Here is a 142,467-nt window from a genome sequence, read left to right on the forward strand (position 1 = left end):
ACACACATACAGATTCATTTAAAACTTTTTCCTGTTCTAAATTCCAGTGCTATCATGATCATTGATTTAATTTACGTTTTCATAATTATTTAGTACACTCAGTTTGGTACATTTTTGAATATATTAAATGACAGAGTTTTTACTTTCCCTTTTAAGGTTATTCCATAACTAAACACCATTTACAGATATATTCCACTCCTTAATTTTAGTTCTAAATCTAGGTTTTGTAAACACATCTGTTTCTTTCAGCATGCAATTACTAGTTCTCTTTTCAAATATCCCCTGAATGTTTGTTGGCAGAGTACCTAAATTGGCTGTATGATTTTCCAGTCTTTTAAATCATGAAATTTCAGTAATTTATATGTAATAAACAATGGGTTTGATGGATTTCTACAGCCACTATAATTGATCATTTTCAGAGCTCTTTTCTGTAAAATAAATAAGGGTTGTGTAAAGTTTTTGTATGTTGCTCCCCAGATTTCTACACAATAAGTCAAGTATGGAACAATCAGTGAATTGCACAATGCCAACAAACCAGAATTAGTCAGTAAAAACTTGACTCTATGTAATACTCCTAAGGATTTGGCAATTTTACCTTTTATGTAACTAATACGGGATTTCCATAAGTCTTCATCAATGAGAAGTCCAAGAAATTTAGTTTCTTTTACTCTTTGAATTGCAATCCCATCTATTTCCAATGACACATCACTGTTCTTTTTATCATTAAACAGTATCAAATTTGTTTTATTAAGATTCAGTATCAATTTATTTATATGAAACCAGTTTTTAATTTTAATCAGTTCATCATTTATCACTTTTACCACCTCCTCAATATTTGATCCTGAGTAAAACAGTGTTGTATCATCTGCAAATAGAATGGTGCCGAGTGTCTTAGATACATTTACCAAGTCGTTAATAAACAAAATGAACAGTTTTGGTCCGATGACTGACCCTTGTGGCACTCCACAATTAATTTCACATAGTTTCCAATTTATGGTCCTTTATCCAAACAAATTTAGAAATGACTTTGTCGGTTCTGAAAAAAAAGACAAATTTTCTTTGAACAATATTTCTAAATGAATCACGTCGCTGAATGAAACGGGGGTTTGATCGAAAAGCCTGGTTTGATTGTGGTTATTTTTTGCAACATCCATTAGCTGTGCGTCTGTGGCGGCCTGGTTTAACAGGCCGACGACGCTGAGAGCAAAGCACAAGGCCTGATCGCTCTCCGGGGCTGAAATGAGATGAATGTGTGCGGAGCAGAGTCTTCGTCAATAGTCATCAGCGGTTGACGAGCCTGCGTGATAACCGCCCCCTCATCACAGCCTTGTGGAGGTGTAGGCGGAATAAAGTCCTGGCTTTCCTGAACGTCTCTGCTTGCTTCCTGTCCTTCTGGTGAAATAAGATATTTCTCAGCTGAAAGAGATATATCACGTTATTAAATTGCGTATAAAAATCACTTGCTGAGTTCGTTCAAAGCTCTGTTGAGCTGGCTGAATGCATCTTGCGGGGTTGGTGGTGGTGGTGTCTCGCATTTTAATTGAGAAAGAGGAATCTCACCATCCCATTCACCCTCGGACGATAAAACAACTGTGGCAAAAAAATAGACTAGATGTTGGTAGATTGATAAAACAATGAAAAGTGAAGTTTGAGTAAGTTTTCCACCTACTTACCTGACATCACGGTGTGTTTCTGATATGAGGGCCGAGATAATTCCTTTACATTTTATACCGTCTTTTAAAAAAAAAACTTGAATAGGAATGACGCGATTGGACGGTGAGACTGAATACAATTCCTACCCTTTCCAAAACAATACAATGAATTCTATTACCATTGTTAGCCCTTCTCCCGTGTGTGTGTGCGGCGTTGTATTTTTTAAGTTGTGTCCATCGGCTCTTCAAAATCCGTGCGCAACAATGGTTTTACCACAGGAATAAAATTGCCGTTACTATTCAACATATAGGATGAATGGCCTTGTCCCTGTAACTTGCTCGTTGAAACGTTTATGAAAAATCTGATGAGAGGTTAAGCCATTCTCATTGTTACGTAATTCAAATGTTGATTTCAGCAAAAGTACGTTTGTCAGATCAAAACTGATTTCTCCTCTCCTGTCTTTGAAAAGGATCTCTAAATAGCACAATGAAGGAATGGATGAGAGGAAATGGGGTAACTGAATAAAAGGGGACCTGCGTGAGGGGAGTGTCTGAATGTAAGGGGGTTGGCACCCCGTGGCTCTTCCACCCGTCTGATGCGGCTCTCTGTGCTTGTACAACAATGAATGAATGTTTAAATAAAATGTTTCATATTTTACTGCATTAATTTTATGTCTGTACGCCAAATCTAAATGTAAAGATTTGGCATACAGCAACACGTCGGACCAAAAAATATGCTAAAAATAGCAGTTTTTACACAACACGTTAGACTTTTTTGTCTTGTCTTGCCTGTTGTCCTTCAGGAGTGCTGCAGGAGGACACACGGGGATTTATGGGGGTTGGATGAGGAAAACGAAATAAAGAAAGTAAATCTGTATTTTGTGATCAGTTTAATTTGACATGAACACGACAAACACGCTTTCTTGACAATCTTTGTGAGTAAAAAAACGTGTAGAAATTAAAACGAACAACGTGTGTTATTAGGGAAATAGCGGGTGAGCGGTGTTGATGCAGGATTGCGAATGCGCCGTGAGCGGTTCTGATACATTTTGGGTCGCAGATGCTTGCAGCGCCGCTTCAACAGTGCGATGCCCTCACGAGGGACGAGCGTAATATCAAACACGCCAGAAGTCCGTGCGACCTCACGATTGCTGATCGGTAGCTGGTCACGTGGTGTTAATTGCCTCTCGTAACCTCCTGTACACTACACGACGCTCAGCGCAAAACTCGCCCCGATGTCGTGGATTCTCGCACGACTGGAAAATCGGCTCAAAAAAGTGAAAAAGTCGCACAGTGTACGCCCGGCTTTATAGAGAGTCAGGAATTTTCTGAAAGGGGGAAGTGCTTTAAATGTGTGTGTGTGTGTGTGTGTGTGTGTGTGTGTGTGTGTGTGTGTGTGTGTGTGTGTGTGTGTGTGTGTGTGTGTGTGTGTGTAATGACAGCTTCACTGTGAACTGACACTGCGTTCTGAAACTGATTAATACCTTTTAAAGAGCTGACCATGGTTGGAGGGAGGGATGAGTGGGTGTTACGTCATGTGGGAACGGACTGAGTTGACGCAAAAGCTCTACGGGGGTGACACATCAATTTCGACATAAGGTGGTTTGTATAAAACCAGTTCATACATTCAAGGCAGTTCATACATTCAAGGTACCTCATCAATCTATCTTGACATAAAGGGGGGTGCGGGGGGGGGGGGGGGGGGTGTCATAAAACAATAAAACTGTCATGTTTGATATAAGGGGATATGTGGGAGAGGTCACTAAAGGTCATAAAAGAACAGAGGTCTCAAGTCTGACGTCAGGGGGTGTGGGGGGTGAGGTCATAAAGGTCAAAGTACAATGGAGCTGTCAAAAGCTTGACGAAGGGTGGTTCATTACACTCTCTGCTGAGCTTCCTTATATTGGTGAATATTAAGCATGTTTTTGGGACAACTTTCTTGCTGGAAGTGCTCGTGGACCTGGTACCAGTCCGTTGGGTTCTAGTTGTGTGATGCATAAGAATAGTAATCTGGCATCCCCTGGTGGTGATATCTGGTCAGTGCATCTGAAAACAGATGGCAAAAACACACCCCACCCAAAAAATAAATAAAAACACCAGCTGCCACTGTTTAGATCTGGGCAATTCTATTCTGGGCCTCGAGGGCCGGTATCCAGCACATTTTAGTGGTTTCTCTGGTCCAACACATTAGATTAAGTGGTTGAATCACCTGCACAGCAGCTCATCAGGCTCTGTAGAAGCCTGCTAATCACCTGCTGATTCAGGTGTGTTGAATCAGGGTAAAAACTAAAACATGCGGGACACCGATCATCCAGACCCGGACTTGAACAGCCCTGGTTTAGATGGTCTCCCAGTCTAAGGCCTAGTCCACACGTAGCCGGGTTTTTTTTTTAAACGAATATCCGCCCTTCCAAAAACTTGCATCCACACCACCTCGTTTTACAAAACAAACTCTGTCCACACGTACCCGGATAAATACGTTGTTATGGACACGCCAGACCTGTAGGCGGCAGTACTTCCCCCGTTCTTAACCTTGTCCTTCGTCTGTGGTCTTCCGCAAGGAGAAGTAATTCCGCTTGCAAAAACAAACAAGCAAAAAGCGCTTGGACAATTGATAAAGCGAGCGCAGCTCTGAGGGCATCCATGATGTCGGCTAGTGTAAACACAGGTCGCACACGTGATGTCAGCATTTTTTTGTCGCGGAAAGTGACGTTGCGGACCTTAAAACTCCGGTTTTGTCTGTCCACACGCAGACACCCAAAACGGAGAAAACACAGATCTTCACTTTGGCCGGAGTTTTTTTAAAAAGATCCGTTTTCGTGTGAAAAAACTCCGTTTTCGTGTGGATGACAGGCCAAAACGTAGAAAAATATCTACGTTTTGGCAGATCCCCGGCTACGTGTGGACAGGGCCTAAGTTGAATTACTGAAATAAATGGACTTTGGCATCACACTGTATATTTTTTCAGTTTCACCTGCACCAGGGCGTTTAATTCTCCTTCTGGTTGTAAACACAAACATAAGTTTAACCGAAAGTTATACAATTCTTAATGTGACTTTTAAAAAACTCTTTTGATCACAAAGAATGCTCAAACAGCATTAGGTTTTAGAAAAAGACGTCTTAAAGGCTCTTCGAGCACTGAGAACAAATTTAATGAAAGTTAAACAGAATTTATTACAGTTTGTGGGTCAAACGCTGCAAAGGTGATGGTTAACAGTTCAGGTGTGAGTGAAAGACGAAGGTAGAAATAACGACGGTGAAGAATTCATTTGTCTCTGGGGATCCAGTAAGATATGTCCATCTTGATTTAAACCCTGTCTTTCTATAGAGATTGAGGTATTTTTGGAGGATTTATTTTATTATTTTTTTGCAGGGTTGTTGAACCATTTGCTCGCCACAAGGCTTTGCACAGATTCAGAGCTTTCAGGAGTTGTGTCAGAGGTTTGTTTCATCTCATTTTTCTGCCGTGGTAAAGAAGAAAATACCAGCACCGGTGCTCAAGAGCTGTAAAAAAAGTTTTTTGTGTGCAACAGAATTACTCCAACCGTTCTGCACCTCTTTATTATTATTTAAATGCATTCTGCATATAAACCGGTAGCTCTTGTTTTGTTATTTTTGACCTTGTAAAAAGAAGAGCTCTCCTGTAGAAACGCGGTTCTTTAAATGGAACATTTTGCTATCGTCTCCATGATTCCTGACAAAGAAAAGATGAAGCTGAAGGCTTCAGCGTTGCTGTGAGGATCCAAACCTCATGTCTAAATAATCTGACCTTTTCTTGTGCAACTGTCTGTGAGAGGGAGTTCGAACAGGCAATTCGGTGTATTTTCTACAGAACACACACACATTTGTTCACTGAAGGACAAACACTTCTGATGCTAAAGAACTACAGCTCCCTCTATGGGCGACAGAACCACCACGTTCTGATGTCAGCTGCTTTCCCAGTCATGTTTTTGGGTTTTGTTGGCAGGAAGAATATAAATGAATGTTTTTAATTGATACCTGGCTTCAAATCAGCAAGTGTTTGGAACAAATTAAGAGCCGAATCTTCACAAAATCTCAATAAGGACTCCATGTTGTGGAGGAAAGTGTTTTTATTCCTCAAAACGAACCCAGAATCAAAGGGAAATTGTCCGAGGAGCGATGCAGCTGCTTACTGCGGCTGTCCTTTTGGATGTGAACGGTGTGGGTGGAGGGATAACACATTTCAGAGAGTGTGGAGAGGCTCAGGAGGGAGGCTTAAAGGAGGCTCACAGGTGGGCGAGAAACTAACTGGGTTTTATTTTACAGAAGTGAGAAAGAGGAGCAGAAAAAAAAGAGTGTTTATGAGGTGAGAAGGTTTGATGTTGTGTAACAAGTCTGCACAGCGTCGGGAAAATAACACAACATTTTATTTATGTTGACCTTAAACATTTTGGTAACACAGCTTTTAATATCAGGCATCTTCTCATGAATATAATAAACTTCAATTTCAATTAATTTCAGCAACTAACTTGAAGCTTCTTCAGTCAAGCCATTACTTCTTTACTCCCCTCGTGCTGATCTCAGACCTGCGGGTCACCTTAGACCGAGACTTCCTGTAACAGAGCAGCATAGAGTCGCAGATGAGACCGACAAAGAAGACGTTAAAGATGACAAATGCCCCTTTTCCAACAGCACTAAGTGTGACTTGGAGGGGTTCGGTAGGTTTGCACAGCCTTTTCCTGAAGCACCTGCTTTGTTGTGGTTCCGAGCATAACGAGGTTTCATCATGCACATCATGATGTTGAGTAAGCATTCATGGCTCATGACGAGGACGGCTGTGTTGATTTAACATCCAGGAGAGAGCAGAGCACTTCTTGGCTAGTAGAAGCTAACTGTTAGCATTAGCAACTCCTCAACATTACAGAACTCTTTCAGACTGGAGTCAGGGCTGCTAACTCTCACGCATCAGAATGCCTTCACAGACTCAAGTCAAAGGCAGCGTTAATACATCATCATAAAAGAAACATAACTTGACGGAACTAAAAATAAATAAATAAATAAAATGCTATGGTCAAACCCAAACATATAGACAACTCTGAGTTCAAACAGATTGTACAATGACAAAGGATTTCTTAAAACAACACTAAAGAATTTTTAAGACTTTAAGCTGTTGCTTTCAAACTATCTTCAGTGGTTCTTGAGCCACAAACTCAAAAACTTCACATTGGACAGCCCTCTGCTGACCAGAAACAGCGCTTACCTTTTGTGGTTTAGGTAGGAATACTAGTGGGAGGTCTCCTAGTCGTTGCTTAATAGCAATAGCTGTTTACTGTGCCAGTAGCTAAAATAAATGCTAGCATTTAGCTTTTCCGGTTCCCTGACCATCAATAAAAAGACTATCATGACAGAGACTGGACGTAGAAGTAATGTACGTAGAAGTAATGCCTTTAGAGGCAAAGCAAAGAGCTAAAACCAGAGTGAACATCAACATGGCCTACACTCATTTGAGGGAGCTGAAGGAGGCTATTAAATCATGGACTGATGGTGACCTGCCTTTGTTGCTTCTGGATTTGTAAGTAATATTTTTTCATCCAAAAATGTGGATCTTTATACTTTGTTGCTTAGTTAGCATCAGTCGGCTTGTGTTAGCTTTAGCTTGTTGTTAGTGCTAGCTGTAGCGTGTTGTTTACAATAGTTGAAATTCTGCTGTCAAGCAGTAGGAGGACGTAGGGAACTTATTTAGTGTTGCTTCGAGCCAGTATCTCAACTCTTGGTGACAATATGTCCAAAATGTCTTCAAATAGTCAGGCCATTGCAGGCCTCTGTAACTTTAATCAGCCTAGTTCGAGCCAGACACAGACAGGAAACAGAATGTTGAGGTTCTAAATAGTCGCTAAAAGCAGGAGCATCAGTTTTAAAACATACTTAAAAGCTGTGATGGTGAATAATAAGGTTTAGTGACACATCTTCACTAAAAAGAGAAGATTTGATTTAAGGTCATTCTCTGATCCCAGGTCAAGATGTACTTCCGTCCGATAGAGTCCCAGTTCTGACTGGTATAAACACTCTCTCTATCTGAGGTCAGACATCTCTGCTGCTGCTGCTTTCTTCTTATTAAATTTGATTTATGAAACACAAGCTGGCTCTTGATGCCTGTCTTGTTATGGCCGCAGGGCACGTGCAATATTTCTATGAACTTTACGCCTTAAATTCAGTCTTTATCAACTGACAGTCTTCAGTTAAGATCATTAAAACAAGACTGAGTTGAATTAGAATTAAGGACACTATTTAAGTAAATACAGAAGAGCTTTTATCACATAAAAGTGAAAGTCCTTTTTGGCCATTGTGATAAAAATGTAAAGAAAGGGTCAAAGGTTTATCTGTTATGACAGCAGTCATAAATCAAGTGTGTTCCAGCTCTTAGGAAGGAACTGCTGCCACATGGAAGGCTCATTCATTAACTTTATGTTTGGTTTATCCTGCATACTTCCTCTTTTAAAACTAAACATGTTTTTTTTTCTTTGCTCATCCAAAAATAAAATGTATTTATGTGTCTAAACCTGAACATTTATCCCATTTGTTGCCTGGAAAGTGCTTCCTTCACGTAAATATGCATTCATCAAACACCTAAAGCTGCTTCATTTCACCTCTGCTGCACTGAAAATGTGAGTAATTTGTTTCTTGGTAACACACAAACCACGCTGATTGCAAACTGACCTGTCTGTTGTTCCCTTGGTGAGGTTGCTATTGGAGACTGGAATTTTTCCAGGGGGTAACGTGGCTCTTAACATCCCTGCCGTGAGCTGGGTTCCTTCACACCTGCAGAGCAGTTTAACACAAATCACCTGGAAAGTCGAGGCAAAGAGATTCCATTTGGTCGTGTAAGCGGCGAGCTTACGGGTTCTCTGCAACTGGTGGGAGGTTATCGGGGAGTGCAGCAAGAGGAGGAGGCACCGTAGATGGAATAATTTCTGTGTTGTAGTCCACGGACCTACAGAAAACCACACATTACTGTATTTAACAGGCTAAGCAGAGAGGCCCAGGCTGCCCTCTCCTCGGCCACTTGGGCCAAATCTTTCGGGGGAATCCCAAGGCGTTCCCTGGCTAGCCGAGAAACATAGTCCCTCCAGCGTGTCCTGGGTCTTCCTTTAGATCTCCTCCTGGTTGGACATGCTTGGAACTCCTCACCAGGAAGTCCAGAAGGCATCCTTGGGGGCAGAAGTAGCTCAGGTGGTAGAGCGGGTTGCCCCATGATCACAGGGTCATGGGTTCGATTCCAGCTCCTGCCATGGGTATTCTGCTGTTGTGTCCTTGGGCAAGACACTTCACCCAACTTGCCAGTGTTGGTGGTGGTCAGAGGGACCGTTGGCGCCAAATGGCAGCCTCACCTCTCTCAGACCGCCCCAGGGCAGCTGTGTCTACAAAAGTAGCTTACCATCACTGGCAGTGTGAGAGTGTGTGAAAGCGTCTTTGAGTGTCCTAAAAAGCGCTAAACAAGTTCCATGCATTTTTGTTATCCTAAGCAGATGCCCGAGCCACCTCAACAGACTCCTCTGATAAAATGGTTCAAATCTGATGTTAGCCCAGATCTGGACAAGTGGGGGAGTAGAGGGAGGTGGAGGATAGTCGGTAAAGACGGCTCTCCCTTGCCCTGCCTCCATCTAAAAGGCTAGGTTATCCAGTTTTCTCTGTAGTTATGCTGCTATAGGCTTAGACTGCTAAAGGACACACTGACCACTTTCCACACTCGACTGCTTTCTTCTACAATTTGCTGTTTAACTGTATTATTTCCTGCTATTTCAGCTGTTAACTTTATTTTTTCTCTAAGTGTTTTTCTCCCCAGAAGAAGCTACAACGATGTTCTGCCGAGCTGTGGTGGCCTCATGGAGGGGGCCATCGGCTAGCACACTGCTGCTAACCACTTAAACATTCTCCTTCTCCTGATAACACTTTCCTTTCCTTGACATTGAATGTGCTACTACTAGTTTATCCTTTAATTATAGATTCACAAAGATAAATACAATAATTTTTATCGCTCACCAAATAGAATATTTACCAAGAAATCACAACGTAACCATAGAAACATTACTTGGTGTGTGTGTGTGTGTATGTGTGTGTGTGTGTGTGTGTGTGTGTGTGTGTGTGTGTGTGTGTGTGTGTGTGTGTGTGTGTGTGTGTGTGTGTGTGTCTGCTCTGTCTTCTCGATCCCCAGTGAGTCGTGGTGGATGGCTGCTTCTACTGAGCCAGGATCCTCTGGAGGTTTCTTCCTTTTAAAAGGGAGTTTTCCTCTCCACTGTCGCTAAATGCTTGCTTAGTATGAGGACTGTTGTAAAGACTCTGACACTAGTCAGTGACTCGATACAATTTGCTGGGTTCCTTATATAGGAAACTTTTTACTGATTGGCTTAATGAACTGTATTGGAATGTTTACTGTGTGAAATTACTTGGGACGACTCTTGTAATTTGATGTTATATAAATACATTTGAACTGAATAGAATTACGCATGAAGTTGTCCGAGAAATTTGTGATGGGAAAGAGCCAGGGGCATGATGCAAATGTGGTAGAATTATCACGGGGGCATTGTGAGAGCACAATTTCAAAGACACAAAAACAGAATGGAGGGAAAAGCATATTTGGTGAGTGTTTGGAAGACTGGTAATAAAATGTAATCCAGCTGCATTCCAATAGGTCATAGGGTCATAGGCTAAGGCAGCCTCAGGGTTGTTTAAAATCTAACGTTGTACAAGAAAAGTGAAGACAGATACCAGTTACAGGTACAATAAAAAAAAAAACCTCAGTCAAGGTTTGTTTATGGAAGCAATTATGGCATCGTGGGTAAAACATCCACCTCTCCTGGATGGTACGATTCAGATGTGGGGGTCTATGCAACTTTCTGTACTCACATTTCAAAAGCCTTACAAGATGTTCACAGGAATAAAAGAATAAAAATTCCAAGGCCTTGCAGCAGATCAGTGCTGACAGGCAGAAAGCAAATTTACCTCGCCAGGCGTCTCATTATGCAACACGGGGATGGAGAGAAAACAGGCGACAGGAGGGAAAGAAGATGCTCACGAACGCATTAGGAAAAATTACTCGAGCAATGTCTTAAACAAGGACTTGAAATAGCTCCACATCTTAAGGAATGTTGCCTCATTAGCTGTGAGATGCTTACTTTGGTACCTAAACAGCCATCGAGGAGGAAGTTCTGTGATGTGGGATAAATTGTAAAGTACATGCCTGGAGGCAAGTCAGCGGAGAAAGGTGTTTGCACAGGAAGTTGTGACAGAGCAGCCAACATGCTACTTCTTCACTGTCCTTTCAGACTAAAGACTGAATAAATCATTATTTTTCTGAGTGAAGGAGGAATGACCTACATTCTTTGGCTTAAATCAATGAAATCTAAACAAAAATACAAGTATTTCATGAGTCAGTGCCTTTTCCGGCCATTTAGGATAAATTTACAGATTAAATACAACCATTTTTGACAGGATATGTATAACAGGAATGTATTTTATAACAAATCTGGTTTAATACTTGAAATTTTAAATGGTGAACCACTCTAAGTGCAGAATGCTGTAAAAATGTATTTCCTCCAACCTCCATGAATGTGAAATGAGCTCCGGTGGATGAATTACAAGTTAGACAATCTGGCGACCTGGCAGGTGACGCAGGATGTGTAGATGTCACTTTTCCATATTTCATATGAGATGGCTGCGAGGAGTCATGTTGGCTGTACCTCTGTTTGCCAGGGGGTGCAATGGATACAGAAGCTGGTAATGATGGGTTTGTGTTTTGGCAATCGGACTGAAAACATGTTGGGGTTGAAATCCTCTTCAAAGAACATCGAGAAGCTACAAATATTAGTGCAGAAATTAGCATTAAATCTCTTACTGGATTATTTAGTTTCGTCTTAAGATTTGGCTAAAACAGGATCGTCCATCTGAGTCCGGGTACTTTATCATTTTATCTTTTAAGAACCCGTCACTTAGCGTCTTAGGAGCCTCACTGGGGTCTCAATCCCAACTTTTGGAATCAGCAAATTAATTTAAACATGTTCTAGGAGTCGTTAGATGGGTGTGAGGCTACAAAATATGGTAAATGTGTCAAAACTGTCATTTTAAAGTGGACAAAAGGATGAGTTCCAATGTGGAGCCATCATCAGGAAACACTGGATCACTCTATGTACTTTGAGAGCTCACTATTTGTTTAAAACTTTGCAAAAAAATCAACAATTTCCCATAGGAGGGAACCCAGTGGATCTTTTAGCTAAATACCCGATGAACAACTGGAGAGAGTTTAACAAAACTCCTAGAAGGTAATCAATGGATGTCCATCTTCATCTGATTACCTTTTGGGGCCAAATAAAGTAAAGGCCACCTAATCCAACTCCTAAGAAAACACAACAATGGTTAACTTTTGTCGGTTTAACAGACAGTTTTAAAGAGTTGGTGTAGTAGTTGTTGAGATTCAGTAATTACTTACTAATCACACAAGGTCTTTAACCTTTTGTTCTACTACTCAAAACAAAAACTGACAAATGGCAATGCTTTACCACAGTTAGATTGTCCAACATCGTTTTTAAAATAGACCTAAAGTAATTTTTCTTTAATATTTTAGATTATTAAATATTTCATAATTATGATATTGTGACTACATGCCTGACAAATTACAGCCTGATAATCACAGTAATTCAATTCTTAAGTCTTTAGACATTTGATCTTGTTGCAAATTATAGGTTTCACACAGACGGTTGGTTGGAATACATCTCTTGTTTTTGCAGCAGCTTAAACCGAGAAGGAAAATTATTTATGTTACTGATTAAACTGTAAAATCTAGTTATTAAACTGTAAAATCTAGTTGTATTAATGTAGCCTCCTATGGTGGCTTGGCTTTATTTGTAAATACAGGTGCTGGCCAGTAAATTAGAATATCATCAAAAGGTTGAAAATATTTCAGTAATTCCATTCAAAACGTGAAACTTGTACATTATATTCATGCAATGCACACAGACCAATGTATTTCCGATGTTTATTACGTTTAATTTTGATATTTATAGGTGACAACCAATGAAAACATCAAATCTGGTATCTCAGAAGATTAGAATATTCTAAAGGCCAATGAAAAAATGTTTGTTTCTCTAATGTTGGCCAACTGAAAAGAATGAACATGAAAAGAATGTGCATGTATAGCACTCAATACTTAGTCGGGGCTCCTTTTGCCTCAATAACTGCAGTAATGCGGCGTGGCATGGACTCGATCAGTCTGTGGCACTGCTCAGGTGTTATGAGAGCCCAGGTTGCTCTGATAGTCGTCTTCAGCTCCTCTGCATTGTTGGGTCTAGCGTATTGCATCCTCCGCTTCACAATACCCCATAGATTTTCTATGGGGTTAAGGTCAGGCGAGTTTGCTGGCCAATCAAGGACAGGGATACCATGGTCCTTGAACCAGGTGCTGGTGGTTTTGGCACTGTGTGCAGGTGCCAAGTCCTGTTGAAAGGTGAAGTCTGCATCCCCATAAAGTTGGTCAGCAGCAGGAAGCATGAAGTGCTCTAAAACTTCCTGGTAGACGGCTGCATTGACCCTGGACCTCAGGAAACAGAGTGGGCCAACACCGGCAGATGACATGGCACCCCACACCATCACTGACGGTGGAAACTTTACACTGGACCTCATGCAACGTGGATTCTGTGCTTCTCCGCTCTTCCTCCAGACTCTGGGTCCTTGATTTCCAAAGGAAATGCAGAACTTGCTTTCATCAGAAAACATAACTTTGGACCACTCAGCATCAGTCCAGTCCTTTTTGTCCTTGGCCCAGGCGAGACGCTTCTTGCGCTGTTTCTTGTTCAAGAGTGGCTTGACACACGGAATGCGACACCTGAATCCCATGTCTTTCATGAGTCTCCTCGTGGTGGTTCTTGAAGCGCTGACTCCAGCTGCAGTCCACTCTTTGTGGATCTCCCCCACATTTTTGAATGGGTTTGTCGTCACAATTCTCTGCAGGGTGCGGTTATCCCTAGAGCTTGTACACTTTTTTCTACCACATTTTTTCCGTCCCTTCGCCTGTCTGTTAATGTGCTTGGACACAGAGCTCTGCGAACAGCCAGCTTCTTTAGCAATCACCTTTTGTGTCTTGCCCTCCTTGTGCAAGGTGTCAATGATTGTCTTTTGGACAGCTGTTAAGTCAGAAGTCTTCCCCATGATTGTGGTGCCTTCAAAACAAGACTGAGGGACCTTTTAAAGGCCTTTGCAGGTGTTTTGAGTAAATCAGCTGATTAGAGTGGCAGCAGGTGTCTTCTATATTCAGCCTTTTCAGAATATTCTAATTTTTTGAGATACCAAATTTGGAGTTTTCATTAGTTGTCACTTATGAATATCAAATTTAAATGTAATGAACATTGGAAATACATTGGTCTGTGTGCATTGCATGAATATAATGTACAAGTTTCACGTTTTGAATGGAATTACTGAAATATTTTCAACCTTTTGATGATATTCTAATTTACTGGCCAGCACCTGTATCTTACAGGTATAAACAGCTAACTTTAAAGGGATATTCCACCCCTAAGTGAAATTTTGTCTATTCTTGTATTTCCCAGAGTTAGATGTCCGGGGATGTCCGGGAGAGGGAGGACCCAACTTTACCTGGGTGTCTATGTCCTACGTAGTCTGGAAGTTGAAATGCGGGGATGGGAGTAGATACTCTACTGGGGTGGGGCTGGGTAAGTGTCCTCGGACTCTGTGGGGCTCTGCGATGCTGCTGCTTTGGGCCATGGCTAGATAGACTGGGGTCTCCATGCCCCGGATGGATTTTAAGAATGGGGGGTGCCTATTGGGGCCAGTGGGGGAGCTGGCTCCCTGGAGGGTCTAGGCTCCCCAGCCATCCCTACCCATCCTCAGACATTTTCCTCCTTCTGCTCCTTCACATCACCACACAAACTGGGCCTTGGTTGTGGGTAAAGCCTGATTTATGCTTCTCCGTCTGCGTCAGTGCGGAGACACGCAACGCCATTATCCGTCCTTGCGTAGGGCTCCGGCAGGCACGCAAGTACGTACGGAGTCGAGCCCACTTTTTTAAACATCCGTCGAACGAAACGGATTACGCAAGCTTGTGATTGGTCAGGACGCCGCTGTTGTTTACAGCGCCACCATTGCAAAGAGAGCCGAGTTTAACTAGAGGCAGACACGGAGAAGCTTGAAGAATACCTTGCAAAAAAACTCTAAAAATATGAACGTTTCATCCTCCCGTGACTGGAGGAGTGAAAAGATGCACAGCAAGCATTTTATTTGTGGACGGAAATGACAGGAAACATGGGTTTAGAGGTGGGGAGCGCATGAAGCGGTGGGAAAATGAGACAAATATGTCCGTGTTAAAAGTCTCTTATATACACAAAAAACAACATAAACACACTATCTTGGACCGATACATGACAGGATACCACAGAACAGCGCTACGCCCTCTGTGGTCCTGCCGCGCAATTGCTTTGCAACACTCTCCAGGAGACGGAGAAGTATGAGGGCAAAAGGCTTCCGTCAATCCGTGCGTGTCTGTTCCTTGCGGAGCTGACGGAGAAGCATAAACCAGGCTTAAGTCAGGGGGTGTGGGAATGGTTCCCATTTCCATAATCCCATGGCAGCTTGCACCCCAATTTTAATTTGCACATTAAACACTTCCACCACTGAAATTCCATGCAAGTTAACACTTAGGACCTTGGAAGTGAGCACATTCAACGGCACCTGGCGGGGGGGGGGGGGGGGGGGGGGGGGGTTGGGGTCACAGCCTCACCCTGAGTGCCGGTGCCCTCTTCCAATGTTAAGCTGCACCTCGACACTGAGGGATTTGGGGGTAGGTGGGGCTGTGTGGTGGCATCAGCTGGTGTAGGCCAGATGATGCCTGTGCTGCCCCCCAACCACAGACTGCACTTTAACAACATGAATCAACACCACATTGGTGCAGGCAGAGGCAGGTCTATGGACCCTCCCAATCACTACTGGACACTCCTATAGAGAAACCTTGCATATACAAGCTCATGTAAGCACACAGGTGCTCACATGGTGCTCTCACAAGTATGGACTTGGGCATTTCCATCACATCACCTGTGTGGTGGCTGTGGTTGGCACTAAATGCACTATGACTTCTTACCGAAGCAGATTCTTGTTCATCATTTATTGTTTATTTTTGTGAACCCCCCTCCCCCACCTCTTACTTCTATCTCCTCCCCTTTCTCTTACACTTCTGTCTCCATGTTCGTTGGTATTTAAAACAACTGCAAATATTTCTAATAAAGTTTTGGAATCAGGTGTGGCATTATAGCAGAAGCTAACGCGCCACCTGTGAGAGTAAAACTTTCAAAAAAATAAAAATAAAGAAAGAAATGTTCAGGCTTCAGACAACCCTATAGACTATAATGGATTCTAGTCTAGAAGAGACTTTCTGCTGCTGTTCCATTCCACTGATGGAGCAGTGTGGACTCGGCTTGAGCATCAGTAGGCTGGTGTTAGCGCTAGCTAAAGTAGGACGTTGCAGGGTTGTCTGTGACAGTTTATGTTTATGTATTTAGCAGACCCTTTTGTCCAAAGCGACTTACAAGTGATAATCGGCATATTGCCCTTGAGGCTAACAACAACAATAACAACAACAACATTGACATCAGTCATGGAGAGTAGGGAACAAGGAGTGGACAGTAGAGAGGGGGACGGGTGCAGGCAAGGTGCTAGTTAAGAAGATGCTCTCTGAAGAGCAGGGTCTTCAGGAGTTTCTTGAAAATTGAAAAGGAAGCCGCAGTTCTGGTAGTGCTTGGAAGGTCATTCCACATTTGTGCACCTTATGTAGTACACGCTGACAGTGAGCTGCGCTGAGCAGTGTCCAGCTCAGATGTTCAGATGGGAATCTTTTTTGAGTGATTTAGCTACATCTGCGATGTGCGTAACGAATAAAATGTCAGTTCGTCTGCATGCGTCGGGGTAATTCTTTCTATTTTTTCTCCGTCAAAATAAACAATCAAATACGGGAACTGTCCGGTCAACACAACACAAGCCCTGCTTTTAACTGTTCTGTTTTCTTGTGAAAATTGTTGCACAGAGACTAAAACTTGATTAACACCAGAGCCAGGCGCACTGCGCCGTTATCTCCGTCACTGTAAATGAGGGAAAAACAAAATGATCGGATCCTTTTCTGACCTTCCCCACCTACAAAGTTTAATTACAACAATCAAACGTGACAGAGCCTGGATTTGTATTCTGAACAGTCTAAACATGTTTTAAAAAGAAACGTTTGACAAAAGTGGCACCTGCTCAGTAAAACCATCAACAGGGTGAAAAATATCAAAATATTGTAGGCAGAGACGGGCTACAACTTCTGGATCCACTTTATATAAATCGTTTTATTGATTATCGTCTTATGAAATATAACTTTGACGTACACGAGCGACCGGTATTGGCTGCTGTCACCTGTTGTGATTGGTTAAAGCAGCTCTCTGCTGTCTGAGGGTAGGCCCCGCCCACAACGCCGCGGCTGCTGTGGCTCCCAGTGTTTTCTTTACTGTGGGAAACGGGTAATAATGGCTCTTTGATGGGAACAGGTTGCTGACCCCTGGCTTAAGGCATGCTCAATTCATTATCATTCATTATCATGCTGATTACCTAGAAGCTGAAAATGTCTCTGACTGCATTCCTTGCATACTTAAGCAAGGATGTGTGGTATCAACCTGGCCAGGCTGGGGCCTACTGGCGCTATCCGGGCAGGACCGACCAGGTACAGATGGGAATGGCCCATAAGTGCATGCGCTAAGGCTGTAACTTTTCCAGTGACACACATAATAACAATAATAATAATACATTTTATTTAAAAGCGCCTTTCAGAACACCCAAGGTCACTTGACAGAAAACACTTAATAAAATACAATAAAACAATAATAAAACCCAAACAAGAAAAAACAAACAAAGAGAGAAACAGTTCAATAAAATCAGAGGTTGTAGGCAGATTTAAACATATGTGTTTTGAGTTTAGTTTTGAAAAGGGTAAAACTGTCGATGTTCCTGATGTCTGGGGGAAGTGAGTTCCAGAGACGAGGAGCAGAGCGGCTGAAAGTTCTGCTCCCCATGGTAGCGAGACGGGCAGAAGGAACTGCAAGATGGATGGAAGAAGAAGATCTGAGAGAACGGGATGGGGTGTGAAAACTTATAAGGTCTGAGATATATGGAGGAGAGAGGTTGTGGATTGCTTTGAAGGTATGGAGGAGAATTTTGAAGATGGACCTGAATTTAACTGGGAGCCAGTGAAGCTGTTGGAGAACCGGGGTGATGTGGTGAAAGGAAGGGGTTCTGGTGATAATATGGGCTGCTGAATTCTGGACCAGTTGCAGTTTATGAAGGAGTTTGTTGGGGAGACCATAAAGAAGTGAATTGCAATAGTCGATACGGGAGGTGACGAGGCTGTGGACGAGAATGGCGGCAGTGTGAGGGGTAAGGGAGGGGCGAAGGCGGTTTGTGGAACGTAGATGGAAGTATGCTGACCAAATTATGTTATTAATGTGAGCTTGAAAAGAAAGTGAGCTGTCGAGGATGACACCCAGACCCTTGACGTGAGGGGAGGGGGAGACTATGGCGCTGTCAGTAGTTAAAGAAAAGCTGTCAGATTTTGAGATGGTGGATTTAGTGCCAACTAGAAGTTCAGTTTTATTGCTGTTGAGTTTGAGGAAATGACATACAGTGAATTTTAAAAAGTAATGACTATGGCTCTACGTTTTGGAAATACCTTTGGCAGGTTTTAATTTGGTGAGCAAACAGTGATTGTTCCATTCACACTTGTTTTCTATGCTATTTACATTTAGAATTATTTCCTGGGGGTGTGTGTGTCACTGACAAGGTTGTGTTTATTCAGTTTTCATTTGAGAAAAAGTAAAATGCAGTTCTTTTGATATTGTTACATTTGAACGTTTCAACAGGACCATATAATAGAAAAAAGAGAGCTAATCGAATTCTCTTCACTAAAAATGAACATTTGCAAATAACACCCAAAACATGTTAGAAAATAATGAGACAATAAAAACAGAAAGCCATCAAAAGTTGCTTTAAAGAATCCTAAAAGTTTGTCAGTAGTAGTATATTATATCTTACAGCTGTTTGACTGTATACAAAGATACCATGTAATTGTAGCGAAGATGTTCTTACATTTAATTAGAAACCATAAAATGTGAAATATCACAAAGTATGAAATATCACTTTGATGGATCTTATTGTAAATTTAACCAGAAGATCGGATCTTTTTATTGCAGGGATTGAGCAACACTTCGTATCAACTCCAAGAAAGAGAGAGAGTCAGGTTTAAAAAGTTAAAAGATTTATTACTAAACAAATTAAACAAGACTAACTTTAAAATCTATGTGCATGATGTAACTAAGGTGGAGTAAGACTGAGGATGGTGTATGTGTGAAATGTTCAGAACCAGCAAATCCGGAGAAACGATTAGCTCTGATGGGAGTGAAGATGGTGTTTCGCTCTAAGCTTTGGTTTGGAGATTATAACACACATTGAGACGCCATTCTGTTGGTCTACGTACCCTTGGTGGAAGTCCCCGTTAGATCAGGAACGCTGAGGTCCAGCTTGACCTTCTCTGGAACCGAAGCCAGTAGAAAAGCAGCGGTTGCCGACCAGACCAGTCTTGAGATACTTCCAGGTCACAACAGTTTTGTTGGCATCTAGCAGGACCCTCAAAGGGGTCGTGATGGTTCAGCTTTTATTCTGAAGGAACCGTTGCAGCAGGCGGAACATGCAACAGATTAGTTAGTAAACAGTTAATTATAAAACAACGTATTTATTATATATATGTAACTTTTTCTTTACACTGTTTAAAACAAAAAATTATCACCCAAATTTATCATAATTCTTTCTGTAATGTATTTTCTAAGCTAGAAATTCCACATATATGCTATATATTATTACACAGTTCAAATGAAGGCAATTTTTATCATGATAGAGATTTTTTAACCACTATTTTCATTATAAACTATACACTATAAGAATATAAAAATTTGTTTTAACTTAACTGTTCTTATTGAGAATAGTTTATTAGCTTTTGAATTATCTTTTTTTAATTCACAAAGGTCATGATTTATCTGCTAATATTTAGCCTATTTTTATTTAATTCAACATTATTATCCTTCGTTATATTTTGTTAAATTTACAAGCATGCTAGAATACATTCCTCTGGAGTCAGAGTACAAGTATCAAATCAATTTTAAATAAACAATTTATACTTAAGTTATTTATTTTAAATTCATAAAAGAACAATATTTTTAAAATTTACCTTATCTTGAAAAACTGAAGTGTTTCAGACATCCATCACAACGGTGTCACCCGTTCTTACAGTAATTGGGTGTAACGCAGCGTTGGTGCAGGGTGCAAATCGAAGACAGATCGGTTGATCGTCTGGTCGAGTCTGGAGAATTGACGTCACTTCCTGGTAAACGTCGAAGCGAGAGAGCGCAGCGTTCAGAAGCGAGAGTGTATGTTGAACAAGTAAACGTAGGAATAAAAAAACCGAGCGAGTGTTGGGCTAACGTGAGAATACATTTTGGAAAGGTGAGACAAAAGTGTAACTTTATGTGTCCTGTTAAGCCTGATTCATGCTTCTCCGTCTGCGTCAGTGCGGAGACACGCAACGCCATTATCCGTCCTTGCGGACCTGCCGGAGAGCTCCGCAAGGACGGACGGAGTCGAGCTCTCTTTTCTAAACATCTGTCAGTCGAGACGGACAACGCAAGCTTGTGATTGGTCAGGACGCCACTGTTGTTTACAGCGCCGCCATTGCAAAGAGAGCCGAGGATAACAAGCGGCAGACACGGAGAAACTTGAAGAATACCTCGCAAAAAACTCTAAAAATATGAACGTTTAATTCTCCCGTGACTGGAGGAGTGAAAAGATGCGCAGCAAGCGTTTTATTTGTGGACGGAAATGACAGGAAACGTGGGTTTAGAGGTGGGGAGCGCATGAAGCGGCGGGAGAATGAGAGATAAATTTGTCCGTGTTAAAAAGTCTCTTATATACACAAAAAACATAATATAAAAACACCATCTTGGACCGATACATGACAGGATACCACAGAACAGCGCTACGCCCTCTGCTGTCCTGCCGGGGAATTGCTTTGCAACACTCTCCAGAAGACGGAGAAGTAAAAGAGCAAAACGCTTCCGTCAATCCATGCGTGTCTGTCCCATGCGTGTCCGGAGCTGACGGAGAAGCATAAACCAGGCTTTACTAAAACATTTCATCCATGATAACAGTTTTACTCTCTCCCCAACCCGTTTTTACGCCTGTTTTGTTATGAATTGCGCCGTCTCATTAAAAAAAGTGATCTGACGCCATAGTAGAAGCTGGAAATTGTTTAGCATCGCTTCAAACTGCAACTTGTATTTACTCGGGTTATCTTTGTCTGATATGATACTCTGTTTGCAGATCAGAAACAGAAGGAAGAAAATACTTTTTCACAGTACTATAAATAGTCCTTGGACTCTGATTCTCAGTGTTGAGCTAGTCCTGTGTATTTTCACATGTCTGCTGTGTACTTGGCTGTAAGCTTGGGTCCTGCTCACACCAAACAGTACAAACCTCATCATGAGCTTTCAAACTAGGGTCACGAGTTTGAATTCCTCTACAAGCTGAAAGAAAACAGCCACTTTCTTTTATGTAAACAAAAGTCTTCCAAGTAGAGAATTGTGACATTTTTCATCACAGAAGCGCACCAACATGTGGGAATCGTACTCTTATTTCCTAACATTTGCCGTCGCTCTTCTCAGGACTAAACCAGAGGACCAACAGGAAGCAGCAGAATTGCTGTGATCATCTCCAGCTGCCGACCGTGATTCATTTGTGTCTGCAGGAAGGTAGCAGGCTTTTAAAGTAGTCCTGTTGACGTTCGGCTATTACAGCACTCAAAGCAAACAAAACCTGACCCACCTGCGTTGAGCGGTGTCACAGGTGAGCTGGTCGGACAAAGAAGGTACCGAGACGAGATCAGTCTTCCATTCTGTGACCCCTGTAATCACTTCCTGTTCTGTCTGTGGAAAAGAAATGATGCATCTAAACATTTCAGAGACAAAATAGGAGATAACTTCTATTGACATGGCTACATTAACTAAAAACTATATATTTTTCAAACACCAAACAATGTAGTGTTGCAGAGAAATATGCGGCTGAATCTCTTAACAAACAACCACGGTCAAGTACTTTGATGGGAAGACTAAAAGCATTTCAAAGAAACCTTGAAAGAAGAAATTACCTTGTGATCAGTAAACTTCTGAGTGTCTGGTGTTTGTGTCCTTATGCCACCAACTTTGCTTTCAGGGACTGAATATCTACACCGAGATAAAAGAAAGAATGCTTTCATGTTCAACTTCTAAAACAAAAGTGATAAATGGGAGCGGTGCTACCTGGGCGGAGGGCAGACGCAAGAGTCCGGCTCAAACTCCAGATTTTTAGGTTTTGGTTCGTAGGTCCGAAGGCCCGGGGCTGGGTTCTAAAGTAGAACATCAGGGCAAAGACACGCTGGCACTGTGACAAATACACATTAGCATGTAGCATTCAGTGGTAGATTTGATAAAAAGATGGCAGCTTTACAAAGATCCTTAAAGGGTTTGCAGGGAAAGGTTCGAGAAGAGCTTCGGGAGGTTGGAAGGAGAATCGAGAAATGTCCTCAAGTTCCTTTTCCTCCTCAGATGTGTGCTTCAGAACTTTATGAGGTCCGGCTTCCTCCTGCAACAGTTCCTTAGAATGATTTAAAAACCAAAAGAAAGCTGTTTTACAATCATTGTACACCAGGCTATATGTTTCAGTCCAAGTGGTGATTTTTACCTGAGGCACAGGGCAAAGGGAGGTTGAAGTTGGAGGAGCATTTTTGTCATCAAGCATAATTGACATGAGCTTATAGTGCCGTGTGACCTAAACAACAGTCAGAACAATAGAAAATCATCCTAAATTGTTGCAATATCTTTAAAGTGATGCGTTTTAGTTAAGAGGTTTTATGTAAAATGAACAAAGATTGATAAAAGAAATCCATTTATGGTTGTTCAAATGTGAAGCCAAGGAAATGCCGTGATGTGTTTTGGAACCGGGGCCATTTGTCATTATGCGTACTTCTCTGAACTTGTGTAATGTCATCAATGCTGGCCCAAGTACCATTCCAATCCAAAGGACGTGTAGTGGCAAATACACTCAAAATTCCAAGATTGGATGTCTTTTTGCTCCGCCCATTGTATTAAGGATGCATTAATGCATCCTTCTGTGGACTTGGGACAGCATAATGCAGGGGTATTCAATTCTGGGCCTGGATAGCCGGTATCCAGCAGGTTTTAGTTTGAACCCTGCTTCAACACACCTGATTTCAATCAGCCGGTGATTAACAGGCTTCTGCAGAGCCTGATGAGCTGCTGCACAGGTGACTCAACCACTGAATCAAGTGTGTTTGTCATGGTCTGCGTCTCCCTCATGTGTCTCCTTGTGTTCCTCATGTGTCCCCTGGTCTGCAGCCCCTCCAGATTATCCCTCCCAGGTCCTGTGCTCCTTTGGTCTCCCCTAGTCACCTCTCTGCAGTTTTTCCTATAAGGTTCAGCTTTTCATTTGATTAGTCTCTTTAGTGTGTTTCTTTCCCCACCGGTTTTTGTAGTTTTCCTTCCCCCTTAGAATATTATTTATTTAGCTTGCTCTTCTTGTCTTTAGGTTTTTGCTCTTAGGTCATGTTAGTTTCCTCTCCCTGATTAGTTAATTGCTTTCACTAGGTTTCTCTCCCCACGCACCTGCAGCTTATCTTCCTCTCATCATGCCCCAGTGTATTTAACCCCGTCTGCGTCTCAGTTTGTTGTTGGGTCATTGTTTGTGTCACCTTGTCTCGTTCCCCTCTCTAGATTTTGGTTTTGTTATTGGGACTGTTTGATTTTTGTTTTTGGCACCCTGCGTTTTTGGATTTATTCTTTAATAAAGGATTTTAGGTTATTTCTCCACCCTGTTGTCATCTGGAATCTCTGCATCTTTGGGTCCTAACCTCCTCTTGGCTCAGATATATGCTGTGACCCATCTCATAAAAAAGAAACGAAAACATTTTAGGGTACTAACATCACATATGCGTGCTTAAACTTACAACACACTTTATTAGCTAGCATGGTAAACTGTTTCACAGGTTAGCAATTACGGCAGAAATCATTTATGTTGACATTTTTATTTTATTTAGAAGATTCTGTTTCCAAGTATCTAGGAAAAATTAGAAACGCCTAAAAAATAAAAACTGGGGACCCCTGATATGTTTGTAAGTGAAGTAAAAATGAGAAGAGGAAGTAAAGATGGTGTTTTTTTTTTTGCATGAGCGGTTAAAGGCCAGTTGAGGGATTTCTTTTCATGTTGGGTTTTCTCTCTTGTCCAAACATGACACCAAACCAGAGTGAGTGTGAAACATACGGCTGTCTGTCTCAGTGAAGGACTTGATGTGAGCAAATGGGGGAGCCTAAGTCTCCTCCCTTTCCGGTCGGCTCACGGGTCCCCGGAAAAAGGAAAAAATTAATGCAAGTCAACCGGGCTAAAAATGCTATTTTCTAATCCGCTTTGCCTTACGCCCTGGATCACAAATGTACTGCAATTTAAATGAAAAGTATTGATGGGTGTTTCGACCACGCCAGTCACGTACTTTGAGACGTATCCGCTTGTAAAAGTTTGTAATTAGCAGGACTACAAACCAGAAATCGCCATGTCGCATATGTGACGTCACCACATAATCTCCTCTCCCCTAACGTAGCTGCTACTTACCACATGGCCAGATTTATGGTGGTTCTTTCCTTCTGTGGAAAGTTTGCTGAATTTAAAAGCCATTTTCCCTCAGTTTTCTCCGTGCCCGGTTCGACGATGTAACAGAATCAAATGACTATTTTCCACCAAAAGTCATTTTCCCCCTCTCCTCTGACACAGAACTAGCCTGCATGAGATATGGCCTCAAGGTCTCATGCATTTGTTTTAAAATTGCTTCTTTCCAGCTCAAGAGAAGAATAAAGAAAGGACTCTCTCCTTTTAATAAATCAAAGAACTCTATTTTAATAAGCTCATCAAACAAAGCAGCATAAATGTTTAATAAAGACCAGTTACTTTAAACAAACAAGGACCTGGAAGAAAAAAAAAAGGATCATGGTGTATGGGTTATGCAGCACTGGGTCGCTGTTCCTGGAAGCCTGGAAATATCAAGAAGACCATTTTATAGGGATGGGTACCGAATTCGGTACTTTTTAAGGCACCGACTGAATTCCATAGTACTGACTGAGCACCGATTCACAGATGTCATTTCAAACGGTGCCTCGTTTCGGTACCCGTCCTTCATAACGAGAACTTGCGCAAGAGCGTTATGTCGTTGGTCGCTGAGAGCCAGTTGTAAACAGAGCAGCATGGTAGAAAGAAAGCACGCTAAAGCCTGGGTCCACTTCACTAAATGCGATGGGTAACTGGGTGATGATGAAACCAGCGACAACGATCTAAGTGAGACATCCTCATCTTAATCTGCTCCGGTAGGTAAATAAAATGTTTAAGGTAACGTTAGCTTGATATGTTAGCTTTCGTTATGCTAATGGTGCGTTTGCTTTCTCCTCGGAATTCCGAATTTCCGACTAGAAGAACATGAACGCGCTCTAAAGTTTGGCTTCACTTTACTAAATGCGATGGGTAACTGGGTGATGATGAAACCAGCGACAACGATCTAAGTGAGACATCCTCATCTTAATCTGCTCCGGTAGGTAAATAAAATGTTTAAGGTAACGTTAGCTTGATATGTTAGCTTTCGTTACGCTAATGGTGCGTTTGCTTTCTCCTCGGAATTCCGAATTTCCGACTAGAAGAACATGAACGCGCTCTAAAGTTTGGCTTCACTTTACTAAATGCGACGGGTGATTGGGTGAAGATGAAACCAGCGACAACAATCTAAGTGTGAGGCATCATCATTTTAATCTGCTCCAGCAGTTAAATAAACTGTTTAAGATGGCGTTAGCTTGATATGTTAGCTTCCATTGCCACCATTGTTATCAGCTAATGGTGCGTTCGCCTTCTCCTCGGAAATTCTAGCTTCCCAGTAGGAAAAATCAAATGAAAAAGGACGGCAAAAGGAATGAAGATACACAGTAAATTTAGTTCACAGTAAAGATGTTTGCTTCAGTTTAATTATCAGCTTATAAAACTACAAGGACGATGTTAAAATACAAACAGTTGTATGTTATTTATCGTGATATGTATCAAATATTGTTATATATTGAGAAAAATATATATTTAATTATAAAAGAGAATTAAAATACTAAACACTCAAAAGTATCGAAAATTGGTACCGTTAATACTGGTATCGATTCCTAGGTACCGGGAATTAGTACCGAATCGATTCAAATGACAAAGGTACCCATCCCTAGTGACCAATCTGTGAAATCAAAATATGAATTACTTTATTATAATCCTATAGAATATAATAAGTATTATAACTTTAAATGTTTCCACTAGGACTGATCTCACGTAGCGTTAAGACATGACACATTGCTTTCACTGATCCAATCAAAATCTGCCAGATCTTTTCATTCGACCATAAACCAAAATATCCGAAGTATAAAACTATGCCCACACCATCTCTAACGCCAGTTCAAAGCGTTCTAGAGAAGTTGTCGGAGTGGCCAATCCGCAACTTTCCTCTTCAGCCAAAAGAACCAACGACAAGCTGGATAAAATCCATTGCTGTTCCATCTGCTGCAACGGTTCCTTTCAGAATAAAAGCTGAACCATCAAGACCCAGGTTTGGGTCTGACTAGATGCCAACAAAACCGTCGTGACCCGGAAGTATCTTAAAGGCTGGTCTGGTCGGCAACCGCTGCTTTTCCTACCGGCTTCGGTTCCAGAGAAGGTCAAGCTGGACCTCTACATTCCTGATCCAACGGGGACTTCCGCTAAGGGTATGTAGGCCGACGAAATGGCGTCACTTTCGTGAAGCTCATTTGTAGTCCTGGACTTATTTTCACACAAAACCTAAAACATCATTCCCCCTGTTTGAAAATAAGCGCGTTCTTGGTATCAAAATCTAATTAAAATGTCTTTAAACTTCACGAATATCATATGTGAAATCCATGGCACAAATCCATCTGGTGATTCATGGCTGTTTAAATAAAACATCAGCTGCAGTAAATACCTACTTGAAGCCCGAAGAAATGCATTCTCGTTGAGGTCACTTTAATCGAATCCATGGGCACTGGGTCGCTGTTCCTGGAAGCCTGGAAATATCAAGAAGACAAATGGCTGTATTTGTTCAGCTCAACGTTAAGGTCCTTCACTCTGCAGGGCATCTGAACGATGAAAGATTTCATCCAAGAACGAGAGAAAGGGAGCTTTTCTCTCTGATCCCACAGTTTGATCAGGTGTGGATCTCAGAAATTATTCAATAAAAAATGAAGCGTTGTGTTTCACTCACAAACCTCCACATCCGAAACTATGGGCAAAGATGACGGGAATGGTTTATCTGGAGGGATTTTGAAGTCCCGTGTCTCCTTTTCTTCAGCTAAAACAAACATAAAACAGGCTAATTGGAAAGGTCTGTTTACAGCATTTCTGCAGAGATGTTTGTCTTCTCTAATGCTAGCAGCACCCAGGTTCTTACACGTTTGGTTAAATCAAAATCAAGTATGTCAATACGTTTCAGCATCAGTGATGAATTACACAGGTCATACACAGATGTAGAAAGAACGGCAGGTTCCTCTAAACCTACAATGAATATCTCAGATGTTTAACCGAATCTATCAGACTCAGTGTTTGGTTCTGATCCATTCTTGGTTCTAACCGTGTGTTTTGGGTCTTTTTCCTGTTGTTATTGGACTGAATGGGCAGGTGAAGGAGCAGGGGCAGGCTGGTCAACTTAAAAATGTTTAATAAAGACCAGTTACTTTAAACAAACAAGGACCTGGAAGAAAACCAAAGGATCATTGGTGTATGGGTTATGCAGCAGGGGGATCTGGCATTTAGATGAAGCAGAGGCTTTATGCTGTAGGATGGGGATTACAAAGTGAGAACAGGTGAGCAGCTTAAAGAGCAAGTCACCCCCAAATCAACTTTTTTTTTTTGCTGATAAACTGTATAAATGCGTGTCTAATCATGCTGCAGAAATGTGTAGTCAATAGTTTTGCACTATAGTGCATTTTAGTTAAATGGTAAATGGCCTGTATTTGATATAGCACCTTCTAGAGTTCTTGAAACCCCCCAAGGTGCTTTACAACACAACCAGTCATTCACCCATTCACACCATAGACTGTACATATACTGGACAAACGGATTCCATTGGCTTCAATAACACGTTTGTTGTCTATAATGGGAGGTGGCCACCACCGCCATTTTGACCGTGTCACAGGTTCCGTCCAGCCCAGACAATTCCATAAAAGGGAAGAGAGGAGGCGCTGAGGGTGTGGCTGTAAGGCTGGGCTCGAGTGACGACACCCAGGCGAACTAGCTACGAGCTAACCTGAAGCTAACCCTGGCTAACCCAAAGCTAAAGCGGAGGTGGGAGCCGAGCTAACGGATGTAGCCACCTAGCTTCAACCCAACCGGAGCTAACTGGAACACCCATCGACCTGAACCTTACACGGAGTTTAGGTGGAGGTTTTCTGCGCCTGTTCGTGAGAAGTACCTGTATTAAAAAAGTTTTAAATCGGTAAGTTTATAATTTATTTCCGTAATGAAAACATTTTGCTTTGAGCAAGTTTTCAGTACAGTTTTTTTCGGCGCTATCACTCCTGAGTCGCACCAGCCATTAAATGTATCATGAATAAGAGAAAATATATTTAAGTCGTATTTTGGGGGGACATTTTATTATCTTTCTTACAAAATCTGAGACCAAGCGTTTCACATTGCAACACAAGCACCGGTAACCATAACAGAATGAACAACAGCCAGCAGAGGAGAGGATGGCGGTGTTTCAAACCCTCCCGGCCGGCGAGGACAGCTCATTCCTGGGCTGGAGCCGGCCCTCAGCACCCCGCCACAGGCTCTAACAGATGCTGGCGGTGTTTGAAACCCTCCCAGCGGGACAGGGGGACTCATTCTTGTGTGGGTCGGAGTCGGCCCGCAGCAGCGCGGTGTAGCCTACATATTTTGTTATATAAGTCGCTCCGGAGTATAAGTAGCAGGACCAGCCAGAATATGTAAAAAAGTGCGAGTTATAGTCCGGAAAATATTGCAGTTATTAGTATTCGAGCTAAATTAGCAGCGTAAATATATTTCATATATTTCCAAAATATTATACTTGTTTGTATCTTGTACAGCCAACTAGTCTTTATTCTGGACTCAGTACAATTTACCAAAAGTAAAGAGACATTCTACAGATGAAGTAAGCACAAGATAACTTACTGGAAGACACGGAATTATCATCAGAACCAGAACAAGAGAGCCTGATAACAGTCGTGAAAATAACAGTTAAAAAGTATGTATGTATAATAGAAATAAAAATATATTAGAATTAGTGTAACTCACTGTGATCCAAACAAATCAGCCATAGATGATTAGTAAATATGACATGAGGTCTGGGAGTTTTTAATTTTAATTTTAATTTTTTTGTTAGATCTGTTTAAATGTCACCATGGCAGCCTGTGTGTCTCCAACATCAGCTACACAAAGCAGCAAGTGTAAGTTCCACATACCTGTCTCACCACTTCATGTATGGTTTTGTACTTTAAACAATTATGACAAACCTGTTATTTTTTCTCCATAGCCATTTGGATCATTGGAGACAGCTGAGTGAGGCGTGGTGCCCAGAGAGCTGCAGAGACAACCTTGGCCTCCCTGACGTCTGTGTCTCCTGGTTTGGTTGGGGCGGACCATCGACATACATACATACATGTGCCGACACTTTGCGCCCTGTTTTATAAACTGTAGTGTTAAAAATAAATGTTTTTGCTCAATTACTGGAATTTCTTTGGTTAAGACAAAAGTGAGGAATAATCATTTACAAGTTATTTGTACAACAGGCCCATTTTAAATCCCAACAGTTTCTTAGCAGACAATAGAAATGTGTTCTTTACTAACTTTACTTGGTTTAAAAATCTTACTAAAATAGTGCCGTATTGCAAAACCCAATCATACTTGTTATGTATACATTAGCTTTGTAGATATTTTTTACAGATATATATTTGTGTGCAACAAATCCAAACTTAAATATTTTGTCATTCTTTATTGAAAAACAACAAAATACAGTTATACAGAAGTGTGGGAAAATGATAATGTGAAAGTATTGCTATTTAAATGTAATCCTATTTATCTTTAAAAAGAAAAACTCTAAAAATGTCCTGTACAGCATCATGACAGAAGAATGGTGGTCTGTCTGTCAGAATGTGCTGAACAGATTTGCTCTTTGAGGAGGAGTGTCATGTTTGGAGGAAGGTACTTAACCCAAGACATGCAGAATACAACACTGACCAAAAACTGATGGAAAAAATGATTTATTTATAAGGAGGAACTTAAGGTGCACAGATAAGTCTGTGGTTGGAACTGCAACAACAGCTCAGCATCTGGAGGAGGGAGAACACAGGTGAGCTTAGGTTCTGGTTTCAAAATCCATTGTAGGCAGGCAGAGGTGTTCAGCAGACTTACTGTGGTGGGTGTATGTGTTGGCTGGAGGAGAGAGAGGTAGAGAGCCGGGGGAAGCGCAGGAGAGGGAGCAGAGGTGGAGAGAAGCGGGGCGTCCTGGTGGATGGGGCACTGGGTGAGATGAGAGGTGGGTTATGGAGGCTGGTGATAAGGTCCGTGTGCTGAATATCCAAATCCTGGAGTAGAGGTCAGTATCCAATGAGGTCGACAGGAATCCTGAAGAATGGTAAATCCAATATAAGAGCAAAAACACTACGAAATAACATTAATCCTAGGAACACTAGAGGTAACACGAGTGGCTGGTTACTACCAAAACTGAGGCAATCTTCTGGCGTCAAATTGTGTCCTCCATCCACCATAAATAGGAAAGCACCCCGCTGATCGCTGATCAGGAACGGCTGGGGTGGAGTCACCAGAACCATGAAGAACGTGTCTCCAGAGACAACCCGGGTCCTGGTACCGATCAGGAAAGCGGACCTTATCACCCAGAGCTGCCAGGTCACGCTCAAAGCCTTCATGTTCACGCTGCAGAGCCTGAACACTGGCCAGGTGGTGGCCGTAGTTGTCTGTGTTCAGGGCCTGGTTCTTCTCCTCGATCCACTCTTTGGTCTCATCAGCATCTCTGAGAAGACATCAGAACTCCGTCTGAGTGTGGGTCCAAACTCTACTGACCCGTAAGCGGCGCATAAGTGTGCGGGGTACCTGTGGAAGCGCTACACCTCATGGGCGCTGCCCAGCATGTTGCTCCGGTCTTCAGCCAGCTGTTGCAGCGAGCGCCAGCGGTTGTTCAGCTCCTGGAGAGAAACCAAACCCAGTGAGATGAAGGTGGACGCCAGCGGGCTGGACGCCGGACGAGGAAACCTGGAGACGGATCGCTCAGACAGGAAGGGAAGAGCTTCCTCTTACCTTGATGGAATTAAAGTTAGCCGTCGTCTGAACGCCCAACCGTACGGTCTGAGGTCAAAGGTCACAGGAAACACACACCAGTCAGCAGTCATACAGATGCATAAAGATAACTGTAGCCATGGCAACCAGCTGACATGTCCCCACTTTCACCAGCACCTGGTGCCTGCCGGGTCACCTGAATTCCTGTGTGATTTCAGCACGGTCGGCCGTGACTGCGGCCATCAGAGGTGACCTCTGATCAGCTGAATGAACTCACCTTCTAGGGTGACGCCGTGTTACCCCGGGTTTCCACGGGAGCCGTCAGCAGCACGTTACTGCAGCAGCACGTCTTGCTCGCGTAAGCTGCTGCTTGGCCCTTCCCACGAGACGCGAAGCAGCAGGGGAGCAGCTGTCACCGACAGGGCACGAAGTCACACGAGTGACTTCGTCAGTAAACACAACAACAAGCAGGAGAAAACTACAACATGGTTTGTGTTTTATGTTCTGTCCGTTTTATAATCGCCAATACGGACCTGAAAAACAAAGGAGACCGCTAGCTAGGTGATAACTTCTCACGGGGACGCACAGTTAGTAACCTTTTTTAAAAGTAAAGCAACCGGAAGGCAGTACGTTCTTTATTCTGAAAATCTCGGTAGCTTCTCTCCATTTCCGCGTCCGATTTCCTGTCTTTCCTTCCCCAAAAATGTCGAACTTGACCCGTTTCAGAGGCGTCGCGCGTAGAAAATAGAACCGGCGCGTAAGGGCCGCGACATGCTGCTCCTGAGACGTGGCCGACTCGCGCTGCTGACGGCTCCGGTGGAAAAGGTTCTGTTGACCACAGCGGTTCCTATCAGCAGCTATGACGTGCTGCTGCAGTAACGTGCTGCTGACGACTCCTGTGGAAAGCCGGGGTTAGAGTCGGCTTCATCCTGTAAACAAACAAATGAGTGGTAACAAAAACACCACGTCTGGTTCTGGTGGAGGCGGAGGACAACACGCACCTTTCCAGGAGCAGAACCCAGATGTTCTTGTTGCTACAAACAGAGACGAGCAGAGTTAACAAACCAGGAAGTGAGAGGGACCAGCTGCTGCAGACAGGTGACGCTCACCTGAGCCTGAACCATAGGAGCCTCCTCAGCCATCAGACCTTCTGACTCCAGTTCAGATGCCACCTTGTTGATGTCCCTCAGGCGGGACTCGTTGGCCTTCAGGTCCTGCAGGACAAAAGCACCTGCTGATTATCACCTGAGCTGATCTGACAGCTGCTGCTGGAAGACGGAGAGGAGGAAAAGTCCGACCTTCTGGAAGTCGTCAAACTTCTTCTGCAAGACCTCGACCTGCTCCAGGTCCGACCCGTCTCTCCATCCTCATTCAGCTAAAGACGCGAGTTCAAGTAAAACAACCTAAAGTCACACAAACACAAAGCAGGTGTGGAGATGTTCGCTCTGAGCTGGAGGTCGTTCCTCGGCTGTGAAGGGCATACGAACCTTGTTGGTGCTGTTGAGCAGCGTGAGGATGTCGCCCTTCTTCATGGTGACCTCTCCAGGACTCTTCTCCTGGTAGTCGTACAGAGCCAGAACCAGCTCCTTCCCGGTCTCATCGTCAGTTGGAGCCACTTGTTGCTGTTGGGTTAACAGGTCTGGTGTTAGAACGTGGTGGATAAGAATGTTCTGACGGGCCGAGGGTTCTGAACCAGCGAAGTGACCTGGACCCAAACAAAGTGAGCCAGAACCTGCAGACACCTCAGAAACATGTCAGGACCAGACCTGCTCTACCTTCCTCCATTATGGTCTCTCCTTTCTGGGTGACAGCCTTGATGCGAGGTTCATGACCTGTGATCTCAGCCTGCAGAGCCTGGTGCTTCTTCAGCAGGTTCTGGACACCAATCAGGTCCTTCCCTGAGGACACATGTTAGAGTTCAGCATTATGCAGTAGACAGACCAGTTTAACCTAGGGGTTTCTTTCTTCTACAATCTGCTCTTTAACTGTATTATTTCCTGCTATTTCAGCTGTTAACTTTATTTTTTCTGTAAGTGTTTTTCTCTCCAGAAGAAGCTACAATGATGTTCTGCTGAGCTGTGGTGGCCTCATGGAGGGGGCCATCGTCTAGCACACTGCTGCTAACCACTTAATCATTCTCCCTCTCCTGATAATAACATTGTACTTTCTTTGATGTTGGATGTACTACTGCTAGTTTACCCGTTTAATTATAGATTCACTAGGATAAATACAATAAAGTTTATCTCTCGCCAAATTGAATATTTACTAAGAAATCACAATGTAACGTGTGTGTGTGTGTGTGTGTGTGTAAAAGCCATGCGTAGTGTTTATTTATAAAGCATATGTTGTTGGATTTTATCCAGAATCAAGACTTTGAAAATATATAGTTTAATTACAGTTTGATTTATTTGACATCTGTATAATGTTTATTATTTAGTTTTTTCCCCCTAAATACCTAACGTTTTAGTTAACATGAATATTAGTCATTCATCACAATACATGAAGTTACACATTTTAAATTTTAATAGGGGAAGACTGCAGAAGGGAGCAGTAAAATACAGGGGGTCCCCTGCAAAAACTAACTTTACGAGTCTGATGAAAGTTGCTGGTATTCCCGCTGCTTCTTCGGTAAACAGCGCCAACAAAAACAAAGAAACTTGGGATCTTGTCGGCGTGGCAGTGGGATTTAAGGGAAACGCTGTATGCCCTATAGACTTCTCAACGAGCTGCAGTATTTCTCCGGTCAGATCTGTCTCCGAGTTCCACGAGCGGTCAGCCCGCAGCAGCGAGGCGCCGCATCGATCAGCCTGCCCGGCCTGACCGCTGGGGATTACCGGATGAAAGAATAGAGCACAGAAGTGTCCCCCCAAGCGGCGCGCCCCGTCATATTTCAACCCATTTTTATCTTAAATGCACTGGGTTTTACCCTATTACCCATTTAAATATGCCCTATTAATTATTTTACCGTATTTTACATTTAAATTTCATGGTTAAACAGTACATGCTACATGTTAAACTGATAGTTAGCTAGCTACTTCGGTAAACTCAGCTAGTTTAAAGGCAGCAGTGACATAAAATACAAATATAGATTTTAACTTACCGAAAAAAATGAAGTGGAGACTCCTTGGACGCTCTATTAGTGCAATTAATACCACAGCAAGTCATTTTGTCCAACAATTGCACCAATATTATCCAAAACAGAATTCACAAGCACAGAGACTCAAAATCCCGACACAGTTTCCAGGAGAGACCGAGGCTGTACTGAGGCCTTTCCACGGAGCTAGCTCTGTGGTCACGTGGGTCTGAGGCGGCGGTCACGTGTGTCGGATGCTCATTAATTATACAGAATTTTAGGCTTTCAATACACTTAAACAGAAGAGTGAGAAAAAAATTCACCCCCCTCAGAGTTGTCATGAGTATAAACTAGATAATTTAGACAAAAAACCATTTTTTGAACCAGGCTGTAAACATGTTTATTTCTGCTGTGAAAATGGCATTTTTAACATGGGAGTCAATGAGGATTTGCTCGCTTCTGGTACCAGCCCCCAGCGGATGAGGGTGGAACTGCAATTTTTCTTACTTCCGGGTTGGGACCATTTTCTGAGCGGCATTGTGGGGGCTTGATTCACACACACATTCACACACTGGTGGGGATGAGCTACGATGTAGCCACAGCTGCCCTGGGGCGCACTGACAGAGGCGAGGCTGCCGAGCACTGGCGCCACCGATCCCTCCGACCACCACCAGCAGGCAACGTGGGTTAAGTGTCTTGCCCAAGGACACAACGACAGCGACAGACTGAGCGGGGCTCGAACCTGCAACCTTCCGATTCCGGGGCGAGCACTTAACTCATGTGCCACCGTCGTCCCAATGTTAAAATGTATCTTTTCTGCCTAAAACTGTCAGGGTTGTGCCGTTGTCAGGTAAAAACTCTGCACTGCATTTGAATTTAAATCTGCCATCGCTATTGGCTATGAGGCACCCTAGGACTTTAGCGGCTCCGCCCTCTCGGTCTGCTACGCAACAGCATTTGTTGCATTTTTCAAACATGAAGTGGGAGTGGAGTAATACTCTGGTAGGGGGTGACTTGCTCTTTAACAGCAGGTGTACAAAGTCAATGACTTGAGAACTAGCCAGTCAAAGAGTCTTTCTCAATGTTAAGAAGCCTCGCCTTGATGTCTTGGCCCCACTCCGGTTGGCTTGGAGATACGTCATCAGGAACTGCCAAGACGTGTTCCAATGTTCATGTTCTACCGAGGCGTCTGTTCTTCATTTGTTAGCCGTTTAGCTAGCTGAGCAAGGATACACGGAAGGTGTCTTTTAGCCTAGCCTTGGTCAAAAAAGTTCCAGAATAAAGCATGGTATTTTCAAAAGGATGGCGGTTCAGGAGCCGGCAGCTACTTCAGGGGCAAATTTCCAGTTTAATTGTAAGTCAACTAATTGTAGCGATCAGGCTGATATCTAAAATGTTTTTTATATCCAAGGCAGTAGACTATGGTCATGTGACTGCCATGGAAGTCGCGGTCATGTGAAGCAAGTCTGTTCCATTTACTGTTTTCTTTGACCAAGGAGGGACCGTGTCCTCGTATGCAAGGCGCCTGGCCTCGCAAGACATCGATTTTCGAGGCCAGGCGCCTTGACTTTGAGAAACACCCAGAAAGTAGCGAGACAAAGGTGCGCTGGTATATGTTTTTTTTTTATTTTGAGGTTTCTCATGCTTTTCAGATGGGTCAACATTTTAAAACCTAAAATAATGCTTTAATAAAATTCAATCAGTAATTTCCAGCACCTGTGTAAACCCTAATCCATCAAGCAAAACATGTTTTAAGAACCTCATGATGCCATGAAAGAATTTTAATTAGATTTCTGTTCCATTAGCGTTCAAGCTAACATAATTAGATTATTTCTGAAGGGGAAGATTGCAGGATAATTAAACCTTTGTCGACTGAGGCAGGGTTCTTTATACTCTCTACCAGCTTCTTCTGAGAGGCCAGTCTTCGGTTTATTCGGCACTGGATCACAACCTGGAAGAAAGGACGAGCACAGCTTGTTTCCACTTTTACAAACTAACGAGTTCTTCCTGTTTTTAAATCTCAAGAGGAAAATCTGAGAGCTTTGTGAAGAACAAACCTGATCATCTAACAACCACTTTTAAACGTCAACAAGAACATCGCTTCCATCCAGCTAAACGATCTTGTATTTTCCTGCGTACCTTACGAGAGGCTTGCTGAAACCGCCTGAGGGCTCGTAGTCTCAGGTCTAGATTTAGAGTGGGGTAACACTGGAAGGACGGGGTTTCCTCTGGAACCTAGAAGAGGTTGGAAAACCTTTAATACATGGCAAACTGGTGAGAAGGATCTAAAAATAATTCACTGAATACAATTTTATTTCATTTTAAAAGTATAAAGGGACAAATTCTAGGATATAAATCTGCATTTATTTCCACAAAATAATTAGTAGCAAAGCCGTGTCTACTCTGATTCAAGAAACTTCAGCAGATTTCCTGTTTTTTCTGCTCAGGATGAGTCACCAAATACTCCTGAACAGCCTCAGTGAGTAGAAATAAAGTTCATGTCTACAAGAACTGATTAGCTAGTGGCTAGTTTGAACCACTCAAAACCAGGATGAGTAGATGTTGTTTTAAAACCGCTCAAATCTCCTAAATTTGGTTGGGGATGCTACTAAGTTACTCCATAGCCGTCGTTTTAGCTGGGGGTGCCGGGGACCTGTCCCCACCACTATTAACAATAGGAATTTCATTCCCACCACTTTTCAACAAGAAGTTTCTTAATAAAGAATGCATTCATCTGTGCTTGCTTAAAGAGCAAGTTACCCCCTACCAGAGTATTACTCCACTCCCACTTCATGTTTGACAAATGCAACAAATTATGTTGCCTGGCAGACCAAGAGGGCGGCGCCGCTAACAAATACACACACACACAGGCTCACAACAACATTGTGACATCATAATGTACGATCTAACGTCATTGTGTACTTCTTAGCCAATAGCGATGGCAGATTTAAATTCAAATGTAGTGCAGAGTTTCTACCTGACGACGGCACAACGCTGACAGTTTTAGGCAGAATATTTAAATTTGAACTAAAATACACTAAAATGCCAAATTATTGACTACACATGTCTACAGCACAAATAGACATTAATTTGTATAGTTCGTCAGCAAAAAATACTTGGTTTGGGGGTAACTTGCTCTTTAACAAGATTCGCTCTTCAGTACTGAAATTAATTCTTTTTAACCAACTCCATTACCTGTTTCAGTCATGGTGTCGCTAGTTCACTGTTCACTTAAAGACTATAGTCAGCTTTTCTTTCATACATGTAGGTCTATGTTTCATTTCATCAATGGTCATTTCACTTTGAATAATAATAAAGTATAATTAATTAATTTAGTTTCGAGGCGGCTGTTGCTAGCTGTGGTCGTAAGGTGGCCGGTGCCAGTCGTGGTGGCAACCCCCGTACCCGCTGGTGGACACCAGAGGTTCGGGGAGCCGTCAGGCTGAAGAAGGAGGCCTACAGGGCGTGGCTGGTCTGTGGGTCTCCGGAGGCAGCAGACAGGTACCGGATAGCCAAGCGGGGTGCAGCAGTGGCAGTTGCCGAGGCAAAATCTCGGGCGTGGGAGGAGTTTGGTGAGGCCATGGAGAAAGACTATCGATCGGCTCCAAAGAGGTTCTGGCAAACTGTCCGGCGCCTCAGGAGAGGAAGGCAGCAACTCGCTCACACTGTTTACAGTGGGCATGGGGAGCTGCTGACGTCAACTGAGGCTATAGTCGGACGGTGGAAGGAATACTTTGAGGAGCTCCTCAATCCCACCAATGCGCATTCCGAGGAGGAACCAGAGCTGGGAGGCCTGGGGATGGACTGTCCGATCTCGGGGGCAGAAGTTGCTGAGGTAGTCAAACAACTACACAGCGGCGGAGCCCCGGGGGCGGATGAGGTTCGTCCTGGGTATCTCAAGGCTATGGATGTTGTAGGGCTGTCATGGTTGACACGTCTCTACAACATTGCGTGGTCATCGGGGGCAGTTCCTAGGGAGTGGCAGACCGGGGTGGTGGTCCCCATCTTTAAGAAGGGTGACCTGAGGGTGTGTTCCAACTATAGGGGGATCACACTCCTCAGCCTCCCTGGAAAGGTCTACGCCAAGGTACTGGAGAGGAGGGTCCGATCGATAGTTGAATCTCAGATAGAGGAGGAGCAATGTGGTTTTCGTCCTGGCCGTGGAACTGTGGACCAGCTCTATACCCTTGCAAGGGTGATGGAGGGGGCATGGGAGTTTGCCCAACCAATCCACATGTGCTTTGTGGATTTGGAGAAGGCTTATGACCGTGTCCCCAGGGGCACCCTGTGGGGGACGCTCCAGGAGTATGGGGTGGGTGGCTTTCTGTTAAGGGCCATTCAGTCCCTTTACCAGAGGAGCGTGAGTTTGGTCCGCATAGCCGGTAGTAAGTCGGACCTGTTCCCAGTGAGGGTTGGACTCCACCAGGGCTGCCCTTTGTCACCGGTTCTGTTCATCACTTTTATGGACAGAATTTCTAGACGCAGCCGTGGTGTGGAGTGTGTCGAGTTTGGTGGCAGGAGAATCTCGTCTCTGCTTTTTGCGGATGATGTGGTCCTCCTAGCTTCATCCAGCTCTGACCTTCAGCTCTTGCTGGGTAGGTTCGCGGCCGAATGTGAAGCGGCTGGGATGAGGATCAGCACCTCCAAATCTGAGACCATGGTTCTCGACCGGAAAAGGGTGGCTTGCCACCTCCGGGTCGGGGGAGAGGTCCTACCTCAAGTGGAGGAGTTTAAGTATCTCGGGGTCTTGTTCACGAGTGAGGGTAGGAGGGATCGGGAGATCGACAGGCGGATTGGTTCGGCGTCTGCAGTGATGCGGACGCTGAGCCGATCTGTCATGGGGAAGAGGGAGCTGAGCCAGAAAGCCAGGCTCTCGATTTACCGGTCGATCTACGTCCCAATCCTCACCTATGGTCATGAGCTTTGGGTAATGACCGAAAGAACGAGATCGCGGATACAAGCGGCCGAAATGAGTTTCCTCCGTAGGGTGGCCGGGCTCAGCCTTAGAGATAGGGTGAGGAGCTCGGACATTCGGGAGGGACTCGGAGTAGAACCGCTGCTCCTCCGGATCGAAAGGAGCCAGTTGAGGTGGTTTGGGCATCTGGTCAGGATGCCTCCTGGACGCCTCCCCGGGGAGGTGTTTCGGGCATGTCCTGCCGGCAGAAGGCCCCCGGGTCGACCCAGGACACGTTGGAGAGGTTACATCTCCAATCTGGTCCGGGAACGCCTTGGGGTCCTGCCGGAGGAGCTGGTGGACAAGGCCGGGGAGAGGACGGTCTGGAGCTCCCTAACTGGGATGCTGCCCCCGCGACCCGGACCCGGATAAGCGGAGGAAGACGAAGACGAAGACGAATTTAGTTTAATTTTGAATATTTAGGAAAGAGCATGGCATGCTGGGAAATCTGTCCCTACCAACCGGGGATCAGCAGAGCTCAGAGGTATGGACTCGAGTCACATGACATGGACTCAAGTCAGACTCGAATCATTATTTTAATGACTTCTGGCTTGACTTGCTAAAATCTTTAAGACTTACGACTTAACTCGGACTTGAACGCCAATGACTTGCGACTTGAATCGACTTGAACCTGTTGACTTGATGATGACTTAAGCATATTTGATATTGGACTTGATTGTCTTTGACTTGGACTTGACACAAGACTTGACTGGAGAGACTTGTGACTTACTTGTGACTAGCAAAGCATTGACTTGGTCACACCTCTGGCAGACCTACATAGTAAACACTAGCTAGCGCTTTAGCTAGCCTATATTTTAGGGTAACATCAAACATGATAAAACTGGCTGCACTTACAGCACAGCTTTGTCGGATGTCTATTCCATTTTTTTCTCTCAGATGGTCTTACTTTGAGACAGCAAATATATATATATATATATATATATATATATATATATATATATATATATATATATATATATATTTTTTTTTTTTTTTTTTATTAATGCGGCAGATCATGATGAGGGATTATGGAGTTAACCGAAACCTGAAGCTACGTATTATTTTATGAGTCTTCCAGCCACACTCACATTTATGTAAATCATCCCCACCTTTACACTGGTCTCAGTGACTCTTTTGCCCTCAAGTTCAAAAGCCCTTTTTCTCTTAATCGAGACTATTCGGGAAGCTTTCTACAATGGTTATGATAGTATTTATTTCCAACTTTCACACATGTCAAAACTCCCAAAACATTCCTTTAACGTAATCCAGATGCTGAACGTCTGAATCAAACCCTTCTTTCTCGTTTAAATAGCAGAATATATAGTAGATACACATTAATCTCTACATATCTATCTAGATATCTTAAGGACTTAAAAGATGAGATTAGCACCTGTCCTGCATTCAAACTCTCCTGAGTAGATGAAAGTTTTGTTTCTCCAGCAGCACAAACTTCTTCCTGTTTAAGAAAAAACACAATAAATCAACACAACTCAAAAAACATCAATAAAATTGATCATGTTTCTGTTTTTAGGTATATGTTATATTTGTGAAGCTAAGAATAACCTAATACAATGTTAAGCAATACAACATGATGCAATAAAATTATATTAGACATAATAATACTAATGGACTTTGATGCAACGTGATGTGATGCAGCGCAGTAATGATGCAATAAGATGCTGCGCGATGCAATATTACGGTGGTCCAGACAGTTCAATGCAAAAACTGAAAATGTGTTTATGAAAATATATTGGATAGTTGTACATTAGTGACATATTCTATTATTGTTGTAGAGTTGCTAATGCTAACAGTTAGCTTCTACTAGCAGAGACACGCTCTGCTCTCTCCTGGATGCTAAATCAACAACAGCCTTCCCAGTCTTGAGCCAAGCCACCATGTTTAACATCACAAAATGGCCTGATTTTGAGATCCCCCAGGTCAAGATCTACAGCCAGATCAACTTAACCTGGCTATGACACAACCTACAGTATTTTCCTCTCACAGGAGACTGGACGTCTACACGTAGTCCCTTTAAATCAGAGCCTGCTTCCTCACACCAGCTGGAATCAAAGGCTGACAGAGATAATAAAGGATAAACAATAGCATTCTCTCTCCTCCAAGGTCCTTTATAGAGAAACTCTTTTAAATGAACTCCTTTATTCCCAGAAGATATATAATTATTATTATATTAATTAATTATATGTGACAATGACATGTTCACTGATCTGTTTAATGATATATGCATGATATATGCTTAGCATGTTTACTGGATGAGGTCATCAACATTTGCACTCATACAAGACAGAGTAAGGTTAAGTTAACGCATGGCACATAGTTAACCTGTTGCCCAGATTCAGAGTGTCCAGATTGAAGAGGGTGTGTTCTGAGATGCTTGGTAACATCTCTCAAACTTGTCAGCCCCTGATTGGCTCGCCAAATCATAATATCGATTCCTTAACACACGATGGCTTTGAGTAATTTCTCAGTTCTAGAGCGAGCTTCAGACCGGCCATCTTTAGCACCTCTTTAACCAGCAAGGATTTTGGCAAGTCGTCAAAAATTTTTAAACCTTTTTCGCACCTGCAAAGCTGAGAAAGACAAGATAGTACCTGCAGTACCAAGCTGACGCAAACTCCTTCAGAGTTATTTTTAAGACGTTCGGTTTCATCTATCGTTGTGACCCAGAGACATCCCAGGACTGATATAGTCGCATCGAGGTTTCTCTACGAACCACGCGCAGTGGGGTTGTCGGCTCCTTGACCCATACGGGGGTCTCCAGAATGGGTGAGGTAGCACACAGTGAGATAGCGTCTGTATATGGTTTTGATAATAACAACTTCATAGCTTATTTGCAAACCAAATTCTTTTATGCCCAGAACTCAGCTCTCTGAGACACGGAGATTCTGACTCCATTACATTATATTTACACATAAGTTCCAGACACCATCCTTTTAGTTCGCATCCACTCACAGTAAATAATAGTTTAACCAATTTGTCAAGTTTAATTGTTTGTAAAATAAATTCTTAATTTTTATAAACCTGGCTGTTTCTTGAATCAAACGAAGTGTGTACGATCCCTTAATGAATAAAAGAATCCTAGAATCTTCTGACTAAAACAAATAAAGACCAGGCAAGGTGATATTCTATATTTAAATAGAGTATTACAGCTTATTGGTCACAAGTAGTGTTAATAATATAAATAGTTCTTAAAGCAATTTACTTAACCAAACATACTTTTTATCTAACATTACACATGCAAGAACTAATGGCACCTTAGCGTCAGCACAGTCGGGATTTGGTCGGGCTGGGTGATGTGAGTTTGGTCTCAAACAGGTGCTGTAGTGTTCAAATTGTAACGTGAGGAAATATGGGTTTTCTGTTACAAAATATAAATCCGAGGGACTTTTTGACCGATATCAGATATACTGATATTGTCTGACTCTTTATTTCTGATAACAACATAAACCGATACTGATACATGCTGTGTTAGGTTACTAACATCATATTTCTCCTAATATGCAAAAAAATAGGCCAATTCTGGTCTTAAGCGGTGTGGCTTGGCATGGAGCGGCGTGCTGATTCTGGGACGCATCCAAAAATGTCCACATTGTCAACCCAAAGACCATAAAGGATTCTTTATGAAGTAACAACGTTCTGCTGCTGTTCCGCCTCCAGTGTGAAGCTGGGGTAAGATGTGTGTATTAGTTAGAAATGATGTATTTTTTTCTTTTTCTGTATATTGCAGTTACTGGGATAAAACATTTAAAAATTATTCAGATAAGAAAAGCAAGCCATAGGTGAAGATTCTTGTTTTGGTGTTAGTTGTTTGCTAGCTGGCTACAGTGCATGCTGTGAGAATAGGGTAAGTTCACTAATAAGGGCAAATATCTACTTCACAAGTTGAGCTAAAAAAAACTCAAATATCTCAAAAACTTTACCTCTATTTTGTCATATTTGGACATTTTGAGAAAGAGGGAGAGGAGAAGCTGAAGAGTTTGATGTATGAGAATGGTTTACAAAAGTTGGCCCAATAAAAGACTGATATTTTCCGATATAACATTTTAATCCCAAACTCGGCTGATATTAATGGTAGACTAATAACATCAGACATCCCTATATGAAATGCAAGAAAAGTGAATTGACCTCTGAATAAAAAGTTGGAGAGGTTTATACGGGTGGGCCATTCATATGTGAGGGGGCAAACTTTTCAAGATGGGTGGTGAGTGACCATGGTGGCCATTTTGAAGTCGGCCATCTTAAATCCAACTTTTGTTTTTTTCAATAGGAAGCGAGTCATGTGACACATTTAACTTATTGGGAATTTCACGAGAAAAACAATGGTGTGCTTGGTGTCCTGTAGAGAATATGTTAGCATTAGCCAATTACATTCATTCATCTCTACCTTTTTGGTCAAAACTAACTAGTTAGTTTGTTTTATTTGTAAATTAAATATTTTCTTTGGAAACACGGATGCTAACAAGCCAATTCAGCTGCAGCCACATTTGAGTTTTTTATGATAAAACCTTGAGTCATAAAACTGTAAAACATGACTGAGCAGCCTTTTTAGGGGCTAACGTTGAACTGGGATTCCTAACTAAAGCTTTAGAAGACATTGATGGCTCATCCTGGCCATAAAACCCACACAAGAGTTCCCATAAATTATCAACATGTGGCGTTGTAAAACATGTGAGTGAGAAGATGAGAAACAAAGTTTTGTTAAGCTTCTGTGAGAGTTCTGTAAACTCATTCAGAGACCCATATTTCATAATTGGAGTTGTTTTTGGCGGAGTTTGCATTTTTTCCACAGAAACGCAATATAATCAATGACTTTGAAGGAAAAAAAGCAGAAGCTGTGTTTTTGGATGAGTGTGGACTCAGAAAAGAAACATGAGAAACTGGTTATTAGATTTGTATGACCTAAGGCGTAAACGATCTGTTGTATTCAATATAAAAAGAAAACAATTTCACTGCCATGCATCAGCGGCAGAAAACCAGAGAATTTGTTTCACAAAATAAAAATCAGTCAAGCACAGAAATAAGCATCAATAGGTTATGAAAAATTCAGATATATTAGTGTTTTTAAAGTCCAAAACCGAGAGGGAGTGAGATGGAGAAGCATTTAAAAAAGATATTAAGCTAGCTCTTTCTTAAATATGGAAATTTCTCTCAGGCGTTTTGTTGCACTCCACAAACTCTCACCAGTTTGGAAGTATATCCCAATCAATAAGACCAAGAACACGGATGAGTTATTAGATGTCTGAGGAGTTTAAGACTGGAACTAATTGCTATTTGTAACACTTTCACACAACGGCTTACCATGTTTTCCTTCTGATCCATCTCTCTTTCCTTCAATATCTGCTGCTGGGCTTCCTCAGTAATGGGATCAGAACCCAGATGGACTTGCCTGACAGCAAAATATAAGAATATACATACATTTATACCGGCCATACTCAGTCCCTGTAGCACTGATAAAGCCCTTCAGCAGAACCTGTCTGACAACATCAAGTAGGCTATGAGATCTCAAACGCAACAAATCGTGTCCTGTTTGAAAGAAAATATTTTGATTGCCAAGACTTCCAGGAAAATGTTCTGTGGACTGACGAGACAAAGGTGGAATTTTCTGGAAGGTGTGTGTCCTGTTTCTTCTGGAGTTAAACTAACATTTCAGATAAACATCAGACCAAAATTCGAGCATGGTAGTGGTGGTGAGATGGTCTGGAGCTGCTTTGACAATTTGCTGTAACTGAAAAAAACAGGAAGTTTGGAGGGAAAATGTCTGACCTTTGACCTTACACAGATAGTTTTGGCTTATTATGAAAAACAGGTGTTAGTCTTCTTTTTTAATCAGCAGAGGTTTTGGCTTAGGAAATCTGTCATGCTCCAATTTTTGCCTTCCCTAATCATGACATCTGTCTTTAAAGCTGTTATAGCAAAACAAGTCAGCTTAAAACGTTTTGTTCATGCCTCTTAACCTTCTAACATAATATATCTAAAAATATAATGTGGAGATGATGAAAAATATCAATAATAATAAAATGGTTCTCTCCATTTGTCTAAAACCTCGGTCAATAACATGGCTTGGATCAAAACCAATGATTGGACCATCCGGTTGTCTGTTTCACAGAACTGACACACTTCCCTGGGTCCTCCACCCATGATGTGTTCATGTATTTAGCACCAGAACACCGCTGTTGTGAGAAGTTCTCCGGTCAGTTATATTGGAGGAGAAACAGCCGGCTGCTACCACTTCAGCTTTAAGACAAACTACCAGAGTCCGAAAAAGAAAAACACCAATTGAAGTCATGGACAACAAAAGAAATTTGGACAGAAAAAACTGTGGCAGGTGTTTAGAACGATCTGGTTTCCTCTAGAAATTTGGGCGGTGGATGCAGAACCAGTGAAGATAACCGAAAGGAGGAGTGAGTGTTCCATGAACGTGTTTGCGTTCAAAACCTAGCTTGTTCTGTGGATTCACTGTAGCAGCTAACATTGAAATGTCTGATACTTCAACAATTACCAGAATGACGTTATCAATCCTCATTTTCATTAAAATCATGAACATGATTTTGTTTTTTGAATTAAATCTTTAAGATGTTCGTCTAATTTGTCCTTGTATTGAACAGCAACCTAACATTAACATCCTTGGAACTTGTTTCTACATTTGTATGTTTATATTTTCTTTTCTTTAATAGAACAGTGTCCAGTTCGAGAAAATGTTTTCATTATTTCAAGTTTCAATCTAGAGATGGTTCCTTTGCTTAGCTAAGAGTGAAGATATTACGCATGAAATAACTTCAATCTAAAAGAAAAAGCATTTTAGATAAATGTTTCAGATAAGATGTAATTATATAGAATTTTTACACAGAAACACACTTAAAAATGTCTGAGAGGTCATTTCAAACATTGGATAAACACCAAAGGATCAAATCAAGCAGGAGCTCAAAGGAAATGTCCTGTTTAGCTTAACTCTCTGAATGTGAGGTGATTGGCTTGTTCCTCCTTTTCAGTTTGTTGAACCTTTTTCAGAAAGAGAGCCTCTTTCATCTTCCCGCTTTCATTCCCAGGTGTACCGCCACACGGGGAGGCTTAAGGGAAGTCAGCATCAGAAAAAGAAGAGCAAGACACATTGTTTACAATTTATAAACAGAGTTCAAGGACACAGAAATAAAATGAAACCCACTTTTGCAGAGCCGTATGTACCTTGCTTTAGGTCTTTTAGAGTGAGTTTATTGATGTCTTTAATAAGCATCTTTGCCACCCCTGCAGGGGTGCAGACGTCCACTGAAGGTGGTAGTTTGTGGTTAGCATCATCGTGATCTCTCTGTGGAAAGAGAACAAGTAAAGAAATTAAGAATCAAAAGAATTACAGTTAAATTATCTTTTCTCTTTATTGTCACTTCAACCAGATCCAGCGGATTTGGTGAATAAACTAAAGAAAAAGCTGCACCATTTGACCAACCTTTAGTTTGTCTGACTCTTTGGTTGAACTGTTTTTGGCGTCACGTCGAGGAGGTAGTTTGGAGCCATGGGGAGGAACTTTGAGTTCTTTAGGTACCGCGCCTCTGTTCTCTTCCAGTTGTCTGCTTTCAAAACAACCGAAAATACTAAAATGTGGGACAAAAAAAATCCCTCCAGCCACCTAATACTTGCTTTACAAAAGGAAACTTGTAAAATGTTTCAACCTTCATAAATAAGGGATTTTTAAGAAGTTGCTCGAGAAGTTTATGCAGAAAAAATATGAATCTGCACCGTTTCTGTAGCTGGTGTTTGGAAGTGGACATTTTTGTCCTTGATGACTTAAGAGGGTAGTAAATTAAGCTGGTGTCTGAGGGTTTCCAAGCAACAGCATGACAAACAGTTCCTCAGCTCATCGAAGGCAATTTCATTGGTACGTCTGTTGATGTATGGGAAAAGGAACTGTTTATTTGTTTAAACGTGAAAAAATGTTCACTTTGCTATCACATCTTAGAGCAGGGTTACGCCACGGGCTGCCTATGAGCACCGCTGTGTTAGAGCATCTTTAGTTCACAAGCAATCAACTTTAGGCAAACCACACTTTTTAAGTTTCATTTGTAGATTGCACATCAAAGGAAAAGTTCCTGACCTTATAGATCAATGTACCTTTGAATAGTATGTTTGAGAAACTTTGGAATAAAATAATCCCAACAATGCTGTAAGGGGTAGATGATGCTTCCTGGATCATAGTAGGATTTATTCAACCGACATGGAGAGGGTGGGGGTGGCAGCAAGGCTGGACTATAAGGTCACGTATCACATAATTTTAGTGTCAGTCCCTTCTGGTTTATTACTGTCAAACTACACTCAATAAAATAACGTAATCAAATAACAGCCTCCCTAAACGTAGCTTTAAATCACCACTGTTCCAGACACAGCTCATCTGCGTCAACAACATGAAGATGTATTAGCTCTAGATTGGTTCTACTGATAGAAAACTACAATATTCAAGGCATTTACAGCAAACTACTGCAAACTGAGTCCCAAACAATACCAGAAACAAGCCTTTAGCAGTTCAGAAAAAAGTGTTTTCATTGTTTTGCATGCACATGCTGTAACTTATCTCTGATTTGGTTCCACTGTGGGGAACAACAGGGGTTTTATATGCAAAACATCCATTAGGAAGCATATCTATCTTGATATCACTGCAGCAGATATAAATTGTTTTTCTTTCTGTTTTTTTTTCATGAATTATTAACTTTGGGTGGAGATAACAACAGACAGCAGCAGAAGAAGAAGCTGCTGCTGGGTGATGGATAGCACCCTTATTCTCATGGAAGCAGAATTAAACATTAGGTTTTTATGCTCGCTGGAAACGAATAAATGAGTCAGCACACAAGGCCGTTTAGATGGAATCCAGTTGCATGTTTGGGCTCCAAAATGGTTTGGTTCAGAAAAGCTGAGAACTGTTTGGTGTTGCAGAAACGCTGCAGAGAACAAAGGTTTCACCGTTTCTTCTTATGGTAATGATGTCGACACGAATGCTGAATAAAAACAGGAACATTAAACGGTGTTCTGTGTGCTACCTGAGGGCTAAGTGAGGCGCCGAACTCCCGATGATGGTACACAGATACGGCTTAGTGTTGAACTGTGAAATGACCAGCTGGAAAGTGAACTGAGAAGTCTCATACTGCTGGGGGCTGAAGGTCACGGTGATCCTTGTTTCACCATTGGCCGGTATCACACCTGGAAGAACGAGACTACAGCTTACCTTTCCCGAAGGTCTAAGGGGATGATTGCAAGAAACAGCAAAACAAGAACTACTGTTTCAAATACTCTGACATTGGCAAAAAAAAAATAAATAAAAATAAGTGGCAAGTTGGATGAAATGAACATAAAAGATATGAGGTTTAAAATGGACCAAGAATTCATAAACTCTTGTTGTCTTGACTAAGGGCAACTTAAGGAGATTAGGAGGGGGAGTGTTGAAGTGTTTCGTTACGGCCTGTTTGGTTCGGTCCACTTGCGTACCATTGCTGTTTATTTTTTTCCATTAAATAAAAATTTTATTTGCGTGATTTAAGTGCAGCAAATAAAAGTTCCTAGACAAGTTTCCGCACGGACCCTGTACTGAGTGACGCACGATGGCTGCACGAGCCCGATCTCCATTTAAAAAATGTCATCTGCAAATTCTGATTAACGCCTTTCAGAGCGGATCAAACCAGCTGGCTGTCGCTGCTACTGTGGAGCCTGAATGGAGCGTCGCTTCGCCCCTCCCTCCCCTCACACAGTGAAGGCACGCAGCGGCAAATACGCAAACAAACATATCAGCTGAACTTTTCTGTTGTGAGAGTTGCTGTCAAGTTTCCATACAACGAAAAATACGGCGAGGAGGAAGCTTGTTATTTAATACGAGTTTTAAATCTGCAGAAATAAAAACACGGAGCATCAACAGTCAAACACAACACTTGACTGTGAAATAATCAAAGACATCATGCCAGATCAGCAGCCTGTGGTTCTGCTCACTATAGGAGCTGCTTCAGATATTAAATAAATATGATAACAATATGCCAAAAATTTATCAAACCAAGCCCTTCACAACGCTGAACCGAATTGAATATGATTTTAGCGTACCGTTACACTCCTAGAGATTAGTTATTTGCTGTACATCATCAGAGCTGTACCCTACTTGGACTTAATCAATTTCCCTCTGGGATTAATAAAGTATTTTTGAATTAAATTGACACACCCCTTCGAATTAACAAGTCCCCACCCACTTAATTGTAGGGAGCTTAAGTGTCCTCCCTTTCTGGTCCGCAGAAGAACGAAAAAATTAAAGCAAGTCAATGGGGCTAAAAGAGTTATTTTCTAATCCGCTTTTCCTTTAGGGTTGCAGGGATTAACCAGTTTGACTATTAACTACGGTGTGAAACGCTGTGGTTAACCCACCATAAAGACATCTCCAACGCCGCAAATAAAAAAAAAGTAATTACCTAAAGCAAAACTAAACAGCAACAACCACCGGGATCACTCCGTTTCCACCTAGGAAGATCTTGAAGTCTCCTGTGAGGGGATATTTTAGATTCCTAAAGCTTCTAGAGGACAAATTCAGGACAATGGCTCGTACATCTGCAAAGCCGGTGACGGTACCAGATCGGCTCGGGGTCCTGTTCCTGCCAATGACGACACACATCGGAAAATCCGGCTTTTACACTTACAATTTGGAAATAGTTTAGCAGTTTTGTTATACATTCTTGTGTCTTATAGCCTAGATTTTGACTTTATAACTGTATTGTGGTAATAAAACACCGTATTGTCTTCATTTTTTAAAGAATGTTAAACTACTTAAAACCAACATCAGAATGTCAAACAGCACAAAAGGTCTTAAATGTGATATTTTCTAAACTAATTTACATAATTAGCAGCCATTTCCATTTGTATAAATTAGGGATTCCTCTGTATATTTTTTTAAGTTCTTATTTAAATAAATTCATTAATTCATTAAAATGTTGCTTGCTATTTGTTCAACAAAGTTTTTTTATTTATTTTTTGCCCCATTTCATCAAAATTAGTTTGCTACAGCAATATGAACTTATTTTGTCCGAAAAGTGTTTGTTTTTGGACTACAGGACTAACACCGCAAGGACTACAACCGCAAATTTGTTCAGACCAATCAAAGTCTTCAGTGTCAACATGCTAACGTAACTTTTATGAACGTGGTATCATAAGTTTAGTAAGTCCTGCCTTCAGCCAATCATGTAGTGCATGTGTCAGACACAAGGCATTTTTATGTGGCCCGCGAGATAAATATCAAAAATATATTAAAACTCACTGGCCATTTTACAGCAAAGACTACAACTCCCATGATGCGTTGCGGCGTTATCGCAGAGCCGAAGCACCCCCTCCTTTGTGTTTTTTCCAGCGTCTGCTGCCGGTGTCTGCAGCTCCGCTGTCTCGGACAAACTAAACACTCCTTTCACTCAGCGCCAAGTTTACTCAGCTATTTTCCGACGTTGAAGCCCAGAAAAGGAGATTTTAACTGCTCAGTAATGTGTTCACGACTGAAAGAGAAAGTTTTTCAACTAACTTCCAGACAGAGCTGATATAACTCCAGCGAGCAGCGACACACTCAAACCAGCATGACTCTGTGCCTGCTGTAGTTGTTATTTTTCCTCCCCGACACAGAACAAAGTGGTCAAGCTGCTCAGACATGTTCAGCAGCACAAACCCATGTGAGCACCTGTTGTCATCTAATGATGTCATTATTATGATGAAGATGAACAAAACAACAGGAGTCTCCTCCTCAGCTCAGATCAACCCCATGATGCAGGTATCTGGCTGGAACAGGTGAGCATCACAGTAAACCAGTGGAGCAAACTGAGCTTTAAATATGTTGGTTTTATGCTCTTTTTCTGCTCCAAAGCATGAAAGTTAACAGGTGAGATGTTGCATTTTCATTTAAGATAAAATGATATTTTTATTTTGTTGTTGGCCCGTGAGAAAAGATTTAACCTACAGTAAACAGGAAGTGGAAAGGCTGCAGATAGATGAATAGAATAGAAAATCCCTTTATTGTTCCTCAGTGGGGAAAGCTAGACGTCCCAGCAGCGATGACACTTATTACAGGAGAAAAAAAGGAGAATAAAAAATAAGAAAAATGAATAATGAAGAAAACAAATCCTGAATAGATTTTAAAAATGCTGATTATACCACAAGTAATGAATACCACTGATGCGTTTCATTTAAAATTGACTTGCTCGTGTGTAATTTGGCTATTCCACATTCAGTGTTAATGCAAAAATAAGTTTGCTTCCAAATTAAAAGGTTCTAAATTGCCTATATGTTGATAAAGAAAATGTGCAAATTTGCTGTCACTTTTTCAAAAAATATTGATTTTGGCCCTCGACTTCATCCCAGATTTTCATTTCGGCCCCGTGTGAGTTTGAGTTTGACACCCCGATGTAGTGTGACGTCATCGACAGGCACAAGTCAACGAGCCGATCTGGAACCCCTAGCAGATCGGGTACCGACACCGGCAGAAAACAACTTGCAACACCTCAAACTTGTTATCATCTGTGACACATTCACGCTGACAAATGAGCTCTGAGTCAGATTACATTAGTGACTGAAGTGACTTAACAGTAATATTAAAATAATCAGTGAACGAGGGTTCATTTAGAAGTGTTATTCGACGCTTCATCTGATGCGCATTTGTAGTCCTGGACGTATTTTCACACAAAACCTAAAATAAGCATTTCTTGGCATCAAAATGTGTTTTTAAAACTTATGAACATCATATGTGAAATCCATGGCACAAAACAAATGGAAATAGAAAATAGCTTTTATTTATTGATTTATTGACTTGCATTAATATTTTTTGTTCTTCTGGGATGCATGTTCCAGAAGTAGATGTGCATGACTTAGGCTCCCTATATACATAATGCTAGCTTGAGCTAGTGCTAACATTAGCACGAGACTATATTATGGGTGTTATGACCCGGCTCGTGGGATCGCAACATAAGGAGGAGGTCTGGACACACGGTGTAAGTTATAGAGTATTGTTATTAGAAAACAGCCCCTGAATGGGCTCACCAAATGCCACACAGCCAGGAGCTATCAAGGTGACCTCTCTGATCAGTCTCATCCTTTTCTCTGCAGTTGCACGAAGCAGTCTTTTATGCTGCACCCGACCAAAGGAATTATAGGCTGCTTTGTTTCTCTCACTGGAGGGGGCTGTAAAAAAATGGGGTTGAATATGGCAATTTATCAGAGCTCCTGGGTCATTTTGAGCCCGAACAAAGTTCCAATTTTCCATCGTCAATATAAATTTTTCTAGAACCTTTTAAAGCAACAACATTTTATATGCTGACTGTTATAATGTATTGAGTTATTTGATTAAATGTCCTTCAGGTCTTGTTACTTTCCTGAACACTAAAGTTGAACTAGCTCGCCTGTATCTTTTTTTTTTTCCTTTTCTTTGTGAAACGAGGAAGGGCTTAATGTCATTTCCGAAATAAGAAACTCATTTATTTCCCCTCTCCTCAGTCCAGGAGTTCAGCCAGCGATAATCCAGATCCCAAGTGCTTTTTCTGCCATCTGTTGTGATGCAGGCCAGAGCTTCTTCCTTACACTGCAGTGAAAAAGTGGGTGTCCCCTTGCAGATTTTTTCAACTCTTCTGGTCCCACTTGAACGTTTTAGATCAATAAACAAATTTCACTATCAAAGATAACTTGATTAATTAAAATGTCATGTAAAGGTGTTTTCAATTGTTTTGTTAATTACAGGAAATTAGCTAATTGTGAAAGGTGTTTCCTTTTAGGACAGCAGATGTTTTAGGCTTGGAAAAGTCCCACAATGCCTTGTTTGCCCTCTATTTCATGACCATTAACCAAGTGAGTTCTGCACGTGGTTCTGGGTTGGTTTGATCTTTTAGCCTCCCTGATGTTTTTCCACAAAGGTCCAATTGGTTTGGACTGTTTTTTTTCTTGATATGTGAAAACTGCTTTTAAGATCTACTCAGGGTATTTGATTTCTGAATCAGAAATTAGTTTGATGATCTGAAACACTGAAGTGTTACAAAGACAAAATAAATGCGTAAGGGGTTGACTACATTTTCATTGGTTGTTTCCTTCATAAAAATCTGCAGCAAAGTTTGGTTTATTTTAGGCAAAAGTATCAAAAATACTCATGTTCATTACTCAGGTAGAGGTATAGGGAGCCTAAGTCACGCATATCTACTTCTGGACCACGGTTCCCCGGAAGAACAAAACTATGAATGCAAGACGATGGGGCTAAAAACGCTATTTTCTTATTCCGCTTGTTTTGTGCCATGGATTTCAAATATGATGTCCTTGAATTTTAAAGAAGCTTTTTGATACCAAGAATGCGCTTATTTTCGAATGGGAGGAAACACTATTTTAGGTTTTGTATGAAAATAAGTCCAAGACTACAAATGTGCTTCATGAAAGTGACGTCATCAAACCAGACATGGAGAAAACTGAGGGAAAAGGGCTGTAAGTTCAGCAAACGTCCCACAGGAGGAAAGAACCATCATAAATCATTCTTTTTTTTTTGTTCTTCCAGGCACCCATGAGCCGACTGGAAAGAGGAGACTTAGGCTCCCTATAGACTCTAGGGTTTAAAGAGACTTTTGTAGAAGCAGAAGTATCAATTCAAGCTTTGTACTTGAGTAAAAGTGAACAAGTGCTGGTTCCAAAACTATGTAAGTTGAAAATGCTACACCTCCCCAAATAAACATTTTCTCTGATAGGCAAAATTACTAGCCTGGCCTGCCAGACTCGTCCTCTGTTTACTTCTACACAGAGAACTATGTGGTTACTCACAGGCAGCGAGGCACATGAGGGTCGGGACTAGCCAGCTTAAAAATCACCTGTCAGAAATAAGACGGATATGCAGACTGTACCTCGCGACAATTTAGTTTTTTAGTTTGGTTAGAACTCTCAGGGGGTGGGGCTATTTAAATAGGAGAGTTCCCAGACCCCACGCTTCCCATAAAGAAGTGTGGGGTCTGGCTGGTCAGGCTACAAAATGACTATATTGTTATACAGAAATGTTAATGTTGACAAATTTGTTATACTAGCTGTTTTAGCTGCATAAACGCCCATTGAAAATTTTTGTGCAATGCTAATTTATTAAATACAAATATTTTCCAATAAATCTGCTGCAGTCTCTTAGCGTGGAAATCTAGAGCGCCAGTGGCTGAAGCAAAATGATTTTGCTCTACATGTTGGTCTAACCACGCTCCACTGGAACCTCAGCAACCCAGCCAATCCGGTGGATGGCCAATCAGTCCTCCATCAGTTTAGTGAGCGGGATGTTACTGCGACTGAGAGGAAGATGGGGTGGCTTGTTTGATGTGGCTTTGGCATCAACTTTGGACTATTCAGACTTGGGCTGTTCTTTGAGTCAAGCACACATAGAGGTACTTAAAGCTTCTTTCCGGAGCATTTCTCTTATCTGATGGCACCATCTAGTGGCTGACAAGCGTATCACACAAAAAGTCTATTCTGTTTAAGATGGCGACTTCATGTTTCTGTTTATAAATGTGCTTTTGTAGCCGACAAACAGCTAAAACACGTTGTTTTACGAGTATTATTCTCATGTCATGTTGTGTTTTCATGTATTTATATTTTAGAGACTTTCATGTCCGTGAAAAGTTCATCAACTCTGCATCAACAGAGGTTTTCCTTAAATTTGAAGCAAATAAGCGGAAGTCTAATGCTATTGCCTCTGTCAGTGCGCCCCAGGGCAGCTGTGGCTACATTGTAGCTCATCACCATCAGTGTGTGAATGTGTGTGTGAATGGATGAATGATACACTGTAGTGTAAAGCGCTTTGGAGTCCTTACTCTGAGAGGCGCTATACAAGTGCGGGTCATTTATCATTCATTTATTGTTAGTTCTGGTCGGCGCTCAGTTCCCTATTGAATGGAGCTCTGCGGGGCAGGGGGCGTGCTTAGCAAAAAAAAAAAAGACATTGCTTACATTTAATCACAGTACATGATGAGATAATCACTTTTATGGATTTCAGACAAATCATACATAATTTCTGAAAGGGGAAAACTCCGGAAAGATACTTTAACTCGTTCACTGCCAGCCATTTCCCGATCAGAAATCTGCCAGCGTTTTTACAGTTTTTTGAAGTCAGAATATTGTGCTATATGATGATGTAAACGCCAAAACTACTAAAAGAAAGAGCAGACTCCGTTCTTACATCAGGAAGAATAATCGTGATTCTAGCGTTATCCGTTCTTTCACAATCCTCTGTCAAACTGTGAGCTGCAGAAGCTTTTCTGGTTCACACCTCGCTTTTTTCACAGTAGCGGCCAGAAACGATCTCCTGATTCATGGATTTTCTGCTTCCTGATTACGTGACGTGTGACATACGTGGATGAAGATCAGCTTTAAAGACGTGATGTTCATAGGGAGCCTAAGTCACGCCCACCTACTTCCGGACCACAGGTCCCCAGAAGAATGAAAAAAATGATTGCAAATAAACGGGGCTAAAAACTCTATTTTCTAATTCCGCTTGTCTTGCGCCATGGAGTTCACATATGATGTCCGTGAATTTTAAATACGTAATTTGATACCAAGAACGCGCCTATTTTCGAACTGGGGGAAAACGTTAGTTTAGGTTTTGTGTGAAAAGTCCAGGACTACAAATGTGCTTCACGAAAGTGACGTCATCGAACCAGACACGGAGAAAACTGAGGGGAAATGGCTGTAAGTTCAGCAAACTTAAATTCCTTCCTTCAGGAGGAAAGAACCCACCATGAATCTGTCCATGTGGTAAGTAGCAGCTACGTTAGAGGAGAAGAGATTCTGTGGTGACGTCATATATGAGACCTGCTGATGTCTTATTTGTAGTCATGCTAATTACAAACTTTTACAAGCTGATAAATCTCAAAGTACGTGACAGGTGTGGTCTAAACACCCATCAATAGTTTTCATTTAAATTGCAGTACAACATCCAGGGTCTATGGCAAAGCGGATTAGAATATAGCGTTTTTAGCCCCGTCGACTTGCATCAATTTTTTCGTTCTTCTCGGGACTCATGAGCCGACCGGAAAGGGAGGAGACTAACCCCAAAATTCCACTACCTCCGCTCCGTCCCCGCCTTCCGCAGCCGCTCGCTTCCGGACTCAATTTTTACTGGTACCCGCTCTACAACGGCTCCGCTCCGGTGCGGAGACCTGAGGTGCGCAAACAAGCATGCGCGGGATTTTCGAGATCTTGCGATACAGTCCGAGCAATAAACGCGGAAGTTATATCCAAACACCCGTTGTGTGGGAGAAGCATCGAAATGAACTGTTTAATCTGCCCATCATTTGTGTTGAGAGATCAGCAGTGTTTGGATCAACAAAGTGTGACTACTTTGATAGTGGAAACTGTATTTATGGCTTATTTTTGTGCATTTAAAGTTCAGCCGCCACTGATAGTTGTTAAAAGTTGTTAAACCTGTGCATATGAAACAAAAAACGCTTTTGTTATCGATTTATTGTGAAATAACGGAAGTTGTGCTTGCTCCCTTTCCTGTTGGGCGGTTGTGATTTCTGTCCATTGACTGCGGAGGTGCTCCGGCGTCCGGCAAAAATAGAATCGATCCTGTTTTTGCCGGATGGCGGAACGGCGGGCGGCGCACTGCGCCGCACGGCCGCAGTAGTGGAATTGCTCTGACTACAACGGGACCGATTTTGCTGCAGAGTTCGTGCTGGAGCGGAGCGGCGGTAGTGGAATTTTGGGGTTAGGCTCCCCATTCTCACGGTACTGGGGCTTGACGCCCGCCCCGTACAAAAATGCAGTTGACAACTTTAGTCAAACAGAGACTGTGGTAGAGTCGCATTGCTGTTAGCCAATCAGAGGATAGTTGTCCAAATATCAGGAAATAAAATTAAAAATCCTGCTGTCTTCTTCTCACCTCTACTTTGGCTCACTTCTAGTTCCTGAAACAGGAGCACGACTTTTTTTCTTCACAGAGATCCACTCACAAGGCATAGAAACCACTGCAAATGAACTAGTGAACTTGGTCTTTAAAGAACCACGTGTCTATGGTACGTCTTTGGGTTTTTTAAATAAAGACAAGATTAAATGAAATAGGAGAAACGATACTTCGATTCAGGGCTACGCAGTGACGCAGTGCTTAGAGCTGTTGCCTTGCAGCGAGAAGGTCCTGGGTTCGATTCCCGGCCTGGGATCTTTTCTGCATGGATTGCATGTTCTCCCTGTCCATGTGTGGGTTCTCTCTGGGTACTCTGGCTTCCTCCCACAGTCCAAAAACCTGACTGTTGGGTTGATTGGTCTGTCTAAATTGTCCTTAGGTGTGAGTGTGTGTGCATGGTTGTTTGTCCTGTGTGTCTCTGTGTTGCCCTGCGATGGACTGGCTCTCTGTCCAGGGTGTACCCCACCTACTTGCCCGTTGACTGCAGGAGATAGGTGGGTTCGGAAGATGGATGGATACTTAGATTCAGTGAAGTAAATATTCCCCAAATTAAAGTATATGTACATTGTTAGTTGACAACTTTGATTTCAGTAACAAAGAAGTGATTTTATGAGTCCTTACCTGTGAGCGGTTGGACAGAGAAGGCCTCATGCTGCTGAATAACAAACACCTGGAACTCAAAGTCAACTGGACAGCTGCATCTCAGAGGAATAGCGTGACAGACGCTAAAAAACAGAGAGAGTTTTTCTCTACGATTTGTCACTGAACGGGTGAATGGAAGAGACACTGGTTTTAATGAAGAATACAAAGATACAGGAGAGACCGTGGGCAGGTAAAGGTTTAGAAAACTCCCACACACACACACCTCTGTCCAAGTGGTACGGCCTGTAGGTCAACACAAGGAGGGATGTGCAGGTCATCGATGACGGGGTAGGCATGAACTGGAATTACCAGGTTCTCTTTGTCCTTAGGAGGATTGTAGGTGGGTTGGATGGACAGAACGGGGGGACAGAAACAGACAGGAAAGGTCTCGAGGTAAAAACAGGAACGTGTTCAACTTTATTAGTGATGAGAAGCAGAAAAAACACTTTGATGCACCTTGAAGCGAACGTGAACACAGTCGTAGAAGTAGCGCCACTCGTCTGGACAGAACTCCACCTTCAGGGTGTAGGCGAGGCCCGGGAGGAGTTGACACTTTACAGGCAGAGACGGAATGGTGAGGCCCAGCGCTGATTGCATTTAGAGACGAGTGGGACTTCAGATCTAAGCAAATACCTTTTTGGTGTAAGTTGTCTGGAAGTAAGTCGTCTGGGTTGGAATGACATGAATATTCATAACTTTAGCTGAGATGTTGATCAGTTTCTGTTGTAGAAAAACATGAAAAAAGTGTCTTTCATCAAATCCGTCATCTTCAGACAGTCGTCTCCACATCACTGATGCTTCTACACACACACGCAAAATCAGCCTCCATTCAAAGAAAACTCATTTAACCGAGGTGAAACTAATGTGACATGAACGTGATTCTAATCATCTGTAAATGTGGTTCAGCAAACACAAATATCACCTGTCAACATCAAGGTCGTTAGCTAAAAATATGAGTTTAATTTATTTAATGAATAATTATTCTTCAATTCATTCTGAACTCTCGTGCTTTTAATTAATTTGAATAAATACTCAGATTTAACACAATAATTAAATACATTAATTTAAATAGACATTAATCACAATAAAACGACAAGATAAATTAACAAAAATGTTTTAGTTTCTTTTTTATCTTTTATTTATTTATTCTGATAAATTAGCTATATTGCTCCTCTAAATCTGAGACCACGGTCTTGATTCGGAAAAGGGTAGAATGCCTTCTCCGGGTCAGGGATGAGGTCCTGCCCCAAGTGGAGGAGTTTAAGTATCTCGGGGTCTTGTTCACGAGTGAGGGAAAACTGGAGCGTGACATCGATAGGCGGATTGGTGCTGCATCTGCAGTGATGCGGCCGTTGTACCGGTCTGTCGTGGTGAAGAGAGAGCTGAGTCAGAAGGCAAAGCTCTCGATTTACAGGTCGATCTACGTTCCTACCCTCACCCATGGTCATGAGCTTTGGGTAGTGACCGAAAGAACGAGATTGCGGATACAAGCAGCCAAAATGAGTTTTCTCCGAAGAGTGGCTGGGCTCTCCCTTAGAGATAGGGAGAGAAGCTCGGTCATCCGGTAGGGGCTCGGAGTAGACCCGCTGCTCCTCCACATTGAGAGGAGCCAGTTGAGGTGGCTCGGGCATCTGGTCAGGATGCCTCCTGGACGCCTCCCTGGTGAGATTTTCCGGGCACGTCCAACCGGGAGGAGACCTAAAGGTAGACCCAGGACACGATGGAGGGACTATGTCTCTCACCTGGCCAGGGAATGCCTTGGTATTCCCCGGAGGAGCTGGCCCAAGTGGCTGGGGAGAGGGAAGTCTGGGCCTCTCGACTTAGGCTACTGCCCCCACGACCCGACTCCAGATAAGTGGAAGAAATGGATGGATGGATGGATGGACGGATGGATAGATAGCTAAAATAAATTAAATTGCTTGAATTTAAATATTTCTTACTAAAATGATTAAGTAAAAGTCAAGTAAAAATGTTTGTAGCATTGTTAATTGTCTGCATCCAGTTTGAATCCTCTGAGCTCTCGTGATTCAGAAAACTCCCGATGTTGACTCTCGTTTAACTCCTGTTATGGTCGGACGTTCTTTTTTACTTCCATCAGATAAATGTTTTCTTTGTTTCTCCTAAGGGTCCGGCTATTAAAAACTAAAATGTTAAACGGTATAGTTCATCAGTTCTCAAATTCAAACACGGATTGCCATAAAGTGTGACTGCTTCTTGTGAGACGTGTGACTTCGCGAGACTTCAGGGCGGCGGATTCTGAAGGTGCAAACACAATATTTGGCTCACAAGGGGCGGTGAGGGCTGAGAGAGTATTCATTCATCATGAAAAGGGTCATTGTAGCTCATACTGGCTCAAGAAAATGATGTAAAATAATGAAAAATTACTTAGTGTGCCTTGAAAAATAAATATGTGTGAATAAATAAACAGAATAATGTGAGAATAATTGTAAGGCAACATGTTTTAGCTCTTTTGCGAGTGTATGTCCACGAATGGAGTCGTAATCACGAAAGTAAAGGAAGGAACTTCAGGTGTGATACATTTTTCCCACCTCTAGAAGGTGCCATCTGAGAGAAAAAAGACCTCCAGATTTCTGCATTAAATTTCATCTTGGTTCATTTCATCAATATTATGATCTCTCCCCTGTTGCAACACACACTATGCGTAGGCCATCACTGAACCAGGCTCGTGAAAAAAAATTTAAAACATCCGCCACCATCGTCAGCCAGCCCACACATAGGGAGAAATGAAACACAAACGAGCCATCCGAGAGCCCCGCCCCTTTTAGGGCACTTTCCGATTGTGACAATAATATATAAAATGTATGTAATGGAGGTACATCCTACAATACTATGTGGTGGCTTTTGTGCTGGTATACTTTCAGTAGTCTTACATATTTTACTAACAAAATATATATTCTTTTTTATATACATTACTCCTATCAAAAGTTTTTAGTGGTCCAAATTAATAACCACAATGGATTAACTGTTTTCCTATTTATAAGGAAAAACCTCACCAGGATCTTTACGGAACTTTTCCCAAGTTGGAACCCACTGAAGTGAAGTTCTGAAGGTTCTGCTTGGATCGGGGTGGAATCGATTTCTATAAGGAGGAGGAAAACACATGATACAATGAATTAAAAGATGACTGACTTTATTCAGCTAAACTAAAATTCAGAGTCAGGTTGGGTTTCAGAAACAGCAGCTGTACTTGAGTCTGGAGTGATGGTCCTGCCCCGGCTCTCCTCCAGCAGCGGTCTCAGGGGCACAGCGGCCCCCCTCCTCCTGAGGGGCTGCCAAGGGGTCTGAGAGCCAGACGGGACAGCTTCCATCCGGGCAAAAGGTCAGCTCTGGCTCCTCCTGAGACAAAGGACAAAAGGCTGGAGGAGAAGCACGGAGAAGTGCGTGTGTGCGTGTGCGTGTGCGTGTGTGTGGTTTCAATGCTAATGTTGTTTAACATGTAATAATCCTCTCAGTTAGCAAAAAGACCACTAGGTTTTAGCTTATTTCACTCGTGTTAATTAGATTAAAAGGTTCGTAAACAAAACCCTAATTTATGTTCGTTTACAAACAAAATGGCTACTTTTGTGTCTATAAACACAACTTTCAAATGTTGCAAAACTTATGCTACGGGAAGATTTACGGTTTAAAAACAAGTCGTTCTCTCTGTTAGATAAGACTCACCACACCAAGCGCCGGCGTTGCCATAGCGACGGTGAGGTAGGGGGCGGGATGGAGCATAGGGCGCGTGCAAACCGGAAACCGGTTTGTTTGTATTCAAAATAAGAGCATAAACACGTATGGCGCATACTGTTCTAATTTTTTGTCCAAATTAATACTAAAAACATTATATATAACAAGTTAAACATTCATTTAAATTAGTAATGACTTCAAAATTTAGTTAAAAAAACAGCCATATTAAACTGTGCAAAAAGCGTGCGTTTTATTTTGAAGGCTTGTTGAGTTGTTAAATTGTAAGAAGGTTTTTCAGAAGATAGTGCGATTATAAAAACTCCAAGTAGGTTCAGTCAGTGTTAATTTCCTGGGGTCACATGTCTGTTAAACGACAGGGTGCTGCTTTTTCACTCCCACCAGCCTGGAGTTTAGACCTAGATGCAGGTCGCGAGGGAGGAAAGGGAGCCAGTCCAGCACGATGAAGAAGGTTGGACTCTTAGGGGTGTTGCTGTTACCCCAGGTGAGTGTAGTTTTTTTTTAAAGTTTCTATTTTTCTTAAATTGAAAGGCAGGCCTAAACGACTCAATACCGATTGACGACACACACACACACACACACACACACACACACACACACACACACACACACATGCACATATATATATATATATATATATATATATATATATATATATATATATATATATATATATATATATATATATATATAATTTATGCATTTATTTTGCAGGGAAAATCATCATCAGGTTGTCATCCTCACGTAAGTTTGGTAAGAGAGGAAGAAAAGTGCTTAAAAGATCTTCTCAAGTCACACAAAGTTATAGGTGAGCCAATTAAATTTTTCATTTTTTTATTTTTACTACATCGTAAAATTAAAGATTATGAAATGTTTTCATTAGAGGATTTTATTGTGCCTTTATTGCATATTTTATTACCAAAAACATTTAAATCTGTGAACTGGGCATTTAATCCCAAACTGTGTTCTTTACTGACATCTAGTGGTCATACATTGAAATCCAGTCCTACATCCAGAGGAAGTCAAGTGTGAAATATAACGATTAAGAGATGGTTATACTTTTATTTATTACCTGCATTAAAATAATAAAAATAGTGATGTTTTCTCCTATTATTAAGTTTTATTTATCCTGTACAGTTTTTCTAACTTTTGTAAAAACCCTAACCCAGCACAACACATCATCCTTTCTGCTTGATCTTTTAAGATAACATCAGTCTAAACTGCAATGGTATGTGGGATGACTTGAACTGTTGGCCGCCTGCTTCTCTTGGAGAAACTGTCTCACAACCATGCCCAGATTTTTTTAATTCAGCAGGTGAGACAGTATGGTGCACAGTGACAAATCGGAACTTTTTTTTTTTTTTGCTGGTTAATTATTTACTATGGGAACTCATTTATTTTAATAAGAATCAAAGACATCTTTATTTTCTGAAAATCTCTATCCACACAGACCTTTATAGCTTACAATTGTACTGTAAAATAAGGATTGTGTAATAAAGTGTATGAAATGAAGAGCTGAATGTGTATTAAAGACTCTAAAGTAGTATATTATCACTGTGTTTCCTATACGATAGGTCCTAGTACCTTAGACCTCTTGTTAGTCTTTATTTTCTACAATAAATTTCAGTTGTGGTCATTTTTTAGACTAAAGTCAAATAGGGACCAATGATTTAATTGGTGCTTTGCAGGTAAGGTGCATCGTAACTGCACCACTGATGGATGGACAGACCTTCTTGTCCCTCATGAGGATGCTTGTGGCTACACTTTCAATGAGTCGCTGCACTTTCTTGCAGAGGTTGGTGGATGCTTATGTCCAGTGAAGGTTGTTTATGTTACTCAGATTTGGAGATCTATCCTGGGTAGGGATGGGCGATAAGTCAAAAATGCATCTTTATCGAAATTTGTGACTCTTATCGAGATCATTTTCCCCTCGTCAATAATTTTGATAAAAAATTGAAGATGTGTCTAGGATGGCAACGTTCATGTCCCTTTAAGAAGCTGTACCACCTTGAGTCACATAAAAATGTGACTCAACGTAATGCATGTGACAGCCCCAACTAGTGGACAACTTTTGTTTCTGCGCACACCTGTACTTATCGTCCATTTATCGTTATCGAGGTGAAATCCTCAATATATCGTGACATTGATTTTAGGCCATATCGCCCAGCCCTAATCTAGGGTGTACCCCATTATCACCCAATGTCTGGGAATAGGTACCAAATACCTGGGTGGTACACCGCATAGTTAGCATGCTAGCGTCTTGTTTTTTTTTTTTATCGAGTTTAACCACACAATTGGCTCCACCTATTAAAAACATTCAGTCAGTTCTAAGGTTTCCCATGTTGAGCCCCTATTGGTGCTCTTTTGTGAAGACACTTACCCGGAATTTATCGACCTTCCCAGATGTTGACACGCCACATTGTGTGTCATCTAACGCCTGACTCATGCTTCTCCGTCTGCGTCAGGGCGGAGACACGCAACGTCCTTGCGGGCCTGCCGGAGAGCTCCGCAAGGACGGACGGAGTCGAGCTCTCTTTTCTAAACATCCGTCAGTCGAGACGGACAACGCAAGCTTGTGATTGGTCAGGACGCCGCTGTTGTCTATATCGCCGCCATTGCGTCCTCAAAAACATAAAGAGAGCCGAGGATAACAAGCGGCAGACATGGAGAAGCTTGAAGAATACCTTGCGAAAAACTCTAAAAACATGAACGTTTAGTTCCCCCGTGACTGGAGGAGTGAAAAGATGCGCAGAGAGCGTTTTATTTGTGGACGGAACTGACAGGAAACGTGGGTTTAGAGGTGGCGAGTGCATGAAGAGGTGGAGGAGAATGAGAGACAAATATGTCCGTGTTAAAAAGTCTCTTACATACAAAAAAACATAATATAAACACACTATCTTGGACCGATACATGACAGGATACCACAGAACAGCGCTACACCCTCTGTTGTCCTGCCAAGGAATTGCTTTGCAACGCTCTCCAGGAGACGAAGTATGAGAGCAAAACGCTTCCGTCAATCCGTGCGTGTCTGTCCCTTGCGGAGCTGACGGAGAAGCATGAACCAGGCTTAAGGAGGTATCTCATTGTCTTTTAACCCCCAACACTTCCGTATTATTGAAAACACTCAAGATAAATGAATTCGTTTTTTCTGACTTGCACTGGTCCAAGAATTTTACCTTTAACAAAACAATCCTTGTTGGTCCGATCATCAGTGGCGTGTCCAGATCTTTTAAAATGGGGTGGCCCAGGTGAGGCACAACTTTGTGCATGGGTGGCACCAATGGTTATGCTTTTTTTGTTTTACCCCCAAGCCTTTTGTGGACAATCAAAAGCCTATTTAAAGGTAAATTAGTGTGGTGGCACCTGGGGTGGCCAATCAGATTCCGAGGGTGGCATGTGCTACCCCAGGCCACTCCCTGGACACGCCCTTGCCGATCATAGCTCATTTCCATTGACCGTTTTTTGCACGGATTGGGAAGGAGCGGATCACAAATTTTTCTGTTCCGATTGGGGGCGCTCCAGTCATGGGACGTTTTTTGTCCCCCTTCTGTTTTAGGTCCAGAAATTTCCAGAGCACTATGGTTATGGTGGAGCAACAACACAGTCTGATTGCTTGTCAGAAATACGTGACTACATGCAACAAGCTAATCAAACGGTGTCCGTTGTTCGTGTTTTCATTAGTTGTACATGAATGTGAAAAAATGCTAGCAAGTAGCAGCAACTTGTGGTCATCTTCAGGGTTCCACACGTTCGACATAGTGAGAGTCCACACTCAGGAGGAGCTAGACGGATCCGTAAGGACGTTTTTATTCCTCAGCGGATCATAACCGATGGAACCAAGCAGCTGTCGGAACGCTGTCGGGGCAAAGCTGAGGAAATTAAAGCCCAGTGTAGGACAGAAACATCCGGAGGGATTTTGTTAAATGCTAAAGAAACATTTCACCTGCTTCTGTTGTTAACGGCTTTATGTATTTTCCATTCTTCAGCCCTCAGACTCTCATTTGTACTTCTCCTACGTGAAAACCATGTACACAGCTGGATACACACTCTCCCTCATCTCTCTCAGCATCGCCATCATGGTTTTCTCCCTGTTCAGGTGAGGAACCTTGGTTCTTTTGTCCCTCCGTCTAACACAGAGCGTGTTCTCATGCCCCGCCTCACATTCAAATGGTTTGCACATCAGCTCAAACACTGTGCGTAAAGCTGAGTTCACGTTTCCTTAAAGGAAGCTCCACTGTACCAGGAACCACATCCACGTTCAGCTCTTTATCTCCTTCATCCTGAGAGCCATCTTCATCTTCATCAGGGACACTCTACTATTTACCAACGAGGAGCTCTATCACTGTGACTACTACCCGGTACGGTCACAGTTCAGTGTTTTCTTGACCCGATGTTGTTCTTGGGCCCATTTAGCCTAACTTTTCCTCTCTCCTGCAACGCTCCGCTAAGGTGGCGTGTAAGATTGTGCTGATGTTTTCCAACTACTCCATCCTTGCCAACTACAGTTGGCTGCTGGTGGAAGGTCACTTCCTGTTCACCCTGGTGAGCCTCTCCTTCTTCTCCCTGAAGAAACACCTCGCCTGGTACATCCTCCTCAGCTGGGGTATTGCATCATTGTAATCTCATTTATCTTTGACCTAAGCTCGACGAATAACCGTGTTTCTGTTTTCAACCGCTTTTTATTGCAGGTTTACCCCTCATTGTAATAATCTCCTGGGGATGTGCTAAGTACCTTTATGAAGATGAAGGGTAAGGAGCTGCAAGACTTTCTTGCAATCTTTTAACGTGGTCTTTTTGTGGTTTGTTGTTATGGACACCTTATTGGAGCTAAAGTAATTTTTTATGTGTCAAGCTGGTATTTGTTTTTGTAGATTCAACGGAAGAAATGTCTTTAGTGCAGGGGCCTCGTTTATTAACCGTGCTCATGCACAGATCTGTGCGTATTTCTTGCGTAGGAACAAATTTACGCATTTTGTGGTATTTATCATTTTGTACTCGTGCGTGGGAACGTTCCTAAATATAAGGAAACCTCAGACCGTGCGTACGAACAGCATCTAGTGGTAGAAAAAGGGAACCGCAAGAATCTGACATCGTAGAATGAATTCCATGTTTGTTTTTTTTTGCAATCACAATTTGTCCTTGTTTTTTTATTAATTTACATATTTTTAATTTAATTGTTTTTGGTTTTTGTCCTTGTGAAGAGTCTTGTGACTTTGCTTGAGATGATAAAAGATCGCTATGCTGGGATTTGTGACCATTTATGGAGTGACAGACAAACTGCCCGAATCTGATTCCTGTCCATATTCTATTTTACATCTATGAGAACCCGCCATAAACTCCTCTGCTCCCCGATCATACGCGCATTGTTTAGGTAACCAGACTGAATGACACCTGCGAAGAGACTGCACTAAACTAACTCCAAGCAGAACTGTTCCTTAAATGTAAAACGTAAAGGACAACTCGTTACTCTACAATTTAACATATTCTTTTTATTGATTTCTGACAGAAGCCTCTCTTCTATCCCAACCGCGCTCATAACCTCTTCGACTTGTTTGGTTCTTTTGCACTTCAGCAGCTAGTGTCCCGATCTCGCAACAAAAGTTTCATTTTATTTTTTCCAGGTAGAACGCAGGGAATCCACTCACGTGCTGTGGAAGGGGTGTGACCAAATATGGTTAATTGAGGGAGTTTCTGTATGTAAATGACTGAGAACGGACACGAGCACCTGGGTACCATAGATGGGATTCATCATCAGATGATTGCGGAGGAACGTGTGTACAAGAGGCCACCGCATAAATCCTAAATCAGCATCTTGACCATTCCTACATACATTCCAAATTTCGCTCATAACAATAAATATAGTAATATTTCTACGAACGTTTGATGAATGAGGCCCAGGATTTTGATGAGAACCTATACAAATACATTTAAATTGGCATTTATAGAGAAATGTTTGTGTTTGAATGATTCACAGGTTTATTAAAGAGTAAGTCACCCCCTACCAGAGTCTTAAGCCTCATTCATGCTTCTCCGTCAGCTCCGCAAGGAACAGACACGCACGGATTGACGGAAGCGTTTTGCTCTCATACTTCTCCGTCTCCTGGGGAGTGTTGCAAAGCAATACCCCGGCAGGACACCAGAGGGCGTAGCGCTGTTCTGTGGTATCCTGTCATGCATCGGTCCAAGATAGTGTGTTTATATTGTGTGTTTTATTTTTTATTTTTTTTGGTATATAAGAGACTTTTTAACACAGACAAAATTGTCTCTCATCCTCCACCTCTTCATGCGCTCACCACCTCTAAACCCACGTTTCCTGTCATTTCCGTCCACAAATAAAACGCTTGCTGCGCATCTTTTCACTCCTCCAGTCATGGGGGAATTAAACGTTCATATTTTAGAGTTTTTTCGCGAGGTATTCTTCAAGCTGCTCCGTGTCTGTCGCTAGTTATCCTCGGCTCTCTTTTATGTTTTTGAGGGCGCAATGCCGGCGGTGTAGACGACTGCGGCGTCCTGACCAATCACAAGCTTGCGTTGTCCGTCTCGACTGATGGATGTTTAGAAAAGAGAGCTGGACTCCGTCCGTCCTTGCGGAGCTCTCCGGCAGGCCCGCAAGGATGTTGCGTGTCTCCGCACTGACGCAGACGGAGAAGCATGAATCAGACTTTACTCCACTCCCACTTCATGTTTGAAAAATGCAACAAATGCCGTTGCCTGTCAGACCAAGGGGGCGGAGCCGCTAGCACATACACACACAGGCTCACAACAACATTGTGACATCATAATGTACCAGCTATCATCATAGCGTGCCACTTAGCCAATAGCGATGGCAGATTTAAATTCAAATGTAGTGAAGAGGTTTTACCTGAAGAGGGCGCTGACAATGACAGTTTTAGCCAGAATATTTAAATTTTAACTAAGATGCACTAAAGTGCAAAATTATTAACTAAACGTGTCTACAGCACGATTAAACATTCATTTATATAGTTTATCAGCTAAAAAAAGTTGATTTGGGGATGACTTGCTCTTTAAATAGCTTAATACTGAAGAAAACCTAAAGAAATGAGTGATTTTTCTACGGTACTTTTAATATTTTAGATCATGTATCATTAATTTGAATGTCTTCTTTTCTTGCCAAAGGTGTTGGGAAACCAGGAGACATGAATGGATTTGGTGGATACTTCGAGTTCCAGTTCTTCTAACTATATGTGTAAAGCAATGTTTCTTTGTTTAACTGAGCTTCAAAGCAAAATTCCAAGAATTAGATACTTGTCATCAACATATTTAACACCTATGTAACATTTGAAGCTTAAAGAAACCTAGCAGCAGGCTTCAGTACAAAATTTTAAGTCCCGTTTTTCCAGTTCCACATCTTAAGTGTGGTCCTAAAGACTCAACATGGCGACACCTGGAAATGGTCTGGTTGACTAGTTAGCTTAGCTTAGCATGAGGACCGGAAATGAGACTATATCTGACCAGTTTCTGGTTAAAGTTAGAAATCCAGAATGCTATTCCCTTCATCTTTTCACCTAAACCTTGTTTTGGCTGAATGGGTGACTCTGGATTTGCTATCAAAGGTTGGGTCAACTTACAGAGCCAGGAGAGCAAACAGAAACCTCCCTCTCTTCAGCTCCTCCTGGGGTTTTTTCAACGTTTTCCCAGACCAGAGAGAATATATGATGCCTCCAGGGACTTCTGGGTCTACGTCAGACTCTTTTGTCAGTTGGACATGACTAGAGAACCTGAAGACCAGGTGACATTCTAATTAGATGCGTGAACAACCTCAGCTGACTTTTCCCTCAGATATAACGGTAAATGGCCTGTATTTGATATAGCGCCTTCTATGGTTATACAACCCCCCAAAGTGCTGTACAACACCCACAAACAAATACGTTCACACGCTGGTGGTGATGAGCTTCAGTGGAGCTCAATGGCACCAATGGCTCAAACCTGAAACATCAGGGCGGCATCGGATGATGAAGCTCCCTACTTAATCTCTCCCATAATTCAGGCCTAGTCCACACGTAGCCGTTTTTTTTTTAAACGAATAACCGCCCCTCCAAAAACTTGCATCCACACCACCTCGTTTTAAAAAAAACTCTGTCCACACGTACCCGGATAAATACGTTGTTAAGGACATGCCAGACCTGTAGGCGGCAGTACGTCCCCCGTTCTTAACCTCGTCCTTCGTCTGTGGTCTTCCGCAAGGAGCAGTAATTCCGCTTGCAAAAACAAACAAGCAAAAAGCGCTTGGGCAATTGATAAAGCGAGCGCAGCTCTGAGGGCATCCACGCTGTCGGCTAGTGTAAACACAGGTCGCACACGTGATGTCAGCATTTTCGTTGTCGCGGAAAGTGACGTTGCGGACCTTAGAACTCCAGTTTTGTCTGTCCACACACAGACACCCAAAATGGAGAAAACGCAGATCTTCACTTTGGCCGGAGTTTTTAGAAAGATCCGTTTTCGTGTGAAAAAACTCTGTTTTCGTGTGGATGACAGGCCAAAACGTAGAAAAATACCTACGTTTTGGCAGATCCCCGGCTACGTGTGGACAGGGCCTCAGTCACTCGTATCCAAGATCTTGTTTTTTCGGTCACTATCCAAATCTCATGGCCAAAGGAAAGGGTTGGAACGTAGATGGACCAGATCAAACACCTGACCTTGTGGCTCACGTCCTTCTTCACCACAGCTGACGAGAGCATCTGCTGCTTAAACTCTAATCTGTCAGACTACGTTTCACTCCACTCAGGAACAAAACTCACTTCCAACCCAGAGGGAGTATCTCGCTCAGCTTTAAACCATCTGAGATCACACAGGAGGTCCTGACTAACAGATTCTGACAGAACTGCGGTGATTAAACCCGGAGGCTAAAAAACCAGACACCATAAAACTAAGTAGAAACTAGGGAAAGCCCTGGCAGAGACCAACCCACCCTGGGTATTATCAAGTGTCTGTGCCGGCAATAAGGAAGTCGCTCTTGTTTTAGTTGTACTGGGACCAGTTAGCTTTCAAATGTGGCCATTACTTATACATCACTCCCACAGGATACCTTGAAAGGAATGATCAAAAAAGGCCTATAGTTATATAGCTACATTAAACTTTCGCTAACTAGCATCACTTTTAGCATTAGTGTACCAGTTGTGCATCGTCATGTTTAAATGTTCAGCGCTGGAATTTCCAAATGAAAGTAACAGAGCTGTTGTCTGGTTTTAATTGTTAAAAGGTGAATATCATCTTTTTCCTGGGAATTTTGAGGATACTGGTCAGCAAACTCAGAATGCCGGACGCACAAAGGAATGAATTCAGCCAGTATAAGTGAGTATTTTACAGACTAGTACTGATTTGATGCATGGTTTGTTATTTTGGTTGTGCTGAATACATTTAAAGAGACAATGTGTAGTTTTTATCATTATTTTCTGGAAATATTCATCAAAATGTTGAAAGTAATGAAATGATGGTCAGTTGTTGAAAAATATTGGCGGCTTTGTAACATAACCCTAAAAATCAGGTCTACAATAAATGGCCCCGCCCCGGTTGCCTAGGAGATACATCTTCAGGAACCACCCAGACGTTTATGTTTATGTATTTAACAGACGCTTTTGTCCAAAGCGACTTACAAGTGACATCTTCCAATGTTTATGTTCTACCGAGGCGTGTGTTCTCTGTTTGTTAGCCATTTAGCTAGCTGAGCAAGGATACACGGGAGGGGTATTCTAGCCTAGCCTTGGTCAAAAATTACCCAGAATACACTGCTATATTTTCAAAAGGATGGCGGCTCAGAAGCTGGCAGCTATTTCGGGGGCTAATTTCAAGTTTAAATGTAAGTCAACTAATTTAAAATGTTTTTTTAGAACCAGAGCAGTTATCTATGGTTGGTTAGTTGCTTAGGAGTTGCAGCTTCGGTGGCTAGCAGGTAGTAACTCGCTTACATATTTAATTTAACAAATATATACACAATTTAAAAAGTAAAAGTTTTGTTATATATTTATATTGAAACTTCTACATATAAAATCTAATGTTATCTCCCGTGTCCACGTGACGTTACGCGACGGCTGTTGAAGCGTTAGGACGTCACATATGCAGCGTGCCGATTTCTTGTTTGTAGTCATGTTAATTACGAAGATTTACAAGCTGATAAATCACAAAGTACATGTCAGGCGCGGTTGAAACACACATCATTAGTTTTCATTTAAATTGCAGTACAACACTTGTGTGATCCAGGGCGCAAAGCAAAGCGGATTAGAAAATAGCGTTTTTAGCGTCGTTGACTTGCATTCATTTTTTTCTTTCTTCAAGGGACCCATGAGCCGACCGGAAAGGGAGACTTAGGGTGTTTCTCAATGCCAAGGAACCTTGCCTTGATGTCTTGGCCCCACCCCAGTTGCCTAGGAGATATGTCATCAGGATCCGCCAAGACGTGTTTAGAACATGAATCTTGGTTGGTTCGTGTTCTACCGAGGCGTGTGTTCTCTGTTTGCTAGCTGTTTAGCTAGCTGAGCGAGGATACACGAGAGGTGTTTTGTAGCTTAGCCTTGGTCAAAAATTACCCAGAATACACTGCGGTATTTTCAAAAGGGTGGTGGATCAGAAGCCGGCAGCTACTTCAGCTGCAAATTTCAAGTTTAAAAGTAAGTCAACTAATGTAAAATGTTTTTTAGATCCAAAGAAGTTATCTTTTGTTGGTTAGTTGCTTAGTAGTTGCAGCTTTGGTGGCTAGCGAGTAGTAACTCGCTTATATTTTTAATTTAATAAATATATACACAATTGAAAAAGTAAAAGTCTCATTATATATTTATATTGAAACTTATACGTATAAAATATAACTTTGTCTCCCGTGCCACGAGATCGCCGTGGAAGTCGCAGTCACGTGATGTAAGTCTGTTCCATTAAGCCCTTTTCTTTGACCAAGGACAGTGTCCTCGTAAGCAAGGCGCCTGGCCTCGCAGGACATCGCCTTTCAAGGCCAGGCGCCTTGACATTGAGAAACACCCTTAGGCTCCCTACAACAAGGTAGCAGGAAGATGGTGGCATTTATCCTAAATGTTGTTGCTGTGTTGTTTTCTGTTCTGCTTACCTCTGCTACAGGTAATAATATACTTCTATTTGCTACTTGAGCAACTGCAAATCTGCACGTAACTTTTATTTTGAAAAGTTCCAGATGTTTTTACACTGCTTTTGTGTTTGACTTCCTGTCTGATCCAACCTAAACTTCTGAGCTTGACGTGTTCTGGAAGCGTAGTGCGCTACAAATAAACTTGAATGGTAAATTTAGCGGGATGACGTGTCCGTACGCTTCTGGAAAGTGTCCAAAAAGCGATACCTCCTGGCCGGCGGAAACACACTCATCCACTATGATGGAAGCTAATTGCTGCGTTCTACGCTTTGTGGATGTTACGCAATGCTTACTGGGCCTTACCACCAGATGTGTAAACATCACATAACATCCACGTAAAATATAGTATGTAGTATGTACCTGCCATGAAGCGTTACTACTCTTCTAGAACACCGCAGTTCATATCAGGCCAGACAGGAAGTTAAACACAAAAGCAGTGCCAGCAGAACCTTTCAAAATAAAAGTCCCGTGCAGATTTCCAGTTGCTTAACTAGTAAAAAAAAAATGTACGCCATTTCCTGTGAAACCTCTGTAGCCGAGGTAAACAGAATTGAGCACAAACCACAGACCTTTTTTGGAAACACGCTTCCATCTTTCTCCTAGCTTGTTGTCACGGGAACACACAAAATCACGCCTGGTTTTGCAATTCTCCCGTGACTTTGCTGCTGTTTTGCATGTGAAATTGCACGGGACACGCTCCTGGTGGGAAGAGAGCTCGTGGGTAATTTGTGTCTATTACATAACGTCACTCGTGCATCCAGTGGACGGGCTGGGTTACTCGTCTGGTGGAAGAGCTTGGTAACTGTTGGACTGATCTGTTTAAGAGTTTGTCTTTTAGCTCAGTGAGGAAACGAGTGGTCAGAGGCCCTTAAAGTCCAATACTGAATAAAAAATATTTACGTTAATCTGAACATTCGGTCACTTTTTCACTAATGATGATATTCAGAAGTCAAATGCTGTTTTCCTTTAACAGAAGGCTGATCAAGTCCACCTTTTTCCTGGTGGCTCTGTTCGGTCTGCACTACATCCTTTTTGTTTTCCTGCCTGTGGAAGTCAGCAGTTCCGTGTTTAAGATCTGGATGTTTGTGGAGCTGGCTCTCTCGTCCACACAGGTACATTTCTACATTCAGAAAACAGAAATGATGTCAGAAAAACCAACACACCCCCACCCTTTGTCTCCTCCCACCTGGAAGGGCTTTGTGGTTGCTGTCCTCTACTGTTTCGTGAACGGAGAGGTGAGGCCTGAGGATAGAAGTCTGGAACTGGATTCATTAGGGATTGATCTGATAATGTACACATTTTTAGGTGCAGCAGGAGTTTAGGAGGAGGTGGAGGAGATGGAGGCTCGTCCAGCACCTCCCCAGTCGGCGCCAGGCGCATCGCAGCTCCATCAGTCACAGCGGCTCTCCCCACACCCAGGTGTCCCTGCTGCCCAGCTCTCCAGGCAGCCTGATGACCAGAGCGCTCCCTCTGGACACTCTGGAGATGTGACCCAGAGTCTGATAGGAGTGTCTGAATAAAATAACACATTTTGATATTCCATCAAATTATGTAATTTTTTTTCGTTGTATTTCCGTGTATTTCTACGTGTTTTACATCATTAGTATCCTTTTGACTCCTTAGCTCCCCCCAGTGGACACTAGTAGGATCTAACCGTATTAAATTATTTTCTTGTTTAACTTTGAAATTCAAATATTTATTTTTCTTTCCTTAAATGAACAAAAGGGTTTGTAAATTAACAAATATTTTAAGTAATAGTTGACTGTTAGTCTTGTATTTTCATGCATTTATTTACATACAATTGGTTTATTGTTTTTAAACAATTTAATATAAGAAAATAAAAAAAATTGTTTTTCACTTTTTATGTTTTGGTTCTTTTATTTTTTATAAAAAGATGGAAAATTCTTAAGATATTTCTGGCGAAAAAGTGTGGCAAATGCCTCATTATTCCATGGTGCCATGCTCATTTAAATTGGATGTGTCCTGTCAGGAATCTCTCACGTGTCTGAGCAGAACCTCCCTGAACCGTCTACAGGTGGTTCAGAACGCCTGTGCTCGGCTTCTGACCAAGTCCTCCAAACACACCCACATCACCCCGCTTCTCCTCCAGCTTCACTGGCTGCCAGTCACCTTCAGGGTTCATTTCAAGATCCTGGTTCTGGTCTACAGGGCCTTACATGGACAAGCACCATCTTACATTGGTGATCTTCTCAGTCCCTGCAGGCGCATCACTAAATGAAACCAGTCAGCAGTGTTCACGCACTAAAACATGCAGGAAATGTGCTGGAAGCAGACTGCAGAACCAGGAATTTCAGCTAAATGTTTTCTAAGTCCAACAGGAGGCAAACTGCCAACTCTAAAGTTGCAAGTGCGATTTTCTGGCCACAGAGAGCAGTAGGAGTCTGAGTTACGTTTCATTAACCTTGTAGAGGACCGTTTTAAACATACTTGCTCAAGAAAAGTATGTAATAATAGGAAAAGTTGCATAGTCTGCCTTTAATATGTGCTCAGCACCCTGATGTCTTCCATAACTGAGCCACTGTGGGCGACGGTGGCACGGGAGTTAAGTGCTCACCCCGTAATCGGAAGGTTGCAGGTTCGAGCCCCGTTCAGTCTGTCGCTGTGTCCTTGGGCAAGGCACTTAACCCACGTTGCCTGCTGGTGGTGGTCGGAGGGACCGGTGGCGCCAGTGCTCGGCAGCCTCGCCTCTGTCAGTGCACCCCAGGGCAGCTGTGGCTACATCGTAGCTCATCCCCACCAGTGTGTGAATGACTGGTTGTGTTGTAAAGCGCCTTGGGGGGTTCCAGGACTCTAGAAGGCACCATATCAAATACAGGCCATTTACCATAACTGCTCCAAGAGGATTCAGTGTTCAGATCTATTTTTCCAGTGTACATTTGCATGAGCAGATGCAGAAACTGTGCAAAGAACATAAAACGGACCGTGTCTGACCCATGCGCTCTACACCATCTGTCCTCCAGACAGAAGACTGCATATCCTCAAAGGCCAGATAACAAGGTCTCGTGTTTTATGCCCGATCGGCACATTTTGTTCTGTTAGTTTGATGATAATAAATGTCACTGAACTTGACAACAAAAGGTTTTAAATGATTGTATTTAAAATATTGTTACGGTATTTTGTTTTGATTCTTAGTGAAAAGTCAAATTTTCCCAGATGGAATTAATAACCGTTACTTTTTTAAAAATAATAATAAAAAAAAGAAGTTTAACGTTACAATAAGTGTTTATTTTTTACAGTGTTCCAGTTGACCAGCTCAGGGTTTGTCTAACAATTTCTAACAAGCTTTCTTCCGGAAACAAAAGGAAACATTTCTAAAAAAAAAAACAACAACAAAAACTCTAGATTCCATATTTTTCTTTCAGCTTCTCCGCTACATCAACATAAGCCGCCATCGCTTGTTCCTTAGTCAGACCTGTCGAAGAGAAACGAGAGAAACTGACTCAGTCCGATATTTGATTTGAATTTAACAACCTTACTTTAACTAAATCCTACCTTTCTTAGCATTCCATGCATCCCATTTGGCCTTGGCTGTGAACTCAAACATGCCTGGACGCTCTGTGGGAATGAATGGAAACATCAGTGACAGGGTTCTGCAGGAACAACGAGACTTCTGTGTTTGCTCAGAAACAAGCGATCGGACCACACGGGAGCATTGTTACCATCTCAAGTCAGGAGTGTGAGATCAGTAACAAGTCCATGCACGGGAGTTCCAACTAATTCCTGAAGAACCAGTCACTACAGCCTAAAACCAGAGTTAACCTTTGCACTCTGACATGAAATCTGACCAGTCAGGCCTCTTTTGTTACTCAGCTCCACCCGTTGCTTAATTTAGAAAATCCCAACACAAAACTGTCAGTTTATCCTGTTATTTTAGAGTTACTGACCTGTGCTAATGTCACCGACCGTGGCTTGCTTGTATAAGCCGTACAGAGCAGCCACTTCTCCTTGATCTGGTTTTTGTTTCAGGACTTTCACCTCCTCAGCTGCTTTCTCAAAGGCATCCTGATTTTTTTTTAAAGGGAAACAAGTTGAGTCACCTCCTCTCACAAGCGAACCTTTGCACAGTTTCAACATTTTGTCTAAGCACATGTGCGAACACCTCCATAAAAGCTGCATCGGACTCTTGTCTAAACACCTTAAATAACTAATGAAACATGAAACAACACTGTAAAACCGAAAAGCTTGGATTAAACAGCTTAAACTTACAGTCATGGCTGCAGATGTAGGAAGTTTTTGCTGCTGCTGCTGCTGCTGCTGTTGAACTCACCCTCTTCAGCTCAACTAGTCACACAAAGTGGGAGGAGCTTAAACCAGAACAGGAAACAGGTTAGGCCAGAAAAAACATTTCAAAATCAAAGAGCACCTGAGTAAATACAGACTAAACCGGTTCTACGTGAAAAAGCAATAGAATCATGAATTAAAGGGGCAGTATGTAAGAATATATTGAGAATTTTACAGTGAGAGAATCCCAAAAGAGTCTGATGTTTCAGTCATTTTGGAAGGACGGTTAAACTGAAACATATTTTATATCTAGCTGGCTAAGGGGATTGTCAGTTTTTCTCCTTTCAAAACAAGGGCCAGCATTGCAGCCACCATAATTGTAGTTTGACGACAGCCAAGAGAAAGCTCCAGAGTTTTTTCACGTGGTTGCAGTAACCAGATCTTACCACAGGATGTCACTTTTACTTCATTTCTACATATTGCACCTTTAACTGTGATTAAACACAATATTTAGGAAGAAGAGTTCAGCATTACCAGAACTAGAAGAAATGGGGAGTCTAAGCCACGCTCGTTAATTTCCAATCCATGGGTTCACTACCCTATGGGCCCAGTCCCAATACTCGGACTGCGCTCTACGGCCTTCTGTGAAGTGCACTTGGAGGAAGTGCGCTGTAAGACTGCGAGTGCGTAGTACACAAGTGTGCAAATAATTGCTGAACTGTGACAGGGAGCATTGTGTCATCGACTGCGATGCATGCCAGTATGCTGGTCACTGTGATACATTTTAAAAAACATTTTATTAACAACTTTCAAACAAAAACAAAACAAACAATTATTTGACAAAATGTACATTCATTGCTGTCCACATGAAAGCTTTGTCTAAAACATTAGGAGCATCAATTAATCAACCCTAAAATGAATAACATTTGAAAATGCATATTGTCAGAAAAGGCACTTGAGCCTTTGCTCCTGGAGCAATGGATTGTGGGTAATACCCTCCGCCGAAGTCCACATCAATGCAGACTTGGGTCAAGTGTACATCAAGAGTGCAAAAGCGACGTGGTCAACTTCCGCACTTGAGAATCGGGACACCCTACGCCAAGGGTCTCCAACCTTTCTTGGCCTGTGAGCTATTTTTCCACAAGTACAGAAGAGCTACTACCATATGATTCATTCACTTTAATACTTTCTGTGTGTGAATATGCTTACTATGTTGAAAAAATGCTATACTTACTATTTTAACATGCAAAAAAATAGTGACAATCTGAAAATCAAACAAAATTAAACATTTTGTTTATTCACTAATTAGATACTTTCAGATAATTAACAGCCCCTCCTGCTGTCCCTGTCACTACCAACCCAGCCGTCGTTGTGGGTGACACAGGCCTGAACAGTATCGCACCATCCCAACCCACCGCTCTTGTTTTCCCCAAGCGCCATTTTGGGAAGAACATGTGCTCATTTTGCCCTGCCTGGTATCGTGAGAGACCGTGGCTGGAATATTCAGTAAAGCTGGATGCGTGCTTTTGTTTCCCATGTCGCAAGTTTGGGGGGAAGAACAATGATAGGGATTTGGTTTTCACAAAACAAGGATTTAATAACTGGAAAACAGCACTGGAAAAGGACAAGGGATTCACAAAGCATGCATCAAGTCAATGCCACATAAAAAAGGAAAAAGCCTGGTCTGAAATGTCCCAGAGTGGCCACAGGGGAAGCAATAGGTAATTTACCGTAAATCCTCTAATATTAGCCTGTATTTAATCAACTGCCGGGTATCATATTTTGGCCGGTGTCGGAGTCGGCGGAGGTGAATAATGGCCGGTTTTTTATTGTGGCCGGGTGGAATGTGGTAACAAGCAAGTACGGGGGGCGGTTGTGTCATCGTCTCACTTTTGATTTGCCAGTGATAGACCGCGAGGGTAACCTTAACCGTGCGGAGACGAAGAGGAGGCGAAAATTTGATATCAAGTTCAAAGAGAACGTGCTGATTATGCTGCAGAACACTCTGGGGAGCAGTAGGGGTTGTATGAACTAGTCACTAGTCGACTTCACCGCTCTATAGTGACTTTTTATGCCTGTCATCGACTGGTCGCTGTCATGTGATAATGACCGGCAAGATGCAGTCCTCGGAAAAGACAGCAGCCTGCTGTCAGCAGGTGACAAGCTCCTGCGCGTCAGGAGGCAACGTGCTGTGCCAGAGCGTCGGTACCAACACCCGCCACAAAACGGACATTTAACCAAATTGTGACGTTTACCCTCTTGCAATTTAACCTTCCCCTCACCCCCATCCTAACCTTAACCAGCTTGCGCATGCAAAGCTCTGACTGTTGACGCGCTCCAGACATCTGCGTCCTGAGCACGGCCACAGTAACGTTATCAAATCAGGTGTTGCCACCTCAAAAACTAATTTAACACGCTGTAATATCCTCAAGCAGACACAGTGACATCCAGAGAGTAGGGTCTTGGTTGAACCGTTTATTCTCATCACACCGAAGCACCACAGCTTACGTTACACACACATGAATGAAGTGCCCCGGACCTAGCTAAACAGTACTACCAGAATGGAGCACTGGCTCTCCCTAGAGGCGTCATGAAGTAGTTTCCTACCTCAACTACTACACCCCCCCCATCCAGACAAAAACAAAGATGAAAAATAACACCATTTCCCATAAGCTAAAACCCACACCCCGAAAAACCACCACAAACCGTAACAACCCTGTAACCATGCGAGTATTATTATGGGTAGCATTTTTTTTTTATATATAGTAGACCTTATATAACATACAGCAAGAACAAACAACAGTTTCACATGACACTCCCACTTAACTAACTAGGGAATTCGGGTAGACCACCTCATCCCGGCGAGCTTCCAGGGCGCATTCTTGCCCTTGCCGTGGAGCTCACCACTAACTAAGAATAGTCACTCAAATACGCAGGAGGCCTCCTGCTTCTCTGCGATCTCCTCACTTCCGGTTGTCCCCCTGCCGGCACCGCCTCTACCCTCTCCGGCCACAATGCTGTTGTCAATGGATCGTCCGAGTCCACTTGGCTGGTTGATTCCGTTGCGGCTGTGCTGTTTTCATTCAGGACAGGAGACAACACCGGAACATGTTCTGTTATTTCCGATAGGGGCGACCTGTGACGCACCTGATCGATATGTCTTCTCACCACATTCCCATTTCCTAGTGCGACTTTGCATGAGACAGGACCCGTCATCGCAGCAACAGCCCCCGGAACCCAGCATGGACCCGAACCAAAGTTCCGAGTGTAGACCAAATCTCCTTCATCCAGCATCCTGTCCCTGGCATGCATGTCATGATAATACTTTTGCTTCCCTTGTTTACCAATCAGTCTGCCTTTGAAATCGGGGTGTATGAGATCCAAAGTTGATCTTAGTTTCCTTCCGCATAGAAGTTCAGCTGGTGACTTGCCTGTTGTTGACTGAGGAGTAATGCGATAACAAAACAGAGCTCGGGCCATTTTAGTCTCCACTGACCCCCCTGTGCTTTTTTTCATCAATGACTTAAAAGTCTGAACGGCGCGCTCTGCCAACCCATTCGAAGAAGCATGGTATGGGGCTGTGGTGATGTGGCGAATCCCATTTTTTTGTGTGAATTCCTGGAACTCTTCGTCTTCGTCGTCTTCGTCTTCCTCCGCTTATCCGGGTCCGGGTCGCGGGGGCAGCATCCCAATTAGGGAGCGCCAGGCCATCCTCTCCCCGGCCTTGTCCACCAGCTCCTCCGGCAGGACCCCAAGGCGTTCCCGGACCAGATTGGAGATGTAACCTCTCCAACGTGTCCTGGGTCGACCCGGGGGCCTTCTGCCGGCAGGACATGCCCGAAAAACCTCCCCGGGGAGGCGTCCAGGAGGCATCCTGGCCAGATGCCCAAACCACCTCAACTGGCTCCTTTCGATCCGGAGGAGCAGCGGTTCTACTCCGAGTCCCTCCCGAATGTCCGAGCTCCTCACCCTATCTCTAAGGCTGAGCCCGGCCACCCTACGGAGGAAACTCATTTCGGCCGCTTGTATCCGCGATCTCGTTCTTTCGGTCATTACCCAAAGCTCATGACCAAAGGTGAGGATTGGGACGTAGATCGACCGGTAAATCGAGAGCCTGGCTTTCTGGCTCAGCTCCCTCTTCCCCACGACAGATCGGCTCAGCGTCCGCATCACTGCAGACGCCGAACCAATCCGCCTGTCGATCTCCCGATCCCTCCTACCTTCACTCGTGAACAAGACCCCGAGATACTTAAACTCCTCCACTTGAGGTAGGACCTCTCCCCCGACCCGGAGGTGGCAAGCCACCCTTTTCCGGTCGAGAACCATGGTCTCAGATTTGGAGGTGCTGATCCTCATCCCAGCCGCTTCACATTCGGCCGCGAACCTACCCAGCAAGAGCTGAAGGTCAGAGCTGGATGAAGCTAGGAGGACCACATCATCCGCAAAAAGCAGAGACGAGATTCTCCTGCCACCAAACTCGACACACTCCACACCACGGCTGCGTCTAGAAATTCTGTCCATAAAAGTGATGAACAGAACCGGTGACAAAGGGCAGCCCTGGCGGAGTCCAACCCTCACTGGGAACAGGTCCGACTTACTACCGGCTATGCGGACCAAACTCACGCTCCTCTGGTAAAGGGACTGAATGGCCCTTAACAGAAAGCCACCCACCCCATACTCCTGGAGCGTCCCCCACAGGGTGCCCCTGGGGACACGGTCATAAGCCTTCTCCAAATCCACAAAGCACATGTGGATTGGTTGGGCAAATTCCCATGCCCCCTCCATCACCCTTGCAAGGGTATAGAGCTGGTCCACAGTTCCACGGCCAGGAGGAAAACCACATTGCTCCTCCTCTATCTGAGATTCAACTATCGATCGGACCCTCCTCTCCAGTACCTTGGCGTAGACCTTTCCAGGGAGGCTGAGGAGTGTGATCCCCCTATAGTTGGAACACACCCTCAGGTCACCCTTCTTAAAGATGGGGACCACCACCCCGGTCTGCCACTCCCTAGGAACTGCCCCCGATGACCACGCAATGTTGTAGAGACGTGTCAACCATGACAGCCCTACAACATCCATAGCCTTGAGATACCCAGGACGAACCTCATCCGCCCCCGGGGCTCCGCCGCTGTGTAGTTGTTTGACTACCTCAGCAACTTCTGCCCCCGAGATCGGACAGTCCATCCCCAGGCCTCCCAGCTCTGGTTCCTCCTCGGAATGCGCATTGGTGGGATTGAGGAGCTCCTCAAAGTATTCCTTCCACCGTCCGACTATAGCCTCAGTTGACGTCAGCAGCTCCCCATGCCCACTGTAAACAGTGTGAGCGAGTTGCTGCCTTCCTCTCCTGAGGCGCCGGACAGTTTGCCAGAACCTCTTTGGAGCCGATCGATAGTCTTTCTCCATGGCCTCACCAAACTCCTCCCACGCCCGAGATTTTGCCTCGGCAACTGCCACTGCTGCACCCCGCTTGGCTATCCGGTACCTGTCTGCTGCCTCCGGAGACCCACAGACCAGCCACGCCCTGTAGGCCTCCTTCTTCAGCCTGACGGCTCCCCGAACCTCTGGTGTCCACCAGCGGGTACGGGGGTTGCCACCACGACTGGCACCGGCCACCTTACGACCACAGCTAGCAACAGCCGCCTCGACAATCGCAGAGTGGAACAAGGCCCACTCGGACTCAATGTCCCCCACTGCTCTCGGGACGTGGTCAAAGCTCTGCCGGAGGTGGGAGTTGAAGACCGTCTTGACAGGTTCTTCTGCCAGGCGTTCCCAGCAGACCCTCACTATGCGTTTGGGTCTGCCAGGTCTACGCGGCATGTTCCCTTGCCATCTGATCCAACTCACCACCAGGTGGTGATCAGTTGACAGCTCCGCCCCTCTCTTCACTCGGGTGTCCAAAACATACGGCCGCAGGTCAGATGATACGACTACAAAATCTATCATCGACCTGTGACCTAGGCTGCCCTGGTACCAAGTGTACCGGTGGGCATCCTTATGTTCGAACATGGTGTTCGTTATGGCCAAACTGCGGCTTGCACAGAAGTCCAATAACAAAACACCGCTCGAGTTCAGATTAGGTGGGCCGTTCCTCCCAATCACACCCCTCCAGGTCAAGCTGTCATTGCCCACGTGAGCATTGAAGTCCCCCAGCAGGACAATGGAGTCCCCTGATGGAGCACTATCTAGCACTCATCCCAGGGACTCCAAAAAGGGTGGGTACTCTGAACTGATATTTGGCCCATAAGCACAAACAACAGTCAGGACCCGTTCCCCGACCCGAAGGCGCAAGGAAGCTACCCTCTTGTCCCCCGGTGTAAACCCCAACATACAGGCAGAGAGTCTCGGGGCTAACAAAAAGCCAACCCCAGCCCTCCGCCTCTCACCCGGAGCAACTCCAGCAAAGTAGAGTGTCCAACCCCTCTCCAGGTCTCGGGTTCCAGAGCCAATGCAATGTGTCGAGGTGAGTCCGACTATATCTAGCCGGTACCGCTCAACCTCTGCCACAAGCTCCGGCTCCTTCCCCGCCAGCGAGGTGACGTTCCATGTCCCAAAAACTAGTTTTCTTGTCCGGGGATTGGACCGCCAAGGCTCCCGCCTTGGTCTGCCACCCGATTCGCATTGCACCGGACCCTTCATGTTCCTCCTGCGGGTGGTGGGTCCACAGTTGGACGAGCCCATGTATCCGGTTCGGGCTGGGCCCGGCCGGGCCCCATGGGCGAAAGCCCGGCCACCAGGCGCTCGCTCACGGGCCCCAACCCCAGGCCTGGCTCCAGGGTGGGACCCCGGTAACCCTCCGGGCCGGGTACTCCGACTCTTCGTTTTAACCGCCATGAAAGATCCTTCGAACCGTTCTTTGTCTCACCCTTCACCTAAGACCAATTTGTCATGGGAGACCCTACCAGGGGCACTAAGTGCCCCAGACAACATAGCTCCTAGGATCATTAGGGCACTCAAACTCCTCCACCACGATAAGGTGACGGTTCAAGGAGGAGTGAATTCCTGGAACTCCTCACTGGTAAAACAGCGGCCATTGTCGGACACGATTATTTCAGGAATGCCATGGTGACTAAAACTCTGTCTGAGGCATTCAATGGTCACAGCTGATGTAGACCTGTTTACCGCGTGCGCTTCAATCCACTTCGAATACGCATCCACCACAATTAAGAACCACTTGCCCATGAATGGCCCAGCATAATCCACGTGGACCCTCCTCCAGGGGTTTTCAGGCACCTCCCAGGGGTGTAAAGGTGCCACTGCGGGATTATTTCGGTTTTCCTGACACACGGCACACCCCTTCACCATCAACTCCACCTCTTCATCCAAGTTTGGCCACCACATGTAGCTGCGTGCCAACCCTTTCATCCTGGTCATTCCTGGATGGGCGCGATGAAGCTGTTTCAGCAGACGTGCTCGACCCTGTGGAGGAATAACCACACGCCCTCCCCACAATATGCAGCCTTCCTGTGTGCTGAGCTCCTCCTGACGCCTGACGTAAGGTAAAAATGCCGCGTCCTCTACCTTTCGAGGCCACCCTCTTAATATGTACTCTCGCACCCGAGCCAGCACAGGGTCTTTGTCTGTCCAAAGTTTCACCTGCTGTGCAGTCACCAGGGATGTGTCACTGTCCTCAAACAGCAGGACTCTTTCCCCCTCCTCTGAGCCTGCGTCAGCCCCCTCGCTCATTTCAGTCAACGGCAACCTGCTCAGGGCGTCTGCATTGGTATGATTCTTCCCTTCCTTATACACAACGGTGTAATCGTATGCCCCAAGCGTGACTGCCCATCTCTGGATGCGAGGTGACGCCAACTGTGGTACAGCCCTGAGCTCGCTGAAAAGTGAAATTAACGGCTTGTGGTCTGTTGTAATGGTAAAACGTTTCCCATACAAGTACTTGTGGAACTTTTTCACCCCAAACAGTACCGCCAACCCCTCCTTATCTAACTGTGAATAATTTTTTCCGCCGCATTGAGCGTTCGAGACACAAATCCTATGGGTCTTTCCGAGCCATTCGGCCAACTGGTGAGAGAGCACCGCCCCCACTCCATAAGGTGATGCGTCACATGCTAGGAGGAGGGGTTTTTCTGCATCATAGTGTACCAATACCTTGCAAGATTGCAACAGAGACTTGGACTCTTCAAAGGCTTCCTGTTGTTTTGGGCCCCATGACCATTTCACCTCCTTCCTCAGCAGTAGGTGAAGAGGAGCTAGCAGAGTGGATAGGTTTGGAAGGAACCTGTGGTAATAATTTAAGAGTCCCAAGTACGCCTTTAACTCTGTGATATTTTGTGGTGCTGGAGCTTTTGCGATGGCCTCCACCTTTTCTCTCATAGGATGTAATCCTGCCGCATTTATTCTGTGCCCCAAGAACACCACTTCCCTGGCCATGAACTCACACTTGCTTCTTTTTAATCTTAACCCACTATTTCCCAACCTTAGGAGGACCTCGTCAAGGTTTTTTAAATGTTCTTGTTCACTTGACCCTGAGATGAGTATGTCATCCAGATACACTGTGACATTCGGAATTCCTCCTAATATGCTCTCCATCGTTCGCTGGAAGATGGCAGGACTGGAGGCCACCCCAAACGGCAGCCTGGTGTATGTGTAAAGGCCCTTGTGTGTGTTAATGGTGACATATTTCCTGGACCCCTCGTCCAAAACAATCTGTTGGTAGGCATGACTCATGTCCAGTTTTGTAAAGTACTGTCCCCCTGATAACTGTGCAAAAAGATCCTCCACCCTTGGAATAGGATATTGTTCCAACTTGGAAGCCTGGTTTATTGTGAGTTTGTAATCCCCACAAATTCTAATGGATCCATCTGGTTTCCGGACGGGGACAATAGGGGCAGCCCATTCGGCAAACTGCACAGGCTCAATGATCTTCTCCTCCTCTAGTTGTTGTATTTCTTTCTTCAACAATGGTTTTACTGCATAGGGCACTGGCCTTGGCTTATAAAAGCGTGGTCGAGCCTCACTGTCCACATAAATCTGGGCTTGCATGCCCTTCAGAGTTCCCAAGCCTTCTTTAAAAACCCCTGAGTGTTTCTTTAGCACACACTCCAGTTTTTCTGTGGGCGCCAGCCCTACGTTGTTTACCAGCTGCTCTGTCATCGACAGCTCCTGCAACCAGCTGCGCCCCAGCAGGTTTGGTCCAGCCCCATCCACTACAACCACAGGTAGTGTTTTAAGAGCATTTCGGTCCTCTACCTCTACTTGCGCCATTCCCAGGACTCCCAGCTTTTCCCCTGTATACGTTTTCAAGATTAGTGAGCATGGGCTTAGACCCGATTTGGCAGTTTTGTTACAAAGCAGAGAATATTGTTGTTTGCTCAAAATGGTCACCCCACATCCTGTGTCTATCTCAAACAGTACGGCCAAGCCATTTATGTTGACCATGCGTGTGATGGGAGCGACCTTTGGTAGGCCACCCGACACATTGTAAATGGTATTAATGCCATCAGATTCTTCAGAGTCACTCCCCCCCTCTGTTCTCAACAAATGTGTCTGACTGCCTCTATTTGGGTCTCTCCGTCCCTCCTTTTTGCTCAGGGGCCCCTTTTTTTTGTTCCTCCTGCGGACCCCACTTGTACCTGCAGGCTCTTCTAATGTGACCCCTCTTGCCACAACCGTGACATCGTTCCGCTGCAAACCTGCACTCAGTGGCCAAGTGTCGTCCATTGCAACGAAAACAGCTCGGACTTTTCAGCTGAGCCTTGTCCATTGAAATCTTGTGGACTGTCCCCTGACTCCTTGACACACGAGAAGCTGGAGTCACCTCGTCCCCCAACATCTCCTGCAAGTCCCGAACATCCTTAGAGGCAGACTCCATTGCCTGGCACAACGTAAGAGCTTTGTCAAACGTCAGGTCCACTTCAGATAACAGCCGGCGCTGCATCCTGTCATCATTCACTCCACACACCAACCTGTTCCTCAGCATTTGTGGCAAAGCCGCTCCATAGTCACAGTGCTGGGCCAGTTTCCTCAACTCAGCCACATAATCTGCAACCGACTCCTCATGCCGCCGCACCCGTGAATTAAACTTAAACCTCTGTACGATCTCACTTGGTTTAGGACTGAAATGCAACCGCAGTGTCTGCGTCAACTGTACATACGTCTTGTCTTTTGGTGCCTCCGGGCTCAACAGGTTTCTTAACAAGCTGTAGGTAGCTGGACCTACACCGCTCAGCAACACGGCTTTCTTCTTATCAGCATCCGTTATCTCATTAGCCTCGAAGAAAAAGTCAAGCATTTCGCTATATTCTTCCCATGACTGTAAGTCGCCGTCAAACGGACTCACTGACCCAATCACCGCCGCCATTTTCCCCCTTTGTGTCGTCCAAAGGCGAGTAGATGTCCCGCTCCAGACACGTCCTCCGGACCGACTGGCCATCTATTCCCGCCGCAGAGAACCACACCAGACTTTTTCCTCGTCGCCAATTGTGTAATATCCTCAAGCAGACACAGTGACATCCAGAGAGTAGGGTCTTGGTTGAACCGTTTATTCTCATCACACCGAAGCACCACAGCTTACGTTACACACACATGAATGAAGTGCCCCGGACCTAGCTAAACAGTACTACCAGAATGGAGCACTGGCTCCCCCTAGAGGTGTCATGAAGTAGTTTCCTACCTCAACTACTACACACGCAATCGTTCATGTCAGCTCATTTCCTTTTGTTTTCTGTCTTTTATTCTTTTATTTGTGCCTGATGCGTTTCGCTGCTGTGGATCGGGGCGCATCACCTGTTTTGTCCTCGGTGACGTACCTAACTGATGCGGCCGGCGAGCACCCCGCTGTTTTTGTGGTCGGTAGATCTTTTAGAACTGCAGTTCAAAGGTAGCTCATGAGGTGAATATATATGAACCCAGGTAGCAGTTTTTCTTTAGGATTGAGAGGAGATGCAGGAAGATAATAAACAGGCAGGACAGAAAAATAGTCAAATAAAAACAAGTTAGTTTTTGTACCTGCTGGTTGCAACAAACAGACACCATTGAAGGTAATCAGAAGTGAGGAACAGAAAATGAAATAATTATTTTAATGTTTAGAGCAGCAGGAACTCCGAGAGGCTGCAGGCGCATCAGTGAGTTTGCAGCCGCTGCACAGGGGGAGGGGGAGAGGGCTGAAGCAGAAACTACCGTCGTTAAAAGAAATGTGTTTAACTTTGAAAATGTGGGCGCAATTTTAATTGTCAAAAACTCCAGCGAACCATTAGTTCATTTTGCTCAAATAGAAATTGAGGCCTGCTCTAATTCTGGTCCTCCTTCCAATAAAGGCCTGGAGCTTGATGAGCTTGAGTCAAATACAGACCTGGGCCTGTATTAGAGGATTTACGGTAATAAGTCCCACACACACAAAAATAAAGATACTATGTAAAAACTATTGGAGGAGTAGTTCAGTTCCTATCAGTAAATGAACTGCCACTTCATGGCAGTGTGGAAAGCTCCAGTGGTGATGATTTCTCTGCAGGACTATTGTTAAAAATGGTCGACCACACACTGGCCAAAGACTCCAAATTTAATGAAATAAACAAACACATCCCAGAAAATGCAAAATACACATCTCACAACATACAAAATTATTGCAACACTGGCAAAAATGGTATTAAAAAAGATCAAAGATAATTATGACAAAGCAGATTGGGTTGTTTTTTTTTATTAAAAGTGATGGAACTAGGGACAGATGTGGAGAATCAGTCAGTCATGGTTTGATTTGTCTGTAACGGCATTCCAGAGGAACACCTGATCGGTCTGCTTGACCTCAGTCAGTTAAATGCTGAATTCATTACCACCCAAACCCTTGAGCATCTCTCTGACTCAGGCTATAGAGCAGCTGAAATGATCGGTCAGTGCTATGTTGGAGCTTCTGTCATGAGTGGGTCAGGGGTGGGGTTCAGGCCTTACTGCAGAAGAAGGTAGGGAAGGATTTTCCCTACATCCACTGCTACAACCACCAGCTGCACTTGGCAGTGGTCCATGTAATGCAGGCAGAGCCATGTGCAAAAACCTTTTTTGATCTTTCAGGATCTCTACACTCATTTTTTCACCGTCATTATGTTTCACAGAACTATGATGTTACCTCCCTGAAATGACTGTTGGAGATCAGGTGGACAAGCCACCATGATGTTTATGTTTATTTATTTAGCAGACGCTTTTATCCAAAGCGACTTACAATTTATAACCTATAGGGCATGTTGCGATCTGTGGGGGAAACCGGAGTACCCAGAGGAAAACCACGCATGCATGGGGAGAACACGCAACTCCACGCAGAAAGGCCACAGCCGAGTTTCGAACCTGCAACCTTCGTGCTGCGAGGCAACAGTGCTAACCACTGCGCCACCATGCTGCAGTTTCATTCTGTTGACCTGTGCTGTGCTTCAGAAGTAGTCAGTGCATCTCTGCAGGCTTTGAAGCAGATGAGAGATGAGGAAAGTGAGGCATTAACCAGCACACCTGCACCAGCTGCTAAAAGACAAAAAATAACAAGCTCACTGCTAACAGGTAGTGTTGTAATGTCCACTGTGGGTCACGCAGAAGACTCCACAACTCCTAGCCAGGCTCTGAAGAGAGCTCTTCTCAACATTTTGGACATAGTCATTGTAGAGATGGAGACAAGATTCTCCAAAAGCAATCCTAATCTCATGAAAGCAGTTAACTGCCTTCAACCTCAGTCTCCCTCTCTTCTGGTTCCTGACATGTTAAGTCCGTCGTCGTCGTCGTCTTCCTCCGCTTATCCGGGTCCGGGTCGCGGGGGCAGCATCCCAACTAGGGAGCTCCAGGCCGTCCTCTCCCCGGCCTTGTCCACCAGCTCCTCCGGCAGGACCCCAAGGCGTTCCCGGACCAGATTGGAGATGTAACCTCTCCAACGTGTCCTGGGTCGACCCGGGGGCCTTCTGCCGGCAGGACATGCCCGAAACACCTCCCCGGGGAGGCGTCCAGGAGGCATCCTGACCAGATGCCCAAACCACCTCAACTGGCTCCTTTCGATCCGGAGGAGCAGCGGTTCTACTCCGAGTCCCTCCCAAATGTCCGAGCTCCTCACCCTATCTCTAAGGCTGAGCCCGGCCACCCTACGGAGGAAACTCATTTCGGCCGCTTGTATCCGCGATCTCGTTCTTTCGGTCATTACCCAAAGCTCATGACCATAGGTGAGGATTGGGACGTAGATCGACCGGTAAATCGAGAGCCTGGCTTTCTGGCTCAGCTCCCTCTTCCCCACGACAGATCGGCTCAGCGTCCGCATCACTGCAGACGCCGAACCAATCCGCCTGTCGATCTCCCGATCCCTCCTACCCTCACTCGTGAACAAGACCCCGAGATACTTAAACTCCTCCACTTGAGGTAGGACCTCTCCCCCGACCCGGAGGTGGCAAGCCACTCTTTTCCGGTCGAGAACCATGGTCTCAGATTTGGAGGTGCTGATCCTCATCCCAGCCGCTTCACATTCGGCCACGAACCTACCCAGCAAGAGCTGAAGGTCAGAGCTGGATGAAGCTAGGAGGACCACATCATCCGCAAAAAGCAGAGACGAGATTCTCCTGCCACCAAACTCGGCACACTCCACACCACGGCTGTGTCTAGAAATTCTGTCCATAAAAGTGATGAACAGAACCGGTGACAAAGGGCAGCCCTGGCGGAGTCCAACCCTCACTGGGAACAGGTCCGACTTACTACCGGCTATGCGGACCAAACTCACGCTCCTCTGGTAAAGGGACTGAATGGCCCTTAACAGAAAGCCACCCACCCCATACTCCTGGAGCGTCCCCCACAGGGTGCCCCTGGGGACACGGTCATAAGCCTTCTCCAAATCCACAAAGCACATGTGGATTGGTTGGGCAAACTCCCATGCTCCCTCCATCACCCTTGCAAGGGTATAGAGTTGGTGCACAGTTCCACGGCCAGGACGAAAATCACATTGCTCCTCCTCTATCTGAGATTCAACTATCGATCGGACCCTCCTCTCCAGTACCTTGGAGTAGACCTTTCCAGGGAGGCTGAGGAGTGTGATCCCCCTATAGTTGGAACACACCCTCAGGTCACCCTTCTTAAAGATGGGGACCACCACCCTGGTCTGCCACTCCCTAGGAACTGCCCCCGATGACCACGCAATGTTGTAGAGACGTGTCAACCATGACAGCCCTACAACATCCATAGCCTTGAGATACCCAGGACGAACCTCATCCGTCCCCGGGGCTCTGCCGCTGTGTAGTTGTTTGACTACCTCAGCAACTTCTGCCCCCGAGATCGGACAGTCCATCCCCAGGCCTCCCAGCTCTGGTTCCTCCTCGGAATGCGCATTGGTGGGATTGAGGAGCTCCTCAAAGTATTCCTTCCACCGTCCGACTATAGCTTCAGTTGACGTCAGCAGCTCCCCATCCCCACTGTAAACAGTGTGAGCGAGTTGCTGCCTTCCTCTCCTGAGGCGCCGGACAGTTTGCCAGAACCTCTTTGGAGCCGATCGATAGTCTTTCTCCATGGCCTCACCAAACTCCTCCCACGCCCGAGATTTTGCCTCGGCAACTGCCACTGCTGCACCCCGCTTGGCTATCCGGTACCTGTCTGCTGCCTCCGGAGACCCACAGACCAGCCACGCCCTGTAGGCCTCCTTCTTCAGCCTGACGGCTCCCCGAACCTCTGGTGTCCACCAGCGGGTACGGGGGTTGCCACCACGACTGGCACCGGCCACCTTACGACCACAGCTAGCAACAGCCGCCTCGACAATCGCAGAGTGGAACAAGGCCCACTCGGACTCAATGTCCCCCACTGCTCTCGGGACGTGGTCAAAGCTCTGCCGGAGGTGGGAGTTGAAGACCGTCTTGACAGGTTCTTCTACCAGGCGTTCCCAGCAGACCCTCACTATGCGTTTGGGTCTGCCAGGTCTACGCGGCATGTTCCCTTGCCATCTGATCCAACTCACCACCAGGTGGTGATCAGTTGACAGCTCCGCCCCTCTCTTCCCTCGGGTGTCCAAAACATACGGCCGCAGGTCAGATGATACGACTACAAAATCTATCATCGACCTGTGACCTAGGCTGCCCTGGTACCAAGTGTACCGGTGGGCATCCTTATGTTCGAACATGGTGTTCGTTATGGCCAAACTGTGGCTTGCACAGAAGTCCAATAACAAAACACCGCTCGAGTTCAGATTAGGTGGGCCGTTCCTCCCAATCACACCCCTCCAGGTCAAGCTGTCATTGCCCACGTGAGCATTGAAGTCCCCCAGCAGGACAATGGAGTCCCCTGATGGAGCACTATCTAGCACTCGTCCCAGGGACTCCAAAAAGGGTGGGTACTCTGAACTGATATTTGGCCCATAAGCACAAACAACAGTCAGGACCCGTTCCCCGACCCAAAGGCGCAAGGAAGCTACCCTCTTGTCCCCCGGGGTAAACCCCAACACACAGGCAGAGAGTCTCGGGGCTAACAAAAAGCCAACCCCAGCCCTCCGCCTCTCACCCGGAGCAACTTCAGCAAAGTAGAGTGTCCAACCCCTCTCCAGGTCTCGGGTTCCAGAGCCAATGCAATGTGTCGAGGTGAGTCCGACTATATCTAGCCGGTACCGCTCAACCTCTGCCACAAGCTCCGGCTCCTTCCCCGCCAGCGAGGTGACGTTCCATGTCCCAAAAACTAGTTTTCTTGTCCGGGGATTGGACCGCCAAGGCTCCCGCCTTGGTCTGCCACCCGATTCGCATTGCACCGGACCCTTCATGTTCCTCCTGCGGGTGGTGGGTCCACAGTTGGACGAGCCCATGTATCCGGTTCGGGCTGGGCCCGGCCGGGCCCCCTGGGCGAAAGCCCGGCCACCAGGCGCTCGCTCACGGGCCCTAACCCCAGGCCTGGCTCCAGGGTGGGACCCCGGTAACCCTCCGGGCCGGGTACTCCGACTCTTCGTTTTAACCGCCATGAAAGATCCTTCGAACCGTTCTTTGTCTCACCCTTCACCTAAGACCAATTTGTCATGGGAGACCCTACCAGGGGCACTAAGTGCCCCAGACAACATAGCTCCTAGGATCATTAGGGCACTCAAACTCCTCCACCACGATAAGGTGACGGTTCAAGGAGTCCTCTGCAGAAAATGACAGGAAATGACAAACTTTCCACTGAGATTCTTGTTGCAAAAATAATGTTGGAGAAATAATTCAAAAAGACTGATGATGATAACAGTGAAGAGTTTGTAGACGAAATATCTATGTAAAAGAAGTTACTTTACATCTAATTAAGGACCCGTAAGACGTAAGATTCCATGTAAATATGAAATCAACCTTACGGACCGTTGGGTTATTTTAACCAGAAGATTGGAACTTTTTATTGCAGGGATTATGTAACACTTGTATTAAGTGAGAGGCAATAGAAGAGAGAGTCACCTTTAAAACGTTTAAGAAGATTTATTTTTAAACAATTTTAACAATTTTAAACAAGACTGACTCTAACTGATGATGAATGGATCTGGTAAGTGAATGAGATGTGAGATGGATGGTATATGTGTGAGTGATGTAATCAGAACTCTCGTATCCGGAGAAGCAAGTCTGAATGATGTTGAGATGTTTTGCTTTTAGCTATGATCAGAGTTTGATCGGAGTTTCATAAACAGATGAGACGCCTTATTGTCCTCCGTACAGATCCAGAATGCCAGGTCCTCGAACCCCCCTTTCGGTACCGGAGCCGGTGAAACAGCGTCAGCAATACGACAGACTAGTCTTTGGATTGTCTCCAGGTAAAAAGTGACAGATGGTTCACAGCGTCAAAAGGGACCCCCTTGGGTCAGTGAGTTCAGCTTTTATTCCGAAAGGAACAGTTGGTTGGTTGGTAAAATGCAACAGATTTTATCCAGCTTGTTGGTTCTTTGCTTGAAAAGGATGTCCGGATGGCCGCTCCGATACTTCTCTTAGCATGCAGTGAACTGTAGAGAACTGTAGAGAACTGAACTAAGATGGCATGGGAATGTCACGGTCTGAGGTGTATTCCTGCTGTCACTCCCTGTCTTTTGAGTTCTCCCTCTGCAGGTGGGCGTGTCTGGAGGTTGACCAAGCTGCAGCAGATCTGCTCATCAGCTGGCCAGGGGTATTTAAGCAGCTGAGAGACTCCTACACTTCGCTGGATGATTACTCTACCTGGGTACCTTCTAAGCCACCTCTTCACAGTATTTTCGAGCTCTTAGGACCTTTGAGATTTTAGATGTGTTTTGGATTTTGCATTTTACCCTTCCTGCTCTCGTTCACCAGATCAAACCTCCACCTTCATCCCCGACTGGCTATTCTCTGGAACTCCAACCTGCTTGTCTCTCAGCTTCTCCCTGGCCAGAACCACCTCCAGCTGCCCACCTAAGCTCCCTGGATCTCAGCAAACTCAGCTCCCTCCACGTCTCCCCTTCTGGATCTCAGTCTCAGGAATCCCCTCTCAGCCCAGACCGGACCACTCCTCCCTCGAGCTACTTTCCCCCCTCTCCAGACCTTAAGTCCTCCACACAATTCAGATTCCTTGTTTTCCCCCTCGAGTTGGATCTAACTCCCATCTGTCCACAGATTTCCCGCACCGTCTCCCTTTATGAAAGAACTCAGCTACGTTCAAGCTGCTTCCTTGGTTTCCCTTTTAATAAATTCTTATTTAAACACTTTCCTCGTCTCAAGCTGATTCCGTATGTCGTGGGTTAGACATCTACACCACAACATGACAGAATCATCCAGCCATTCCTCTAACCTCAGTACAGAATCAGTTCCCTCCGTCGTTTCCGCCACCCTAGCTCTGGACAGTAATTCGCTCCATTCTTTGTCAGATAAACCACGCTTTAAGAGAAGCCTTACAGCCCCACCCTCAGCTCCACCTCTTTTCTCTATTTTGGAATTGTCTGGGCTTGACGGAATCTGTGACACGATCAAAATGGCGGTGGTGGGAACCTCCAACTTTAGCACAAAAACTTATAATTGGAGCCTATGGACACGAATTGCCCAGTGTATATGTCGATGGAAGAAACTAAAACTGGGTTTCTTTTTTTGAAAAAACTGTATTTTTCTTTTGAGGCAAAAAAACGACTAGTTACTGCAACATTTCTGTCTAGTGTAATCACCCCAAAATCATGACATTTGGGTGAACAACCCAAAATCATGACATCCCACTTTTCCCATGGCTGAGCCAGGCGTTTGATGTGACATTAGTGATGATGCACGCTCCTAATCAAGAGATCATTTTCTCCAGTGAAGAGGAAGTGGCTTCACACGTACACAGGACTGTTAACTGGCTAGGCAGATTGAGGCATGCACACACCCAAAATGAGAAAAATGTCAAAGTTTTTTGAAAAAATTTTCACCATGGTAAATCAGGTGGCTTATAAAATTAATAGGACACCTCCTACGGCCGAGCCACTCGTTTTGAAATATAACTTGTGGGGGTACACACTGCCGTTCGAGCTGCATTAACGTCCCGAAAGAAAAATTATATAGAATATTGCTTCGTTCAGTGTTGCAAAGGTGCAGTTAGTTGTTGCGTAATGGTGGCACCATAAGTGAGGAGGGCTTTTGAAGGAATGGGACCATTGTGCTGTTCCACTGTTAAGAATAAAGAGGTAGGCACTGGTCTCAGCTCCTTGTGTTCAACCAACACATTCTCACACCCTAAGGGTGGAAAAATGACGCGGTGTGACCAAGCGTTTGTTCCCGACTCGTAGGGAGCCCCTGTAGCGATTTAACCCTCCCCCCATCCTAACCTTAACCCAGAATGTAAGTCTAAATTTCCATTAAGCGTGTTTGCGAGGAACGATGAAACGCGAAGCAAAGCCTTGTGGTTAAGTTTAGGATGGGGGTGAGGGGAAGGGTAAATAGCAAGAGGGTAAAGGTCATAATTTGGTGAAATCTACGTTTTACCGCTGGCATCGGACAGCAACGGTCTGGCACAGCGCGTCGCCGGCCACTTTTTCAAACTTTTCTCCACTAACCTCCTCTTTTCCACCTTGCTCCTGTCTGCGATCCTCTTCAGTAGTGTCCCTGCTGCCATCTCCTATGATCGCCAGACTCTTCTGTCCTTCCGTTCGTTCACGATTGCCCAAGATGCACTGAGGACATACCATCCTGTTTGTTTACCGAGCGGCTCACTGGCCCGGAGCCGAACGACGATCACTAGCTACGCACCTCCAGCTGTTTGTCCGGTCCCGGGAAAACGTTGGAGGAAAAGAGGTAAACGAGCAGGAATCCAGGTGAGAATAAGACTTCTCGTAAAGCGTGGTTTATCTAGTAAACATCGGCGTGATCTTCTAGCTTCTTGTCCTTTGTTTGGTGACCTGAGCGCCACTTCCGCATTCCCGCCATTCCCGCTATTCTTTTCTTAGCCAGCCCAGGGTTCTGGTCGTGGAGGAGGCCTAGCTGTTGTTTTCAGACACCATCTTCCATGTAGCTCTACAACCTCTTGTCACACAGTAGGACCCGTTCTACTGTGCTGTGGTCTATCGTCCACCTGGTCCAAACAGTGCTTTCCTTCAGGAGTTTAGTGACTTTCTATCCCCCACTGTGAAGCTGTCCAGACTGGTGATTGTTGGTGATTTTAGCATCCACGTTGATGATCCCTCCGATCACTTTGCCATGAATTTCTCCAGCCTTATGGACTCCTTCGTCTTTACCCAGCATGTTTCTGGCCCCACACACACCAGGGGGCACACTCTATACCTTGTTTTTACCCAGAGTATAAATGCTGACAGTGTTTGTCCTGAGGACGTTTATACTTCAGATCACCATTGCATTTTCTTTTACTTGTCAGTTTCTGCGTCCCCACCTCCTGCTCGCCGTATGGTTAGTTATCGTTTTCTTAATGAGAGCACAGCTAGCAATTTTTCCACTGCTTTTGATCCACCCTGTTCTTCTGATAACGACCCAGACTCCTTAACTTCTCAGTTTAACGAGCACTGCCTCTCCATTCTGGACAACATCTGTCCTGTCAGAACCAGATCAGTTCCTGCAGTGAACCCTACTCCCTGGTTTACTGACAGCCTTCGCAGCCTGAAGCGCCAGTGCAGAAAAATTGAGCGTTTGTGGAAGAAAACCCATCTCCACGTCCATCTGCTGCACCTAAAGGATCTTCTGTCATCCTTTAACTCTGCAGTCAGAGACGCTAGGGTTTCCTATTTCTCCAACCTGGTGTCCCAGAGCAAAGGGAACCCCAAGGTGATGTTTAACACCATCAGCAGCATCGTCTCTCCTGCCTCTCCTACAGCCTCCATCCACTCTGTTACAGACTGTGAGAACTTTCTGTCTTTCTTTGTGGACAAAGTCAATAAGGTTAGATCTAGCATCTCTCCTTCAGCCTTATCGCTGCCTCTCCCGACTCCAACCAGGCCCATCATCCTAGAAAGCTTTGCTCCTGTTTCTTTGCCCGAGTTAACCAAACTAGTTAACTCTATGAAGACCACTGCATGCCCCCTCGACATCTTACCCTCATCTTTGTTTAAAAGTGCTTTTCAGTCCATCGGTCCCAGTGTGTTCTCTATAATTAATGCTTCTCTGGTCTCTGGTCAGGTCCCTGCTTACTTTAGGCAAGCGTGGGGCCAAAGTTTCTCTAATAGACACTCGTCCGCCACAGATTATGAAGAGATGGCTAACTTGACTCGTGCTAAATGAGTGTTCGTTTGTTCCTGCAGTTAAAGATCCCAGAGCCACACTCTGTCACACGCTTGACCCGATTAAAGAACGCTTTGTCCTGTTTTATTCCATCGCACCGCTGGCGTTCATAGATCTGCAAGGGTCTTATCTAAGGGGCTTAATCTGACGTGACGGCTTTCCAGATTAAAACTCAAGGCATATTTTCTTAACGTGTCTGCAAAGGAAAGTCGTCTGTAACTCGCTAGCTGTTCATATCTGCGTTTGCTAAGGGATCTCAGATCAGACGGGTTTTGTTCTGTGTTTGAAGATGTTTTGAGTTTTTTTGAGTTTTGTTTTAAACGGTTCTTGAACCGTGAATAAAGAGTTGAACTAAATTCACGGACGTGTGTACTGAAGCTACCGGACGCTTCCTGTGTTTTCACAGATCCAAGGGTGATGCTGGAGCTTCTCTAAGGTGGGGCGACACCCCGAGTTCTTTGTCAGACATCTCTTTAGGAAACTCCTACAGTCTCTGGAGAGCCGCTTGCTAATTGTTCGTTTGTTTTTGACAAACTTAACAGAGTTGAACTCTTTCTTGTGGAGTGTTTCGTACAGAACCGCTCCAACCTGCCACACGGTTGCTGGTCCGGCGTTGTAAACGCCTTCGGACAGCCACTCAGCTGGAACGAATCTCTCTGTGCCGTAGAAGCAGCCGTCTGATGTTTGGTCGGTAAAGCAACTCAGCCCAAAGTCAATAAGGCGAAGTCGTGGCATTCCTGATCCAGTTTCAATCAGGATGTTTTGTGGTTTGATGTCTCTGTGGAAAATCTTGTTGTCCTCCAGATGTTTAGCAGCATGAACCAGCTGTTTTATAATGATCTTAGCTTGATTTTCATCCAGAGGCTTTTTGTTCTTTTCAATGTATTTTGAGAGGTCCACTGCGGGCACTGGTCTCTCCAACACCAGAATAAGTTCCTTCTTCAGATCGTACCAGTCCAGGAGGGAAATTGGTGCTGACCTTCCAATTGAACGGTCTCTTTCTATCTCCAGTTTTAACATAGCAGCGACTTCTGTGGAGAGCTGCCGTCCGTTCTCATCCGCGTCTGTCCAGACAACGTTTTTCTTCGGTACGTGTTTGATTGCTACTGGTAACTTGTCAAACCTCCGGTATCCACCGTACACAGAGCCACAGCCTCCTTCACCAAGCTGATCCTGCTGTTTATATTTGGTTTTAAATAGACTTTTAGCTAAAGCCCAGGCACTGCGAGGAGAGAAAAGGCTTTTCGATTCTCTTTTAGGGAATCGGTCTAATTTGACCTGAATCTGGTGTTTTGTAGGAAGAGTCTCTTCTTCAGAAATCCTAGTTCGTTTCCTGGGAAGTTTATCGTCAGAAAAGACGTTCCCTATTTCTGGAGACAAGGCTTTCTCAGATTCGTCACGTAGACGCCTCTTTAACGCGTTCGGTCTTTTGATTTGATCGTACCTAAGATGGATCTCTTCTTCAGAAATCTTAATTCTTTTCCTGGGAGCTTCATAATCAGAAACAGCTTTCCGTTTGGTTGATTTAAGCAAATTTGACACTGGCCATGGTGCCATGCCGAGATATTTCTCTGAATCTGTTTCCAGAGCTGCAGCGTGTGCAGAACTGTGTGCAGAATAATGATCCATAGCGGTAAACAATGCTTCAATAGTAGGTTGAAAACCTGTTGACTGACGATTGAACACCTCTGTCTCCGAGTGTCTCAATGAGATCTGAAGATCTGATGAGTGGCAGAGGACTGTTGGGTTGGTCACTATATGACGTCACAAAGGGGTGTGGTTATAACGTGAACTACGCTGGCTCCAAAGGGGTGTTGCTTAGCAACAACAACAACAACAGAGCTCTAGGTTCTAGAATGTCTTCGTTGAGGTGCAGCTGCAGCTTTGGTGCTTCTGGTGCGACCTTCTGCTTCTCCGTGTGAGTGCACTGGTTTAAATGTGACATTCTAAAAATGTTTATATCATTAAAACATATTTTCACACTAGCTTCCTTTAATATGTAAAATATATATGTATTTTTGTTGTAAATATATACATATTTTTATATTTTCTATTGTATTATATATTTTAATAGAACATATACATATACAATATAAAATATATATTTATTATATATATATATTTTATTATATAAAAAATTAACAAATATATACACTATTTGTATAAAATTGTACATATATTATATATGTGTTATATTGTATTAAATATATATATATATATATATATATATATATATATATATATATATATATATATATATATAAAATATATATAAAAAATATATATATATATATATATATATATATATATATACAGACACACACACACACACACACACACACACACACACACAATTAGTTTAGTTTTTTTCCGGTGTGTGCTGTAGGGCCGGTAGGTGTGTTACGGGCACCGCCACGTCTAATTTGGATTTATTCCATTAATTTATTAGTCGCAGTCTCAGAGAAAAATATCTACCTCGAACACCAGCCATCCAGTAGGTTACTCTGCAGCGCATCCACTCCTGGAACGCCGGACTCGCGCTCCTCAAGGGACCGCGTTTTGCGCAAAAGGCGCACCACTACCATCTGGCATGTGGAGAGAAAAACAGAGCCGATTTATCCGCCTCCGTGCATCTTCGCGCAGGGATCGACACCAGCAGCATCTGCGCTGAGGTGCGTGGAGCTGGCTGAAAGAACACTTCAGTAAGCTTCACTTGAAAGTGCATGTTGAAAAAACAACAATACCTTGTGGTCGTAAACATAAAACATCCCAGCTGCTAATCAAGAGAATATCAGAATATTCTGACTGGATGTGGACCAGGCGTAAACTCATAAATGAATCAGATTATTCAGAGCTCGCGCTAGACATGTTCGGTTAAAAAAGTCATGATTGTTTTCCTTGTCATGTTCATAATAGATACAAATTATTTTCATTAATATTAAGCCCAAACCAATGTTTTAAGTGGGCTGGAACGCACCGATAAGCAGACAGGACTGTTTTTCAAGGGTATGCGAACCGGAAGTTTCTCCGGTTATTTCCTGGTCAAATTCTCCGACATTAAAAAAAAATAATTAAAAACTCAGAATTAAAACAAGGCATCCAGCGCCTCTCCCTCTGCAGCGATCCACGACCGGACTCATTCTGCACTAAAGGACGCATTCTCTCCAAATGCGCAAAAGGCGCATCACTGCCACGAGGCTCGCCGCGCATGCAGCACCGTCAGCCCAGACACGTTCCGACACCGTGCACGTTGCAGTAATTGACAACATTTCTGCAGGAGAGATGGCATCCAAACGGAGATCGGGAGTTAGCAAAGAAGTTAAAACGAGAGGAGTGTTTCAGTCGAAGGTGTGTGTGTGTGTGTGTGTGTGTGTGTGTGTGTGTGTGTGTGTGTGTGTGTGTGTGTGTGTGTGTGAGTGAGGTTGTGAAAGAGTAAGGATGACAGAGAGATCTGGCTTATTTTAGATTTATCTGTGTAAATGTTTGCCTAAAACGTGTTTATTTCCACGATTATGGAATTAAAATGTTTCATTGATCTGGTTTTAATATAATCTTTCCTGGAAAATGGATCATAAGTATAGGAAGAAAGTGGATGGCAGCATTATCTTGGGTGACTCAAAATCTGCCATGGAAGTTAAGAAGGAGAAGAGGTTTAGAGATGCATCCTCAGAAAAGCGATGGAGTCTGCAAAGAAGTCTGTCCTCCGTGTTGGTGGAGACAAAAGCAACAACACCCGTGTTCTCAGCCAGCATGAACAACAGTTGGGGATTTTTCGTGGACATAGATTCAAGTGGGTTGCTAGAAACGTCCTGGGCAGGGCAGTGTCAAGGGAGGACTTTGAGAAGGATTCCAGAAATTATTCTGAAAACAAAAAGGTTTTCCTGGAGATGCATCGAATCCTTTCCTGAAGGTCGCTTTGCCGTTTGAGTAAAATCACCCAGCCATGCAGAATCTTCTGGTGCTGCTAGCTTGCTAACAAGTGATCAGCCAGCGTCCACATCTTCCACCTCCAACGCTGCATCTCTCAGCACTCCGCCCACCAGCACCTCAGCCAGCGGCACATCTTCTGGGAGCGGCCTTTCAAGAGCTCGTCCTTGCCTTCACTGTTAAACAGGAACAGCTGGCAGACCACAGATCCCTCACAGTTTATAAAAATATTTTCCCACTTGTTCTAAATGTGAACTGTGTTGTGTGAGACAGTGAGATGGTTGCTGCAGCAGAACAGATGGAGTCGGAAATCACACGTAAGTTACACAAAGTTGTGTTTAAAGTGACAGTGTGTAGTTTCCCTGGTGATAGGGGGCAGTACACAACTACATCACTGCAAGCAAGCATTACTTTTGTGTTCAAGTAAGACCTTATCGACGGAGGGCCATTAGGGTCAAAAATCCTTGGGAGTGCAACCTCCAGGAAAACAACAAAAACATCAGATTCAAATTCAATTCAATTCAAAAATACTTTATTAATCCCAGCGGGAAATTACAGTTTCAGTACACACAATTTTGAGATCAGACATAAATGGGCAAGACACATGACAAGAATTGGTGACTGTGGTCATTTGCAACCCGAGTCGCGCTACCGTATTAGATCAAGAGGACAGAGTCAGGGGGAGGGAAAAAAGGCACTTCAGAGTTAGGACAGCTTTACTCTGCAAAACAACACCTCAGATGGAGATGCTCACAGACTTCAGACATTACACATCATAAGTGTCCACTAGGTGGGGAGGTTGCGTTGGGACCCTCCTCACTTCAGTGCGTGCAGCCGCATGTGGCAGCGCTCATCACCTCCGTTTGGACAGGGGAGGGAGATAATGGGTTAGAGAGCACAGTGACTCCTAGATACGGTTCCACGGCCTTCACCGGTCACAGTCCCGCCCAGACTGGGATAGGGAGAAGAGTTACCATAGCGACTGCAATATTTCACATTTCTTCTGAGGGGGGAGTTATCACTTCAGCCTCACAGGCTCAAGGGCACCAGATTCAGATAAAAATTGTTTTGGGAACAGACAGAGAGACTTTCCTCTCTGCCTTAGTGTTCTGTTGATCTACAACCCCTCTAGATCCAATAATGGCGTAATTAATCTATCCCAATCCGTGCTGATCCGTCCACTTGCTCCTTGATGGAATCCACCTTTTGTGCCAGAGCCTGAATCTCAGCCAAAGTTCCAAGCTTACGACTCATCTTGACAATTATATGAGTTTGTGCGTTCACAGCACGATGCATTCCATCCCTGAGCTCCGGGATTGAGACCATATTCCTCGAAAGCTCATTAATTTTCCGGTAAGCCAGGTAACCGCTCAGGCCAAACAGCAGGAATCCCGACACCAAAACAACGAATATCCAAACATCTTCAGAGTCCTCTACAGACAGTTGAGAGAGGCAGATCAGGTTCCACTTTTTCCAGGAGTCCATGATATGCCCAGCTGGCTCTGTCCCAGAGGGGAATCCAGGAGCCCCTTCTCCCGTTCTCATTGTTGAAAAAATTTTGTCAATAGCGTTGAGAGATCAACTGACCAGGTCCATTTTTAATAATTTCCATTTTCCAGAAAAAATGCAGAAAGTGCCGTGCACAAGATAGGACAAAGAGCCTTGGGATAAGAAGGGAGGGAGAGGAGAAAAAAGCGTCTGTACTCTCCAAGAGCCGGAAGAAGTATTCCCTTTCATTACTGGCAATGAGTGAAGAGGTAAATGTGTAAAACAACAACGTTTACTAATGGGAAAGTTTTGTAACCGAATGTTACAAATCAGTAAATGCATTTTGTCCTCACAAGCTTCCGTAGAAGGAAACATGGCATCCAATATGGCGTCGCCCAGAGACATCGGGTGTTTCTCAATGTCAAACAGGCTCCTTGCTTACGAGGACACTGTCCTTCCTTGGTCAAAGAAAACGGTTAAATGGAACAGACTTGCATCACGTGACCACGGCTTCCACGGCGGTCACGTAACGTCACGTGACACGGGAGATAATGTTTTATTTTATACGTATTAGTTTCAATATAAATATATAATGAGACTTTTACTTTTTAAATTGTGTATATATTTGTTAAATCAAATATGTAAATGAGTTACTACTTGCTAGCCACCGAAGCTGCAACTACTAAGCAACTAACCAATCATCGATAACTTCTTTGGATCTAAAAAAAAACATTTTAAATTAGATGACTTACTTTTAAACTTGAAATTTGCCCCCGAAGTAGCTGCCGGCTTCTGATCCGCCATCCTTTTGAAAATACCATGGTGTAGGCTACCAGACCCCTCCCGTGGATCCTTGCTCAGCTAGCTAAACGGCTAACAAACGGAGAACACACGCCTCGGTAGAACATGAACATTGGAACACGTCTTGGTGGCTCCCGATGACGTATCTCCTAGGCACCTGGGGCAGGACCAAGGCATCAAGGCGAGGTTCCTTGGCATTGAGAAGCACCGTTAGAATGGCTGCCATGTATTTTAGAACAGATTTTTATGGTTATGTTATAAAACCACCAATATTTTTGATCAAACTGGGCATCTTTTAATTCATTTACAACATTTTGATGGATATTTCCAGAGATTAATGATTAAAAACTACACATTGTCACTTTAATTCAAAAATATGAATGTTAACTTAGATATTTTAGACTTATGTGACATATTGAAAGTATTTGATGATATTATGTTTACTTTTTAAAATCCAAAGTAAATATTTGTTGCAAACACGTGACACATACATCTGTGTTTTCATCTTAAAACACGCTTACAGAGAGGAAAATCTGTCTTCCTGCTAAATGGATTCCAGCGCTGCCTGTGGAAGATCAGCAGTGGATTTCCAAAGCGCTCTTCTAGCGGTCCAGTCCAGAATTGGACAACCAGAACTCAGTCTCCTGAAGCTGGAGAAACTGAGGCGGCACCCTCCTGACCCCACTTGTTCCCCACGGATCGCCAGTGACAGAGGTACTTCTGCCACTTCCTGTTTCTTTGGAAAACTTTGGGTTTTTAGTGTTGCAACTAATCAGCAAACGAAAGGGTTTACACACACACACACACACACACACACACACACACACACACACACACACACACACACACACACACACACACACACACACACACACACACACACACACATTCCACCATGTCATTGTTTTTTTAAACTGTGACAAAGCCAAAATTAAAACGTTCCCTAAAAGTTTATCGATTAGTTCAAATTTTAAATAGAATTTTGTAATTTTTGAATCGATGCCATCATCGGCTGCTCTGAAATGAACACACCTTTAAAATCTGGTCTGATTCTGTGATATTAGGTGAGGACATTTTCAACCTGCAGAGGTTCGTTCAACACATTCAGAGACACATTAGGAGAAAATGTGCTTCTTGCACTTTTTGACGGTTTGAACCTCCTCCTCACGGGAACCATCTCATAGCCCTGGTGGCCTGTTTCCTCACCTCCTGGGTTTTGCAGTTCAGATATGGCGGCTGAACCAGTGGACCAAAGGAAGCTTCTGGAAGGTCTGAAGGGCGATCTAGAAGCATCAAATACTTCAAAGGCTAAGAGAGGCCATAACAAGGTCAAAGCTCATGCCCAGAGGCGTTCTACAGGTCCAGTTGACCTGGTGAGATATTCTGCAGCTGCTCTGTGTATTTTCCCCAGGTTCTAAACTCGTGTTTGTGGTTCTGTAGGACCGGAAATGGAGGCTCCCAACCCGACTCCTCGTAAAAAGACCCCTTCTGCTCCTCTGCTGAGGAAGAAATCCAACATCCCTCCCTCCCCTTTCAAGATGCCTAACCCGTTTCCCTGTAAGCACCTCCTGCTGCTGTGATGGTCCTATCAGCTCTTTGCTGCCCCCATGTGGCCAACTGTGATCTGAACAGGTCCTCTGTTTTCCTCCAGCAGCTCTGGTCCCTTCTCCCCTGAAGCAAAAGGATTTACCGTTAAATGTCCCATTACAACGCAACATAGACATCAGAGTGGAGATCATTCCAGCACTACGGGCGTTCTGGTCTACCTGAGAAGATGGTGCGACCTGAAGCCCGATAAACTGACTAAGTCTCTGTTCTGTTCTCACCACAGCCATGAAGAGACGGGGTTTTCTGGACGCCAAGATCCCATAGAAGAAACCAACCACTGGTGGTTCTGGGTTCTCACCTCACCAGTGGACTGGACTGGACTGGATCCAGGAAAGTCCAGAACCAAAGCTTATATCACCATTCATTCATGATGTTGGTGTTTTTTCTTGGACAAACCCGGTTAACGTCAAGCCAGCGGGAGATTCTTCATCTTCAAAACTATTGGCTCCAGAAGCTGCTGCTTCCAAGAAGAAGACTGTCCACTGGGCAGAGGGGGAGGGGCAACTGGTGAAACACTTTGTTTTTGATTTATTATTTAGCTTCATTCCTTGGAAAGAAAGAAACAAAATCAGTTTATTTGCAGATTACATGTGTAACGTTTCTGGAATACAACACCATGTTTAAATGGAAATTTCTGAAACTTTGACCTAAATTTGTTTGACAAAAAAGTCTGAATTGATTTCTGTAACACAGATATGGATTTTGACATATTTTTATGCATTTCAAACATAAATGAATGCAAACTATTTCAACATGCAACCACCCATCCTGCTCCTTTAAAAATGCTTGCCTTTATCAGATTTTGTGCAAAATGTAACAACAAAAGTCTTTAAAACTGTGTTTCTCAAGTAAATTGTAGGTCACCACTTTCAGGTGTAACGGAATGAAATGACTGTTTTCCACCAAAAGTCATTTCCCCTCTCTCCTCTGACACAGAACTAGTCTGCATGAGATATGGTCTCAAGGTCTCATGCATTTGCTATAAACTGCTTTCTTTCCAGCTCAAGAGAAGAATGAAGAAAAGGACTCTCTCTTTTTAATAAATCAAAGAACTTTATTTTAATAAAGCTAATCAAACAAAGTGTTAGTCAATAAAAAGATGTGACCAATCTGTGAAATCAAAATATGGATTACTTTATTATAATCCTATAGAATATAATAAGTAATATGACTTTAAATGTTTCCACTAGGACTGATCTCACGTAGCAGTAAGACATGACACATTGCTTTCACTGATCCAATCAGAATCTGCCAGATCTGACGGAGGCGTGGTTTTGGTGGTGTTTGGTAAATCTGTCATCTTTTCATCCGACCATAAACCAAAACATCCGAAGTATAAAACTATGCCCACGTCAGCTCTAACGCCAGTTCAAAGCGTTCTAGAGAAGTTGTCGGAGTGGCCAATCCGTAACTTTCCTCTTCAGCCAAAAAAACCAACGACAAGCTGGATAAAATCTGTTGCTGTTCCACCTGCTGCAACGGTTCCTTTCAGAATAAAAGCTGAACCATCACGACCCAGGTTTGGGTCTCACTAGACGCCAACAAAATTGTCGTGACCCGAGAGTATCTCAAGACGGGTGGTCGGCTCCCGCGGCTGCTTCTGGCTCCGGCTCCACAAGGTCAAGCTGGACCTTTACACCTCCTGATCAAGACGGGGACTTCCTGAAGGGTACGTAGACCAACAAATGGCATCGAACGTGTTTATGAATCTCCTAACCAAAGCTTAACGCGAAGACATCACCTTCATTTTCCATCAGAACCAATCGTTTCTTCGGATTTGCTGGTTCTGAACAACATTCCACATCACACCGTTCTCCATCTCATCCACCTTAGTTACACCATACATTTAGTGTTAAAGTTAATCTAGTTTAATTTGTTTAGTAATAACTCTTTAAACTTTTAAACTTGACTCTCTCTCTTCTGTTGTCTCTGAGTGAATACAAAGCTGTAATCTAATCCCTGCAATAAAAAGTCCCAATCTGGTTTAAAATAACCTCACAGATCCGAAGGCTGATTTCATATTTCCTATGGAATCCTACGCCATATGGCTTATTAAATAACATGTAATTTAAATCATTAAATTTTAAAAATAAATGATTGCTAACTATTTCAACATGCAACCACACATTCTGCTCCTCTAAAAATGCTTGCCTTTATCAGATTTTGTGCAAAATGTAACAACAAAAGTCTTTTAAAACTGTGTTTTTCAAGTAAATTGTAGGTCACCACTTTCAGGTTTTACACCTGATGGGAACGTTTCTGGTTCCCCGTCCAGAGTCCAGGCCGGGCGTCTCTTCCTGCAGCCGAGGAGGTGCCTAATGTCCCGTAGGAAGCTCCGTGTCAGCAGGTGTGACGAGCTCACGCAGCGGAGATGCGGGGTTAACAGTGAGACACAATTCACGGCAAAAGTTTAGACATTGCAGCGATCTGTGACAGATTTCTGTGACGGTGGGTTAGTGGGTTTTTATTTATTAGGGAGGATCAGAAGGATGAATGTCCAACAGACAGTTCAGCTGTTTATCTGGAAGGCGGCAAAAGGATGCAGCCGGAGTCCGAGGCAGGGGCGGCGTTAGGCCCGGCTACTTGGGCTGAAGCCCCGGATGTTTCATAGAAAGCCCCGGATCTAAATCGCGGAAGTAACATGCAGTACCAAAGTCCAACAGAGAGGGAGCAGCTGGCAGTAGTTTGTATACAGCCTGCCTGAGCCTCCACCACTGAAGAAGAAGTCCTTCAGCAGTCGACTTCTTCTATAGTCTCTGCCTGAAAGGCACAAGTGAAGACGGACATAAGGACGTTTTTTAGACCAAAAGTACCGCGACAGAACCCCAGCTTTGATGAGACTGGTGTTGACTCAGGTTTGTGAGTCTTATTTGAAAATATTTGTTGTGCTGCTGGTTTGCCTAAAGTTAGCTTACTATCAGGTAAAGTTGTTGGAGAAAGAAAGGGAATATTTACCATCATCTCACACTAAACACTAACAGGAACAATACTCTGCCCTGAATATGCTTAATATGTAGCTTCAGATTAAAAATTATGTGGTACAAGTCATATATATGATGTTGACTAGTGCGTGTCACGTGTGTGTGTGTGTGTGTGTGTGTGTGAGCATGCGCGTGTGTTAAGCCCCGGATGTTCTTCAGTCCTTAATCCGCCCCTGGCCCGAGGCCAAAGCGAGGGTTTTTAAAATGATGCGTCCTCTTTGAAGATGATGAGCTGGTTCATGATGCTGACGCTAAAAAGAAGTGCTAACGACAACACTTTATTTGATCTTTTCAGATGTGTTTGGGTTAGCGGTCTGCTGACGTATGCTTTCAGGAGGTGTGCTCATGACGTTGCGTGTCCTGCAGGAGCGAGACGTCATGCGGTCTGCCACCTTTCTGGAGTTCTCACAGCATGACATGAACAATCCTGTGCGACAGCCAAAAATCACAGTGTGATCCGGGCACAGACTCGACTGCGTACAACAAGCAAAACTATGACATCCAAAGTACTGCAGAGCTCTGTTCATGAAGGTCAGGGGTCATAAATGAACAACGGGACAGAGATGGGAGACAAAAATGGCATGATGGCAGATTTTTAAAGCTAAACTTCAGTCAAACATGGTGGTGGTAGTGTAATGGTCTGGGGTTGTGTTAGGGCGCGGGCCACTTGCGGTTACTGATGGAGCCACGTATTCTCTCTGGCAGAATGTTTGACCTTAAAGAGTAACTAAACCCCAAAATAACATGTTTTTGCTAATTAACTGTGTAATCGGTTCTTTACAAATGCAATCTTTCTGTTTCTGTGCATATTTTTGACATGTTTGTATAAACTTGATTACATCTAGAATCTAGGTCTAAAAACGCCTCAGTGCTGCCCCCTGTGGCAGAACAGCGGCTACTGCATTTTCAACTTGTGATTGGCCGGGGCTGGGACAATTTCACGTCATCGGTACAGTCTCCTCCCACTCCCCCTCCCTCCCAGGATGGAAATTCTCCACACTTGGCCATGCCACTCTGTGCCTCCTGGCAACGCCCACTTTTATGGCATTTTTCATGCTGTGCAGAACTCTGGAACATCCTCCAATCTGAGTGAATTCTAATGTAACATGGGACATTCACTTATCAGTGATGAGAGAAACTCCACTAGCACTTAATGCATTTCATGGTTTCACGTTCAAAACTGCTGTTCAGTTAAATAGGTACATGATGTGGTTATGTTACCTTTTATTATTCTCGTTGCACTCACGAAAAACAAAGTGGCTTTCATCCTCTGAAAGTATAAGTAAAACACATTTTGGGCTGTTTTTGTCCTAAAAGAACATGAAAACTACTCCCATTCTTACATTTGTAATTCACTTTTTTGTTTTTACAGAGAAATAAACTTTTCTTCTTTTTTAATGACCTGCACCTATTTTACTCCATTAGGTTGAGATATAAATGTAAATTGTACAGCTGTAAAAAATAATATATGATTTTTAAATTATTTTGTCAACATTTTTACTCACGTTGCCTGAAGCTTTATCCTGTTGTTACACTAAAACACCAGCAGATGGCAGCATTCACTAATTTAGTGAGTTCATTTAAACTGGGATTAACGGGTCATTAGTGAGATTAAACAGGAGCATGAACAGATTAGCCTCTACTTCATTTAGAGATTATATATCGAATTCAGCAGAAACCAAACTGTTGTAAAAATGTTCTTTATTTCGACACTTTCCAAAGAAAATCTTTACATCTGTTGATGCTCACCCTTCCACTGAAATGCATTTTCATTCAGAACACACGTCTAACAAGTAGCTGAAAACAGTTTCTGGCAACGAAACAATCGAGATGATTTAACAGCCCACTAAGAAAAAAGTTAAACCAAAACATTCACGAGGAACATGATTCCAGCCAAACATCAGCAGATCTGATACCTAAATAAACACAAAAGGGACGGTTTATAAATTATTAGTGAGCGTTTGTGATTAGCGGCGGCCGTTCTAACCAAACCTTGACTTTTAATCCTACCTGGTTTAATATAAATGTTAAATCTATGTTAACATTGTATTATAACCCTTCACATTCTATTTAGCGGTTCTTCCCGTTTTTTTATCTTCCATAATTGGAACTAAATAGATGGTCTGGCCACATTTAGGCAATGAGACAAATCACAGCTTATTAGAATATCTACAACAACTTATAAATAGTTCTAGTATGATAAGTCACTTCTTTTAAAACTAGTTTACATTTTTAGTGTCAAGAAGTGGTGAAACTGGCACCTGCTGGTCCAAACTGGTAACTGCAGCATGGATTAAATAAAGACAGTGATTCAAACATCAACTGTTTTTTAGACTATTGCTCTTTTAAACAGATATTAGTAAACATAAATATATATTAACTTAGTTGTTTAGAATAAACAACTTCAAAAGGACAAATAATTAAGTGAAAAGGTAACAGAAGAAGCTGCGATGGACTGGCTCTCTGTCCAGGGTGTACCCCGCCTAATTGCCCGTTGACTGCTGGAGATAGGCACCAGACCCTGCGACCATACATTGACTAAGCGGGTTCAGAAGATGGATGGATGGATGGTAACAGAAGAAGAGTGTTTCTAGAAACGCACCCAAAGAAAAGTTGAATGGAATCCTTTCTTCATTCCTTTGAAAGCACCATTACCAAGCAGCCATACAAATAAACCAATCAGATGTTTGTCCTTATCCATGAAGTGCTAAAACCATGCTAGAAGGAACAGATCGACAACTTCCAGAAATATTGTATGGGTTTCTTTGGATTAGCCTGTACAACAAACCTAGAAACATTGGCACTGACTCGAAATCTGGACCAACACATTTATTGTCATTTGCACATAAAAGTGTTTTTCATTGGTGTAAAGGGCAAGGGGTTGTTTTTCTTCTTTTTTGTAGCTTCAACACATTTTAATTTAGGCTGACAAGATCTTTGGGACAAGTAGCTTCCTTTGGCCGTTGCATTGACGGTGGTACTGGTAGTATAAGTGCTTCCCCGTAACAAGAGTTTGGTATTTAAGGGGGTTGGGGGCAAGTTCTTCAACTCACTGATACTGAAGTCTGAAGAAAATAAAAGTTTCATCAAGTGCTCTTTAAGGAAAGGCTTTGATCGTTCACAATAGTGCATCAGAAAGTCAAACAATGTCACAAAAACCTGCAGCAAATAGTTTCTACGATTGCAAGACGGGATCTTGGAGTGTAACGGTTACATGAGCAGAACTAAAGCTGGTTTAGTGCTGGATTCGAGAAACTATGAACTACACACAAGTCTGAAACGACGTCTAATAGTTGAACATCTGAGGACTCGCCTTCTAATAAGCAGAATATAAATATTTGATTGTCTCTGTGCTGATATTTAAATCGTGTCTGGGGTTTGGTGCACACTACCAACACCAGAGCTTCTTACACGTTACTGATGTCCTCCATCCCGTTACGGTACTCCTCCCCCGGCAGCATGAAGCGGATCTGTCGGCAGCTCTCCCAGCCGCGCCGGATCCGTCTGAGCCGCCCAGCCACACAAGGCAGGAAGAGCGCCAGGCGGCCCAGTAGGACCACGATGGGAAGCACCAGGACCAGGATGAAGTTGGGAGGCATGTAGAAGTGATACTGGGACGCATCGAAGGCACGGTTCCACCCGTAGATGAGTGTGTGGGCGGTTGCCATGGACAGGGCACAGTAACCAAGAGAAGACTGTAGAACATCAGAGAAAAAGGCTTTAGAAAGCAGTAACACCAGACTGCCCTCTAAATGTCTGACGCATTAATAAAAACAGGAGAGAAGAGTCAGCAAACATTGGCGGGCGGTGTTGGAGGCCACAGCAGACCCTTAGGAGACACACTGACCCACCAGTCCTGACCTGAAGAAACCCTGATGGGGTTTCCCGGAGTGAGTCACATGACTGCAGGGGCCACAGATCACCACATGAGGCCGACGGCGACGTGAAACATTCCTACTTCACTGGAATGACTACGCCTCGGCACGGCACTTGAAGGACTCTTAGATCACCAGGCAGATTAATTAGAAGTTTTAAGAGTTCCCTGGTGGTATAAAAAAACTGACGATCCCACAGTAATGCTTTAACAGTCTGGTTCTCTGAAGCAGTCGAAAAGCAAAACTTGGTCTGATCTGCTTCTCTGGGGGACCTAAACGACAGATCTCCATCATCCAGCCGATGGCCTTATCCACACGCCTTCCTTCCTTCAGGCACAAGCCTGAGCAGCCGGCCAGAGTAACACGTTTTATTGCTCATGTCTCAAACATGCTGATTAATGCAGGGTAGCTGCAGATTTAAGGGAGCCAAATTCAAGACTTTTTAAGACCTTTTTTAAGGCCACTTTGACCAAATTTAAGCTATTTTAAAAATTAAATTTAAGCGATAATTTCCAGCTATTGCCTGGAGCCGGTGCTAACCACGTCGCGAACGTGGGATTAGCCATCCAGTTACCATTAAACTTGCCCTTCCCCATGGCGCAAGCTCCCACTAGCTTAACCAGCTAATGTGCTCATCTAAAAAAATAGCCCCCTTTCACAACCAACCGACTGCGTACGGTTCCGCTTACGCCAACATCGTACACAAAAAATGCTGAACACTAACTAGAGATTCACGAAATTTTTATAGAAATAAAAGAATCTTGTTTATTGGGTCTTTGGTCATTTAAGACCTTTGGAAACTGGATTTAAGGATTATTTGTCCTTTTAAAGGACTTTTAAGGCCTTAAATTAGGAAAAGCTAATTTAAGACTTTTTAAGACTTTTTAAGGACCCGCGGATACCCTGTAATGGCAACGATAAAGAATCTATAACATTATTCAGTTTGTTGTTAAATGAAAATGTTCCGGTGTTCTGACAAAACGTCCTACGTTGGCAAAACGTCCTACCCGTAGGATAATTTTAGGGTGTTTTACATGACGCAAACCCTAACCCTAACCCAAAAAATCAAGTATCAACGTCAATAAAAAGAACTAATACTTACTACTTACCTATTTTCCTGCAAATATGACAACGGAGTAGCATTCCCTTTTTGTGTTGTGCGCATGCGCACACATGCTCAGGAACAACGGGTAGGACGGTTTACGGGGTAGGAGAAATTCCAAGAACACCGGTTTACCATCTGACTGGAGCTCACTACGGTCTTTTTTAGGTTATTGATCATCAGCTTCTAATGTTCGAAGTTCAATAAAAAGAAAAAATGGACCACACCATCAGCAAAAATGCTGAGACGAGATCTTCCAGCCACCAGATGAAAAATCCTCCACGTTTGAAGAACCAGGTGACGAAAGGCAGGTCTGATGGGTCAAACTACTCTCAGGAACGAGTCCGACTTACTGTCGACTACACGGACCAGAGTGTTCTGACAATAATGATAAATCTATGAGCCACATGAGAGTAATCCGCTGTGTACTGGATGTAACTACCTCGTCTAATTAGCATATCATGACACCTACTGCCATATTCTTGGATTGTGTACAGATCAACTCGCACTACTTATCAAACTCTAGGGGCCACCCAGTTATGACAAGCCCATACACCGGAGCTTTTTATCAACTGTAATGTAGAACCACCCAAAACCACGTAGAGTAGAGCTGGGCCGAGTTGAGTTGGTGTTAACGAAAAAGGGACTAAAAGCAGTTCAGAAAACCCTTTATCAAGAGGAAAACAGTCTCCAACCTGTGAGGTTACTAGATGTAAAGCCACCTAGGGGCAAGGCTGGACGCTGTTGTACGCAGTCCGGACGCTTTTCTCACAAAAGCACCACTCGAACACTGAACGCTGACAGTTCCCATTCTCACTTTGAATTACCGTAACTCTGAAAAGGTTTGTGTCGTCAGTCAGGAGCACTGCAAATAAAAAAAATCCCCCAAAATGCAGCTTTGATGATCACATGATGGCATTGTTTGAAAATGCAATCAGAAAACGATCGATCACTCAGCCCTAGGCTAGACTGACGGCCCCCCTAAACTGCGTGGTAGATCAGACGGCAGACCAAAGCAGAAACATTGGCGGTCCCCACCCTGGATGAGATGACTGCCTTTTGACCCTCGATGCAAATGTTCTTGTTATAATGAAGCTCCAATTAATTAATTATGTATCAAATTGGTGAGGATTTGATGGCTGAACCCTTCGAAAGCTAGCAAAACTTTCTTGCACTTATGGAAATTTAAATGGTGCCTGACTTTCGGTCATTTTCTTACAATCATTTGTCTCCAAGTTGCTGGAACATTCCTAGACCATGTAGATGCTGGATTAAACAGTAGGAGAACCAATAAGGTGCTAAAGAAACATTACTGTTCCCATGGGTAATTTGGTCCAAATGTGGATAGAAGGCATTGAACCTAAGGCCCAATCTCAATACTCACGCTGCGCCCTGCGGACTTCAGCTAAGTGCACTTGGAGAAAGTGCGCTGTGAGGCTTCGAGTGCGTAGTACACAAAGTGTGCAAGTAATTGCAGAATTGAGACGGGGAGCATTGCGTGATCGATCACGGGGAGCATGCCGGAATGCTAGACACCGTTATACTTTTTTCAAAAATCTTTATGAACAACTTTTAAACAAACAGTGATTTGAAATAAATGTACATTTATTGCTGCTTTGTCTAAAAGTTTTAGAGCATCAACTAATCACACTAAAATGTACTAATTTAATTAGAAAATACATATTTTCAGAAAAGGAACTTGAGCCTTTTCTCCTGCAGCAATGGCTTGTGGGTAATACTCTTTCCCGAGGCGCACATTGCTGCGGACTTGGGTGAAGTGCAGATTAAGGGTGCAATGGGGGGCGTGGTCAACTGCCACACTTGAGAATCGGGACACCCTACGCACTCGCACCCCTGGCCAGGAACGCAAGTGCGAGTGTTGGGATTGGGTCTCAGAGGCTTTTTAATGTCTGGTAATAATGTGCATGCTGGGTAATCCCATCCAGTATGATCCAGTGCACCCAGATGAGTTTCCTCGGGTCACGTTCAGGCGTTCCGAGTCTACGGGGCAACTTCTGATGACATTTCAAATGCAAATGTGTCCTGGCTCAATGTGAACAAACACCACAGAAGGAAACTGAAGAGGTTTCTTTTTAATATTTACGATAAGTACCAGCACCAGTACCAGCACCAGCACCAATACCAGTACCAGCACCAGCACCAATACCAGCACCAGCACAAATACCAGTACCAGTAACAGCACCAGCCCCAGTACCAATACCAGCCCCAGTACCAATACCAGTACCAGCACCAATACCAGTACCAGCCCCAGTACCAATACCAGCCCCAGTACCAATACCAGTACCAGCACCAATACCAGAACCATTACCAGCCCCGGCACCAATACCAGTACCAGCACCAATACCAATGCCAGTACCAATACCAGTACCAACACCAATACCAATACCAATACTAGGGCTGCAACAAACGATTATTTGGATAATTGATTAATCAGATGGGGTCTCGACACGATTAATCGATTAATCGGATTACATGGGGAAATTTTTAAAAACTGCTAGGGAAACGTTATTTCTCTCCTTCCTTCACTTTATTTAACACAACATTATTAGAAAACAGTTCAATAACAGAAAAACAACATGCCATCACCTAAATTGTCTTATAAGGTGTATAGACAGAGACCCTAAGCTACATCTATCTGTGACCTAAAATGCTTGGTCCAAGTTAAACAGCTTAAGGGCAATTCTCATCTGTTTTGTTTGATCTCATCTGTTGACATTTATTTTAAATGTAATTAAACATAGGCTGTGAATTAATCAAAATTGATCACTATTTCCAAAAATGACTGAAAAAATACCAAATAAAACAAAAGTAAATGAATGCCATCCTCCTTGCGATGATACCCTGGGCAACTGCCATAAAGTCACATCAAGAAATGCTGCTGATCATTCCAATGATCCCAAATAGACTCACATTAGGCCACATGAAAGCAACTGAACCCAAAAATATATTAACCAGTAAATAACTGCACTCTCACACAACACGCCTGCAGCAACAGTTAGGACTCCTCCCTCCCTTTGAAAAGCGTTTTTGCTTCTGAGGACATTGTGGTTGTAAAACCACATGCTAGTAGTCTGGCCCCGGTGTGATCAACCAGTTTCTGCGGGAATGTGACGGCGGAACCAGGGCCAGATTAACACTTTGTTGTACCCTGGGCAACAATATTCAAGGGCTCCATCATCACGACCCAAGGATCACCATAATGTGGTCACATACAGAATATTTTACTGTAATATGCAGTAAATATACTCAATACTTGAATGCCTGACAACACGTAACCCGCCCAGAGTAACCTTTGACCCACCTCGTGTGGACTGACCAATGAGGAGAGGGTCTTAACTTGAGGCCCTCTCTTCATTGGTCAGTCTGCATGAGACTGACTCTCAACTGACATTCAGTCATAGGCAGCGAAGCGTCTCTGTGCAGTGCAAAAGCCCGGGTGGACAGTTTGTTTAATGTAGGGTGACCATATTTCCATTTCCAAACAAGAGGACAGGGGATCTGTGCCTATGACGTCACTCTATGGCAACGCCACACAAACCATGTTGGGACCCATTTTTTGTAAGAACTAAATTAATATCAGATTCTGCCAATTAAAGGGCTCTAAAACAATTCATATGTAAATATTTTGCATATTTAATGCAAAATCTAATTTTTCTGCTTTAGTGCTGCAACAAGGTTTTATTAATAATAAATTATTATACCTTTTGTTTTACTACAGCATCGGTAAGCTTCCTGTGCACAGATTATTAAGGATGCTTGTTTCAGCTGTGAGATTAGACGATAGGATCAATGAAAAAATAAGTTGTCACACACTCCATGGAAACTTTCAGAGAATCCACAAATAGTGGCTTTCAAATGGTTTTGTTACTTTTTGCAAGTTTAAAAAAGAAGCAGATGAGACAGCATGTCTGATAATTTAGTTTTTCATCTGATAATATTAGAACATGCCAGTAATGGGGGGGGGGGGGGCATTTTGCCTTGGCCCCCAAAATGTCTTGAAACGGCCCTGGGTGTGTGACTGAGTTTTGAAGGTGATCTGAATTGTATCAGATGTATAAATATTACATGTGTATAACTTATTGTTTTTTACTGGTAAAAACGTGTCGTGGAGATAAATCTACCTACATTTTACTTTTCAACACTTTGTTTTGTTTTCTTGTTTTTATTGAACTATTTTCCTGTCCTGTCTGTCTCTCATCTTCCTGCATCTCCTCTTAATTCTCCAGAAAATCTGTTGCCTGGATTCTTACCTTTTCACCTCATCAGTTACTTTTGAGCAGGTCAAAGGGATCTCCTGACCGAAAAGCGCAGAGCGCGTTTTCGATGCAGCGTGAGGTGACATCACCACAGCACAGGTGATGAGCTCCGCAGTAGCGAGCTTCAGGCACAAATAAGACAGAAAATAGAGAACATGTGCGGACATGAACGATCGTGTGCTAATTATAGTTTTTTGGTTGCGCCACTTTGAGAATGGACCGTGCGCTGGAAGCAGCTGCCTGGATCGCTGTGCAACAATGCGGAACCGGTTCGCAGCAGCGCAAGTCTGCCGGCTCTCCCTCGCGCTGATCTGCCGGTACCGGCTCTCCCTCACGCTGATCTGCGGCTCTCCCTCGCGCTGATCTGCCGGTACCGGCTCTCCCTCACGCTGATCTGCGGCTCTCCCTCGCGCTGATCTGACTTGCTCTGGTCTGTGCGCAACGGCGGGCGGGAAGGGGGGGCGCTTTTGGAAGAGTTGTGCGACACAACGAATCGATGACGCAATTCGTTGCCAACGCTTTTAGTAATCGATTTTCATCGAATTTATCGATTCGTTGTTGCAGCCCTAACCAATACCAGTACCAGTACCAATACCAGCCCCAGTACCAATACCAGTACCAGTACCAATACCAGCCCCAGTACCAATACCAGCACCAGTACCAATACCAGTACCAGTACCAATACCAGCCCCAGCCCCAGCACCAATACCAGAACCAATACCAGCACCAGTACTAGCACCAATACCAATACCAATACCAGTACCAGCACCAATACCAGTACCAGTACCAGCACCAATACCAATACCAATACCAGTACCAGCACCAATACCAGTACCAGTACCAGCACCAGTACCAGCACCAATACCAACAGCTCCAGTACCAGCACCAATACCAGCACCAGCACCCGTATCAGCAACAGTACCAGTGTAAACTGGTACTGCATGGGCTGCATGGTGGCGCAGTGGTTAGCACTGTTGCCTCGCAGCACGAAGGTTGCAGGTTCGAAACTCGGCTGCAGCCTTTCTGCGTGGAGTTGCGTGTTCTCCCCATGCATGCGTGGGTTTCCTCCGGGTACTCCGGTTTCCCCCACAGATCACAACTTGCACTATAGGTTATAAATTGTAAGTCCCTTTGGATAAAAGCGTCTGCCAAATAAATAAACATAAACATAAACAAACATACCATTCTTTCAGAGGAGAGGTGGAAGTGATTTTACGTGTTTAACTTGTTATGAAGGAGTTTCGTGTTTTCATTCAGAACGTGTAGGTCAAATGATAGAGGCTTGAAAACAAAGACACACACACACACACACACACACACACACACACACACACACACACACACACACACACACACACACACACACACACACACACACACACACACACACACACACACACACACACACACACACACACACACACACACACACACACACACTCCTGCAGCTCTGGCCACCAAGTGTAGATGAACCAAGCAGAAACTTGCCTCTCCTCGCCCCGGCTGTCGGCACATGACTAATCTGACGGCCGATGGATTACTGTGAGATGAAAGTGGAAAAAAGCAGCTAAATCAGACTGAAAGTCCTGCAGGACCCGCGGCAGCGGTGGGAGGGAGGGGTAAAAGAAGAGGAGGAAGTACGTGTGCACTGAGTCACGGCGCTTTGGAGGCTTTGTCACAGCACGAGTTTAGCCGTGAATCTGGGGCAGCAATGTGTGTGACTGCAAGAGACGTCTCTGAGAGGACATCAGCGGGACACCTGTCTGCCTCCTTCACTCCTGTCCTGCTTTGCCCCATAAGCATAACGTGTGTGTGTGTGTGTGTGTGTGTGTGTGTGTGTGTGTGTGTGTGTGTGTGTGTGTGTGTGTGTGTGTGTGTGTGTGTGTGTGTGTGTGTGTGTAGATAGAGGATGGGGTGGGGGGCTTACCTGTATGAAGCTAAACTCCCTCCAGTTGATGGAGTTGGCCACTGAAGGCAGAGAGGTGACAGCCAGCAGGGAGAGCAGCCCAAGGGCCATGATTCCCACAGACAGGTACAGCTCCATCCTCCACACCTCCTCATCCACCCACGAGTCCTCCACCCCCATCTTCACCTACACACACACACACACACACACACACACACACACACCAAAAAGTAAACCAACACGTGTCTTTCTAGAGTCAATGCAGAGTTTTAGAAATCTAACGTAGGGAGCTGAGGTAAGGCGGGGGACTTGGGCTGCATTTCACGGCGTGACCCGATCCTTCGACGCTTCACACAGACTCTAGTCTGGGCCTGGTTGACCATCAATCAGGCATCGGCACATCCCTCTATCCTCCTGCTTCCCAAATGAGGTCCTGCAGGTTGGATTTCAATAAATCTTCATTTATCAACCCTTGAAAACACCTGAAATGTTTATTACCGGCCTGGACCAATCAGAGTAGCAGCAAAAGACGATGCTCTGCAGGTCGGTCTAGCCACGCTCCACTGTAGCCTCAGCACGTCTACCATTGACATTTGAAATTTATTAGAAGGATAACCTTGAGATGCGTCATCTCATCATCAAGGGCGTCTCGTTCTGTTCTTCCTGCTTGGTAATCTTTTAGGTATTTACAGACATGGCTGAAAAGGGGTTAATTTAAAAGTGGCAAAACATTTGTCGATTAATCTGTCCTTTGATTATCTGTTCTGTCAAATAATTGCTCAATAACTTAGTTGGTTGCCTAATTACATGAACGTTTTGTTTGGTCAAGCCAATCATCAGCTAGACGACTGCTTTGCTGAATAAGACACCGGTGTTTAAAAAAAGCCGGCTGATTAAGTAGTCGTTGAATTATTTGGATGGGTCTTCGTTCAATAATTTGATCAACTGGATGATTGCTAATCCACTTGGCAGATAATTCGGTGGACTAATTAGTTGCAACTAATATTCCTTTGGTAAAAGTTTCAGTTGAAGTTATTCGATTGTTCTGTGGAGAGTTGGACAAATATTTAGACCATAAATTAGGCTGTTAATAACTTTCTGTCTGCACATAAAACTGATGGACAAGTCATTGGTCATACGACCAGCTGTGCTACCACATCCAGTTTAAAAGTGTACTTCTTGTTTTTAAGTCACTCTTTCTTTATGCGCCTCTGTACTTGACTCAGCTGGTTCAGCCCTACGTACCTGGTCGAACTCTTCGGGCAGCAGACCACCGCCTCTTACAGGTCCCAAGTGTTCGGGTGAGGACACGAGGAGAACGAGCGTTCTGAATCTGTGCGCCTCGTCTCTGGAACCAACTCCCTCTAGCAGTGAGAATGGCCCTCTCTCTCTCGGATTTTTAAATCACGCCTGAAAGCTGATTTTTATTCCTTGGCTTTTACCGTATTTTCCGGACTATAAGTTGCATTTTTTTTTCATAGTCTGGCTGGCCCTGCAACTTATACTCCGGAGCGACTTATGTACTAAATTATGTATACCGCCCTGCTGCGGACCGGCTCCGGACCAGGTTTCAGCTCCTCTGCCCGGCCATCCTCTGCTAGAGACCGTGGCGTGCTGCTGCGGGCCAGGCGGCTCCGACCCAGAAATAAGCTCCCCTGTCCCGCCGGGAGGGTTTCAAACACCGCCATCCTCTGCTGGAGACCGTGGTGTGCTGCTGCCGCCTGATTGTTTATTCGGTTATTGTTACCGGTACTTGTCTTGCAATGTGAAATGCTTGGTCAACGACCTGGCACCTCCCTATCTCTCTGACTGCTCACTCCATATGTACCCACGCGCACGTTGAGGTCGGCTGACCTTTTGCTGCTGTGTACGCCGCGGATGCGATACAAATCGCGGGGTGAACGAGCATTTGTGCATGCTGCTCCAAAGCTGTGGAACTCGTTGCCCATTGGAGTTTGGCAGGCTCCACCACTGGCGGTTCTTAAATCTCGTTTAAAGACCCACTTTTACGATTTGGCTTTTAGACAGTGACACGTTTTAGTGTTTTATTGTTTTAATGTGTTCTTAGTATTCATCAAGTTTTATCTGCTTTTGACTGGTATTTTTATCGTCTGTTGTAGTTCCTTAGAATGGTCGCGTTTTGTTTTAGCCTGTGCAGCACTTTGGGCAGCTCCCATGCTACGTTTTAAACGTGCTATATAAATAAACTATGCTATGGTATGGTCTCAGATTTTGTAAGAAAAATAATAAAATTTCCCCCCAAAATGTGACTTATATGTTTGTTTCTTCTTCCTTATACATTTTATGCCAGGTGCGACTTATAGTCCGGAAAATATGGTATTTCAGCCTAGTTAGCATTGTACTATGTCTCTGTTTTATTTTTATTGTTGATTTTATAGTAGTTACTGTACTACTTTTATTACTTTCTTCCCGTGTGGTGACCTTTAAGCTCTTTTACTGTGTAGCACATTGGCTGGCCTCGGCCGTGTAGAAATGTGCTTTATACATAAAATGGAATGGAATGGTTGACGTTTCAGTCCATATGGTTGATCAGTTGGACTGTCACTTTATCCATTGGACAATTACTGCTTTGAATCATTTGGTTACCCATTTATGTGCCTTTACCACTGCAGGCTACTCATCATGGTTCTACTAGGCTCTGTTCTACACGGTTTAGATAGTTTTCCATAACATGGAGAAACAGATCTAGTAAGTGGACTCAGCTCAGCAAGGCAGCCCTCAGAATTTGGAAATTAGAGTCAGGTGGTCTGTCTGAGTTTTCAAGCTCAACCCGACTCAACAATGGAGGACATGGTAATGATGCTGAGCATTCTGCTCAGTAATTGGCTTTTTGCCAGACCTTGGCAAGGCAGAGCACTCTGAAGAAGTACAGCCAATCAGTGAACAAAGACCTTCTGACATCACATGTTTGGCCCAACGCGGTGCGATAATGGCCGTGGAACACTGGATCAGCTCTTAGAGGGATCCAGGAGTGTGTGTGGGAGTTTGCCCAACCAATCTAGATGCGTTTTGTGGATTTGGAGAAGGCATTCGATCGCGTTCCCCGGGGGGCCCTGTGGGGTTTACTCCGGGACTATGGGGTACCAGGCTCTTTCATACAGGCTGTTATGGTCCTTACACATTAGCATCGGCACGGTCGGGGTTCAGTCATGTTGGATGGCGTGAGTTCGGTCTCGAACGGGCGGTGTAGTGTTCACATATAAATCCAAGTGATTTCTCAGGAATGCGGAAATCCCCGAGCCTGTGGGCGGAGTTTAATACGCGTGGGAAAGTCCGCTCCATAAGGTAAACAAAAGGCGGACATGAGTCGCCTCAGCACCAAAAACGCTAATCTGACGTGTGTGTGAAACCAAATTCGGGTGCTGTTCGATACCTTTTGGGGCCGTGCCGACGCTAATGTGTAAGCGCCATTAGGTCCCTGTCCGGTGTCAGAGCTTGGTCCGCATTGCCGGCAGAAAGTCAGACTCATTACCAGTGAGAGTTGGACTCCGCCAAGGCTTCCCTTTGTCACAGATTCTGTTCATAACTTTTATGGACAGGATTGCTAGGCCCAGCCAAGGTGTTGTGGGGATTCGTTACGGTGGCCTAAGAATCAGATCTCCTGCTTTGGCTGGAGCGGTTCGCAGCCGAGTGTGAAGCAGCTAGGATGCACTTTTAAATGTTTTTTGTTTTACACTGCAACTGATTAAAGGGACATCATGGAAGTTTGACAACCAAAGCATGTATAGAAATAATAAATGTCTTCTTCATACATTCTCCTGCAACGCCCTGGTCCTGTAGAATGAGCCCTGGCATTTTTACTGTGATTGCCTGTTTTTCTGTAAAATCACAGAAAAAGAGAGATGCTCGGGTCGAGCCGGCTGCTTCATGCGTGTTCACGCTCAGGCATCGCCCGTAGCGTTTGCTATCAGTAGCTTTAGCAGCAGAGAGTGAGGCAGTGCCACTTTGTCGCTGTTCCTAACGCCTAGTGACAAAGCTAGCTACATTTCTGAGGACCCTTAGCTACTTTCTGTAGAACTTTCTTCTAGATATTTCCTGCATATTAGCAACAAAATAGCCATTTTCGCTCCAAACCGTTCTTTAGATTGACGTTGTTTCAGCTGTCATCAAGGATATAAAAGTTACAGACACGGTGAATGTTACTAGAGTGTAGTTCACCTTGTAAGACGTCTGACTCTCATGCAGAAGACCTGGGTTCAATTCTGGATGTGAACATAGTTCATTAGAGTTTCTTTTTTACATTAATAATATATTTTTTTACAGTAAGATGCCCAAATTTTTATTTGAGACTCACCGAACGGCATTGAATTCACAGATAAAAAGATGTGGGTTTAACTTTCATTTTGGAACAATTTTTCAAGCAAGGGAAGGGAATGATCTGAGCATGCAGGAGGACTGACCCATCATGAACCTTTGTCGGCTGTGCTGAAGAGAAAGGTACAGAACCAAATTATTTTATTAATTGGCTGCATGTTCTCCTGTCCTCTGGGCCACACACACACACACACACACACACACACACACACACACACACACACACACACACGGGACTGTCTCAGCTGTAATTTTCGTCAAGGAGTGTGCACGTACAGCATGCGCACCCCGTGCACGAGCCTACTATTGAAGCTGCCGTTACGCTTTTGGCCTGAGGGGGCAATCACGAGCATAAAAATTCAAAAGTCCGTAAAGTCCCTTTAAACATTTTAAAAAAGCCAAACAGAAAGTTAATTCTTTGAGACAGAATTTAAATAGCAAGGCCCACCAAATGTAAAAGCATCTCTTGTCTAACCTGTTTATAAGCCATGTTGATCAGTTTGAAGCGAGCAGACTTCCTTAGTGGGAGGCACAAGCTGTAAATGGCGTGAAGAACCGCACAAAGGAAGCTGCAGAGCCCAAACTGCTTCCTCGTGGTCAGCCAGCAGTCCAGCCAGTTGGGGAAGCGCTTGTACTTCGTGCCTGAGCACAGTTGGCGGAAGGCAGCACACAAACCGGGCAGGTAAACTAACGACAACATCACCAAGGCCACCGACGGAAGGGTGAGGTTCACAGTGTCAATGGGCATTTTGTAGAAAGCATTCTTCCTGGATGTGATGTACGGGTGTAAGACGTCCTGCGTGAAGTTGTAGATGTAGAAAAATGCAAACAGGGACAAGGTGCAGAGGATGGGGATGCGCCAGGAGGGAAACAGATAAAGAGGGAGGTTTTCAATCTCCAGAGAAGAAGAAAGGAGACCCATATCAACAGGGATAAAACCCATTCGGCAACAGACTTGTTTCACCGAGTCCTTGGCCTTCTGACTGTTGCCACACAGGAAAACCTGCAGGAAGAAGAAATGTTGTCAAAGATGCTCAAGAATCTAATTTTTATCTACCTGTTGTTTGGTACCTGTCTGTTTCCATCTCGAGGGCCCATTTGGAGCGTCCAGGCTGAGATGGTGTTAAACCCTTTGACTACAACGCTCTCCGGGAAATAGTCCGCCAGTAGTTCAGCATTGGACGGCCCATCTCTGTTGAGTCGCAAACCATTACTAACATCCACTAAAGTTTTACCAGCCAGTGTTGCTTTCAGCGACACCAGCGTGGAATGGTGCTCCGGATAGACCGCAACAAAAACCAGATCCGCCTGGCTGGCTGCCTCCATCTGGGTTGTCACCTAGAAGACGGGAAGTTGGACTTGGTCACTTTGAAATCAAATCGTTTTATTCAAGCTTCCTTTATAGTGTGACACTTTTTCACCATTTGACACTATTTAAACAAAACTCTAAAAAAAACCTTCTCTTACAGAAGCTGATTTTTACTTTGAAGTACAATCACGTGTAAATATTATGGATCAGAACAACAGTTATTATCACTGATGGGGAAAAGTCAAAAGAATATGTAATTATCTCCAGAAGGATGAAAACATAAACACCAATTACAACGTAATGAAGTGTGAATCACCTCAGCCTCCTCTGGGAACAAAGCCACAAATCGCTTGGGGGTCCGACTCCCCACCACCACCTGGTAGCCGGCGGCCATCAGCCGCTTGGCCAGAGAGCGGGAGAAATCACCCGTACCCAGGATTCCTATCACCGGATTTCTTGGATCAGACATGGAGGCTTCCAGGCAGCTGCCTCTTCCTTCAGATCCTCCTGGGATTAAAGGCCTCGCCATCAGATCAGGCATGGCGTTCTTACAAAGCTGTGGACAACAAACGGGATCATCATGTAATAACACAGACAAATATTCAACCGCTTGTCTGGGAGCCACTTCCCATTCCATCTGATAGTCTAAAAATAAAAGCAAATGCTAAATGCAGATTTGCCAGTGGGCTTCAGTCAGACATCTGTCTGTTTTTGGAACAAAGACATTCCCATCATCTCAGTGTCTCAGCTGGCATGTCCTACATCTGTCACAGCCACTGCCATCAAATATTAGCAAACATGAATTTAATCCTAAACCAGAGTATAGTTGCAGTGCTTTCAGGTTCAGCACATGCCAAATTACTTAAAATAACTCTAATCTAATCGACTATTCGCTCATGTTCATCAACACAACGTTATTTTTGTACAATAACAAAACACACACACACACACATATATATATATATATATATATATATATATATATATATATATATATATATATATATATATATATATATATATATATATGTAATTGCTTTTAAAATTATGCCGAATTAAACAGAAACCGTTATAGATTCATAAATCAGTTAAGGTACTTCAAAATACTCACCTATGTCAGCAAAAAGTGCTATAATCTTAAAATGCTACAAAATTAAACAGACATTCGGTTCAAAGCAAAACAAAAACAGTGCAAAGCCTGTTTTCTGTCCTTGACTCGACTCGCAGAAACTTCAACGCCAAAGAAAGTTACTTTTCCTCGCCTACAGCACGAGTTGGACAAATAAAGAGTAATAGTTTGATGCAATAAAGTCTTAGATGACATAAAATAGCGCCCGTTAGTAGTTAAAAGTGACATTTCTACTTACACGCGAGACCGCTTTCAGCACACTGCACTCGGCTCTTCCTGATAACGTCACGAAGCAGGTGAAGCCACGCCTCCGCCTGTGTTGGAAAGATAAAACAGCGCGTGACACCCAGCACCAGGGCAAAAAAAAAAAAAATACAATTTTTATGGAAACATTCACAAAATAAAAATACTAGCAAACTGAAGCAAGATATGAATGAAAGTATATAAAAGTATTCGAAGAAAAGAATTGTTGAGTGAAATATTTTATGAGGTGTTTTGAAACTTGGGAGTATTTCAGAGGACAAACCACAAATTAAGTATCAGACAGCAGCCATTTCTTTAGAGACCAAACACAACATTCCTGATTGTTTATCTATCTTCCTGCTAGGAGTTAGACTCAGCCAGCCAGGGCTGCTGTGGTCCATAACAGACAGACTGTCAAGGCCATATGGGGTGTTGAGTTTGGTCCTTTGCTTCTATTATGATCTTCAGCTCTGTGGTGTACAGCGATCCTAAAATGTGTGCATGATTCTATCCATTTGTGTTCAGATTTAAGCTCCCAATTTCACAAGAATCCCCCAAAACTATTTTCCTAGGTTTCTGCAGAGCTTAATGAGCTGCTAAACAGGTGATTCAAGTGTGTTGGATTAGGGAAACAACTAAAACATGCTGGATCTACAGCTACAGACCATGTATTTATTTATTTAGACTTAATTATTATAACAGCTTGTGACATAAATCTTAAATGGAAACGTTTAGGCATTTCTACTAGAATGTTTCACCTTTTTTGTAATATGTCATCTGTAATTTGAATTGCTTTTATTTTCTGATTTATTCACTTTATTTGACTTTGTACTGTACAGTGTTCAGCGCCTTGGGCTTCCTGACAGGGCTGCGGAAGGCGCTTTATAAATAAAGCTTTGATTGATTGATTGATTTTGGTGTCTTGTTCAAGAGTTAGGGAAGGCGGAAGTTGACTGGGCAGCAAGTACAGTGATGATTTAGCAGTGGTGGCCATCTTGAATTGGATAACTCCAACAGTTGTTGTAGATGTATGTCACATCCCAGCGATTACACCTTGGGAGCTTTGTTATTGTTTGTTTCCTCACAGTTGGATTGCTGACTGGTACCAAAAGGCAGGGCACTTGACCCAAGTCTTGGCCTCATTGCACTGGATTCCTGTTTATTTCAGGCTCCATTTTAAATTTTTACTTTTTGTTTTTAAATCCTTGCAGGGTATGGCTCCCTCCTACATCACTGAGCTGCTGATTCACCATGTTCCAACTGGAACCGCGTGTTCTTGTTCCCAGGCCCTGTTAACTGTTTCATCATCTTGTCTTAAGGCCCGTGGTGACAGGGCTATAGAAATAAACTTTGACCTTTACTCAGGACCTATTAAAAGTCATCCAGTGGTTCATGAAAGTTATTTAACAAGTTTATTCAAAAAATTCTTTATTTTAGTTTCTCAAAGGTCAACTTTATTCATATTTTTAATACTTTTGAAGTGGTCTTTAGTAGGAATTATGCGTTGTAAGTTCTTCCCTGGGGGGGGGGAGCTCAAATGCACCTGGTTAAGTCAGACGGAGGACAAAATAGTTTCAGACGGCAGGATCTGGAGTGTTTCTCAAAGCTAAGGAACCTCACCTTGGTGTCTTGGTCCCACCCCGGTTTCCTGAGAGATATGTCATCAGGAATCGCTAAGGCATGTACCAATATTTATTTTCTACCAAGGCGTCTGTTCTTCATTTGTTAGCCGTTTCGCTAGCTGAGCAAGGATACACGGGAGTTGTCTTGTAGCCTAGCCTTGGTCAAACATTACCCAGTAATTTTTCAAAAGGATGGCGAATCAGAAGCCGGCAGCTACTTCGGGGACAAATTTCTATTTTAAATGTAAGTCAACCAATTGTAGCTATCAGGCTGATATCTGAAATGTTTCTTTATATCCAAAACAGTTAGCTATGGTTGGTTAGTTGCTTAGTTGCAGCTTCAGTGGCTAGCGGGTAGTAACTCGCTTACATTTAATATAACATTTAATATAACATTTACTCCTCCTTGAACCGTCACCTTATCGTGGTGGAGGAGTTTGAGTGCCCTAATGATCCTGGGAGCTATGTTGTCTGGGGCACTTAGTGCCCCTGGTAGGGTCTCCCATGACAAATTGGTCTTAGGTGAAGGGTGAGACAAAGAACGGTTCGAAGGATCTTTCATGGCGGTTAAAACGAAGAGTCGGAGTACCCGGCCCGGAGGGTTACCGGGGTCCCACCCTGGAGCCAGGCCTGGGGTTGGGGCCCGTGTGCGAGCGCCTGGTGGCCGGGCTTTCGCCCATGGGGCCCGGCCGGGCCCAGCCCGAACCGGATACATGGGCTCGTCCAACTGTGGACCCACCACCCGCAGGAGGAACATGAAGGGTCCGGTGCAATGCGAATCGGGTGGCAGACCAAGGCGGGAGCCTTGGCGGTCCAATCCCCGGACAAGAAAACTAGTTTTTGGGACATGGAACGTCACCTCGCTGGCGGGGAAGGAGCCGGAGCTTGTGGCAGAGGTTGAGCGGTACCGGCTAGATATAGTCGGACTCACCTCGACACATTGCATTGGCTCTGGAACCCGAGACCTGGAGAGGGGTTGGACACTCTACTTTGCTGGAGTTGCTCCGGGTGAGAGGCGGAGGGCTGGGGTTGGCTTTTTGTTAGCCCCGAGACTCTCTGCCTGTGTGTTGGGGTTTACCCCGGGGGACAAGAGGGTAGCTTCCTTGCGCCTTCGGGTCGGGGAACGGGTCCTGACTGTTGTTTGTGCTTATGGGCCAAATATCAGTTCAGAGTACCCACCCTTTTTGGAGTCCCTGGGACGAGTGCTAGATAGTGCTCCATCAGGGGACTCCATTGTCCTGCTGGGGGACTTCAATGCTCACGTGGGCAATGACAGCTTGACCTGGAGGGGTGTGATTGGGAGGAACGGCCCACCTAATCTGAACTCGAGCAGTGTTTTGTTATTGGACTTCTGTGCAAGCCGCAGTTTGGCCATAACGAACACCATGTTCGAACATAAGGATGCCCATCGGTACACTTGGTACCAGGGCAGCCTAGGTCACAGGTCGATGATAGATTTTGTAGTCGTATCATCTGACCTGCGGCCGTATGTTTTGGACACCCGAGTGAAGAGAGGGGCGGAGCTGTCAACTGATCACCACCTGGTGGTGAGTTGGATCAGATGGCAAGGGAACATGCCGCATAGACCTGGCAGACCCAAACGCATAGTGAGGGTCTGCTGGGAACGCCTGGCAGAAGAACCTGTCAAGACGGTCTTCAACTCCCACCTCCGGCAGAGCTTTGACCACGTCCCGAGAGCAGTGGGGGACATTGAGTCCGAGTGGGCCTTGTTCCACTCTGCGATTGTCGAGGCGGCTGTTGCTAGCTGTGGTCGTAAGGTGGCCAGTGCCAGTCGTGGTGGCAACCCCCGTACCCGCTGGTGGACACCAGAGGTTCGGGGAGCCGTCAGGCTGAAGAAGGAGGCCTACAGGGCGTGGCTGGTCTGTGGGTCTCCGGAGGCAGCAGACAGGTACCGGATAGCCAAGCGGGGTGCAGCAGTGGCAGTTGCCGAGGCAAAATCTCGTGCGTGGGAGGAGTTTGGTGAGGCCATGGAGAAAGACTATCGATCGGCTCCAAAGAGGTTCTGGCAAACTGTCCGGCGCCTCAGGAGAGGAAGGAAGCAACTCGCTCACACTGTTTACAGTGGGGATGGGGAGCTGCTGACGTCAACTGAGGCTATAGTCGGACGGTGGAAGGAATACTTTGAGGAGCTCCTCAATCCCACCAATGCGCATTCCGAGGAGGAACCAGAGCTGGGAGGCCTGGGGATGGACTGTCCGATCTCGGGGGCAGAAGTTGCTGAGGTAGTCAAACAACTACACAGCGGCGGAGCCCCGGGGGCGGATGAGGTTCGTCCTGGGTATCTCAAGGCTATGGATGTTGTAGGGCTGTCATGGTTGACACGTCTCTACAACATTGCGTGGTCATCGGGGGCAGTTCCTAGGGAGTGGCAGACCGGGGTGGTGGTCCCCATCTTTAAGAAGGGTGACCTGAGGGTGTGTTCCAACTATAGGGGGATCACACTCCTCAGCCTCCCTGGAAAGGTCTACGCCAAGGTACTGGAGAGGAGGGTCCGATCGATAGTTGAATCTCAGATAGAGGAGGAGCAATGTGGTTTTCGTCCTGGCCGTGGAACTGTGGACCAGCTCTATACCCTTGCAAGGGTGATGGAGGGGGCATGGGAGTTTGCCCAAGCAATCCACATGTGCTTTGTGGATTTGGAGAAGGCTTATGACCGTGTCCCCAGGGGCATCCTGTGGGGGACGCTCCAGGAGTATGGGGTGGGTGGCTTTCTGTTAAGGGCCATTCAGTCCCTTTACCAGAGGAGCGTGAGTTTGGTCCGCATAGCCGGTAGTAAGTCGGACCTGTTCCCAGTGAGGGTTGGACTCCGCCAGGGCTGCCCTTTGTCACCGGTTCTTTTCATCACTTTTATGGACAGAATTTCTAGACACAGCCGTGGTGTGGAGTGTGTCGAGTTTGGTGGCAGGAGAATCTCGTCTCTGCTTTTTGCGGATGATGTGGTCCTCCTAGCTTCATCCAGCTCTGACCTTCAGCTCTTCCTGGGTAGGTTCGCTGCCGAATGTGAAGCGGCTGGGATGAGGATCAGCACCTCCAAATCTGAGACCATGGTTCTCGACCGGAAAAGGGTGGCTTGCCACCTCCGGGTCGGGGGAGAGGTCCTACCTCAAGTGGAGGAGTTTAAGTATCTCGGGGTCTTGTTCACGAGTGAGGGTAGGAGGGATCGGGAGATCGACAGGCGGATTGGTTCGGCATCTGCAGTGATGCGGACGCTGAGCCGATCTGTCGTGGCGAAGAGGGAGCTGAGCCAGAAAGCCAGGCTCTCGATTTACCGGTCGATCTACGTCCCAATCCTCACCTATGGTCATGAGCTTTGGGTAATGACCGAAAGAACGAGATCGCGGATACAAGCGGCCGAAATGAGTTTCCTCCGTAGGGTGGCCGGGCTCAGCCTTAGAGATAGGGTGAGGAGCTCGGACATTCGGGAGGGACTCGGAGTAGAACCGCTGCTCCTCCGGATCGAAAGGAGCCAGTTGAGGTGGTTTGGGCATCTGGTCAGGATGCCTCCTGGACGCCTCCCCGGGGAGGTGTTTCGGGCATGTCCTGCCGGCAGAAGGCCCCCGGGTCGACCCAGGACACGTTGGAGAGGTTACATCTCCAATCTGGTCCGGGAACGCCTTGGGGTCCTGCCGGAGGAGCTGGTGGACAAGGCCGGGGAGAGGACGGCCTGGAGCTCCCTAGTTGGGATGCTGCCCCCGCGACCCGGACCCGGATAAGCGGAGGAAGACGAAGACGAATATAACATTTAATATAACAAATATATACACAATTTAAAAAGTAAAAGGCTCGTATATATTCATATTGAAACTTATACGTATAAAATATAACGTCATCTCCTGTGTCACGTGATGCAAGTCTGTGCCATTTATCTGTTTTCTTTGACCAAGGAAGCACAGTGTCCTAGTAAGCAAGGGGCCTGGCCTTGCAAGAAGTCACCTTGTGAGGCCAGGCGCCTTGACATTCAGAAACACCCCTGGAGTCTCATTTGCTGATATTTGGACATCTCGCCTCTGATTGGCTAATAGCAACAAGACTCCACCACTGACGCTGCTTTGCAAACTGGTTTTATCTCCACAAATAACTCAAGTCTGGAGGAGTTCTGCTGTGTGATGAAGTTGCTAATGCTAACAGTTAACTTCTACTAGCTGAGATGTTCTCTGCCGTTTCCTGGTCACTAAATCAACAACAGCCTTCCCTGTCGTGAGTCAAGATGGGTAAATCCATGAATGTTAAGTGACAGTGGGACGTAGATCTGCCAGGCGTTTTTGAATCAAGTAACTTGTCTTCTATTTTCTATCCGACGCTAAGTCAGGAAATAGGGGTAGAAGACTATTCTCACATTTAGCCTGCATGTTAAACTTAGATTGAGTGATCATTTAGAAAAATGGTTTCTCAGGAAACCTGTTTTTTTTTTTTACAAACATTGCGTTTTGCATTTACACACTTAAAAACTGTGACAATTCTGCCTTAAACAAGAGAGAATTTCCGAAATCCGTAACAAACCTTTAAACGTTATCTTAATCTCTCTTTATCCTATTTAAGCCTCAGTTTCCCCCTCGTGCTGTAAAGCTGGTGTATTTGATTAACTGGCCCTGGGAGTAGCATAAAAAAGCAAAAGCGTGTTAAAAAGATGTTTGACTGCGGGGTACGCACTGTCACCATGACTTCATCATGTCTGCCTTTGCCACTTGCAAAAGGTTGAATCCCCCCGGCTGCTTGTGCTGCAGCAGTGCCACTGCACATAAACGTGCACGAACACACACAAACCCCGTCTTTCCCGTGCCTCGTGTTTGTTTATGTCAGTCAAGCCTGCAGTCCTTGACATACACTATTTGTTTTAAGGTTTGTCAATGATATACATCTAGTGTGGTTACCCGTTAAACTTATATGTGTTTTTATGGCAGGGTTGGGAAATATCGTGGTGCTGTTAGAAAGAAAAGGTCATAAAGCGCTTGCCCGAGGTGAGCAGGTACAGAAAACATCTGACATTGTCACTGCCTGTAGAATACTCCCAGGAAGGGATATGCTTCTGCACTATCGAGGACAGAGATGTCTTCAGTGGTCTTCATGCAGGATTGGGGTCATGCATTAGGACAGGGGCTGATGTTGCAAGTTCTCATGGCTGGTTTCCTCAGACACGTTCACAGTAATGGTCTGTGACGTTTTACTCACAGTAAATATGAGAGGGTTCACTAATGCAAAATGAATGGGAATACAGCAACCAACGGTTCACCCTGCTAAAAACACAAAGGTTGTGGATGTTCAGAAGAACTTTTATAATTTAACAAAAGTGGATTAAATCCGACATTTAAAAAATATTTTTATTTAATTTTAAACTAAGTTGATCTTTAACCATTACTGTGAAAACTTGCAAAACAATAGCCTAGAATCTAGACCGTCATTAGCTGAAGCAACACGATTCTCGGCATGCTCCACTGGAACCTCCGTAGCCCCAGCCAGTATTGTGGCTGGCCAATCACAACGTGTTTATTTAGAAAGCAATGTAAAGGTGGACTGCCCCGTTGAATCTATTGGTTTAGTGGTCCAATCACAGCACTCTGTCAGCCAGATGGGCGGGATGTTTGTGCGACTGAGTAAAACTGAAATGGTGATGTCTCCGTAGTGGTTCTATTACAGCGCTCTATTGGTGGGCGGGATGTTACTGAAAATAACCAAGATGGTGATGGCTCATTTGAAAGGGCTTTGGCATTAACTTTGGACCACTTTGACTTGGGCTTTTCTTTGAGTCAGGAGTAGATAGAGGTGCTTATGTTTATTTAGAAAAAGGATGTATTTGTGTCTTCTTTGATGGAGTATGGCGGTGAGTTGTCATGTTGTTTGTTAACCGATAGCATGCGGACATGGTTTGAAAGACTACCGTTGATCCCACTTCACCGCTGAGAGCTGTCAATGAACAGTGGCCAGACTATATATATTCACATATATATGTATGACTTGCCAGGCTAGAAAAACGAGGTATCGAGTGATCACTCCATAATATTAGCACATAGACTGTCAAATCAAAGTTTTGCTCAACGTCTACAAAATGCACCATATTTGAGCCATTTTTGGGATTGCTACTTTTGAATAGCTGTGGTGGCCATCTTGAAACAGGTCAATTCCAAAAACATTACGAGTATGTGTTGAGGATGTCTATGTCTGAGCCAAATCTTAGAACAGTGGTTGTGTTCAAATTTAGGGGCGTCATCCTTAAAAGGAGCCACAGACCTGGCCTAATTGGTCCACAAAGGTAGGGTCCTTTCTTGACTGCTTAGATGAGCGGCAGTTAATTTGGACGATTTAGCCTTCAAATATAATTTTATCCCTACCAAAGCATTGATCATGTTGCTCAGCAAATGTCTGTAAAAAAAAAAGGAGAAAACTTCATCTAGCGGCAAAACATGACTGCGGGACAAGCCGTAGGAGCTTTTTTATGAGGATTTTTCTGACAAAAAGATAACTGCTTTGAGCTTTAAATTTTTGTGTCAGATTTTTATACAGTAACATTTCAAACTGTAATCCATTCCCATTTCATCCCCCATTATTACAAGAAAAAAGTAAATCAATTGGTTTTAAAATGCATCTTTGAGGGAATGCAGCCCTTAAATTTTGGACACACCCCATTTCTATAAAAACAACCAATTTTGCCCTTTTTGTGTTGGGCAACAATATCTGTGGAAGCCATCTTGAATCAGGTTGATTTCAAACTGATTAAAAGCATATGTTGAGAATTAGTCACGATAACTACCATGCAAAATATTACATTTATGAAATCACTGATTTTTATGATGGCTAAGACTAACTTTGGCAGCCATCTTTAACCAGGTAGAGGTTTTGGGTTTTGCTATGAGTCCGGAGGTGTTTCTCAACGCCAAGGAACCTCGCCTTTATGTCTTGATCTTGCCCCGGGTGCGATACGTCATCAGGAACCGCCAAGGCGTGTTCCAATGTTCATGTTCTACCAAGGCGTGTTCTCCGTTTGTTAGCCGTTTAGTTAGCTGAGCAAGGATACACGGGGGGTGTCTTTTAGCCTAGCTTTGGTCAAACATTTCCCAGAATACACCGCAGTATTTTCGAAAGGATGGGGGATCAGAAGCCGGCAGCTACTTCGTGGTGCAATTTTTAATTTTAAATGTAAGTCAACTAATTGTAGCTATCAAGTCGATATCGGAAATGTTTTTATATATCCAAAACAATTAGCTACGGTTGGTTAATTGCTTAGTAGTTGCAGCTTCGGTGGCTAGCGGGTAGTAACTCGCTTAAATATTTAATTCAACAAATATAAACACAATTTATCTGACTGGCTAGCAACACACTTCTTCTGTTGCCTTCCTTCATTCATCTTGGCTAAAATCACAGTGGTGATGTGTTATCTATCTCCACATGTCAATACAACTTTCCATAGTCCCAAGCCTCAGTGGGCGGGGCCATGAATGCTAATTTTCACTGTGACATAGAAGAGATGGCTTTTCTGACCCGATCAATTTCCCGTCTATTTTCTTTCTGCGGCTAATGCAGGTGATGGGGACGGAGAACATTTTCATGTTTCGCATACATGTGCAGCTCAGAGTGGCCGATCGTATGTCAAAGAAAGAGGATGACACAAGGCCTTTAACAGTGTCTCACGTAAAAACGTTCAGGACTCTCACTCTCTGAATAATGCCCCATTTAAGGGATGATTCCTTCTGCTATTTTGACTTATTTGCATGTGTTTCTGTAAAGGCCTAAGCTTAGAGCTCCAGCAGCCTTCTCTCAGTTCATTTAAAAGGTTTTCCATGAATTAAAACCAACAGAGGCATTTCACACGTTGGTTATACCTGATTATACCCACTTTAACATCTGTTGAGGGGCTGCTCCGTCTGCCTCTCCATATGGTCTGAACGGGGCGATCGGTAGCACGACATCGCTGCAGGGTAGCATAATCCGGGCTGCGGTGCATGAATGTGGACGGTGTTTTGTGCATGACTCAATGTTGCCTGAAGACACATTTCACTGTACTAATCCTCACTAAAGGTCAGGACTCTTTGCGAGGGGCTTTGCTTTGTGTTTGACTGCTCCGTTCGGTTAGCAGTGGATGAAAATGTAAAACAAGACAGGGCGCATCCGGCTCTCATCTCTCGCCCTTGTCGTGCTCTTTCTCACTTCCAGCCGGATGCGTGTTTGGAGGGGAGTTCCAGCTGAGCTGAGCACAAGCTGGAATTGGCTGGGGGATGGCGGGAGCTTCGGCTAAGCCTCAGCTTCAACCCGTGGAGGTTTTTCTTGAGCTCTAAAGCCGCTGCCGTGGATGTGGAGCCTGAACCCCAATTCCAGGTGCTTAGCTCTGCTGGCATACTTTTTTTTTTTTTTAAGTATTTCAGGTCCTTCGAGGAAATTTTAGAGATTCAATAGCTTTTTTTTCAAGCCTCTCTTCACCGACTGTCTAAACGGTGGGGATTTCTGGAAAATGGAATTAATACATGTAATCCAAATTTACATGATTGGAATAAAACAACACTGTGCCCTCGCAGGAAAACACCCACCCTAAAGAGGCATGTCAGACACATCTGCATGCGCTAGAGTCCTGATTTTGCACGGCATACATTTTAATTGGACGGGGAATCTAAATTCAAGGCCCGTGGCCCTCAGCCTCATGAAACAAGACATCAAATATTTCCCCACAGTCACAGAGAGCAGCAAGCTGAGGGTGTGGACCACAGGCAGACATCCCTGGTCCACATCCAGCATGCATAAACTGATCTGTGAGCGTGTGTCGGTGTGTGTGCGAGTGTGTGAAGTGACCAATGCGGTCAGTCAGCTGATGTCACTGCTGTGAACCTGCCCTCAGCCATATGATGTGACTTTGAGAGTGTCCCTCGTTGTCTGAGTCAAAGATTTGGTCTCACATTTAGCCGCTCTTCGTAAAATCTGACTTTGACCTGGATTCCTTTGTGCTCCAAAATAAAAACACCAAATTGGTTTCTGCCCCCAAAAACCAAATAATGTTTAACTGGCAGACATGTGATGGATTACAAAAGACTTATGCATAAACCATGATGACATTTAGGAGGTGGAGCTTTCTAAAACTTAGCCATGGCTGTGGTCAGACTAGCCGTTAGCATGTCAGTCTTGTTGGGTAATAATGACTTTTTAAAAAATTGATGGTATTCAGGAAACTATTTGAACGTTTTTATTCATTTTTACACAAAGACTCATTTCATAAAAGAAAAAAATATATATTTGAAGACTTTGACTTGCAGGTCAACCACTTAGAGCACATTCTAGACCGGTGAACCTCAACTGGCGGCCCACAAGCCACATCTGGCCCCCCAACCCTTTGGGGCCCTAAAGCCCCTCAATTAGGGGAGTTTAGCAGCAAAATTCATGCCCCAAATATTAAAACTTGTTTATGTTCTCCAAACACAACTAAACCTTCACTCAAAACAGTTTAGATAGGAAACAATGACATTTTAAATATTATTACATTAAGATACAATAACTTTAGTTTAAAAGAACATCTGGCCCTTACAGCGCCTGCTGGAAAAATCAGGCCCTTGAACAAATACAGTTGAGGACCCCTGCTCTAGATCATAAATATTACCGATGCTGGAAAAAGAACAAGCAAAATAAAAAAAATATAAACATTATTTACATGTTTGAATAGAAAGTTATACATCAGAACTTGCCTAGGTAAAACATTATTATTATTATTATCATTATTATTATTATTATTATTATTACACACATTTCAGAATAAAAACATAACACCAAATGTATAGTTTATTTATTTATTTTCACGGCTGTTGCTCTGCCTCTTGAACAGGATTAGTACATTCCAATAAAAAACACAGCAAAAAAAATCTATGCACGCCCTTATGTGGATAAACAAGGTACTGCATGTGACTATTTAATTTACTGTAGTATTGCATAATTATTGATAATTACATAATTGCTATAACAAAGATAGCCAAAAACTACTTCGTTTTATTTTGATTTTCTTTTTTTAATTGATAATTTCTTTTAAAATAAAGTAGATTTAATCCACAGCACGCTTCCCTGGTGAGGTTTTCCAGGCACGCCCAACCAGGAGAAGATCTAAAGGAAGACCCAGGACACACTGGAGACTGTCTCAGCTGGCATGGAAACACCTTAAGATTCCCCCAGAGGAGCTGGCCCAAGTGGCTGGGGACATGCAAGTCTGGGACTCTCTGCTTAGTCTGCTGGTCCCGCGACCCGACCCTGGATAAGCGGCCAAAAAATGGATGGCCAAAAATTAAATGAGTGAATAAATAAATTGAATTTATTGTTCATGTTTTATAACATTTTCCATTACATGTTTATAATAAATGAAAAAAACAACATTTGATCACAATTATCAGTCAAGTCGTCCAGAGACGAAGCTCCCTGAAAAAGTTCATAAAGGGGGTCCGTGCACCACAAAATGCAGGGTGGTTCTTTTAAATCTTATTTGTTCCAGTTGCAGGAAATACATCGTCTCTCTCTGATCCATCAGGCGACGCTTGGTGGAGAGTGATGCTTCCAAGTGAGCAGAATAACCCTTCGGGCAATTAGGGTGATAAGAGCCGTGGCGCCACATGCCTTACTGGGTAAAGGGCAGGGGGTGGAGTAATACCAAACATAGGGGATTGAGACAAATGTTCTTACCGTAGATTTTTGTGTATGTTTCAAAAATGTCTATCCAAAAAGTATAGAGTGCAGGACATGACCAGAACATACGTGATCTGCTGTTTGCCCCTTACAGCGAGGGCAAGAGGAATCTACATTGGAGAACACACTGCCTGGCTAAGAAAAGGTCACATAAATGGTTTCGCTGGATCGTCTTTAGCTTTGATTACAGCGCACATTCGCTGTGGCGTTGTTCCGACAAGCTCCTGCAATGTCATCAGAGTTATTTCCTTCCATGTTGCATTAAAGTTTCACAAAGATCTTGCATTGATGATGGTAGAGTCGGACCGCTGCGCAAAGCCTTCTCCAACACATCCCAAAGATTCTCAATGGGGTTAAGGTCTGGACTCTGTGGTGGCCGATCCATGTGTGAAAATTATGTCTCATGCTCCCTGAAACACTCTTTCACTATTTGAGCCCAATGAATCCTGGCATTGTCATCTTGGAATATGCCCGTGCCATCAGGGAAGAAGGAATAACCTGGTCATTCAGTATATTTAGGTAGTCAGCTGACCTCATTCTTGGAGCACATCCTGTTGCTGAACCTAGACCTGACCACCTGCAGCAACCCCAGATCATAACACTGCCCCCACAGGTACTAGGCATGATGGCTGAATCATTTCATCTGCCTCTCTTCTTACCCTGATGCACCATCACTCTGGAACAGGGTCCATCTGGACTCATCAGACCAGTTTTTAATAATTGGACAGTTTTCAACCCTATATTAGACATTTCTGCAATCTCCTTAGATGTTTTCTCTGATTGATGCATGCCAATGATCTGACCCTTCTCTAACATACCACCAGATGTGTCTTTCCAGGTGGTTGTTTAAGAAATAAGAAGCAACTCATTGCATCAGTTGGGGTTTAATAGCTTGTTGATAATCGCCCACGCAGTAGTTATCCAATAGGAGGCTCCTACCCATTTGCTCAGTTAAATCAGGCGACTTTATTTGGCCAGGCGGTGTACATCTAAAAAATACATCTAAGGAGGCTGCCGGGAAATGATGATCACCCCAAATGTAAATGTAAAGAGGTGTACTTTAGGTCAAAATACTCCTTAAACTGCATCTAAACTACATCTTAAGAGTTTGTTTAACAATTAGGTTAGTCTGTACAGCAATGTTAGAGCACAACACATGTGCCTAGATGCAAGCCACTGGTAGGGTTCAGCAGATACCCATGAATCACAGTTATCATTATCGAAATGAACCCACTGAAGGATTTTTATGTTACAGCCCAGTGATCATAATAAAGTTCAGAAGCACCAATCCTGCTTTATTCTTTGGTCTCAGCAGAGCAGCTTTGTAATTCTATGTTGGCCACAGTTACAAATAAAGATACCTATTCAAGTCATGTAATTTAAAGAGTTTTTAATGAAAATTTGATTATTTTGAAAAAGATAAGCAAATTTAAGCAATAAAGTCATCTTGATAATGAGACTTGCAACCGACAATTTCCATTCAATTTTCTGACCGTTGTTCAATGTATCATGCATTAGCCATCCTTGAGAATGGGTTTATGTCAGTGAGTTTTGACTAGGTTAAATGGAGGATTAGTAAATTAATTAGATTTGTTTTGAATGGGAAATTATAAAAAGATGAGACAAAGTTCAACTTTTAAAATAATGTTTTGAACCTTTTATTTAATATGGTACTGCTGCTCTTTTAAAATAAAATAATTTACAGTAGATTTCGGTTAAACTTCGTCATAAACCTTGTATTCTCCATACCAATCCGCCTCATTAGCAGTTTTATTTTGAAGGTCCGTTTTCCGGTCTGAAACATCTGGACTCAGCTGTGCACGCGCCGCCCTCCCCGGTCGTCGCGCGCCCCCTCCCCGGGTCCCTTCCGCTGCCCAGGGGGCTTCAAGACGCCGATTAGAGCAGCTGGAGCGACTTGCGGCTCACTTTCTGAACTTGGTTCCCGTCCTCCTGGTTCCTCCCCGCTGCTAGCCGCCACCATTCCCCCCCAGCGCGGCTCCGCGGGGTTTCTGGCGTCCTTTGGTCCCCGAACGGCGCGGAGGAAGTGGTCCGTGGTCGTCGCGGTGACTGCCGTCGCAATGGTCCTGCTGGCTCTGACAGTCGCCGTCCCGTTACTCCTCCTCCGCTCCTCCGACACCTCCGCTCACTACTACGAGATGATGGGCACCTGCCGGATGGTCTGCGAGCCCTACGGACCCAAACCGGGAGGCGCCACCGCCATGGAGGTGACCCAGAACGGGGTCGCTCCGCCGCTGCCGCCGATGGCGCAGGGGAGCCGCGGGGAGCCGGGGCGACCCGGGAAGCCCGGACCCAGGGGTCCACCGGGAGAGCCCGGACCCCCGGGTCCGAGGGGGCCACCGGGAGAGCGCGTGGACAGCAAAGTGGGATTCCCCGCTGTAACGGGAGCTGCCTCAGGGGGAGACACCGGTGAGGCGGACGGAGCCAACTCCACGGCGAGCTTGTACCGGATCGCCTTCTACGTGGGTCTGAAGAACCCGCACGAGGGCTACGAGGTGCTGAAGTTTGACGATGTGATCACAAACTTGGGGAACCACTACGACGCGAGCACCGGGAAGTTCACCTGCCATGTGTCCGGGATCTACTTCTTCACCTACCACGTGCTGATGCGCGGCGGGGACGGGACCAGCATGTGGGCAGACCTGTGCAAGAACGGACAGGTATTCCGAACCGTTCACCTAGGGGTCATCACAGCAGGTTGTTGCGATTAATCGACTAAAATAGCTTTAATATAAAATAAGTCAAATATAAATCTGATCAAAGTAGAAAACAAAGCTTAACTGGATCTGGATGCACCCTAAAAACTGATGGGTTGTTTAAAAAACCCAACTCCTGGGTTGAGTTTAGTCAAATATTGAGGTCAAATATTTTATATTTTATTTATATCCATGAAGCAGAGTTTTAACCACGATGTGGCTGATTTTAATTGAACATTAATTTTACACTTTAACACATTAATTTTAAAGGTAATTAATAGCGGTTGCAATTGTTTACACTGTTAAAAAGTATTGTAAAGATGAGCTGTAATACATTTTTATTAATCCACAAATTAATTCAGTTTTGACTGAGATGAAAGAAGCTTTTATAAACCAAGACACACGTGCTATATCTTTTTTATTTTTTTAATATAAAAATGTAAAATAATTTTACATAATATTTTATAAAGTGATTTTTTTAATGAACTAATAAGCATTAATGATGACCTGCAGTGCTTCGATTTAACACTTGGTGTTTAGTACAACAGGGTTCTTGAGGAGCGTACCATTTCTGCTACAGAGGTGGAGCTCTTTTAGTTAAGACAGTCATAGCTTTATGTGGCTAAAACTGTGTTAATAAATCCTGGACCTGTACGAGTAACCCAGCCTGTTTGGGTCGGTCCCACTTTGGCCCGGTGTTGATTGTTAAAACGATTTAAATTGGTTTTATTTTAACTCGGCAGTTCTTAGTGTGATTGGATTAATTCATAATTCAGCTGTCTTTAAATACTTCCTGTTTCATTTTTGCTAAAGGGTTTAAAACGACAGTCCAATTATTTCATGCACCACTGTTGTTTCACTCTGCCTCTCGGGTACGAGTGAACTTTTGTCTCCGTGTTTGTCGCCGGGACACTTGTTCCCTCTCGCTATTGTTGTGATTTTATTTTTTGAAACCAGGTCCGGGCCAGCGCCATAGCTCAGGACGCCGACCAGAACTACGACTATGCCAGCAACAGCGCAGTGCTGCACTTGGACTCGGGAGACGAGGTCTACGTCAAACTGGATGGAGGCAAAGCTCATGGAGGCAATAACAACAAGTACAGCACCTTCTCTGGTTTTATCCTTTACCC

The 142,467-nt window shown here is 44.0% G+C and overlaps 7 protein-coding genes and 1 long non-coding RNA gene across 19 annotated transcripts in view; 3 read left to right on the plus strand and 5 right to left on the minus strand.

The window, feature by feature from the left end:
- Positions 1-5,085: 5,085 nt before the first annotated feature.
- Positions 5,086-61,427, minus strand: cfap221 (cilia and flagella associated protein 221). Of its 5 annotated transcripts, none has more exons than XM_070543863.1 (25): positions 61,386-61,427; positions 60,913-61,061; positions 60,719-60,804; positions 58,338-58,370; positions 58,161-58,256; positions 57,928-58,028; positions 57,684-57,787; positions 48,190-48,349; positions 46,608-46,731; positions 46,349-46,469; positions 46,116-46,233; positions 44,465-44,552; positions 40,539-40,604; positions 36,334-36,429; positions 36,058-36,145; positions 27,080-27,162; positions 26,801-26,878; positions 22,461-22,547; positions 22,227-22,373; positions 22,040-22,125; positions 21,889-21,964; positions 21,567-21,667; positions 8,512-8,604; positions 8,331-8,432; positions 5,086-6,226 (listed from the first exon to the last, which is right to left on the minus strand). In XM_070543863.1, the coding sequence occupies exons 2-25, from the start codon at positions 61,031-61,033 to the stop codon at positions 6,166-6,168; spliced, it is 2,316 nt and encodes a 771-aa protein (XP_070399964.1). In that variant the 5' UTR covers positions 61,034-61,061; positions 61,386-61,427; the 3' UTR covers positions 5,086-6,165. The 5 variants fall into 5 exon arrangements, with proteins under 5 accessions (XP_070399964.1, XP_070399962.1, XP_070399963.1 ...); XM_070543861.1 differs by having other exon boundaries at positions 5,088-6,226; positions 46,608-46,728; positions 58,338-58,424; XM_070543862.1 differs by having other exon boundaries at positions 5,088-6,226; positions 22,227-22,361; positions 58,338-58,424.
- On the plus strand, positions 27,904-29,551 carry LOC139062595 (uncharacterized). The gene is made up of 2 exons (XR_011516146.1): positions 27,904-28,305; positions 29,212-29,551. It is a non-coding gene; the product is annotated as an uncharacterized lncRNA (long non-coding RNA).
- LOC139062594 (spectrin alpha chain, non-erythrocytic 1-like) lies at positions 29,808-36,016 on the minus strand. 5 transcript variants are annotated; one of them, XM_070543866.1, is made up of 11 exons: positions 34,222-36,013; positions 32,897-33,019; positions 32,609-32,826; positions 32,420-32,496; positions 32,231-32,335; positions 32,123-32,155; positions 31,143-32,050; positions 30,939-31,030; positions 30,547-30,858; positions 30,240-30,452; positions 29,808-30,157 (listed from the first exon to the last, which is right to left on the minus strand). In XM_070543866.1, the coding sequence occupies exons 2-5, from the start codon at positions 32,904-32,906 to the stop codon at positions 32,329-32,331; spliced, it is 312 nt and encodes a 103-aa protein (XP_070399967.1). In that variant the 5' UTR covers positions 32,907-33,019; positions 34,222-36,013; the 3' UTR covers positions 29,808-30,157; positions 30,240-30,452; positions 30,547-30,858; positions 30,939-31,030; positions 31,143-32,050; positions 32,123-32,155; positions 32,231-32,328. The 5 variants fall into 5 exon arrangements, with proteins under 5 accessions (XP_070399967.1, XP_070399969.1, XP_070399965.1 ...); XM_070543868.1 differs by having other exon boundaries at positions 32,420-32,524; positions 34,222-36,008; XM_070543864.1 differs by having other exon boundaries at positions 32,420-32,524; positions 32,609-33,019; positions 34,222-36,016.
- Positions 61,428-61,689: 262 nt separating the features above from the next.
- Positions 61,690-75,879, plus strand: sctr (secretin receptor). Of its 3 annotated transcripts, XM_015942411.3 has the most exons (13): positions 61,690-61,896; positions 62,127-62,220; positions 62,617-62,727; positions 63,101-63,207; positions 65,399-65,508; positions 65,638-65,770; positions 65,862-66,015; positions 66,101-66,161; positions 68,550-68,619; positions 70,633-70,724; positions 73,496-73,634; positions 73,716-73,757; positions 73,828-75,879. In XM_015942411.3, the coding sequence occupies exons 1-13, from the start codon at positions 61,855-61,857 to the stop codon at positions 74,011-74,013; spliced, it is 1,341 nt and encodes a 446-aa protein (XP_015797897.1). In that variant the 5' UTR covers positions 61,690-61,854; the 3' UTR covers positions 74,014-75,879. The 3 variants fall into 3 exon arrangements, with proteins under 3 accessions (XP_015797897.1, XP_015797896.1, XP_054594189.1); XM_015942410.3 differs by having other exon boundaries at positions 73,496-73,757; XM_054738214.2 differs by lacking the exon at positions 62,617-62,727 and having other exon boundaries at positions 73,496-73,757.
- Positions 75,747-76,847, minus strand: LOC107374258 (acyl-CoA-binding protein). The gene is made up of 4 exons (XM_015942404.3): positions 76,750-76,847; positions 76,428-76,545; positions 76,036-76,098; positions 75,747-75,955 (listed from the first exon to the last, which is right to left on the minus strand). Exons 1-4 carry the CDS (start codon positions 76,753-76,755, stop codon positions 75,882-75,884), a joined length of 261 nt encoding a protein of 86 aa, XP_015797890.1. The 5' UTR covers positions 76,756-76,847; the 3' UTR covers positions 75,747-75,881.
- A 20,889-nt stretch (positions 76,848-97,736) lies between these two features.
- On the minus strand, positions 97,737-99,379 carry LOC139062596 (serine/threonine-protein kinase pim-2-like). The gene has a single exon (XM_070543869.1). The coding sequence runs from the start codon at positions 98,985-98,987 to the stop codon at positions 97,737-97,739; it is 1,251 nt and encodes a 416-aa protein (XP_070399970.1). The 5' UTR covers positions 98,988-99,379.
- A 10,468-nt stretch (positions 99,380-109,847) lies between these two features.
- LOC107381051 (metalloreductase STEAP3) lies at positions 109,848-126,397 on the minus strand. Of its 2 annotated transcripts, none has more exons than XM_015952537.3 (6): positions 126,335-126,397; positions 125,284-125,523; positions 124,730-124,996; positions 124,134-124,661; positions 119,345-119,509; positions 109,848-111,858 (listed from the first exon to the last, which is right to left on the minus strand). In XM_015952537.3, exons 2-6 carry the CDS (start codon positions 125,506-125,508, stop codon positions 111,571-111,573), a joined length of 1,473 nt encoding a protein of 490 aa, XP_015808023.1. In that variant the 5' UTR covers positions 125,509-125,523; positions 126,335-126,397; the 3' UTR covers positions 109,848-111,570. The 2 variants fall into 2 exon arrangements, with proteins under 2 accessions (XP_015808023.1, XP_015808024.1); XM_015952538.3 differs by lacking the exon at positions 126,335-126,397 and adding an exon at positions 126,079-126,318.
- A 14,038-nt stretch (positions 126,398-140,435) lies between these two features.
- Positions 140,436-142,467, plus strand: part of LOC107381050 (complement C1q-like protein 2) — a 5,871-nt gene continuing 3,839 nt past the window's right edge. The window contains exons 1-2 of the mRNA XM_015952536.3: positions 140,436-141,301; positions 142,295-142,467. The exon at positions 142,295-142,467 is cut by the window's right edge and continues 3,839 nt beyond it. Coding sequence (XP_015808022.1) covers positions 140,702-141,301; positions 142,295-142,467 — 773 coding nt within the window. The 5' untranslated portion in view covers positions 140,436-140,701. The remainder of the gene's footprint in view (positions 141,302-142,294) is intronic.

Source organism: Nothobranchius furzeri, chromosome 14, assembly GCF_043380555.1.
Source record: "Nothobranchius furzeri strain GRZ-AD chromosome 14, NfurGRZ-RIMD1, whole genome shotgun sequence".
In the NCBI taxonomy this organism is placed as follows: domain Eukaryota; kingdom Metazoa; phylum Chordata; class Actinopteri; order Cyprinodontiformes; family Nothobranchiidae; genus Nothobranchius; species Nothobranchius furzeri.

Bases quoted from the DNA above. Each gene is read 5' to 3' on its own strand.
- LOC139062594 (XM_070543864.1), bottom strand. From the start codon at position 30,754: ATGAAGGCTTTGAGCGTGACCTGGCAGCTCTGGGTGATAAGGTCCGCT. The intron at 30,453-30,546 runs GTAGTAACCAGC...ACCATTCTTCAG, and splicing joins AGAAGATTGCCTCAGTTTTG to GATTCCTGTCGACCTCATTG. The intron at 30,158-30,239 runs GTAAGTCTGCTG...TCCCTCCTCCAG, and splicing joins CAACACATACACCCACCACA to ATGCTGAGCTGTTGTTGCAG.
- cfap221 (XM_070543858.1), bottom strand. From the start codon at position 61,033: ATGGAAGCTGTCCCGTCTGGCTCTCAGACCCCTTGGCAGCCCCTCAGG. The intron at 60,805-60,912 runs GTACAGCTGCTG...TCCTCCTTATAG, and splicing joins GACCATCACTCCAGACTCAA to AAATCGATTCCACCCCGATC. The intron at 58,425-60,718 runs GTGAGGTTTTTC...TTTCTACAACAG, and splicing joins AAAGTTCCGTAAAGATCCTG to AAACTGATCAACATCTCAGC.
- sctr (XM_015942410.3), top strand. From the start codon at position 61,855: ATGAAGAAGGTTGGACTCTTAGGGGTGTTGCTGTTACCCCAG. The intron at 63,208-65,398 runs GTTGGTGGATGC...TCCATTCTTCAG, and splicing joins CGCTGCACTTTCTTGCAGAG to CCCTCAGACTCTCATTTGTA. The intron at 65,509-65,637 runs GTGAGGAACCTT...GTTTCCTTAAAG, and splicing joins ATGGTTTTCTCCCTGTTCAG to GAAGCTCCACTGTACCAGGA.
- LOC107374258 (XM_015942404.3), bottom strand. The intron at 76,099-76,427 runs GTCAGTAACTCT...TCATTCCCACAG, and splicing joins GGTCGGTGACATTAGCACAG to AGCGTCCAGGCATGTTTGAG. The intron at 75,956-76,035 runs GTAGGATTTAGT...TCTCTTCGACAG, and splicing joins TGCATGGAATGCTAAGAAAG to GTCTGACTAAGGAACAAGCG.
- LOC139062596 (XM_070543869.1), bottom strand. From the start codon at position 98,987: ATGGATCATTATTCTGCACACAGTTCTGCACACGCTGCAGCTCTGGAA.
- LOC107381051 (XM_015952537.3), bottom strand. From the start codon at position 125,508: ATGCCTGATCTGATGGCGAGGCCTTTAATCCCAGGAGGATCTGAAGGA. The intron at 124,662-124,729 runs GTACCAAACAAC...TTCTTCCTGCAG, and splicing joins CTCGAGATGGAAACAGACAG to GTTTTCCTGTGTGGCAACAG. The intron at 119,510-124,133 runs GTTAGACAAGAG...GTGTGTGTGTAG, and splicing joins TCAACATGGCTTATAAACAG to GTGAAGATGGGGGTGGAGGA.